This window comes from Chenopodium quinoa, unplaced genomic scaffold, assembly GCF_001683475.1.
Source record: "Chenopodium quinoa cultivar QQ74 unplaced genomic scaffold, ASM168347v1, whole genome shotgun sequence".
Taxonomy (NCBI): Eukaryota; Viridiplantae; Streptophyta; class Magnoliopsida; order Caryophyllales; family Amaranthaceae; genus Chenopodium; species Chenopodium quinoa.
The window spans coordinates 2,225,127-2,359,577 of record NW_018744874.1 but is presented as its reverse complement, the minus strand read 5'-3'; the positions used below and the strand labels follow the sequence as shown (position 1 = coordinate 2,359,577).

Here is a 134,451-nt window from a genome sequence, read left to right as displayed (position 1 = left end):
TTTTTGATGAGAAAATTGCACTAAAAAAGATTTAATTTACACAATCTATAACTAGTCGTCTGTGCGAGTCTCCTTAATTGGAGAGTATTCCAATGATCTTATTATATACGAAGTAGAAGGGTTATAATACAACAATGAACCCATGGTGTAGGAAGCCTAAAGAAAATATTTACACAATGTATACTTTTAACTCTACGAAATTAAAACTATTAACACTTTCAATTTTTATTTTTATTTTTTTGAAAGTTAACTCTTTCATATAATTTTGGCATAACATATCAAATTCTAAATGTAGTAAGATTAATAAATACAAAGATTAATAAATACGAGTACTTATAAACTATACAGTATGTGACTTATTAAAGTGGAATTGAGATAACTAATAGATACGAGTACTTGTAAATTATATGGTATGTGACTTATTAAAGTGGAATTGAGATAGTATCGCTTTATCTATACTTACCCTAATTACCTAATAGATGCTACTCTATGGGGCTATGCCGCTATGATCCACCGGCCATTAATTTTAGCACTACATAGCATCTAGCTAACTACATATATAAGCATGATTAGGCTTTCCCTGTAAAAGGGATCTATCATAAAAATTTCAGACCTATTGTATACTCCGTATTTGTTATTTCATTTGTACTCCTAGTGTTTCATTATTACTACGCATTTGTACTCTGACTTTTTCATTTTTAACTATGTACTATTCGTGTAGGAGTTATTGTTGTTGGCATTGCTGAAAGCTTGAAACTAATGTACAAGATAACTATAGCATATTAGCATATATATATATAGAGTTGTAAAAATAAATAATACTCGTATGAGTCGTATCTTAGCTTGTTCGATCAATCCTTTTATGACCTTATGTGTTAATACAATCCGTGCATTCTTCCTATCGTATAGTACAAACAATTAAACATCAAGCAATCGATACATAATGTACGTACTAATGAATTGAAATTTCATAAATTTACACATTGAAGTCGAGTTTAGAGGTGTGTAATGAATTTGTTTTTTTTCGGTTTTTCCAAAACTACACCTAAATAGAATAACGTGACAATTACTCATGGACAATTATTCCCAAACAATAGAATACACATACAATTTGACAAAATGATCGAGGGGTTGAAGAGTAGTAAGTTAGGTCATCATCAATCAAAAATTAGTGTACTTACATGTCAAGCAGTTTCGTGAGTAATTTGATAAACAAGTAAAATCTTATTTATACTTCCTCCGTTTTTTTTAATTGCACCAAGGGTTGGGCGTGTTGTGGAAAAAAGGACGAGAGGAAAAGATAAAAATACAATATTGTCCATGCGATGGTATACATAAACAAAAAAATCAAGTGTTGAAAAATAAGAATATATTTGGTATTATTTATAGTGTGAAAACATGTATTCATTTTCAATAAATAGAAATAATGAGATACTCCATATGATGCTTCCTGAAAAGACAAATAGTAATACTAATATTAAAAAACAGAGAAAGTATAAATTTGCGACGGTTGGACGAGAAGGAGACTCGAGATTCGAGACACATAGATTCATATGTCACGTCGTAAGCACGACTTAATTTTAAGTGACAACTCAATTATAACGACATTGCATTTTTGCCGAATATCCAACACTAAATTTAGTAGTGTATCACTCCTTTTTCTCTCTCTTCTTTTTCTTTATTTAATCCAACTTTCTTTATTGTTTGGTCTGATGATTTTTGGGACTCTACAAGAATAATTCAGGTGTGTAGATTTGAAATTGATTCACTCACTTTTTCAACATAACATACTTTAACCAGAAATTAAAGAGAATATCATACTTTAAAGCAAGATGATTTTGTTATGAATATAAAAGTTAACAAGCTTAATTAAAGGGGTACATAGTTACATACATGTTGGAGTACAATATACAGTGTATATTTCAGTATTTGTCATTTAGTAGCGTTGAATGAGAAATAATTTTGTTGTTTTATAGAGTAGTAATCATCGTGTTTTACGCAGAAGGTACATTATACATGAGAATGTATCATGTATGCAGTTTATATTTATTTTACGTTTTTTATTAAGTTCAATGAACATAGTGATCGAAAGAGTAGGCGTGCACTCGATTGAACTTCCACTTCGTAGATTAAACTAAACCAATTAAAAGATCATACGTAATTAAATGATATATTTTAACTTTCATATCAAACAAAAAAAAAATAGTCTTTAAAGGGTGAATTTTTAAATTTTGAAAGGTATATAACTTTATACGTCTTATTATATATACCCATCATATTCATGCTTATATAATCCTCCATGTAAATAATAATTAAAACATGATGAAAATGTAGGTTTGACCCCTAATCACAATTACACCACAAATTAAGCAATGTAATTAAGCATTCATTATTGCACTCAATTTAAAAATAATTCTCATAGTAACGAACACTTGCAAGTGTGAGTGAGGTTGCTATCAACTGGAGCAAGTGTCGGTCACATTGTTTAATCCAATCAAATTAATTTGAAAAGCACTATTACCAATTTCGATGTGCGTCGTCCACGAGTTGACAAATTAAATGAATTTTCTTGGTTGTTAAACCACCAAAACCCTAAATTCTAACTTTAATGCTTGTCACAACCTCATTTATTAATTTCATGTTTGTTGTTTTGAATAAATCTTTTAAATAACAGTCCAATATTGTATATGTTGATGGAGTAATCAGTAACAGTTCAATGCTGTACTATCGAGTATTATATTCAATGTCAATTCTCAGTTTCATATACATTACATCTGCATGAAGCTAATCGAGCAACTAATAATGTTGCAATGTTGGGTCACACTTACATTACATACAATTTTTTAAAACTAGTTTAACCACTCAATATTTATTTTTTGATGGTAAATTTCTTATTTTTCTATTGTTGAGTTAAGGTTTAATAATGTTGAGAGTATACCTCTTATCTTCGTGAAATTTTCCTATTTTAAAAAAAAAATGTTAGTATATAGCTAGTAGTTTGTGAAAACTTGAGGGTGTCTACGATGCTGTTTGAAAATGATTTTTTTTTTTTGAAAGAAATATGGGAACTATTATTAAACATCAAAGCCAGATTACAAATGACCAATTTCCGTCAAGTCAACTAATCCTTAGAGAGTAGGAGCTCTCTGTATGGGCGTATGTCCTATCAAAGATCGATAACTAATATAAGATGAAAATTAGGGATAATTAGGGTTATACTCCATATATATTATCTTCTTCTTTGCTTATTATAAAACAAGATGTTAATTAAGTTCACGAATGAAAAAATAAGCTTAGAGAGTGTTTTATTAACCTCAACAATATAAGTTATATGGTCTAATCAGGTTGATTAATTAAGTCTAATAATATGTATATGTAGCATGAAAATAATAAATAAGGGTCTGTTTTGATTTACTGAAATGAGTTAAACTGAACTGAACTAAACTGAATGGAGCTTAAATGAATAGTTTATATATGAGAGAAGGAAATTAGGAACTGAACTAAACTGATTGGAGTTGAATTGAACTGAAATTAAACTGAAGAGAACAAGTCCTAATTAGCTCAATATATTCAAGTTTAATAAGAAAAGTTGGGTGTAGAGAACACAATCTAAGTTAGGAGAAAAAAAAATAAAAATAAATGTGTTACAATGTTCAATTTAAAACAAAATATAAGTGATAATTTAGTTAAATTCAGATGAGATAAGTTTTAGGAAATAAAAATTGAAAAAATTACGGAGTAATACTTTTTTCACCTTATCCTACAATTTATACACAAACAAAGTTGTAAACCTCCCAATAATTAACAAATACAAAAATGACACTTTACAAATGACCTTTTATTATAGTCGTTTCGTTTTTATCTATGTCATTCTTATATGATGATATTAGCAAATAGTGTATGCAGTGTGTTGTAATTTGAACCATTTTTTTAAAGTCTCTTGCGAGAAAGAAAAAAAAAAAAAAAAAGATAGGGAACAATCAGAACACCGTATGCACAATAATATAATTAGTTTCTAGGCGGAGTACTACGGAATAATGGTAAACTAAAGTTAATTTGTATTGGTTCCTATCGCCTTCTCTTTCAACATCACATTATTAGATATCAATCCAATTTTATTTTATTTATTTATTTATTTATTTTATTTTATTTTTAAAAGAATAAATTCAAGCACAAACTTCCAATTGCAAGAATGATTATTGTATGATTGAAAAAATGGTGAAATAAAATGCATGATTAATTAAAATTGGTGAAATAAAATGCATGATTAATTGGGTGCCACACAATCACTTGTAATTTCAATTTTATTAGTATACTATACCTCTTGGGACACTACTACTTCACTAGGCCTTATCACCTTAACAACATTGTTTGGCTTCTTCTAAATTGCAACGACATAAATGTTGTGTGCATTATGCACCTATTTTTCTCACACATTATCAAAACAATCGTCACACTTTTTTTATTTTCCTTTTCTATTTGTCATTCCCTCTGATTTTTAAAAAGCATGGAAATTCGATAATTGCACAAGTTTATGTATTAATGTATTATAAGCACCTAAAATTGTTTTAACTTGATTGGTGAGGAAACGTTTTGTCGAACCTTGTACTATATATTGTACACCTAATTTGCACGAGACATGAGGCACGAGGGGCAGCATATAATTGCATGCAATAAAGTCTACCAATATATATATTTTAAAATAAAATTATACTATAAACTATAAATATATTTTTTAAATTTTATGCTACTAAAAATGCTCATCAAAGTTTAAATTAAACATTTTTTTTTTCAAATTATAATGAAAAGTTAAAAAAAAAAAACAGAATTAATAATGCAACTCTTAAAAAGAAAAGATTTGTGATCGGTGTTTGTAGATGTTTATTTTTAATTATTTTTTTGAAGAAAGGCGGTTAGTGCATTAGCTCAAAGAAAGAGTGTCCATAAGTACATACGGGGATATCTCACTAGCTTCGAGATGATCCTAACATTGCTCACTACACACGGGCACTAACTTAGCTAGGTGATGGGCAACAAAATTTCCCTCACGCCTAACATGAGACCAACACATAGAAGTAAAGAAAGAACAAACAGAAGTAATATCTTCAAGAATGCTATCAATCGCAGAGAAGGAGAATATGTTCTTCTTGAGCTTAGAAATCAGGGATAGAGAATCTGACTCCATAGTGATATCTCTAAGTTGGTAAGCTCTTGCCATCCTGATGCCAAACAACGCAGCTTTCCCCTCCGCAACCAATGGATCCCATCTTGCTTTCACCCTGCGGACAGCAGCAAACAACACTTGACCCTCGAAATTTCTAGCTACTACTCCGAGGCCAACCCATCCACCATCATCAATTGAAGCGTCAACATTAATTTTAATAGCAGGACGGGGAGGAGGTAACCACACCTTGCTGCCAGCCGGATTGGGATTAGGATTAATTCCCCCATAAATTTTTTCAGAGTACTCGCCAAAATCAACAACTAGCCTACTATGTCTCTGGAGAATAACATCATCCACCTCCCATAAGTTATGAAAAACCCATTTTTTCGACGATACCAAATAAACCAAGTAAGGAAAAGGCATCTATGGTATATCTCTTCGGTGAGGGATTCTGCCCAGCCAAGAAGAATGTCACCAAAAGGTTCAGTTTGTTGAACATCAAGCGCTTTCCCACAACCACTGTTATGCCAAAGAAGGGCAACACTAGGACAAAAGATCACAACATGAGCAATAGATTCATCTGCATTTCCACAGCAGGGATAGCACGCACCATCAATTAGATGCCTATGCTCAAGAGTACTTCGAGTGGGGAGGGAGTTGGAGCAGCATCTCCATAAGAAATGGCGCACTTTGGGAGTAGTTTTTGCCTTCCACAGCTCAGCCCAATAGCGTTCAAAATTTTCTAAGCAAACAGATTTCCCCAACAAATATGCTGATTTAACTTCATAACAACCATTTTTAGACCACGCCCAAGTGAGAGAATCAGATGGACGACGCTCACTAATTGGTATTGCATAGATGGCCTTCCTGTCTCGTTCATTAAAGATGCTATCCACCTTACCACTGTCCCAATTGATACCTCCCTCGTCAAATAAATCCGCCACCAGGCTGCACTCTTCTTCACCTCTTTCAGTAGTGATAAAGCGTCCCTCATCGTCTAACACCCAAGGATCTTACCAAATATTTATTTTGCGACCATCCCCAACCCTCCACAACATCCCTTCTTTGACAAGCGCCTTAGAGCTCCATAAACTTTGCCATGAGTAACTAGAAGTCGTGCCGAGAGCAGCCTCGAAAATCGAGGAGTTAGGATAGTACTTGGCTTTAAATACCCTGCTAACCAAAAGATGTTAATTGGTGATCAAACGCCACAATTGCTTACCAAGGAGGGCATCGTTAAAAACACCCAAGTCCCTAAAACCTAACCCTCCAAGCCATTTTGGTTGACACAGCGAATCCCAACTCTTCCAATCAATTTTCCTACCTCTCTCATTCGAACCCCACCAAAATCGGGCCATCATACCATGAATTTCTTGAATCAAGCTCCCCGGAAATTTGTACACCCCCATAAGATAAGTAGGAATTGCTTGGATAACCGATTTGAGAAAGACTTCCTTCCCAGCTCTCGATAAAAGCTTCTCCTTCCATCCCTGAACTTTCTTCCAGATTCGATCTTTAACAAATGCAAACACCGCTTTCTTCGATCTCCCCACCACAGTTGGTAAACCAAGGTACTTTACATTATCATCAACCATCTCCATACCCAGGATAGAGCTAAAAGTGATCCTTGATGCTAGGGGAACCCCTTTACTAAAAGACACTTCCGACTTCTCCAAATTAATTTTTTGTCCGGAAGTTGCTTCATATTTGTTAAGAATATTAACAATTATTGAACATTCCTGTCGGGTGGCTCTAGTAATCTCCGGACCTTTCCTGCTAGACCGTACTCCATGGATCAAATTTTTCTCCGAAGCCAACTGTAGCATTCTAGAGAGAACATCCGCAACCAGAATAAAAAGATAAGGGGAAATAGGATCACCTTGACGAAGTCCTCTTGTCGGGATCAGAGAATCCGAAGGAACCCCATTAATTAAGAAAGAGTAACTGACAATAGATATGAATGCCATAATGGTGTCAACCCAAGCTCCGGCAAATCCTAACTTTGTCAACAATCTCCTTAAAATCTCCCACTCAACCCGATCATACGCTTTACTCATATCAAGCTTCATAGAAATAGACCCTCTTCTGCTAGTGGATCTTTTCTTCATAATATGGAAAAGTTCCAGAGCAATCAATGCATTATCAGTAATTAGGCGTTTAGGGACAAACGCACTCTGATTCTCCGTAACCATAACCTGTAAGAGGGGCTTCAACCTGTTCGCCACAACCTTAGAAGCTAATTTGTAGAGTACATTACAGAGTGAAATTGGTCGAAACTGAGAAATGCAAGTGAGGTCTTTAACTTTTGGGATCAAAGCCACATTAGTACAATTAATATCACACATGGAAATTCTACCAGAAATAATGTTATTCACAAAAATAGTCACATCGTCACCAACAATATGCCAATATTTCTGATAAAAAATAGCATGTAGCCCATCCGGCCCCGGGGCTTTGCAAGGACCCATTTGAGAGAGAGCAGTAAAAATTTCGGCTTTAGAATAAGATCGACAAAGAGAAGCGTTCATACCTTCATCAACCATAGTCGGCACACTTTCAAGAACCTCATCAATCAAATCTACATTGGTATCGCCCCTAGAAAAAAGGGACCTATAAAATTCAAGTACGATTTTTTCCACATCCTGCTTCCCAGAACACCAAACCCCATTAGAGTCATTAAGGCCTCTAATGTAATTTTTGCTCTTCCTTTGTGCCGCTTTATGATGAAAATATTTTGTATTGCGATCCCCATCTTTTATCTCGGACACCCTTGATCTAAGAAACCAATAGGCTTCGTTTTTTTCATGTAGGTCGTCCAAGATAGCCTCCAATCTGTTGCATTCGTCAAAGTTTGGCTGCACATTCGATTTTTGTTGAGCCTCCTTCAACGCTTCTCCAGTTTCTGAAATTTTCTCCCCCAAATTGTCAAAAGACTCCTTGCTCCATTCGGTCAGGTCCTTGGCTATGTTCAGCAGTTTATTTGACATATCCAAGTGACTAGCACCTTCCCAAGACCGCCTAATAACATCCTCCACCCCCTCATCAAGCATCCAACAGGTTTCGAACCGGAACCTTTTCTTTCTTTTTTTCTTCTTCAAGTGCCTCTTTGCTTCAGTGTCGAGAAGGATAGCAACATGGTCCGACTTAAACTTCGTTAAATGCATGACATGAGCCTGATCAAACCACGAGCACCACCTCGAACAAGCCACGTATCTTCCGAGCCTTTCATGAACCCCTCCACGTTCCAGGTGACCCAAGACCCATCATATCCAAGATCCCTTAAGTTGCAATCATCAAGCACTTCTCTAAAAGCATCTATAGCACGTTGCTCTCTCAATACACCCCCCATCTTCTCATGATGCCCCAATATTTCATTGAAATCTCCTCCAAAGACGACAGGAAAAGGAGAAGCTGAGAAAAGTTCCCTCATCAACGCCCAAGTGTTACTTTTTTGAGATTTATCTGCCCACCCGTAGACCCCGATGAACCTCCAAGAACGCCCCCCAATTTCTTTAATGTCCACGCAAATATGATGATCCGAGAGAGACACTAAAGAAAAGTCCACCCCATCTCTCCAATAAACACACAAGCCACCTGATTTTCCCCTACTGTCAACACCAACAGACATAGAAAAATTAAATTTTATTTTTAAATTTTCTGATTTTATTTTTACAAATCATAGTTTCAGACAAAAAGATAATATCAGGGAAAAGACTATGACTCCAATAGCGGAGGGCACGAATTGCACGGGAGTTGCCCGTCCCCCTGCAATTCCAACACAATATTTTCATTGTTCTTCAGGGGGTTGGCACACTCCAACACCCCCTACTTGAATTATTGTGTCATTAGCAAAGGACTTCAATTCAGCTTTCTGTTTTTTGTTTGATTGAGACTCCACTGCCTCTAAATCCACTTGTAACAATTCATCCAGACTCCTCTTTTGAGCATGTCCAACTCCCCTGACTTCTTCATCTACTTGTTTCCTCACAAAATCAGTTTTAACAGCAACCTTTTTTATAATCATCCTTCTATTCCCAATAGGCTCACTCCCATCTTGGATCGAATCGTGCTCCATTTCAGTCACTTCTACACCAATGTTCTTAGCAGCCAAGGCAGACGTAATATTAGCGTTCTGAGCTACATCCCCAAAGCTTACCCCTCCACCATCCCTCTCTGAATCTGTTTCTTCATTAATTCCCTTCAGTCTAAAAACAGCCTTCGAAGTCGTTTCATCAATCACTCTGACCAGTTTTACTTCCTTAGCACGAGGAGGGGGAAGGACAACTTCCTTGCCACCCCTGGGGGGCCCAACTTAACTGCATCGGGGTCATGATAGCTCGAGGTACGAACCTTTCTAGCAGAGAGAAATGTCTGATTGAGGCCTACGAGGGAGTTTTCGAGGTGAAGCACGTAACCAAGGGCCATATTGATACACGATCTCATCATTAGCTTCTTGTGCTTCATCCTTGAAAGAACAACCAGATTCGGTGTGATCCAACCTTCCACAATAGAAGCAAAAGTCCTCTACGCGCTCGTATTTTAGAGTTATCCACTTTGGGTTGGAAGCACCCACAGCCAAAAACAGACCCCTTCGCAACGGTTTTTCGATGTCAATCATGAAATTAACCCGCATAAATTCTCCCCAACCCAATGGATCAGTCTCATCAAACTCCAAGAAAACACCCAAATAATCACCAATTTCAGTCATAGTTCTCTTATTTCGTTTGCTAAAGGGAACATCCAATAGCCTGACCCACATAGGAGAAAATCTAAATTCGACTTCAGAAGGTTGTTCTTCGCCATCAATTTCCTTTAAGGTAAGGAGTTTCCCATCGAAGAACCACGGGCACCCATCAATGACTTTCTCCTTATCCGCTTCATTAAAGAACTGAAAAACAAAAAGATTCATCTCCACCATCTTAATCGATACATTATTTTGAAGTTTCCACAGAGAGGTTAAGGTTCTTTTCATAGCCTCGACATTGAAAGGTTTTGTGGTAAGGAGTTTCCCAACCAAAGATAACGCAATTTGAGTTTCTGTATCTTCATCACCCGTACCAGTCGAATTCTCACCGATGACTTTCGACTCCTCATCAGTTAATTTAATTTTTTCAAAATCATTCAACAAATCATCCGCCACAATCAGAAAAAGGGAAAGGACAGGGTTTGTAGGAACAGAGAAGAGCAGAGAAACACAGAAATTGAGAGATGTGGAGCAGAAATTTGCAGGAAAGTAAAGAGATTTAAGGAAAACGAGGCACGAAAAACGAGCCCTAGACGAGGGACATACGAACCCTAGACGAGGGACTTTTTCCGCATCTTTTCTATTTTTATATCAGATGTTTATTTTTAATTAAAATATAGTAGATCAATGGACATAAGAGCTCATCTATGAGTGATTCATGAACAAGTTCACAAATTAACTTTATCATTTTCTTATAACATGAGGGGATGCCAAGGGTATTTCAAAATTATTTTGTGTTAACTAATTTAGCATTACATTGCAATATTGCATTGACGAATGCATTTATAATGGGACCTATTCACATTTACTGAACTGTATTGAATTGATTGGAACTGAAATGGATTGGACTGAAATGAATATTTTATGAGAGAAGGAAATTAAGCTGAAGTGAAAAAGAGTATACTTAAAAACTCAAATCTGAAAAAGACACAAGTCCATCCTGTTTCACTTCCCTACCTTATTTTTCAACCAAATGCGCCATATGTTGTCTTACATGTTAATTTTTTAAATACACTATCTTGTTTTAACTCTTTTCATTAAACGCCTTATCTTCATCTCCCCTCTTCAATTATTTTTATTTACAAATTCTCCTCTTCAATTTAACCTTTTCCTTTTCATTCGTTAATTTTAATATTTCCATCTTCTATTTTTCAAGCCTCATTTTGAACTAAAGTCTCAAAAATTAAATTTCTGTAATCATATTTTTTATTATTATACATTACACCTAGGGTTGCTTATCGAGTGAGTCGATCACGAGTTGAGGAGTGATCGACTCAACTCGAAAACTTTTTACATGTGCTCAACTCGTGCTCACTAAAGTTTCGAGCAAATAAAACCTGTTCGACTCGTGCTCGTTAAAGTTTCGAGTCGAGTCCAGTAGCTCACAATCTGCTCGTTAAAATTTTGGTCCTTCTATTATTATATTCCTTTATTTATTTTTTGTTCAATTTATATTGTTTTCCTTATTATATATATATATATTTTAAAATTTACTCTTTCTTTTTTTATGATTTAAATTAACATTTAATAAGTGTCAAATTTGTTTAAAGATAGTAACTTTGTATGCAAATTCTATATTAATAATATATTATCGAGTTGCTCACGAGCTTATCGAAACGAGTTAGAGCTTGCTCAACTCGTGTTCGTTAACATCTCGAGTCGAGTTTTGACCGAGCGTTGACCGAGTTGAGTACGAGTTGCTCGCGAGCTGCTCAACTCAATTAGCACCCCTAATTACACCCCAAAACGATGTATTGGTATTTTTTTTATTATTATTTTTTACCTTAAATTAAAAAAAAGTAAATTTTTTGGTTTAAAAAAAAAAAAGGTAAAATTTTGTAACGCAGTAAATAATTTACATGGTCCGTATCACGATTTACTTTCTTCTCTCTCCTCCCCAAATCTGATTCACTCCCACATCGCAACCTTACTCCATTGCTAAGATCATCATCAATCAGATCTCCGCCGTTCTCGACGCTTCTACGGTGTTCTTTACGGCGGTTCGTCGCTTTTAATGGTGGTCACATAGAGTATATATACTCTCTCCGACAAATCGAGGTTCTTCAATGGCGGAAGCAACCTCATCTGAGGTTCTCTATCAAACTCTTCAACACGCTTCCGGACCTTGTTTCCCTAATTATCCGCCTCAACAGGTTTGAAATTCTCTCAATTTGTTTAGGTTTTTTGGCGCAAATTGTTTGTTAATTGTGATTGATTTTGGTGATTTCAGGTTATTGATACTGCTAATTCAGGAGTATTGTCATTGATTTCAACTCGAGGTATGTTGAATTTGATTTTTTTGCTAGCAATTTTGCCATAATTGGGTAGTTTAAGTTTAAATATGTTATGCAAGTGATAATTATGTACTATGGTTTGATTATCTAGTGATTGTAAAGTAAATTGTATTGTTTTAGGGTAGAATTAATAGAATTATGAAAGTAAGATTTAGTTAGGGTGTTATTCAGCTTGGAAACAATTGAATTTGTTTCTGGTGTATTGAGAGTGAAATGAGTGTAGTCTTTGCTGAATTGAAATGAGGCGGGATTGGAATGGGCAATATCAATGTGTGAATCGCTGTTTGATCGTTTTCCCGGTTGATTGCGATAGTTGCACAATTAGGCTGATTACTGATTTGTAGAAGACTATACTTGAGCTGTAGACATTAGTTTCAGCTTTAGTTATATGTGATTTTTTCTTCCTTGATTGAGGTTTAAACTATAGCTTTAGTTATATGTGATTTTTCTTCCTTGATTGGGATTGGAACTCTGTACTAGATAGTTTCTATATGCTTGATTATGTTATTAGATCGGCGTTCTAAGCCATGCATTGTCATGGATTCCATCGTCTTTTTGCATGTCAATGAACGAAACGATTGTATGAGGAGTACTAGGGAGTTTCTTATGAGCTCTCTTCTTTTGCGTTTCTTTTAGGTCTGACTCAAATTAAAGAAAAGTGGAATGCGTATAGACAACCAAAGAAATTGAAGAGGTTGGTGTCGTTGTTTGTAGCCCCTAAAGGTGAACGAGTGGCTGTTGCTGTTGGAAATCATATAACCATTTTACGGAAGGATGAGGAGTATCATCAACCATATGGGACTTTTGCTAGTAAGATTTACTATCTTATTTGTAGTTAAGATGTTGATGCTAGAAGCTGTGCATCTAATGTTTTGATTTGGCATTTTGTTTACTGGTTATTGGTTTTTTTTTTTTTCAAAAATCATTTGTTGATATATGTTTTGAATTTCTGTACTGCATGAATAACAATATTTCCCACATTCTCAATGCCTCTGAAGATGCTCATATTCTGGGCTGATAAGGGGGATTGGATGTATGCAAGTATATCCAGCAGTCAAAGAATAGTAATAAATTAATAATACTTTATTAAGTCTTGAATTTTACTATGGAGAATAATTTTCTTGTACCTTGGTGCTTTAATACTCAAACTCAGATTCAAGTATGCAGATCCAAGACTCAAATTCAGATTCAACTCAGTTGAATCTTTTTACTAGTTTAAGAAAAAGTGCCTCTACCATGGCCCTATTTGTTTATCAGTATTAGAAAAAATTCTCTCCATATCATATTATCTGCCTATACAATAACTTAATCACTACATCTGTTAAATTTTAGTTGCAACAAAGGAATATCTCACAAAAAATACCCCTTTGTCGCAACTTAAAGTTAATGGAGGTAGTATAAATTATATGCCTTATCTCATTCTTACAAACACTAAGTAGCGTAAGCTCTGAGAAGCAGTGAAGGTTGGATGAAAACCAAGGAGCAAAGAGTCTGCTAGTGGCTACAGATAATGATAGCTTTGATACTGCAAGTTTTACTGGAAATAAAATTGAAATTTGTTATGTTTGTTTAGGTAATAATGTTGGTGCATTTACTCTTGGAGCATGGTCAGAATCTCATGATGTGCTCGGAATTGTTGATGATGTGGACACATTATACTTTATCAAGTCAAATGGTGATGAACTAATAAGAATTGAGCGCAGGCATCTGAAATTGGCGTTTCCAATCGTGGGCCTTTTTGTGCCTGATGTTACGGAGGCAACGGAACCTCTCTTGTAAGTTTTCTTTCTGTGTTGTAGCATAACCAGTCAATCTAAATGGGTTTACCAGGCATGGAAGTATTTCAATTTCTTTCCAGTGTTTTTGGGATGTCCTTGTGGGAAAAACTCAAAATTTCTTTCTTCTATGTTTAAGTTAGGCTGTGATGGTCACTACATTGTGTATTTGTTTTAATTATGTGAGTTTTGCAGGTGTAACTTCAATTTTCTTACTTCTGATGGAACTCTTCATCACATTGAGATCAGCCAGGATCTGAGTGCTTCTCTCTCTTCAATACGGACTTGGAGTGACATAAAGAGACAGTTTTCACTAAATTTCTTCTGTCTAGACTACAACCCAGAACATTCTTTGCTTGTTCTAGTTGGTGTCCCTACCAATATTTCTATAACTGCTAGCAGCCCTACTGGTATTTTAGTTTGCATCCTTTATTAAAATCAATACATGCTCTTCTCTGTATATACAAGTGATGAGTTTTTTTTTAGAATTTTACTAAAAGAGGTTTTATTTAGAACTGCACTTTAATCTTTATGGTTATCAATTGTTGCTTCCACCTGCAGGATCTTCTACACTCTCTGTATGGCGCTGGAGTCAAAAATCAGGTTTGCTACAAGTCAATTCTCTGCAATTTGAAGGCGTTTATAGCAAACCTAAGGGGTTTAGAGGCCTGGTCGTATCTCCAAAGGTGCTGATCTCACCTCATGGAAAGTTTATTGGGACCCTGGATTTAAGAGCACGTTTGAACATATTTAAGCTTAGTGTTGATAGCTCGTCTCTTTCTCTATTTACTTGTGGAGGGACAGACAATGATTTTCTAGAAGATATTGTCGATTTTACTTGGTGGTCTGATCATGTGTGTACTATAGCAAAAAAGGGAGGTGCTATGACCATGTTTGACGTCATTAGTGGGAAAAAGCTTTTAGACAATGATCCTTTGTTTTCTGTACCTGTCTTGGAGAGAACTGAATTTTTCTCGGGAAAAGTGTTTGTTTTAGATATCCCGTTGCTTAAAGAGACCCTAAATTCTGCTGATCATATGGAAATAAGTTATATTCATGATATGGACCAGTATATTGAAGGGAACCTTAATCAAGTTGAGACATCAAGATTTTCATGGAGGTTGCTGTCATTTTCAAGGAAATCAGTTCCTGAAATGTATGATGTCCTTATCAATAGTCATAGTTATCAGTCTGCTTTAGACTTTGCTGATCGTTACAAATTGGATAAGGATCAAGTATTCAAATCTCAGTGGCTGCACTCTGCACAAGGGAGTGATGAGGTGCATATGCTTCTATTTAATGTCAAGGATGAAGCTTTTGTGCTTCGTGAATGTGTTGAGAGAGTTGGGCAAACAGAAGATGCATTGCGAGCTTTACTTGCATATGGGCTTAACCTGACTAATCACTACAAGTTTTCTGAACCTGAATCTGACTTGTGTGAACATGTATGGGATTCTCGTCTGACAAGACTTCAGCTGTTGCAATTCAAGGATAGGCTGGAGACTTTTCTTGGAATAAACATGGGCAGGTATTATTTCCTCAGTAAACATTGGCTTCACAAGAGTAATGACAACACACAAAGCATTGGAATTTACAGATTTCCTTTTTCTATTTTTCCAATTGTACATCTTTTCAGTTTTTTTAGTTAATTGTAGTGATATCATGAAAGTGTGATGCCATATGTCTTGGAATTCTCTCGGTTAAAGAGTTTAAGGTACCACTGACTCATTGTGTAATGACATAGTTGTGCAGGTTTTCTGTGCAGGAATACAGTAAATTCCGTGTAATGTCGATTACTGAAGCAGCTGTGAAGCTTGCTGAGAATGGAAAAATCGGAGCTTTGAATCTTCTATTCAAGCGACATCCTTTCTCCTGTTCCCCCTTTATTCTGAAAATACTGGGTGCTATACCTGAAACCATTCAAGTCCAGACGTACAGTCAACTCCTTCCTGGAAGGGCCCCTCCTCCTGTTACTCCTCTTCGAGAGAGAGACTGGGTTGAATGTGAAGATATGATGGAATATATCGGAAAGTTACCTGAAACTGATGGAAGAGCTGTGCTTATTAAAACTGAACCTATAATTAAGCAACTCTATGGGATTTTATGGCCGTCAACTAGTGAGATACTGATATGGTACAAGGAAAGGGCCCAAGAAATTGATAAATTAAGTGGACAGCTAGAGAATAGTATCTGCTTGATTGACTATGGTTGCCGTAGGGGTATGTATGAGTTACAGCAGTTTCTTGATGATGTTTGGTACTTGCAACAGCTTGTTTATTCTGAAGGAATTGATGATGAGATGCATTGTCCTATCAGTCTTATTGAATGGGAGCATATGTCTGACTATGAGAAGTTCAAAACCATACTTAAGGGTGTGAAAGAAGAGAATATTGTTGAAAGATTACGTTTTCGAGCAATCCCATTCATGATGAATAAACTTCATTTGGAAGTAGAACATCAGAGGGATTCATTTTTGGTTCAGTGGTTGAAGGAGAATGCTGCTCAGAGCAAAATTGAATTTTGCTCCGTGGTCATTGATGAATGGTATCGGGATGTACAATGTGGATTTTTTGTGGATGAGATGGAAGCAGCTGAATGTGCTCTTCAGTGCATATACTCGTGCAATGCTATGGATAGGTGGAATACTATGGCATCCATTCTGTCGAAGTTTCCAAATTCAAGAGGTGAGTTTATTCCTACTGTAACCTGCTCTCCATATTAGAAATAAAGTTTACTAGTTTCAGAGATGCATAATGTTGAGCATTATTCATGAATTTACAACTATCTATCTAATTTAAACAATTTATGATAAATGGGTCCCCAATGGAGTGGATTTTGGGATTTTTTTGTTTGTTTGTTTGTTTGTTTGTAATTTTTTTTCATTTTTTTTATTGTCTCTGTAAGTCACAACAAGCATGGCTTATACTTTCATTATCTGTGCCACAGTTCTATTTCTCTCAACTTAGGAACGTATTGGCTATCTTTGTTTTTTGTATGATTACAAGTCAAAGAAGTCTAGAGTGCCTCTGATTAATTTGTTGACTAATATAATGTGATGTATATGGTTATGCAGGTAGTGACATTCGTTCTGAGAGCCTAGAGAAAAAACTCAGAATAGCAGAGGGTCATATTGAAGCAGGGCGACTATTGGCTCTATATCAGGTTTGTATCTGATCATCTGATGCCCAACAACTTCTCTAAATTGTTTGAAACTTAACTCTAAGTGTATTGCTTTATCATTGTGAGTTTGTGACAGATATCTGAAAGGCTAATTTAAATTTAGAAGAGAGTGTAAGAAACAGTTGTAGATTATTATAAGCTTTTCCTATTGCCACTTATATCCATCAATGAGTATTTTCACTGGTCTACAACCTACATGATACATGTCATATGCCTTAATGGAAATTGTTCTATTTTGTATTCCTGCATTGCTGTTTTAAGTGGATGACTTGGAGTATCTCATCATTTAGTATTTCTTACTGCCTGGGATGGCGAGACAACAGCCAGTGTGGGTTACACAGTCACACCAGCTGGTGATGTTTTGTATAAAGAAGAGTAAGCTGAAGCTCAGAAAGTCAGATATTGATACAATTTCCATCCAGAAATCTGATTTTTTTTCTCTGTTTTGAGCATATGAAGGTGTTTTATCGTTTACATTTTACCTGTGTTGAATTCCAAAATGGAATAGCTGTCGGAAAATGATTGAAAGTATCATGGGAAGTAAAGCCAATGATATACATATACACTCACAAATTTTTCTCATTTTCCCTCCCCTTGTTTTTTTGAACTTCAGGTTCCAAAACCAGTGAATTTTTTTCATGAGGCTCATAAAGATGACAAGGCTGTAAAACAGATTCTTCGTCTTGTCCTCTCAAAATTTGCAAGACGTCAACCTGCTCGATCGGACAACGACTGGGCAAGTATGTGGCGTGATTTGCAGTGCTTGCAGGAAAAAGCCTTCCCATTCTTAGACTTGGAGTATATGTTAATGGAATTTTGCAGAGGATTGCTTAAAGCTGGGAGATTTTCTCTTGCAAGGAACTATTTAAAGGGTACGGGAACAATCAGTCTGCCAACTGACAAGGCAGAAAGCCTTGTGATTCAAACAGCACGGGAATATTTTTTCTCAGCATCAAGTCTATCATCCTCTGAGGTAATCTTTGTTGTTTTGAATGTAGCTTGTAGTTGGTAATATGGCTAATTTTTTCTTCATACTTCTGCGTGCAGTCAAGCAACACCCCCCTCCCCCCCAATCTAAAGAAATTGAGAGAGAATGGCTCTTTTTATTTTTTATTTTTGGGATGGTGCATCCACTCAACCCTGACTTAACAGGACATAAGTTCTTTAGTCTGGTTGTGATTTGTCTAAATAAGGTTGGAGTCTCACTAACTAAACATGGCTGACCCACCGGTTCCACAAACTATCAACTTTCATGGCTGCTTTTCTGTCCGTAGTTCAAAACCAGTGAACACAACATCTGGCTCCCCCTCCCCCCACCCTCGGAGTATGAATATTGGCAGATATTGGTGGCCTCCCTACAACAATGTTTTGCAGAACAAACTCAGTGGCCCAGTAACTATGTATGCCCATGTCTCCATGAGCAGTGCAAAATGCTTTAGCTTCAAGTTTTGATTATTAAATTCTCTTATTTAATACTTTAGATATTAGATGGCTTCTTAGCAGAATTAAGGTCTTCCAAGTTTTCATTTGGGTTACCAAGTGAAAAGTGTTGAAAGGCTGATAGCCTGATAATCTCTCCCAGGAAATAGATGTACATTATCAAAGTATATGGATGGCTTATAAAGAACGGATGTCAAACTAGAAGCGTAGGTGAAGTTAGAGAATTTCTTATCATTAAGTAAATATAAGGCACGTACATCTTTGCAAAAGAGAGGTAAATCATCAGTACAGCACATTTAAGCTTGAGGGATGACACACAAGAGGACAAAGAAATAGAAGGCACTTATAATCCAGTTGGGTATATCTTAATTATATCATAAAAATGACAATTTTTCAGGGAGAGATGAGGGATAATCTAAACTAAGGCTCTTTTTTAGGAAGAAATGGATAATACCTTTTGTAATCTGGGAGATAAGAGTATCTAGAGAATCTTTAGTTGTCTACTTTAGTCTATAGGCAGGATCCTTTGTAATTATTGGCTTTGTGGTTGGAATTGATCTTGTATGTTTTGTATGGCTCTCCTTTGTAAATGGTTATAGAAAACAAAATTAATGCCTTAAAGGCTTTTATCACTTAATTAAATGGGTATATCTGTAAAATTGTTCATTTCATGATTAGGAAGTGTAGCTTTTGCTATTATACTCTCTTAGTTGCTATTTGCTTGTGTGCACTCTTCATCTATATTTAATATTTTTCTAAGAAATGATTAGTTGATTATGTGATGCAAAGGTCGTCGCATGCCTCTTGTCCAGTGTTTTTGTTTTGGATGTCAACATTCTACTTTAAGTTCTTAACTGATTTTAACTGATTGCCTATTTTATAACCCTTTTATCATATTTTCTCAACTTGTTTCAGATCTGGAAGGCTAGGGACTGTCTTGACCTCTTTCCTAGCAGCCCAACTGTTAGAATGGAGGCTGATGTTATTGACGCATTAACAGTCAAACTGCCGAATCTTGGTGTCAATGTTTTGCCTATGCAGTATAAGCAAATAAAAGATCCAATGGAAATCGTCAAGATGGCTATTACTAGCCAGGCTGGAGCATATCTAAATGTTGATGAAATAATTGAAGTTGCCAAGCTTCTTGGGTTAGCTTCTCAGGAAGATATATCTGTTGTTCAAGAAGCTATAGCACGTGAAGCTGCTGTTGCTGGAGATCTGCAGTTGGCTTTAGATCTATGCCTTGTTTTGGCTAGGAAAGGCCATGGTTTCATTTGGGATCTTTGTGCTGCAATAGCTAGGGGTCCTGCCATTGAGAACATGGATATAAGCTCTCGTAAGCAGCTTCTGGGCTTTGCTTTGTGCCATTGTGATGATGAATCCATTGGCGACTTGCTACATGCGTGGAAAGATCTAGATATGCAAGCCCAATATGAGTCGCTGATGATGCAAACAGGTACAGATGAGTTTGCTGTTAAGAGTTCCTCAACTATTTCAGCTCCTGATCACACTGCTCAACCTATAATGGCTGGTGATTTTTCTGAGGATGAAGAGACTTTATTAAATAAAATTAAGGTAGTAATTTCTAAGGTTGCTAAAGATATTCCTGTGGCAAATGGGACCAGTTGGGATGATGTCCTAAGAGAGAACAGGAAAGTTCTGTCTTTTGCTAATTTGCAGCTTCCATGGTTAGTTCAATTAAGCTGTGAACCAGAATCGGTATCAAATCACTATCCCGTTTCGGTGCCTGGAAAGCAATATGTTTCAGTAAGAACCCAAGCTGTAATAACAATTTTGTCCTGGTTGGCTAGGAATGGATTTGCTCCCAGGGATGATCTGATTTCCTCTCTGGCTAAACACATTATGGAACCACCAGTCACGGAGGAAGATGATGTTGTGGGTTGCTCTTTCCTTTTAAACCTTATTGATGCTTTTCATGGGGTGGAAGTTATTGAACAGCAGCTCAAAACTCGGGAGGATTACCAGGAGATTTGTAGCATTATGAATGTGGGGATGGTATATAGCTTGTTACACAATTCAGGAAATGCATGTAAAGATCCACTTCAGAGGAGAGAGCTGTTGCAGAGAAAGTTTCAGGAGAAGATTAGTTCAGGTAACTAATACCTTTCTGTTTAGATTTAATTGCATGGAGATTGAAATTTCCATCAAAATTGTACTTTTTATGTTTGTAATAATCTTCCATGATATTTTTTTTATTATTTAGATGAACTGGAAAAAGTTGAAAAAGCACAAGCCACATTTTGGAGAGGCTGGAAGCTGAAACTGGAAGAGCAAAAGCGGTTGGCAGATCGTGTAAAGGTGTTGGAGGAACTAATTCCTGGAGTTGAAACTGCACGCTTCTTATCCGGGGATTTACAGTACATGAATAGTGTTGTCATGTCCTTTATTGACTCAGTACGGTTACAAAAGAAACCTATCTTGAGAGACATGTTGAAATTGACAGACACCTATGGCTTAAATCGTACAGAGGTAAATGCTGAAGTATTTCTTTAAATGATTCAGAATGATTCATTTTTTAATTTTTAATACTTTTTCTTAAGTTGTTGACACTTGGGCATACAAATGTACATGCATTTCTTTTTTTTTTTTTTTTTTTTTTTTTTGTCTTAAGAGGTCATTTGATGATATTGCTATTTGTTCTTCTCCAGGTCTTGTTGAAGTTTCTTGCTTGTGTATTAGTTTCAGAGGTTTGGAGTAATGAGGAAATTGATTCTGAAATTTCAGATTTTAAGGGAGAAATCCTCGAATCTGCTACAAAGACAATTGATGTCATAACCTCGGTCGTGTATCCTGTAATTGATGGTTGCAATAAAGCTCGTCTTGCTTATATTTTTGCACAGCTTTCAGACTGTTACCTGCATTTGGCGGAAACAAAAGGTTTGCATCCCTCAGAATTTCAAGGGTTAGGAGATTCATCTGTAACATTGGGGCATTTCTATCGGGTCCTTGAACAAGAATGCTTTCGTGTCTCCTTCATAACAGATATGAACTTCAAAAACATTGTAGACATTAATTTAGGCTGTCTGAACTCTGTTCATTTCGATGATGAAGTTTGCCGACATGTTAGTGAATTTACTGTGGAAGCACTTTCAAAAATGGTGCAAGAGCTTCATTGTACCATTACCAGAACAACCTCCAAGGATATTATATCATGGCAAGATGTGTATAAGCATCATGTTGTAAATTTGTTAGAGAATTTGGAGTACCGAGCTAAAAAGATTCATCTTGAAAATCCTGAGAGCCTACAAAGCTTGCTAAGCGAAGTTGAGCAGACCTATGATGCGTGCAGTAAGCACATTAGAATCTTGGAATGCCAGTCTGCTTTAGTCATCATGAAGCGGTACTTCTGTAATGTTATCCCTTTGCATTTTGTTAGAGAGAGTGCTTTCAGTGATCTATGTCTGAATGATTGCCTTATTGTACTTCTGAATTTCTGGATGAAATTGAATGCTGATATGGTGGAAATGGCTGAAAGTTCAGATGAGAAGTTTGCTGCAGTTTCTTTGATGATATGCCTTAAGGTTTTCTTGAGGTTAGTGGTGAAGGGAAAAATTACTCCAAGTCAAGGATGGGGCACTGTATATTTCTTTGCCAATTGCAGCTTATTAACTAGTCCTACGGTATATTGCTCTTTCTGTAGAGCTATGATCTTATCTGGTTGTGAGTTTCGCTCTGTGGAGGCTGTATTTTCTGAAGCTCTTTCTGAATGCACGATTGACCATGGTATGAGCTTGGACACCGAGAGTGGCGTTAGTTGTTATATTGATGTTTGTAATTTATACCTAGACATACTAGAAAGTACTTTGTCTAACTTAGTACATGATGATAGTGAACGACATAACTTGCGCAACTTGCTATCTTCTTTAAGTAGATTTGAAGGTGACCTAGAAGGTCTAAAGGTGGTTCGAACTGCAGTTTGGGAAAGGTTAGCCAAGTTTTCTGATAACTTGCAGTTGCCTAGTCATGTACGAGTGTATGTCTTGGAGGTATTGCAATTCATTTTAGGCAGAAAAGGTAAGCTATCAACAGATCAGGAAAGTAGTATTCTTTCGTGGGAAGAATGGGATGAATGGAATTCCACAAGCAAGAATACTGAACTGACAGCAGAGCAGCCACTTCCAAATCAATCAGAAGGTTCTAACAGGTTTGATAATGCACTTGTTGCTTTGAGAACAACTGAGCTTGCAGGATCAATTTCTTCGCACTTGGATATAAGTGCCAATGATCTCTTGACAGTTGATTCAGCTGTTTCTTGCTTTGCAAAAGTGTGTGAAGCTGCGGATACACATGCACATATTGGTACTCTTGTGGCCATTTTGGAGGAATGGGAAACCCTCTTTCTCGTGGAGAAAAAAGAAGCTTCTGCAGAAGTCTCAGTGGCATCTGATGCAGGCAATAACTGGAGTGATTGGGATGATGAGGGTTGGGAAAAAGAAAGCATTCATGATGAGGAACCTGTTCAGGAAGAGAAAATTGAATCTTTAGTATCTATACATCCTTTGCACACATGTTGGATGGAGATTCTAAGAAAACTCATCATGCTGTCCCTATTCCATGAAGTAGTGAAATTAATTGATCGATCTTTGAAAAGATCTGATTTGGTCTTGATTGATGAAGATGATGCAAGCAACTTGAGTAGCATGTTAATTGGTTCTGATTCCTTCATGGCCCTAAAAGTAGTGCTAATGCTTCCATATGGAACACTACATATGCGCTGCTTAGATGCAATTGAAAACAAGCTTAAACTGGAAGGTATACCGGAGAACACTGATAAGAACTTGTTAATTCTTGTTTTATCTTCTGGGATTATATCCACCCTAATTTCTGAACCAGCACTTGGAGCTACTTTCTCTTACATCTGTTACTTGGTGGGCGATTTATCACATCAATCTCAGAATTTCCTGTTGTCAAAGACAAATCAGAATCTGATAGATGATGAGATCGAAGGCTTCTGCCTTACTTTCGTACAAATTCTGTTTCCTTGTTTAGTTTCAGAACTGGTGAAGGCAAATCAGCAAATTTTAGCTGGATTTCTTGTTACGAAATTTATGCACACAAATCCTTCTCTTTGCCTGATTAATGTTGCCGAGGCTGGCCTCAGCAGGTATTTGCGAAGCCACATGCAGCAACTAGAATGCCGTGGCTCTGCAACAGAAGCAAGAAAGCCAGAGATACTAGGACAGACACTGTCTAACTTGGAATTAAAATTGAAGAACTTGATCCGATCTGCATTAATATTGCTTCCAAACAGTAGTTCATAGTTTTGTTATACTAAACCCATTTTTTGGGTATACACTGCTGAGAATTTTCGTTCCAGCTAAAGGAATTTTGTTGTAGCAAAATATATGTAGGGGCCTTGTACATGTTTTTTGCTCTGTTGAATTGTACATCTAAGAGTAAGCTGTTGGTGATACATTGTTTTTTTTTTTTTTTTTTTTTTTTTTTTTTTTTTTTTTTGGGAATTGGTGATACATTCATACATTGTTTGAAATATGATGTACAGTATAATTCTGAACTGACAGTAGATTTCTGGAATTCGACCCTAATATTCAAGTAGTGTTAGTCAAATTTTGTTGCTTTGTCCTTTTCTTGTAAACATTGCATCAAATATCGTTTTATTTGTTTGCTCACTTGTCGTTAAAAAACTTAAATTCTGTAATATAAACATATTATAAAGAATTCATATTAGAAAAGTGGTGCACATTAATACAAGTTTTTTTTTTTTTTTTTTTTTTTTTTTTTATATTTATAATTTTTTTTTTATATTTTTTTTTTATTTTGAGGAAAATAAAACAAGTTTTCTAGTATCTTTTTTTTTTTTGAAATAAGTTTTCTAGCATCTCATATGTTGTAATTTTTTATTTTTCAATATGAACATAAATTTCACTTTATTTTTAAACTGTACTTCTTTCGTTTTATAATTTTTGTAATGTTTTGACTTTCAAGTGTGTACATATATAATTCAATATCTTTTGTTTTATAATTTTTGTAATGTTTTGACTTTCAAGTAGTTTCTTATGTATAGTATTTGTTTATTTTATTTTAGTACTTCAGCAGTAAATCAAAACATGTCTTTAATTAATACCAAAAAAAAAAACCCGGAAGAACCTACTTGTACTTAAAGTTTTGGAAAATTTGCAAATTACAGCCATTTAAAGTTCATATTTTGCAAATTGCAGCCACTTAAATAAAATTGCAAATTGCAGCCCAAAAGTTCATATAAATTGTAAATTGCAGTCCGATTCAACTTTTTCATCGGTTTACAAGTTGAAAAATCTTCGCTTAAGGTTTTAGGGGCCATTTAAGGTCTTAGGGGACCGAATTGCACTCGGAATTAACAAAAAAATAACACAAGTATCTCGTTTTGCGTAACAAAAGTGTATCGATTTGTGGAAAACTGTAAATATGAGACACTTATGTTATTTTTTTGCTAATTCCGAGCTCAATTCGGGTTCCTAAGGGATAAAATGACCCCTAAAATCTTAACCGAAGATTTTTCAACATGTAAACCGATGAAAAAATTGAATCGGGCTGCAATTTACAATTTATACGAACTTTTGAGCTGTAATTTGCAAAAAAAAATTTAAATGGTTGTAATTTGTAAAATACGAACTTTAAATGAATGCAATATGCAAATTTTCCTAAAGTTTTAAACATCCATGTCTAAAGTTTTTAAATGGATAAAAAATGAATTAAAAAATAAAAATAAAAAGTGGGTGTAAAACTAAAAAAGGTTATGATTTGAAATCTGTGATTTCTCTTTCTTATTTCTCTCTCTACAACGTTCCTTTTTCTCTCTCCCGCGAGCAGAAAGCACACAGACATTGAATTTGTTAATGGAAGCTATCAGAAAGCAAGCTACTCGTCTCCGCGAACAAGTTGCTAAGCAGCAGCAGGTTTTTTTTTTGAATTTTTTCTCGTTAATTACTTCCGACTGAACCCTAATTTTACCCTCAAATCATCAATTTCCAATTATTCTTTGTTTTAATTGATCCGGTTTACTCATTTTCTTGATCTTTGAGCTAAACTTTTACTAATTTTGATTTATTTGTTTGTGATTTTATTTTATTCAATATGTAAATTGAGATCGTTATTTTGACTGTTTTTTTTGCAAATTTAGGGGTTAATTGAGTAATTTGATCGATCTGCCTAGGTTTTCCGATCTTAATTATGAATTTGATTTGAGTTTAATTGAAATGATTAATACTTTTGGTGTTGAACTGAAATGCGATCAAATTTAGATGATTCGGCAATTTTGGATCAGATTAGAGTAGTCTAAATTTATCTGTTTAAGGTTGATTTCTTGATATCAATGCATATTATACTGTAATTAAGGAGAGATGAGGGGTCCGGTAAGACGAAGTAGGGGTCTTGATTCTGGAGGACTTGTGGAGCTAGTTTATAACTTTATATTGCATTGGTGGTATAATGAAGGTGATTTTGACCAGGAGAATGTTGCAAGGACTGCTCTTTCCGAAGGTTAATGGCGAGTTAAATTTCGGTGTTTATTTTAGCCTTATTACATTGGAGGAGAAAAGACAAGTAGTATTCGAATGGACTAATTCACAAGCTAAGGCCTTTTGGTAAAAGAGACTTTCACCCAGCATGTGAAAATCATCTATTGACTTGATTTGTCACTTGCTTTGAATAAAGTCTCGAGAGATAAAAGTGAGCTGAACTTGAACATTTGAAGAAATTTGATTGTATATTAAGTGTATGAGCTTCAGCTTGGCCAATGAAAATATCTTCTTTACAACTGTTAGGTGTGGAGGTAGAGTAGATATTGACATATTGTGAAAGAATCACGTTGCATTGATCTTGTTGTGTCAAATCATTTGAATTCCACACATCGAGTTAATGGAGGATATAAAAGATCAAGCAATGGATTTTAATGACATATCCGCTGCATACACTGTAAGTGAGCTGAACTGTCATGATGTTCAAGCTGGGCCTGTTTACTATCAGTGAGCACTTGCTTCATGGTTTTTCACTTGTTCATGGGTATATTGATTCATCTACAATCATATGCAGATCAGTTATCATGTTTGACTGGAGAGTGGTGGTCTGATTTTCACACTGCAGTGAATACGTTGATAGAGAGTTTAAACGAGGTAGAGGGAGACCGAAAATGACTTGGTTAGAAGGAGTTAGAAAGGATATGAAGCAAATTGATTTGCGTGAGAATGAGGTATTTGTTCGGAAGGGATGGAGGTGGAAGATTTTTGTGGATGAATATACGGAATAATCACTTTTGGTTCATGTAGCCGACCCCACTTATGGGATTAAGGCTTTGAATGATTGATTAATAGTGTATACATTGATGGCAATATTCTAAATATGAAGCTCATAAAAAAAAAAAAAAAAAAAAATCAGTACTGAACCTCTTCAAATGACATTTATGCAAGTAGGACAGCAGTATTATTTTTAATGCTCGACAACTTTCCTATTTTCTTTTATAGGATGCTGTTTAATGATGTAGCCAAGTAGTAAAATTGTTTGAAAACATTTAGTGAAGTAGTGGTTTTTACTTAATTAACAAATCTTGGTACCTGAACTCGTTAATTCTCTAGACCTCTGTTTTTAAGACATGGATATAATCATATACACTCTGTTTGTTGGCCTTGGTGCCTAGCCAGCATCCCAAAAGGAAATATCATTTATTTATAATTCTGATCGATAAATTTCAGCTTCTTTGCTTGTCACATTGGAATTGAGCTGACATTTAGCTTTTTAGGTTTCGTTATTTCACTCAAAAACTTTCTCATATAAACTTATCTGTAATACCTGAACTTTTTGAAACTTAGTTTTAGTTGTAAATTGAAATTGGTAACCCAAGCCTGAACTTGTATTTACTGTTCGCCTTACATGTTCTTATTTGGACTTTTTTCCCCTGAAAAGTGATCTTTCAAGGTGAAAAGAACAACCTTTGTTTACAAATAAACAATCCCCCTCTTTGCTTACCTGTGTACCTCATATTTCCAAAAAAGTTTTAAATAGGGATAAATACCTGCTTACTTTCTGGCTACATGCATACTTATCAGTTGACACTTCCATTGCTGAATTCAAACAAATGTTTTCTCTGTGATTGATGTTATCTTAATGATTTGTATCTGTACTGTAGGCTGTTTTCAAGCAATTTGGTGGAGGATATAATTCAGATAATTTGGTCACAGATGAGGCAGAGCTTCATCAACATCAGAAACTTGAGAAGCTTTACATATCAACACGAGCTGCTAAGGTTACCTGATTTTCCTTGGAAATCTCTAGACTTTTCTTGTTAAAATTTCTGCTTATTATAATGTTATCATGTTTCAGCATTTTCAAAGAGATATCGTGCGTGGAGTTGAAGGTTATATTGTTACAGGATCGAAGCAAGTTGAAATTGGTAATTTTCTACCCATATAATCAGTTTGTAATCCCTCATCACTTGGAAAGCAATATAGTTGATTTCTTATAATCATTAGTCATTGTGTGCCACTTGTTTATTAGGTACAAAGTTGTCTGAGGATAGCAGGAAGTATGGTGGTGAAAATACATGCACTAGTGGTAGCACATTGTCCAAAGCAGCTGTTAGTTTTTCCCGAGCTCGTGCACAGATGGAGAAGGAGCGCGGAAATTTATTAAAAGCTCTTGGTACACAGGTCTGACCATCTCTGCTTTAATAATCATTGTTTCTATGTTTTTCAACAGCAAGGGAGAACATCAACAATGATTTACTGAAACGAGTTGGCTATATTTATTATTTTCTACTTTGGAATATACTACCTCAAACTGAGAACATTATGCAAGAAGGTTGACTATGAATGCAGATGGATGCTAATCATCATATATAAGCAACCCTTTCACCGACTATGCAATTATAGCACTATTGTTCAGTTAAGGTTGCAGTACTCATATATGTTACGGACTGGGGTAGGACCGTAGGAGTGTTGGACACGGATATAAATCCTAGTGTCTGATATGGCAATTTTGAAAATTGGGCGCCTGAGGAATCTGCTGGGATCTGGACATGGGTATGGGGACGCGGCATGAGTGTGTATTGCTAATATTGTATTGCATATGCATAAAGTCTTATACCCTTTGAACTTTGAAAATAGTCTTACGTATACATATTTATTATTTTACAGGCTTACAGCATAATCTGTTTGAAAGAGTGCAAAATAAATTTTGTGTTTTCTAATTATTCTTATATAGATGGCCTAGGTGCTATATGTAATAGAAGCTTAAATTATATATTTAAAAAAAATAAAAATAAGGGAGCAAAGTGAAGGCAAGGAGATAAATTTATAGTGTCTAGGTGCCTTTATACGAGTTATACCCTGCCAAAAAATAAATAATCTGTTTGGAGCCTTTTCTCTCTCAACTTCCCACCTAAAGAAGTGTCTCACTATCAAGAAAAAAAAAAGAAGAAGAATTTAAGAAAAGTGTCGCACCAATTTCCCATGACTGATTAAGTGCTTTAGTTGTTCAATAAAAGTGTATTTGTTATTATATAATGTCTTCTAATAGCACACTATATCTAATTCCATAAGATATTTATTAAGGTCTTTTGATTACTAGGTAGCGGAGCCCTTAAGAGCAATGGTTATGGGAGCTCCCTTAGAAGATGCTCGGCATCTTGCTCAACGATATGACCGAATGCGACAAGAAGCTGAAGCTCAGGTATTACAAATAATTACACTATTATCTTATAATTTAGAGCTTGGAAGAATATGCTTTTGTCCTTAAACTTAAAAATTCACATGCATAGTCTGTGATTTCAAATTCATCTAACTTGAACCTAGACAGGCAATTGAAGTTTCTAAACGTCAGGCAAAAGTTAGAGAAGCATCAGGAAATCCAGAAATCGTTATGAAGTTGGAAGCTGCTGAGTCAAAGCTTCATGACTTGAAATCTAATATGGGGATATTGGGAAAGGAAGCTGCATCTGCAATGGCGGCTGTTGAGGGTCAGCAACAGAGATTGACTCTTCAACGACTCATTGCCATGGTAATAAGGAATTCTCTATCTTACAGAACTTAAATTAATATTATACAGTACATATGTCGTAAGGCTGAACCATAAGTTTTTTCCCCTTCCGTGTCCACAATATATAAGGTGGAAGCAGAACGTGCCTACCATCAAAGAGCACTCCAGATACTTGAACAGCTTGAAGGCGAGGTATCCTCAATTCATCTTAGTTTGTGTATATGAAGTATTATTTATGTTTCTGTTGAGTCTGCAATCTTTTTCATTTCTCTTTCGATGTGGTCAAGCTTTAGTTTGTGGTGATGTATAGATGATATCAGAGCGACAACGTATAGAAGCTGCCCCCAGCCCAAGTATTGAGAACAATGTATCACCACCTCCAGCTTATGAAGAAGTTAATGGTGGGTTTGCGTCTCAGGCTCAGAATGGCACAACTGACAGCATGGGTTATTTCCTAGGAGAGGTTAGTAACTATTGGCCTTGTGTTCTATTATGTAGTAAAAACATGGCTTAGAAGCATGCATATATCAATTTCTTTGCTCAGTAAGGGGCTGGTGGGAGTGAAGTTGAATATAGTATAGAAGATATCATCATCTTCTTAAATGTCAAATTATGAAGGAAATAGAGGCCTATACCAAAGAAAATACGACTCCAAACTAAGGGCTTCAATTGATCAAAAGGTTGTTACAATTCATAGTATTTATGTGATGGAATATATTACTTTTTCATCAATATATATGCACAGAAGCATAGGCTACAGCAGTACGCTTAATGAATAGCAATCTGAGCCCACTTCATACTGATTGCTAAACTATGGAGCTGGTTTATTGTAATTTGTCTTTGTGTGTAACCCTCTCTTCCCTTGTGATTTTCTCTGATTTTAACGTATATTTTCATTTTGCAGGTCACATGCCCATACCAAGCAGAGTCCGACATTGAGTTGAATTTGTCAATAGGGGATTATGTTGTTGTTCGAAAGGTTTGCAGCTTACATCTTTACCTTTAATTTTGACTCTTTGGCTGCTGCTGTGTTTAGTTATTTTGTCACAAGCATCTGAAATTATGTGCTTGAATGAATTTTGTTTTTGACAGTTATGCCGTTATGGTGTTATCCCCATAGTTACATAAACTTACAGGACTGATGGTGCTCATTTCACCATAGTAATATGAGTTTTGAAGAAATGGAAATTCAGATATGGGCTACCTAATTCATTTCATGACTTAAACATTAAATTAGACAAGTATTTCATGTGAAAAGAGCAAAGCTTTTGAGCTTTAGCCTTCAGCCTATCAAACATTCTGAAAATCACATATTTTGTCATGATTAATGATGGAAAAAAGGCACAAGCTGTTTTTTTTTTTCTCTATTTATTTGTTAAAATATCTTGTCTTAACTTCAAGTAAATACACAAATTGAAACCTGCTATTGACAGGTATCCAACAACGGCTGGGCTGAAGGTGAAAGCAAAGGCAAAGCCGGTTGGTTTCCTTACGGTTACATTGAAAGAAGAGAACGCGTACTAGCAAGCAAGATCGCCGAAGTTTTCTGAAATCTACGTCTGGGTAGCTGAAACTGATAAAGGTTTTGTTTGTAATGTGTTTCAACTCTACATCAAAGCCCAAAATTCATTGTTTGATTGATATATAAATGGAACAATTGCCGTAGGTTTACTGTAGTGTATGATGTAGCTATCATTTTTGTTTACTTTCTGATCTCCCAATTTTTTTTTTCTTTTACATTTTGTGCAATCTTATAGAAGTATATGTCATGTATTGTCTACATCGGAAGTGGGAGGGGGAATGACTGAGGATGTCATGAAAGTGTGACTGATACTTCAAATTTTTAATATGCTATTTTTGATTTCTTTTGTTGGTTTATTGCCTATTTGTTGTACCCTTTTTTTTTTTTTTTTTGGTTTATTACCAAATGCCAACTGATACTCAATGTGACTCTTGCTATTACACTTGTGTGACTGATACAGTGATACTTCAAAATCTATGTTGCATGAGTAGTGAATAGCTGCAAGAGATGATTATAATAATTACTAACTTAGCATCCCAAATTCAATAGTTAGAATGAGGAAGAAAAAGATATCATGACTCAAGAATGTGTGGACTTGAATGGATTAATGAGAGTGTTGATTTTGTATTATACTACCTCTGTTTCTTTTAGTTGACACGTTTTGACTTTAGTACTATTTACATATTCCGTTTTGATCGTATTTTGTGCTTATACGTAACGAAAAATATAGTCATGTGGGATCTTGTTACATTCATCACGGTATATATATTTTCAAAATAAGAACTTTTCATAATTTTGCTTATCGGTAATTAAAGATATGAATGGTTGAATTTGTGCACCGTGACTAAAGAAATGTGTCAAACTGTCAACTAAAAAGAAACGGAGGAAGTACTATAATACTAGTATATTGATGTTGTGTTTTACTCAACACAATGAATATGGAAGCCTTATTTTGATGGAAAAATTGTTCATAACCTCTGAACCTCGCTTATCTCATCTCAAATTTGTTAACAAGAATTATTAATTATTTCAAATTGTACCAAGTGTTACAAAAAACAAATGAACAAGTACAAAAATGTCACAATTTGAAAGGTGAAAATATAATAGGATACCCTTCTTATATAACACTACACTATAGTTTTAACTTTAAATGAATACATCAATTCGTCAAACAACAAGCGTTATCAATTTATTCCCAATTTTATTTTATTTTTAGACGGGTGATGTTCATCACTAAACCTTCCAATCAAAGGTATTAATTATTTAGCAAAACAGGAACTATAAACTGATCCTCAAGTTGAATCAGAAGTTAGAAAATACAAAGCGTATTATTACAAGGCAGTTACTTGAAAAAAACATTGGTTTCACGAATTCATGCTTAGAGAAAGTAAGCGAACCCATACAGTAAAAAAGCCACGCCACTGCACAAGAAGCCATACCTACAAAAACGCGGGTAATTGTTAAAAATAATATATTGGCATGTAACTCTAGCCTTTACAGCATGAGCCCTGGCTGATTGCAGGATACTTGGATCATTTAGCCCCGTGTTAGTTGCCTAACTTGTTAGGTAATTCATTATTATGACATCCACAGCGAGTAGTGTACTAGTGTTATACGTACCACTGTTTAATATTTAGTTATTCTGTTGGTTGGAAGACAGACGAGCATAGATGATTGCCAGAACAATGAAGAACACCATCATCTGCATAGAAGGTCATGGATAGTAAATATACTAATCGAAACACCGTACCATAGCATACTTTTAAAGGTTCTCACCATGATTGGAGAGTATGTTGACTTAGTCCTCACAATGTGCAGCTTCCTGGAAAAAAAAATACAGATGGAATTCTATCAAATGCTGTGAAAAGTTACATTGTTTGTGAGAGTAGGATTTTGGAATTACTGTACCTTTTTTTCAGGGTTCCAGAATTCTTACAGATACTTTGGATTGCTTCAATTTTGCTTAGTGTTTTTGTGGCATTTGGATCCTTCTTATCAACCTACATAAGGGGATCTGCGTAAGTTGATAAAATCAGAAAAGTAAAAGACAGTGATGTTAATTTAACTCAATTTCTTGATCATTCATGTTGCCTATTATTTATAGACAAAAGCCGAATGGGATACTAGTAATGACTTGTTTCCTATGGAGCATTACCTTGGATTTCATTAAAGCAAGGAAATCATAGAAGGCACCGTAAACATCAGACATTGTGTTTGTCTGACAAAAAATTACAGCAGCAAGACCTAATTTGCACAAATTCAAACATAGCAAATACATCAAAGACAGAGCAGTCATGGAAATTGGAAACAGCAAAGACAAACTACAGGTTCAACCTACCGCGTCTCATTTTCACAGGGCCTCTGAAGAATTGGCTATTGTTGTAGCATAAAGCTAAAGTTCCAATGCTAAGGGCTAAAGTAGAATATAGTATAGAAGATATCATCATCTTCTTAAATGTCAAATTATGAAGGAAATAGAGGCCTATACCAAAGAAAATACGACTCCAAACTAAGGGCTTCAATTGATCAAAAGGTTGTTACAATTCATAGTATTTATGTGATGGAATATATTACTTTTTCATCAATATATATGCACAGAAGCATAGGCTACAGCAGTACGCTTAATGAATAGCAATCTGAGCCCACTTCATACTGATTGCTAAACTATGGAGCTGGTTTATTGTAATTTGTCTTTGTGTGTAACCCTCTCTTCCCTTGTGATTTTCTCTGATTTTAACGTATATTTTCATTTTGCAGGTCACATGCCCATACCAAGCAGAGTCCGACATTGAGTTGAATTTGTCAATAGGGGATTATGTTGTTGTTCGAAAGGTTTGCAGCTTACATCTTTACCTTTAATTTTGACTCTTTGGCTGCTGCTGTGTTTAGTTATTTTGTCACAAGCATCTGAAATTATGTGCTTGAATGAATTTTGTTTTTGACAGTTATGCCGTTATGGTGTTATCCCCATAGTTACATAAACTTACAGGACTGATGGTGCTCATTTCACCATAGTAATATGAGTTTTGAAGAAATGGAAATTCAGATATGGGCTACCTAATTCATTTCATGACTTAAACATTAAATTAGACAAGTATTTCATGTGAAAAGAGCAAAGCTTTTGAGCTTTAGCCTTCAGCCTATCAAACATTCTGAAAATCACATATTTTGTCATGATTAATGATGGAAAAAAGGCACAAGCTGTTTTTTTTTTTCTCTATTTATTTGTTAAAATATCTTGTCTTAACTTCAAGTAAATACACAAATTGAAACCTGCTATTGACAGGTATCCAACAACGGCTGGGCTGAAGGTGAAAGCAAAGGCAAAGCCGGTTGGTTTCCTTACGGTTACATTGAAAGAAGAGAACGCGTACTAGCAAGCAAGATCGCCGAAGTTTTCTGAAATCTACGTCTGGGTAGCTGAAACTGATAAAGGTTTTGTTTGTAATGTGTTTCAACTCTACATCAAAGCCCAAAATTCATTGTTTGATTGATATATAAATGGAACAATTGCCGTAGGTTTACTGTAGTGTATGATGTAGCTATCATTTTTGTTTACTTTCTGATCTCCCAATTTTTTTTTTCTTTTACATTTTGTGCAATCTTATAGAAGTATATGTCATGTATTGTCTACATCGGAAGTGGGAGGGGGAATGACTGAGGATGTCATGAAAGTGTGACTGATACTTCAAATTTTTAATATGCTATTTTTGATTTCTTTTGTTGGTTTATTGCCTATTTGTTGTACCCTTTTTTTTTTTTTTTTTGGTTTATTACCAAATGCCAACTGATACTCAATGTGACTCTTGCTATTACACTTGTGTGACTGATACAGTGATACTTCAAAATCTATGTTGCATGAGTAGTGAATAGCTGCAAGAGATGATTATAATAATTACTAACTTAGCATCCCAAATTCAATAGTTAGAATGAGGAAGAAAAAGATATCATGACTCAAGAATGTGTGGACTTGAATGGATTAATGAGAGTGTTGATTTTGTATTATACTACCTCTGTTTCTTTTAGTTGACACGTTTTGACTTTAGTACTATTTACATATTCCGTTTTGATCGTATTTTGTGCTTATACGTAACGAAAAATATAGTCATGTGGGATCTTGTTACATTCATCACGGTATATATATTTTCAAAATAAGAACTTTTCATAATTTTGCTTATCGGTAATTAAAGATATGAATGGTTGAATTTGTGCACCGTGACTAAAGAAATGTGTCAAACTGTCAACTAAAAAGAAACGGAGGAAGTACTATAATACTAGTATATTGATGTTGTGTTTTACTCAACACAATGAATATGGAAGCCTTATTTTGATGGAAAAATTGTTCATAACCTCTGAACCTCGCTTATCTCATCTCAAATTTGTTAACAAGAATTATTAATTATTTCAAATTGTACCAAGTGTTACAAAAAACAAATGAACAAGTACAAAAATGTCACAATTTGAAAGGTGAAAATATAATAGGATACCCTTCTTATATAACACTACACTATAGTTTTAACTTTAAATGAATACATCAATTCGTCAAACAACAAGCGTTATCAATTTATTCCCAATTTTATTTTATTTTTAGACGGGTGATGTTCATCACTAAACCTTCCAATCAAAGGTATTAATTATTTAGCAAAACAGGAACTATAAACTGATCCTCAAGTTGAATCAGAAGTTAGAAAATACAAAGCGTATTATTACAAGGCAGTTACTTGAAAAAAACATTGGTTTCACGAATTCATGCTTAGAGAAAGTAAGCGAACCCATACAGTAAAAAAGCCACGCCACTGCACAAGAAGCCATACCTACAAAAACGCGGGTAATTGTTAAAAATAATATATTGGCATGTAACTCTAGCCTTTACAGCATGAGCCCTGGCTGATTGCAGGATACTTGGATCATTTAGCCCCGTGTTAGTTGCCTAACTTGTTAGGTAATTCATTATTATGACATCCACAGCGAGTAGTGTACTAGTGTTATACGTACCACTGTTTAATATTTAGTTATTCTGTTGGTTGGAAGACAGACGAGCATAGATGATTGCCAGAACAATGAAGAACACCATCATCTGCATAGAAGGTCATGGATAGTAAATATACTAATCGAAACACCGTACCATAGCATACTTTTAAAGGTTCTCACCATGATTGGAGAGTATGTTGACTTAGTCCTCACAATGTGCAGCTTCCTGGAAAAAAAAATACAGATGGAATTCTATCAAATGCTGTGAAAAGTTACATTGTTTGTGAGAGTAGGATTTTGGAATTACTGTACCTTTTTTTCAGGGTTCCAGAATTCTTACAGATACTTTGGATTGCTTCAATTTTGCTTAGTGTTTTTGTGGCATTTGGATCCTTCTTATCAACCTACATAAGGGGATCTGCGTAAGTTGATAAAATCAGAAAAGTAAAAGACAGTGATGTTAATTTAACTCAATTTCTTGATCATTCATGTTGCCTATTATTTATAGACAAAAGCCGAATGGGATACTAGTAATGACTTGTTTCCTATGGAGCATTACCTTGGATTTCATTAAAGCAAGGAAATCATAGAAGGCACCGTAAACATCAGACATTGTGTTTGTCTGACAAAAAATTACAGCAGCAAGACCTAATTTGCACAAATTCAAACATAGCAAATACATCAAAGACAGAGCAGTCATGGAAATTGGAAACAGCAAAGACAAACTACAGGTTCAACCTACCGCGTCTCATTTTCACAGGGCCTCTGAAGAATTGGCTATTGTTGTAGCATAAAGCTAAAGTTCCAATGCTCATGATCTAACGCGCATAAATTACAGAGGAACAGCATCATTATAATTCTAAAGATAATTAATATAACATCTGCCTTAATTGCCTTATATCATCATAGATTCATAGATGACTATAAGCAGACATCAAGTGCATAAGGAGAAAGATATCTACTGGATATAACAGCTAAAATTAGGTGATTCAGAAGAAGTTATACTTGTGGAATAGCTGAAAACCGAAAAATGGCATGATCCTTTATAGCAGACATGTAGTTTAGGCAATCTTCTACATGCAACAAGGAATTTGTCACCATCTCATTTAAACATTGGACCGCCTTTTCAGTGTTCTCCTCGCATTTCAAGTCCTGCATAACATATATAAACCAAGTTAGGGTGACAGTTGATCAAGAAATTCATCACCAACACACTCCTCTTCAAGAAATTGATATCTCATACTAATCACATTTACCTTGTCCAATCTTTAATTTAAATCCAGTTAAAATCAGTAGGATGACTTACCTCCAGTTGGTTGACATATTTACACCAAATCTCTCCGGGCCAAAACTTGCGAGGACTTGGAATATCATTTATATCTTCAAGGTAATCTTGAATAATGTTTGTTTTCTGCACAATATAGACAGATAGTACAATATGTAATATCATAGACAAATATGATATCATGGAGCAGAGAAAGGTGTAATGCAGAGTCTAAAGCAAAAGGGACCGGATTACCTGCAAAAATAAAGACACCGAATTGGAAAGATCCTCAGGAGCTAGTTCCTCCAAACCAGGGTTATGGAAAAGCTTTGACAATCCTAAACCAATAGGTCCTGTTACATGATGGCAATATTCATCATAGTCCCCAACTGTTTTTATCTGTAAAGAAAAAAAAAAAAAAAAAACAATCACCTATTTTGTATCCCGAATTTGATTTTTTGTAAAAACATAAGCTAAATAACATATTTATAAGTCTATATATAAGGTTTATAAGTCTATATTTATGGTCATATAGTAAGAAAATTTCTGCCTCAAGGCCAAATCAACAACGGTTTCTGTTTCATATCATGATGGCAAAATTTCTGCCTCTAGTAGAACAACCTTTAAGAGAGTTATGTTACAAGATTCAGTTTCGGCAATGGATCTCCAGCACATTTAGGTGGAACTGTAAACAAATATTCAGGTATCTAGCAATGTAATATGAAAGTACAAGAGACAAGCAGACAGATTATTCTACTAAAAAGCAGGTAAATAATGTAACAAACCTCCCTGCAGATAAATTTTGCCATTCCTTCACCCGTCTGTCTGATCATATCCTCAATTACTACTTGGCAACTGCAGATGACACAAGTAAAATTAGTTCTCACAGCCTACAATTGGAACTCGATAAACCAGGATAAGTTGGTGCATGTGAAAGATTTAAGATTCAGAACAATGAACCAGCCTAGGATTTTGCAAGCTTAACATGACCAATGAAGCCAGTAGTGAGGTATAAATACATAATTGAATGGAGTTATGTACACTACAAGGTACTAAACTTTGCAAAAAATATCAATTAAGGTACTGAACTTTCATTTGTATCAAATAGAGTACTATAACCTACAGTATAGGTAAACTTTCCGTTTGCTACTTATTTTAGCCGGTTAATTCGAATTTTTTTAAAAATAAAAAAATAAAAAAATGTATCATCAGGATCAGACAGACGGGTACTGAACTAGTGCATTAGAACAAACAATGTGCCTTCTAAACATTTAATATCATATTATCACATTGCATGCAATATCATTAGGAGATGCACATGCACACATGAATATTTTGACACTGAAAATTGGTAAGATAATTAACCAATTCTAAAGTTATTGCATGCTTTGGAAAATGATATTTTTGAAAGGCGATAAATATTCAAGAGATTGATATGAAGGTTACTGTCTATCAAGTTCCAGAAAAGCAGTTGAGACATGATGAAACCCATCCATCAGAATTTTGCAGTCCCCTGCTCCACCTTTATACAGAACAAGATAATCAGAGTTGTACAATATGTATATGCACTGATTTAATTTAAATGTCAAACAAAGAATGTTATTAAATACTGTATTTTGTACAAATCATAACAAGACCAACATATGGACAAAAGAATTGTGCAAAACTTCGTTCACTCACAAGAAAACTTCCAGTCGCGATCATATATATGCTGATGAAAAGCTCTCAGAATAGGCAGTTTGACATCCATAGCTATGCTCATGTCATCCTCTATCCATCAATGCAAAAAAGCAACATGAGATAAGATACACATACACTAAGCAATTATAGAAAACAACTTAAAACATGCATGGCATGAAATTGCAGGCTATAGTTGTTACAATGTCATTACAAACTCTTCATTTCAGCTCAGCACAACATTTTAGTCTCTTGGACCAATTTGTCCAAATACATGTAAAATTATATTTATCATCCGAGTTTGACACATGGACACATACCCTTGACTACATAAGTGCATTCCATAGTTCATGTAAGTGCTTGCATTGAATCATTTATACAATATTGTTGAGATTAAAGAGACAAACCTACAGTGTCGATGGCTCGAAGGAACAAGTAAAAGACACATGCCTGTAATACAATGAAGCAGCACAAATTAAACCTAGCAGAGTACATTTGAGAGCATGATGCACATTTGTTCCAAAAGAACACATATAAAAACATATACACATGTTGCATGTAAAGAATACTTTGTATATTCTATCTTCATGTTAATACATTTGTATGTTTGACACAAAGTAAGGAGAAAAGATAGGAGATGAAGCTCACAGCATTGCGAAGCTCGGTATCAAGCTGTTGTATAACAAGAGAGAAACTTGTGGAAACCTTATGAAGCATAGTATAGCAGAAACCCCAGTGAATATCAGGTGGGATTTGCTTCTTAGCCTCTTTAACAGCCATCTTTACCTTCAAAAGTGGGTAAAATTCATCTGGGTATTTCAAAATCTCCCACAAAGTTTCCATTTTGATCAACTTTAAGAACTGGCTATTGCTCTAAATATGATATTTCAATGTATAGTATAATTCAGTAATGATAATAAGTCAAGTTCACAATGTGAGTGAGTGTATGCTGCAGTGCTGTTTTTTGTTTTTTTGTTACTTAGCAATCAGTGCCTTGTGCATTATTTGAACAAAAATAAATAAAGTTGGTCTACTCATCTTTTAATACTCATACTCCATTAAGTTCATTCATCTCACAATACCGACATTGAATAAATAAACATTGTTGCTCTAAAATATTGAATATATGACCTTGAAATGAAAGGTACTCTGTAAAAATTTAACTATCAATTCAGCGTTATATCATTGTTAGGGGAATAACTATTGGTAAAAAAAAAAAAAATACTCCGTATGAAACAATGATGTAATGTTGAATTGATAGTTAAGTTTTTACGGAGTTATTAAATAGTTAAACTCTTCTACAAGAATGTCAATTTTTTTACCCCGACATTTATATAGTATGATATTTTTTTTCCATCTGAAAAATTGAGAACTGATTTCAAATATGTCCCACATGCCTTGAATTTTTGTTATTTCTCACATGCAGGCAAGAGGCTACCAGTCATTATCTCATGAGTATTAGCAAAAAATAAAATTGATTCAAAAATAGTACTCCATAGTAATTAAATGCTTCCCAATACATACAAATTGTGTAAAACAAAAGAAGGAATGAAGAATAGTCGTCTCGTTTTAAATGGACTAAAAAAACAATAAAATTAAGTTCGTGCCAAAACTAGAACACGACTGAAATGGTCCTTAAAGTACATCAGCAGCACTTACAACTTACAAGCAAACTTATCAGAATGTTACGAAGCAGCTACAAACCATCAATAATGACGTGTGCCATATCGATCTCCTCATGAGTGATTTATGTGCAATATATATTTTGTTTTGCTGCTATGACTCAGGAGCTCGTTTCGAACCTTGAGAACATAAGTATTCCTGTATTACAACAACACACCACTCAAATGCACATGAAGCCATACCTACAAAAATGCAGCAACACATGTTAAATAATGTTGGCATGTAGCATTAGTTTTAATGACATGAGTCCAGATGATGTCTGCCTACTAGTTAGGTAACATGTGCGAGATGTTGATAATGTCCTTACTTCAGTATAACTACGGTTTGTTCATGCCTCATGGTACTTAGTTCATTTCATTCCGTGTTAGTTGCCTAACTAATTAGGCAAATAAGCATATTATCATGGCACATAATTACATAAGCATATCATATGACATCCAAGTCTAGTTGTGCTATACTTACCACTGAGTAACAATTAAGCAATCTGTCGATTGGCAGAAAGGCGAGAAAAAATGATTGCCATAACAATGAAGAACACCATTATCTGCATATAAATTATGGTCAGTCTCTAACTTTAAACCTTTAGCCACCATAGCATATTTTAAAAGTTCTCACCAAGATTGGCGAGTATGCTGACTTATTCCTCACAATGTGCAATTTCCTGAGGAAAAACATAGATAGAAATTATCATACGTTGTGGAAAGACACATGGTCTCAGTGAGAATATGCATCTGTAATCACCTTTTGTTTAGAGTTCCAGAATCCCTACAAATCCTCTGGATTGCTTCAATCCTGCTCAGTGTTTCTGTAGCATTTGGATCCTTCTTATCAACCTACAAAAGAGGATTTGTGTAAAACTAAATAGAAAAGGCAAATTATGTTGTGTTCACACTTTCTTCCTTTTCCAATATAGTCCTTTCATCTCTAGTAATAACATTGGTGTGGTAGAGATGTCAGGGTAACCATAATGAAGGACAAGCTAATTCGGTATCTGAAATAGGATGATCGTGTATAGCCTATTGTTTATGTTGAAAATGATTGGAGTGTAAAAGCAATGGCTGTTTGTTTTCCGGAGCATTACCTTGGTTTTCATAATTGAGACGAAATCATTAAAGGCGCCATAAACATCAGCCTTTGTGTTCGTCTGATCAAAAACTACAGCAGCAAGACCTAATGTGCAAATATGCACAAATACAAATATAGAAAATACATCATAAGGAGACAATACAGTTATGGTAACCACTGAAACATTACAAACAACCTGCAGTAATGTCATGTATGTCATTTCTTAGGATGGATACATAACAGATACATGTGGAAAAAAAGAGCTGATAGTACTTACCACGTCTAATTTTTACAGCACCTTGAAAGAATTGATAATTGTTGTAGCATAAAGCTAAAGTTCCAATGCCCATAATCTAGAATATGTAAAGAAGAATGTCAAGAGGTTATAATAACAGGCACCAAGACTTAGGGTAAAAGAGAGATGCCTCGTGAAAAATAACAGCCAAAATCTGCAGAAAAAAATAAAAATCTTGTACTCCGTAGCAGAGTATTCTACCTTTTCAAGCACAATATTATGAAACAGAGTTGATGCTGTTTGAAAATACTCCTAAATTGTTTGATGCATAATATCTAGAATTTTTTCCTAACAAGACCCCAATTATATGAAAATTGGGGGCAGTAAGAATGCTAGCTGATTCAGAAGATCTCATACTTGAGGAATAGCACAGCTCCAGAGTATGGAATGATCCCGCAAAGCAGACATGCAGTTTAGGCAATCTTCCACATGCAATAAGGCATTTGTCACCATCTCATTCAAACATTGAACTGCCTTTTCTGAGTTTCCTTCACATTTCAAATCCTGCAGAAAAAAATAAATTTCAATCTTAAAGATACTACAATTCAAGAAATTCTTCAGTATTTTTTCACATATATTACCAAGCTCCTTAAAGTTTATTGAGCAAGTAATTTCACATTTACTTGCGCACATCACAATCACCTGTATTTACATGATTTCTATAGACATAACAAAGGAAAATACTCTAAGAAGATGATAAGAGCGAAAAACAAGCTAACTACAATTACAAAGACATTACTAACCTCAAGTTTGTTAACATATTTACTCCAAATCTCCCGAGGCCAAAACATGCGAGATTTTGGAACCTCATTTATATCTTCAAGGTAATCACGAATAATGTTTACTTTCTGCACAATATGGACAGATTGTTTGTTATGTAACAACATACTGCATACTTATTTTGTTATCACAGAGCAGTATAGCAGACCGAGAAGGTTGCAATGAAATAAAGGCAGAAACTAATACCTGCAGAAATAAACCAATCGAATTGGGAAGATTGTCTGGAGCTAGATCCTCTGAACCAACATAATGGAAAAGCTTTGACAGCCCTAATCCAACAAGTCCTGCTACATAGTGGCAATATTCATCATAGTCACCAATCGTTTCTATCTGCCATGTAAGGAACATTTAAATAATAATGATATAGATGTCAATACACCAGGTTTGGAAGATTAGTTAAGTCCCATAGTTTTAGCAAAGATTTTTAAAATCAAAGTCTTTGGATTTCCAGCAGATTTAGGCGAACTCAGGTATCAAGAATTATACAAGTATATTATATAGGAATAGCTCATCACTTAGCATATGTTTTCTTGCCTCAGCAACTTTGCATAGAAAAACTGGGGGGTTAGCTAGGAAGGAAATAGAACAACTATAAATAATTCTATATATACAATTCATTTGGTAATTCATATGCACAAACCTCCTTGCAGATGAATTTTGCCATTCCTTCTCCCATCATTTTGATCGTATCCTCAATAACCACCTGGCAACTGCAGAATCCACGAGTATAAGTAGCTCACACATAAATCAGAGCAAGTTAACAATTCGGAACAATGTAACAGAGCCTGGGACTTCACAAAACTTTAAATGAACACAACTATTGAGCAATGAGTCAATAAGCTGAGACATACATAGTTAACAATGCATTAGATCAAAAGTTCTAGTCATACATTTATTTCCATAAAGCAGCTACTGCAAGAGGCCATGCAGCAAGGATAATGTTAACACCAAGGTGCCATTCTTCATGCACAGACATATATATTACTCAGCATGCGATATCAAAAGATACAAACATTTATAATCAGACATAGAAAAGGTAAACTGTTTTAAAGGATAGTGCCAAATTTCATCCTGATCCATTTACTAAAGCAAGTACTTAAAAGAGTTTTAAATTTGATCAAACTTCAACCAAACTAACTAAAATATTCAGATGATAGAGAATGGAACTGAATGAGGCAATCAGCAAGTAGTGAATAGTATGCAAACAGGATATGAAGCTTTGTTGCAAAAAAAGGAAAGGACTTCAGGAGTATACACTATAACAATTAAGCAACCAATAACAACGTTAAAAAAATTGCTAATACATGTTGATAGCAGGAATTATGCATAGATGTTAGGCCTAACCGCCTAACTAAGAAGATAGGTAAAGGAACTTACATCAAGCTACTCGACTATGTTTTAAATAATTAACAAGAATTTTATATGCAACATAAAAGCTCTTTAATGTATATGTAGCAAATGTTATATTTGGAAGGAGACATTAATTTGAGAGATAAGAAGCTTACCCTCTTTCAAGCTCCAGAAAAGCAATTGAGACGTGATGAAACTCATCCATCAGAACTTTGCAGTCCATTGTACCACCTTAGTACAGCAGAAAACGGACATATAGAGCAAAAGAACCAGATATCATATCAATATAAAATAAATTTAGCTATGAAATGGCTAAATTAAGCAAATGCATAAGAAATTTAGAAAAACTTACAGGGAATTAGAAATTTAAGTGAAAAACATTCTACCATACAATATTACACACTAGAAAACAGTATACTAATACTAAGATTTGGACTACAGAATAGATTCTGAGTTGACTCACAAGAGAAATGCCAGTCACTGTCATATATGTGCTGATGAAAAGCTCTCAAAATAGGCAATTTGACATCTGTAGCTATGCTTGTATCATCCTCTGTCCATTAGTGCCAAAAACCAATAAGAGAAAAAGATGAAGTTTATAGTAAATCATAGTTCAACTTTCAATATGCCATTGCCATGTTAAGTTGAACGGACTCTTCAATTCACCTCAACACTCAAATCAGATTGCCTAGCACATGGTAACATAAATATGAACACTTGACACTATATATTGGATCAAGGATACCGAAATATTTTCATTAAAACCAGAGTCAACACATACCTATGTCTAACATAATATGGATATGACCACATGTTTAACATAAGATGGACATAAAGACTTGACACTTTATATTGGACATTTGGACCAAAGATATTGAAATAATTATGTGGAATGTGAGTCCAACACTTGACACATACCATGTCTAACTTATCAAATATGGAATCGGGTTATAGGCTTATAGCTTGCATGAATAAAAATTTGTAGAGCTTAAAGAGACAAACCTACAGTGTCGAGGGCTCGAAGGACCAAGTACAAGACACATACCTGTAAATTGTAAATTTTTAACACAATAAATATCTTCAACTGATAAGCAAAAATAGGTAAATAAATTTCTGTATATGTTACTTATTGGTAATTAATGATTGAAATAATGCATAGACATTCATAAAATGAGAATGGTTAGTTGCCTCCTCTCCTAATATTTACTTGACCCTGTTAAATTTGGAAACAATATGAAATGGGCCTGGGCAACCCGAATAAGGAGGAGGAGAGTTTGGTCCACAAACAAGGTTTTGGAGCTTCCATACTAAAACCAATTGGCAATAGTAGGAGTTACTCCTCTACCTTATAAAGTGGAACCACCTCTCCTCTTTTTCAAATGTGGGACACTCACAAGTGATACACATTGGGTCCCAACACTCCCCCTCACTTGTGAGTGCCCTTAGAATTAGAGCACACCTGAAGGTACAATATAAATCCTCTTTGGGAATGAACATCCAATAGAGGCCCCTTAACCAGTGGCTTGACAAATGCCCAGTTATAAACGGCCCAACAAACCTGGACTCTGATACCATGATAAATTTTGAAACAATATGAAATGGGCCTGGGCCCTGGGCAACCCGAATAAGGAGGAGGAGATTTTGGTCCACAAACAAGGCTTTGGAGCTTCCATACTAAAACCAATTGGCAATAGTAGGAGTTACTCCTCTACCTTATAAAGTGGAACCACCTCTCCTCTTTCTCCAATGTGTATCACTTGTGAGGGGGAATGTTGAAACCCATTGTAGCCCACTTGTGAATGTCCCACGTTGGAGAAAAGAGGAGGTAGTTCCACTGTAGAGGAGTTACTCCTACTATTGCCAATTGGTTTTAGTATGGAAGCCCCAAAGCCTTGTTTGTGGACTAAACTCTCCTCCTCCTTATTCGGGTTGCCCAGGCCCATTTCATATTGTTTCAAAATTTATCAGACCCTCGGCAGTAGGGATTAGAGAAGAATAACATATACTAATTATAAAACAAATTAATGCCATAAAAAATAGAATGGAAAGTACTTCATTTATCCTTTTAAGTTTGCCATAATTTTCATACCACCCAAGATCGCTTCGGATCTGATACTACTTGTTGGGCTGCATGTTTTCCTACACCGAGTTCACTCCATATTAGTATGATATTGTCCGCTATAAACATAGGAGTTCATTTTGGAAAACTTTCAAAAAAAAAACCTCAAACTAATGGAGTGTGCTCTCACTTATACATAAATTTTCTATTTCTTATTCTTAGTGCAAAGTTGGCAACAACAACAATAGTAAAAGAAGATAAAATTTGGAGAGTTTACAGCAATGTGAAGCTGATTGTCAAGGCTTAGGATATTGCCACATACGAAAATTGAACATGGGACCACAACTCTACTCTTGAAAAATTTACCTTTAATTCCCACTAATTTTTATAAATAATCAACTTCACCCGACCAAAACTTAATAATATGGAGTGACACCATTAATTAATTTTGACACACCCCTATTTGAGAGTATAATTATCGAGTGTGCCAAAATCATTTCCCTAACTCGTGGCAAACAATTAAAGGGAATAATGGGTCAGTATCAAAATAGGAAGTGCAGTAATATTTCAGAAACTGATAAAAACGACACATGATCAATTACAAGTATTTAGGAACAGAAGGAGTAATACAAACTCACAACAACAACAAAGGACAAAAATTGAAGATCTTACAGCATTGCGAAGCTGAGGTTCAAGTTTATGAATAACAAGAGCGAAACTTCTGGAAACTTTGTGAAGCATAGAATAGCAGAAACACCAATGAACTTCATTTGGGATCTGCTTCTCAGACTGTTTCACCGCCATTTTCAACTTCAAAAGTGGGTATAATTCATCTGGGTGTTTCAGAATCTCCTCAAAAACCCCCATTTTTATCAAATTTTGTTGCCAAAAAACTGTGATTTTGATGTAATTTGTACTTGCAATTGTCAATATTCAAAGTTGACTTGTAACTTTGTGAGTGCGTGTTTTGGTATCTTGAATTTAGTGTTTTCATTTTTATTTTTTTTGGGGTGTATTTTTTATTTTATTTTATTTTTATAATTTTTATATTGGTGTGTGTTTCTGAATTTGCATCGTCATCACTCATTAGCTCACCACGTAAGATTTCTTTGCGTGAGATATTTTTTTGTGCTTGTTTAGTTGACAAAATTAATTGTTTTGAGAAATTAATGCCTTTAATTTCTATTGATAGAAAAATATACATAATACATTTTAATGAATCTAACAATATACTCAAGTTAATTTTTATTTTTTAAATTACGGTTTTTTTTATTTTTATTTAGAAATGGAGTATTAAAGAAAAATTCTCGAGTTAAATTTTTGCTCATTTTATATTCCCTTGAAAATAAAAATTTGCTTGTTTATGCGAATTCAACTTTCATCATAATCAAGTATTGATTGATCTACTAGTTTCACTCAAACTAATAATATAACCTCAAAGCTCAAATTAAAGGATCACCTAGCAAGTAAATCTAAGATAGTTCTTTTGATCAATTGTATGATAGATTAATAGATGCATCAATTACTCTTCTAAACAAAGGTTTCTTAGCAATGAAAGTATGTCCGTCCAAAGTGTATTCAAACAAACCAATGAGATTCTCGATTCGAGTTGAAAATTGGAGAAATTCCGAACAATAGATTATTCAGAATTCTGGTAATGCTACACATGGTGTTTGTGCAGCCTGAACAATGAAAAGAAGGATACTAACAATGAATATAAGAAGCCAGAAGTGTGCCAATAAATTCGTCTCTCAAACATTCACGTGAAATATTCTAGCAAATATATTACAAAAAAATTATCAAACAAGCCACAGCTTCAAACTTAGAGAAAGTCATCCTCATTCGACAGCAACCACACGAGAAAGCCATTCTGCATAACTGCAGCCATAAACGGTAAAAACTATCTGGCAGGTAACTCTAGTGTGTATGACAATGTACTTTTCGTACCACTGCTAAATAATCAATTGTTCTGTTGGTTGGAAGACAGACGAGCATATATGATCGCCAATACAATGAAGAACACCATCATCTGTGTAGAAATATTAGTCAGTATCTAAATAACCACAGAGCCGTTAAGAGAATTTTTCACAAGTTCTCACCATGATTGGAGTGTATGCTGACTTGGTCTTCATAACGTTCAATTTCCTGAGAAAAGAAAACATTATCATTTGTGAAAAAATTATTCAAATTATGCATGAGCAGAAATTCGGAATCACCTTTTGTTCAGAGTTCCAGAGTCCTTGCAAATTTTCTGGATTGCTTCGATCCTACTTAGTGTTTTTGTGGCATTTGGATCCCTATTATCGACCTACATAAGTAAATTCACATTAAGTCTTTCTAATATATGTACGTATAGAAGTCGATTTGTTTAAATTATGAGGCATTTACCTTCGGTTTCATCATACAGGCGAAATCATAGAAGGCACCATAAACATCAGGCATTGTGTTTGTCTGGTCAATAACTATAGCAGTGAGACCTAATTTGCACAAAAATAAACAAATTATAAAATAAAATAAAAAAAAAACCCTTGGAAGAATTAACAAAATGACAGGTTTTTGGACACAAACAATTAATAAACACAGTATATTCCGAACAATAGAGTACACAAGAAGATATAGGTCTGTCCCAAGAACAACACAACACAAGCAACCAGCTCTAATCTATGGCAGAATTTACAATAAATGAGAAACATCAAGGCAAAGGAAATAAGATCAAAGCAAAGGTAGCTTTAATGATCACATAGAAAAGAATCCAGCAGCAGCAAAATATAAGGTTATAGGAGCAACCTCCTTAATCATATGGTTCATGCAAAGCCCGGATTAACATGTGTCAGCCCCGCCATTGAATATATCCTTTTGGCCAACAATGCTATAAGACTAAAGACAATGTTTCCAAAACGTTTCAGTCATCTAAAATAGGCAACACAGTTCAAAGTAGCTAAAGTCTAAAGTGAAGCAAATTTTGTTTCATAGTATAGACTCCAAGACTTTGCCTTCAGCCATATCCTACATCTGTCATTAAAGCAACGACATACAGCTGCCAAAAACTAAAGGTAACTGACACCAGAATCAAGGAGGACAAAAATACTAAAAGAACAAGATGCAAGTTTCTAGATCTCATCACCAGGCTTAGTTTGAAGCAGTAAGCATAGGAACAATTGCTACCTCTCTCAAAATAAAAATAAAAAAAATCCAAATTATGGCATCATATAAAAGATGACAGCAGCATAGGTCAAGCAAGCCCATAAAAAACATCATAAATACTAGCAGATATACGTAAGAAGGAAACAAACAGCAGATTAACTTACCGCGTCTCATTTTCACCACACCTCTGAACACTTGAAGATTGTTGTAGCATATAGCTAAAGTTCCAATGGCCATGATCTAAAACACGTACAGAAGGGTAACATGCGATTACAACGCTAAGATAACAATAAAACCTCTGCCTTTTGGTCTTGTGGACAGAAACAAAATCAAATGCACAAAAGAAGGAATATGGCTTTTTAAATAATACTCCTTCCAATCCTAAATGATGGTTAGTTGGTTACGTATGGTGATTTTACGAGTTTATTAAGGAATAAAAGATAGTGAAAAGCAATGATTAGATGTCACATGTATCAAGTATTAAGACATTAAGTCAACGTTGGGAAATGGGAATATTTGATTTTGGAGTAGGTAGATATTCTGGTAAATGGAAATATTGCCTTGTAAGAATGTATATATGAGGGAAATTGAGTAAAAATATCTGTATTGGAAATAGAAATAGTTGAAATGTAACCAACAAAGGGGCATGGCTAAAATAACAAACGTTACCATCGTTTAGGCATAGTGGGAGAAGCATACATCAGCAAATTTTATTCAATTAACGCAGTTTAATATTGTTCTCTTCCATAGCAATTGCAGAAAGCATTTGCTCTGTATTTTATAAACATCATTCTACAGTCAACTCAGACCATATCACTGCATCTCTACTTGGATAAATATGGCAAAAAAAAAATGGGGAGGGAGGGAGGGGGGGGGGATCATTGCCCTACTCTGATAGTTTCTGGTTTTAATCTAAGCCTTAGGTGTAGGAGAGCTTCCTTGCCTAGCCTATGCTTCAAGACCAGTTTCAAGCTTATCACAAGGAACGATTTCTTCTATTGGATTGAGCGAGGGGATCCCTTTCTGTTAATACGGAAAGCAGCCTGGTTGCCTATACTTGGTTGCAGGAAGCTAGTCGAATGCGTGCTCTTGTATCCCTTTCGGTGGTTTTTTTTCCCTTTCCTCTGAGGTTCGCTAGGGCGTGGCATTTAGTTACAGTTAGTAAACGAAGGGAAGGGGGAAGACATTCAATTCACAGAAGAGAATCGGGTCTCATTCGGCGATGCCTCGTTGCAACAACTTCAAAGGGAAAGATTTGCTTTGCGTGCACCTTTGCGTGTGGTGGCAGGATCTCGCTTTTTTGTTTGAAGATTGGATCTGAACTTTTCTTCATTCAAGAATGATGTCAGTCAGACTAAAAGGGGCTCTTCATCCAAGAATGAGCTAGGCTGGCCGGCGTCTTTATTTTATGAAGATTGGCTTCCCTTTAAGGTAGTTTATACTCACTTACTCCTTAGAGTAAGGAGAATTCCATCTTTTTTTCGGGTTCAAAAGCTTTGGACGGCTGTGTCACTGCGGTCTGATTCACTCACCATGCTAAGCGAGTCGCCCTGAAGGCCTAGCCTAGTTTATGCTTTTTGGCTCCTTTCTGAGGTCTGAGGAAGATTTAGGCTATTTCTGTTATGCTTCCGAAGCCTAGACCCACCTTTCACCTTGGCTTGGCTACAGGTTCAAATCCATCCTTTTTTTTCTGCTTTCTTATCTTCCTTTCTTCGAACCTTTTGGTATGTATTGTCCCCTAACTATAGATCAGATCCACCGGACGAGAAACTCAATTCCGCACTGCTGCTGAGTCGTCGGACTTATCCAAAAAGGGATTTTTAGAATTTCTTTGGTTTTACCTCAAATTGATTGTTCTTGGTTCATCCAACGTGATTTTTAGTTGTACATTTTATAGTTTTTACTAGTAATAACAACTACTTCATAGTAGATAACAATTGATAATAAGGGTAATATATGAAATAAGGGAGGCTGTATCAGTGCTGATTCAGAAATTTTCATACTTGAGGAATAGCACAGAACCGGAATATAGCAGGATCCCGCAAATCAGACATGTATTTTAGACAATCTTCAACGTGCAATAAGGCATTTGTCACCATGTCATTTAAACATTGAACTGCCTTCTCTGAGTTTTCCTCATATTTCAAATCCTGCATAACAAATTTCACAGAAAGTTAAGTAAAACTATTACAAGTAATTCTTTTCCCTTTTAAAGGGCAGGCTCTTCGCCCACCTCCATCTAGAGATAAATATGTCAATATCTCATACTACTTCAAATTCACACGATCCAGTCCATATAGAAAAACAAAGAGGTAAATGAGAACAAATTTTAAAGGTCGAAAGAGAAGGATGAGGATGGTACATGATTGTTGAATTGCATACACATATCTCTACATAAGGTGCATAATTTCTGAGCTACAAAGTACATGAACTTTAAGGATGCGTGATTTCTGAACAATAGATACACTTTTTCTCAGGGCGACTTGTTTGAAATAAACATGTACATGCAGTTCAGAAAGTAAGCACCCCAAAAGTGATGTATCTGTAGTTCAAAAACTATACACCTGCATAAAGCATGTCATTCTCATCCACCTCATTTTAATATGCTTGTAATTGAGTCCCTCACTGGAGGACAAAATCTGATAAAACAGTTGAAATATATAAGTGCCTAACCTCGAGTTTATTAACATATTTACTCCATATCTCCCGTGGCCAAAACATGCGACATTTTGGAATCTCATTTATATCTTCAAGGTAGTCACGAATAATGTTGGTTTTCTGCGCATTTTGGACAGACAGTATAGCAAAATATTATATATGATTTCATGGAGCACATAATACACCAGGTTCCAAGCAAAAAGGAATACCTGAAGAAATAAACCCATTGAATTGGAAAGATCATCTGAAGCAAGGTCCTCTAAACCTGCGTTATGGAAAAGCTTTGACAACCCCAAACCAACAAGTCCAGCTACATAGTGGCAATATTCATCATAGTCAGCAACGGATTCTACCTGCCAAACAAATAAAACTGTTTTAAAGTAGATTTACACCTCATTTGGAAGATTAACACCTTAACAAAGTTAAATACCATATTTATAAGATATACACAAAAATAACATGATTTATGGCCATATCACGTACAAACTGCTTCTGTGAAGCAATAATGATTATAAACCAAAAAAAAAAAAAAAAAAAAAAAAAAAAGATCCATATCATTTGCAAGGAAAAAAAAGGTTCTAGAATTCCCAACTCCCAAGCATGTAGAGGTATAATGAAGGTATATGGGCAAGCAGACAGATACATCAGAGAAAGCAGGTAAGGAATTGCAAACATTTTCCTCTTAAATCTAAAAGTAAAACTCTTTTGGTATCGGGGAATTTTGTGGGGAAGGGGAACCAATTATAAACTATTATGAGAATACAAAAAAGCTTTTCTAATGCATTTTGCACAAACCTCATTGCAGATAAATTTTCCCATACCAGCACCCATCCTTTTTGTGATATCCTCAATTGCCACTTGGTATCTGCAGATGCCACAAGTAAATATCACACATAGTATCAAGAGTAGTAGATAAATTTGTAAACACAAGAGCTTGTGAACAATTCAGAACAAGGAAACATAGCCCACGACTATATAAACTAAGAATGACCACTAACGAGCAATGCTTCATTTTTTTAACTCCTAAAGGTTTGTATTTTAAGAGAAAACAAGGTTAATATAAAAGCCGGATATTCCCTAGAAGAAAAGCAAAGGCAAATTAACAAGCACTTATCTATGGCTTCAACGTTAGAAGGCATTAATAGAGCATAGAAGTTTTTTGCATACACTGCAATATGCTAATCTTGAAATGCAACAGAGATTAAGGAGATAAGAAGCTCACCCTCTGTCAAGCTCCGAAAAGGCAGTTGAGACATGATGAAACTCATCCATCAGAACTTTGTAGTGCTTTGTACCACCTTATATTACATAAAGGACAATCAAAATGACAGATGTTACTTCAGACAAAGATCTAGGGGAAGAGGGGGGAAGGGGGGGGGGAATGAAATAATAATAACTCCGTAATAGAAAATCAATAGATTGTGACATTGTGCATAAAGAATCTACCAATCTCAAACCAGACGGCAGATATGATATGAGGCATATGCCTCTTAGTAACACAATAAGATAAAACCATTAATAACAATAAAGTTAAAATTATATCATAAAAATAGCAATAAAAGGAGATAAACATTGGACAAACAATATCCAAAATCCCAATTTGAATGCCAGGTCATTTATGAATAACAAGAACAAGATTTAGACAATGGAAGAGAAGTTGAGAAAAACTCAGTTACTCACAGGAAAAATGCCAGTCACGATCATATATGTGCTGATGAAAAGCTTCTAGGATGGGCAACTTGACATCTGTAGCAATGCTTGTATCATCCTCTGCACATGAGTACCAAACCGAAAAGCAATAAGAGATAAGATACATACTTATGGTAATTCACAATCCAAACTTCAGCATATATGTTGGTCCTCAGGAAGCAATATATACATTTTTTCATTTCATATTCATTAGTTTTTATGCTACTGACTACTACAAAAAAAATCAGTACAGCTGGTCCTAGGATGGGTGTCAAGTGTCACCGGATGTTTTTTTTTTTAAAAAAAAAAAAATCAAACAAAATTCAAGAGTAATTCAAAATCCTAGAAGACTAAATAAATTAGAAGAGGACAAAGAGTATAGATGAGATAGGCCTCTTAATAAAGATTAGATTTTAAACTGAGCTAAAATCACAATTTTCATATCGTCATCAGGACTATTAGTCTCAGCAGCATTAAGGAGGCCATAATAAGTTTATAACTACATGACATGATAACAGTAAGTCAGTAACAATGCATGGATATAGTTGTTGAGCTTGTAGAGACAAACCTACAGTGTCGAGGGCTCGAAGGACCAAGTAAAACACACAGACCTGTAACACAAGTAAAATTTATAAGCAAATATAGTAATTGTGTACAGAAAAGGAAAAAGTTGAACCATTCTTCTGCAAACTTAGACTTTAAGTACCAGATCAGAAATGAACCAGGTTTTACTCCATAATTTTCCTACGTCAGATGAAACTCAGTGCACTTTTAGTAGTTACTAAGGTACTTAACACCCTCCCCCTCCCCCCCCCCCCCCCCCCCCCCTCATCTTTCCCCCCAAACAGTAGAAAAGGTCCAAGCCAACCACATCTGTTGGCCGCAACCTACACGAATCCAATGCACTTCTCATGTGATTGTTGATGGCTATCAAACTATCATATAGAGAGCTGTAAAGTGCGTCCTTTCACAAAATCCTTAATGCAACATGTTTTGAGTTTCCCAATAGGCAGTAAAAGGTTCTACATAAAACCCTCACATGCATAGATCATACACAAGTGCACAAAGAACCAGCAATTACACCATATATCTCTCTTTCAGTATTCATCAATCTAGCCATAATTATAAACTATCTAGCACATTATGCATCATTTTCTTTAAACTCAAATGGACCAGAAACTAGGAACAATCAAGAAACTTGCACTGTCATCATCAAATCTTGTCACTTAGGGACAATCAACTAAACCAACTAATTTAACAGGAAAAGCATGCAATTATTTCTTGATTAAGCATGTAAGGCTTTTTTTTTTTTTGCATGCAATTATTTCTTGATTAAGCATGTAAGGCTTTTTTTTTAATAAAGTCAAATAAAGACACAAAAGCAAGTAAAAAAAAATGTGATCACTTTTTTGAAAAAGACATACTAATAAACATCTAACATCCATACGCATAACTAGTCCTCCTTAGCTCTGGTGGCTTTCCAGAAGAACTATGAAACCTCAGGTCAAAAATTAGAGGACTGAACTTTGAAATTTCCAAAAGAGAATTTACAAAATACCTTCTTTTTAAACAAAAAAAACACACGCATATACACATATATTAACGTTGACTAAAGTTACAAGAAAGCCAATGTTGTTAATCCTCTAAACTCCGTGTATCTCATAGATCAATCTCACACACAACGAAAAATAAAATCACTAAATCAATCGCAGATATTAAAAGAGACTGAATTCCCCTGGTATCATTTATCAAAATCAATGTATATTCAAACAAATTGTCACCTTTTAATAAGCTCACAAGTTAACATCAATACACACAATCGTACACAAAATCTACCTCGGTCCCATTTGTTTGCTACATTTTCACATATGTCCCTGAAAGATTGTCCCGTGTTATAAAATAATAACCGGGATCACTACTTTACTCTCACAATCACTATATTTAATCAACCCCACCCAATCAAATATCGATGAGACAAACAAAAAGGACAAAGCGAGTAAACCCGCACAACCTCGAATTCAACGCCACCACCAAAAACAAAAACAAAACAGTAATCGGAAAAACAAAATAGTAAGAAAACTCACAGCATTGCGAAGCTCAGTACCAAGTTGTTGAATAACAAGGGCGAAACTTCTGGAAACCTTATGAAGCATAGAATAGCAAAAACCCCAATGAGGTTCAGGTGGGATCTGCTTTTCAGCCTCTTTGACCGCCATTTTCAACTTCAAAAGTGGGTAAAATTCATCTGGGTGTTTCAAAATCGCACCTAAACTCCCCATTTTTGATCAATTTGAAAAATGGGTATTGCTCAAAATCTGGGATTTTGATGGGATTTATGATTTTGAAAAGGGTTGAAATTGTATTTATGTGGCGTAAGAAGAATCCGAGGAAATCAAATTGAGATGTTGTAATTCGTAGAATTGATTTTGTAATCCGTAAATGAATGAATACTACAAATTTAGTTATTTAATTGAGTGGAGATTGTAAAAAAAATTGTGGGTTTTTAAAGAAAAAAATAGAGTTGGTGGGACCTTAAATGCGAATTATTTAATTTATTAATAAGTAAAATGTGAGTTGTGTTTTTGGGTTTGAGAGTCTGTTTGGTTTGGAGGGAGAACGTGGAACGCGAGTTCGTGGGAGATCTCGAATGTTTATTTTTTTAAGGCCCAAAGTCTCAAACCAACTTACGAGTACAAAAGAAAATTACTCCAAATTATAAAATTTGATCTAAAGTCTAAACAATATTTTTCAGATGTTTTGGCTATTAATTAATTTATCTTGATATGGTGATTTTCTCAACGATCTCAAGGGATTTTCGTGCTGTTTTATTGGAGGATTTGAGTAGAGTGGCTCGGGTGAGACTTAACCCTTCTAATAGGGATTGAAGTAGCGTCGTGGAGTCTTTTTATTGTTTTTTTTTTTGTTTTTCTTTCCTTTTTGTTATGTTTTCTTATTTTTTGTGTTTTAGTTATTTTTCTTTGGGGCTTGCTCCTCTTTCGCACCAAAAAATAAATAAATAAATATTATCTCGATCGATGTTTTTCTTAAAAAAAAAAATGGCTATGAGTTTCTAGTGAAATCTTTGGGAATATTTTGAGAACTCTTAGGGAATATTATGGAAATATTCAGCTCGTAGTTAGCTATTAAAGGGTCGTTAGATGTGAAATTAGACAAATTATAGCACTCATTCGATAATTAATTGTTGACTAGTTATATATAAAAACTACAAAGTAATATGAGTACAGTATACTACCTCCGTTTCATATTATTTGCAATGATTAGACATTTTTTCTATCTACTTTATGTCAAATCGTTGCAAATAATATGTAACGGAGGTAGTATTTTTTTCCAAAAAGTAGATTGAACTATCAATTACTCCATATTAAATTATGTATTCCCTTGAAAATCATGTTTTTTTTTTGTTTTTTTTTTTTTTGGTCAAACCAAATTTAGCCTTGTGTATCTTACGATCATGGCCCTAGTTGTAACACCCTAGAAATTCTTTTCTTTTAAAATATTTGTTTTGCCCTGTTTAAAAATTTAAATAGGAATATCTAAGATATTACCGCCACCGTGAAAACGGCTAAGGCAACCATCAAAGACACACAGCGGAAGACTAATTTCAAATCCATTCAAAACAAGTCAACTTCAAAAGTCAACCAACGAAAGTAAAGTCAAAACCAAAGTCAAACGAAGTAAAATAAAACCATCCTACAACTTGGAACCATTGTAGGCCCTTATTAAAACCAAACCGACTTTAAAACTTTTGCGTTAGTCATGCATGATAATAATATCAAAAATAATTAAAGCGTTAAACACATCATATACTTATAGAAACTAGCATGATTCGCTCTTCACCCATGCCCATTCATGAATATGCTTCATCACCTGAAAACCTCCTCTCTACTTGTCCCCACTACTCGCCATTAGAAAATGGGTCGTCGTAGGGCCAAAGTAAAGACATGGCCAAACACACAAACACACACAATCAGCAAAGTTGAGTACATAAGCGTAATTAAACACACTAACATGCTTTCACCTATCAACACACACTTACCTCATTGCACCTGTTTACAAGCACACACAACAATCAACAAGACACATTAACTAGACACTAAATAATTCATTTAGCGTTGATTACGCATCGAACGGGTTTCCTCCTACTAACCTCCCCCAAATAAATTTGAGGTTAACTGACACGGGAACTAACCGTGCCAGCGACAAAACCACTCAAAGGTGGCGGAATTCCTGCGCATAATAATAAATAAAAAGGAATGTACAGCGTCTTGTACTCCATTAGAAGTTATGGTTAAATATAAAACCCCATAACTCCCCCTATTGTTCATACTCAAGGTATATACGTTCCAAGAGTTTTAGTGCGTAATCTCTTTCACTTTACGTTATTTACCTTTTATTGGACTTGGTGATGACTCTCAAAGCATCATAAAACAATCAACAATAATTATTCAATCAACCAAACATACCAAATTAATTCTTGAATACTTAGTGACCACATATTATTTAATATTGAACCCTTTTTAATTCTACCTCAGTGTCAAAGACACCTTGAACGCATAATGCGCCAAAAATCCTATCCCTCGGTGTTAAAAACACCTTAACTATAAAAGCCCTAAATCAATTATTCATACAAACCCTAAAATCATGATTTTCAATAATTAAATAAAAAACCCTAGGTTATAAAATTTATAAAATCTGAAAATTATAAAGTTTAATCATCAACATACAATTTGATACTAATTAAATTAATTTCAAACAATAAAATCAAAACCCATAAATCAATAATTATAATTACACAAATTAATAAAACAAAGGAGTGAGAAAATAAAACTAACCTTTTTGTGTGAGAAATTTTTGGGGATTCATGGGGTATTTATAGAGTAGAGAGTGTAGGGTTAAATTTGGGCTTATAAAAATGTGGGCTTGAGTTATGGGATAGGGCTTATGTTATGGGTTTTAGAATGGGTTATTCCAATAAGAGTATGTAGGAATAATTTACATTGCCCAATAATTAATAAACATTTGGCCCAAAACATATTTTACTTTTATAAAACTTTATATTTAAAATACTTTAACCCTTTAAAATATTTAATTAAAATACTTGAGCCCTTGATAATACATTTTATTAATACTTAAATACTTTATAAAAATACATAAAAATACGGGGTATTACACTAGTTCCTAAGCCCCGAACTTGGCAAATTCCAAACAATTTACAGTAATTTAGGTGAGCCCATCAAGCATAGTCTTAAGTCAAAAATGCAAGTATACAACTCATCTACTTTAGATGTATGGTTGTATCTGGCTTGTATATATGCAACATGAGGATAGACGAGATTAATTATTAAAAAAAAAAGGGTCATCAAAAGGTGAAAAGTAACTATATTTTTTTTTTAAGGAAAAGGTGAAAAGTGACTATAAAAATCATATTAAATGAACAAAACTTGTGTTTATAATGAAAATGTCAATAGGGATATATTTGGTGTTTGCATAGTGAAATAGTAAGAAAACAATATATTTTGCAGTAGACTTGATTATTGGGCGGGGTAGGTCAAGGTCGATGCAGGTCAGGTCAAGGAGGGTCACATTTCATAGGGTTAATATCGTGGTCGGGCCTATGCGGTCGCATGTCGCTAAAGGACAGACCTACAAAATATCAATTAAAATAAATATTGGACAAAACCAAAGTATATATGAATACATATTTATCTATGTAATTATTTTTACATTATCTATTTTCTTTATCAATTAAATTGGAAAAACGTTTTGGCCCTATATTGACCATATCCTATAAGGGCCCTGTCCATAAGAGGCCCCGTCTATTAAAAATCCTTTAAGCTTGACCCTTACTCTATTATCATGCTCGCCTCTACTAGTGGCCAAAAGAAATAACATAGGGCCTATGTTTGATTTACTGAAAACAACAAAACTAAACTAATTGGAGCTACATTGAATTGAATAGAGCTGAAATGTTTATAAAAGAAGGAAATTAGGAACTGAATTGAATTGAAATGAACTGAACTAAATTGAACTAAAATTAAGATGAAGAAAACAGGGCCTTAATCGTGATTGATTTGATATATATATATATATATATATATATATATATATATATATATATATATATATATATTTGGTGCACACGAGGGGCAAGCCTAAAAAACGAACAAAAATGCTACAACTACTAAACAAAAAAAGCTAGCTAAGGCCTACATGTTACAGCAAGGCCACTAATGCACCTGACAAGTCAAGGCGCTTTATTAGGAACCCTCCTAATCCTCGAAATGCCCTTGGATCCTCCAATATACTTTAATTAAACACAATTTTTTTTTAAAATCGGGTGTATAATAATTATTGTACATCTATTATAAAGATATCTTAAAATAATCAAAAGTTACTCTTGAAATAAATAAAAGTAACCCAATACAAATAAAAATTATTTATTTTTTATTAGTAAAGTATCAAATTTTAAATGGCTAAAAATTAATTATTAGTGATTGAATGTAATTAAATTACCTTTATAAAACTTTTCTTGTTGTCTATTTATATAAAAATTATACTACGAGCATGTTCACATTTACTTAATTTCAGTTCAGTTCAGTCCCGCTCCTAGTTTTCTTCTCTCATAAAATATTCATTTCAGTTCAATTCAGCTTCAATCAGTTCAGTTCAGTTCACTAAATGTGAACAGGCCTAGCTCTGATTTTTTTTTTCGTTGCAACTTTAGAGTATTATTTGAGAGATATAAAATATTCCACAGTTACAACTAAAAAAAATCGAAGGTAATATTATGTTTAAAGTTACCAAAAAAAAAAAAAAAAAAAGTTACCCTAAATTTAGCTAAAAGTTACCCTAAATTTAGCTAAAAGTTACCCTTATATCGCTTGATAGATACTAATATTAGTGTAAACCGAATGTATACAAAAGTTTTTCTCGATTAAAAGGCATTTAATCATTTGGAGTTTTGAACCAACTTTTTTTTTTGGGTTTTTTTCTAAGTTATGCCCCCAAAATTCTTCGGTTTCTAAGCTGCTTTTTGAAATGTCTAAGCTGTGCCCTCAACCTCACTAATTTTTATTAACAATAACAATAATTTTTTTTTTATTATTATTATTATTATTTTATTTTTTTGATTTTTAATTTTTTTTAAAGTGTTAAACCAATTAGAATATGACATATGTCAAATTAATAACGCCACGACACCATTGTTGATATATAACTTAACTTTTGTTAACGAAAATAACTGTCAAAGAGTATTGTCAATAAAATATCGTGAGGTAGAGGACACAGCTTATAACTTTGAAAAGCATGGATACAGATTAGAAACAAAAGAACTTGAAGTACATAACATAGAAATTTTTTTTTTTTTTTTTTTTTTTTGAAGGAAGTATTGAACCAACTAACTTCAGCACTAAATTCCAAATTACAAATGGTACTCCGTACATGCAACTTCTACATCCTCATTTGCTTAGCTCCACGACCTTCTTCAATCGTACTTTTTTTTCCCGTACTTCATTTGCATACTTGCATTATTTCAGTAATCAACTAATCACCATTAATTTATTTATTTTTCAAAATTTCCTCCAATTCTATAGTATCAGCAAATTACCAGCCAAAATGCAATTCAAAGCCATAATTTCCCCTTCTCCTAACATTCAAATCAAAATTCCCATGATCAAACAATTTTCTTTCTCCAATTTTCGGCACCCTAAAACCTCCCTTAAGCCCTTCAATTTATGCTTTCCTAAATCCCATCAAATTCCCAGAAATTTGCAGAAATATGGTTGCATTAGTCCTAGCCAAGAATTTCTGGGTGAAAATCTTCAAACCCATGAACCAGAATCCGACATTAACCCAGAAATTCATAACCTTCAACCTTTAAAACCCACAAATGTAGCTGAAGAATTTGCTAATCAAAGTACATGGGATCAAATAATTGAGATTGTTAAGTTTTCTGGGCCTGCTACTGGGCTTTGGATTTGTGGGCCTTTGATGAGTCTCATTGATACTGCTGTTATTGGCCAAGGCAGCTCTCTTGAACTTGCTGCTTTAGGTAATTTTGGTTTTTTATTTGGGGTTTTATTAAATTATGAATATAATGGTGATTAATTTATTATTACATATACTTCTATTATATATAATGGTGATTGATTATATATGTTAAATGGGCAGGTCCAGCAACTAACTGTACTATGTGACTATGTTGGATATGTGTTTATGTTTCTTTCAGTTGCAACTTCCAATATGGTTGCTACTTCACTAGCTCAAAAGGTAATTGCTTTACCATCTTATAATTCTTTCTTTTTTGTGTTATACCAAATTGTTATTGTTTGCCATTGATTAATAATTTATCAAGTGTTGAATAGGCAAATTTGGCAACTGTGATATGTGATTACGTTGTGTTATCAAGGAATGAGATATTGTTTATCCTAACGTCCTGTTTGGTAGCCGATCATAAATAGTAGTAATGCGAATGAATTTTAGTGTAATATGACAAGCTAGGTAACATCTTAATGTCCACAGTAATGCAATCTCATCCCCAGCCTTTTGTTTTTCTGTAAGGAAATGTTTTTCTGTTTTGGTAATGAAATATGTGAAGAATAAGAGATAATTTGGGGTGATCTAGCATTATGTACAAATTCGTTCTTATCACGTCCATCTATCACTAGTGATCAACTGGCCAAACAGGCTTTTAGTATTTTAAGATTTTGAAAGATCAAAATTGTTGCAGTATTGTGATTCTTATTAATATCAATGTCCACTTAAGTTTTAATTACTCGAGAATGAAATTTTTCTACTACCTCCGTTACATATTATTTGCAACGATTAGACATTTTTCCTCTCTACTTTATGTCAAATCGTTGCAAATAATATGTAAGGAGGTAGTATTTGATATTTTTGGATAAATTTTCATTTGTCATGTTGATGATTGTTAAATGTCAACTACTCAAACATTAACATACACGTGCCATACTTCATATCAATGTTGGCGAGAATTTGAACTATCTGAGAACAACAAGGACTATCTGTTCAGAATTTCAGACTGTAATCTGCTTATAGTGTAAACACGCAAGATCATGATTCACTTGCATGTAACTGAAACAGAATGAGGATCAAGTGCAGCATCAGATATCCATGTTACTATTCATAAGTTTGGCAAGTGGAGTGCTGTTGTTTATACTGACAAAAGGCTTCGGTAAATGGGCTTTAACTGGTAATTGAAACTGGTACAGGCACTTTGTTGCTACCATGTACCAACTTCTCATGAAAGTACCTTATTTTTCTGTCTTGATTTCGATTTTCGCTGTTGGGAAGATTGTGGTAGTTGATTTTCCCCTGACTGCCACCATTTCATTTGTCATGTTTCGGTGTTTTCTATCAGCTTTTGTAGGAGCGAAGAATATGAATCTTGTATCTGCTGCGAACTCTTATCTACAGGTTTGTCTGCTTTTGATATGTGTTCTTTCTGTTTTGCTCTGCTGAGGAATGAGAGGATTTTATGCATGTGATGATGTGCAATGTTCGTCTTAATAGGAATTTTGTCAGAACAGTCGGAAGTACTAATGAATTTCACTATGCTTTTAGTGCTATAATACTCCCAAATAAATTATGGTACGAAGTATATGACATATCTTAAGTAGGTTGTAGAAAATTTGTGCATTCCTAATTTGAATATAAGCCCTTCTTTCTCACCTTACATTTATCAAGAATTTTATAGACTGGGAATGGGAAAAACTGGTGACCCTTTATGATGAGTTATAATGTCTTCTTTTTGCACCAATGATTATTTGTTCTTTCGATAAGTTGCTGAAAATAGTGCTTTGCAAAATTAAAATTTGAATAAATTTTGCAACCATTGTAGTAGCTTGTTCTTCTGATCCATAAATGTTCAATAAGGAGGCAAGTGAACTCTTGCTCTATTAAATGTTTTTAATATATTGTTCTTTGAAGTAATCATACACTCACTTTTTTTTTCCCCTTCCCCCATAGTTTTCTGGTTCATAAGTTTCCTTCAGCTTATTTGTTGTACTCTTGTAGCTAATTTTGTTTTTGCATGGGTTGATAGATTCGTGCTTTAGCATGGCCTGCCATTCTTGTTGGCTATGTCGCTCAGAGTGCCAGGTAAAACGCACTGCATATTATTTACCATTTATAATCAGTTGCTTTTAGCACCTGGCCTTCAAAAATATGCAATTGAAATTTGTTGTATTAAGTATGTCTGTATTTTCTTGTTTATCTACAAAAAGCCTCAATTTTTGTGAGGAGGCATTCCTAATGGTTATATTTCTTACCTTAAAAATTGCTAATGTATTGATGTCCTGCCTCTAATTTCCAGTCTAGGCATGAAAGATTCCCTGGGGCCATTGAAGGCATTGCTCATTGCCACTGCTCTCAGTGGAATTGGTGATATAGTACTCTGTATATTCTTAAATTATGGAATAGATGGTGCAGCGTGGGCAACTGCAGTATCACAAGTGTGTTAACTGGATATAATCGTTTCATCATTCCATTGTCTACATATTTGTATTCACCATTTTTTTTTTCAGATTGTTGCAGCTTATGTGATGATTGATGCTTTGAATAGAAAAGGATACAATGGGTATTCCTTTTCAGCTCCATCACTTGCTGAATTGCAAGAGATATTTGGGATAGCTGCCCCCATCTTTGTAACCATGTTTTCAAAGGTTTACCGTTATAGTAATTTCACATTTGATCACATCATTTTTTTTTTAATTCCAAATCAATTATGTGGAAGCTATCCTATTTTGTAACAGGTGGCCTTCTATGGTCTACTTATTTATTTTGCTACGTCTATGGGTACGCATGTAGTGGCTGCTCATCAGGTAAGTTAAACCTGCCTAATGTCCAGTGATTTTCAATTTTAATTTTGATTGCAGACTCCTATCAATCAGGTTAAATGTATTCGATCAACTGACTGCTGTGTAGGTGTTGCTTAATATATTTGGCATGTGTTCTGTATGGGGTGAGCCCCTTTCTCAAACTGCACAATCATTTATGCCCGAGCTACTGTATGGAGCCAACCGAAGTTTAGTAAAGGTGATTGTTATCCATGACATTGTAATTAGGAATCCTCCTGTTGTTTGTCAATAGCTTTAATGAAACACTTATCAACTCATGTGTTGAAGAGGGATGACAATGTCCCCCCATGTGATGAGGAGAACAGAAGGAATGTTAACCTTGTTAAAAATATACAGAGTGCCTTCTTTGTTGGTATACATTTAACATCAATACATTATATGCAGTAGGTACTGTCAAAATCATGAAGACATATTTCTTGTTTCCATTTAAGGTTTTAATGATATCTTAATTTCATGTAGTTTGTTTTTACAAACAGGCGAGATCTCTATTGAAGTCTCTTTTGATATTAGGAGCATCCATTGGACTTCTTCTAGGAACTGCTGCAACTTCTGTCCCCTTTGTTGTTCCTAATTTCTTCACATCTGATACAGTAGTGATAGGAGAGGTTGGTTGAATTTGTTACAATCTTTGCCCATTCTGTATCTAGGTATCTTGAGGTTTTGAGCTATGCCTACTTCCATTGCAATAACGAAAGTTGTTTATGTATGCAGATGCGCAATGTTTGGATTTGCTTCTTCCTTGCTTTGAGTGTGACTCCTTGTATACTCCCCTGTGAGGGTACATTGCTGGTAATAAAATCCAACTTGCTTCCTTGTTTTATTGTATATTTATCTAATTCATTGCTATGAATATAGTATTCCACTTGTAGAGCTATATCTAGAAGTATCACACTCAATTTGTTGACTGGCAACCTGTCAAATTATTGATTCAACTGGGTAAAACCCGACAAAATCCCTAAAGTTGAGCTTCACAGACCTAAACCTGACTGAAAAAAAAAAGAAGACCAAATATGAATGTCATTTCAAAAGCCTAATAAATATTGGTGCATATATGCACTTCAACTCCGGAAATCTATAATGATAGACCCAAAGCCAACTCTGCTGACCCAATTGATACATGCTGCTTCATTGGTGCTTTGCATTTGATTTTGTTAACTATAGATCTGATGATCAAGTAACACATTAGGAATTTGAGATACCTTTTATTTTTCATGTGCAGGCTGGCAGGGATCTCAAATTCATTAGTATATCAATGAGCGGATGTTTTGCTTTGGGCGCACTTGTATTACTGGTATCTTGCTGATCTTCCTTAGCATTGCAAATATCATACAATCACAAAATTTGTTACCCTCTTCTCGAGTGAAATTGATGCATATTCCTGCCTTTGTTTATAATTTGAGAGCTCGTGAGAAGTCAAGGAGTAGGTTTAGTAGGCTGTTGGAGTGCCCTTGTTGGATTTCAATGGGTACCTTTCTTTTCTCAAGTTTGTTATGGAGTAACTCATATTTGTGCAGAGCAATTCATTTGACATCTTTTGATCAATTTTCTCTGATACAATACGCAGGCACGATTCTTGATTTCTCTAAGACGCCTTCTTTCTCCTAGTGGTGTATTATTCTCAGAGGATCTTGACTGTTTCAGATTGGCTGAGCTTAAGGTAGCTTAGGTAAAGATTCAACAAACACCTTCAAAAAATTCTTTTCATTGGTTAAACTACCTTCAACAACTTCGAGTAAGGATAAATTTGATGTTGCAGGAATCAGGGTATGTACAATCATAAAAATTATTCCATAGTAGTTCTTTGCAAGAATTGCAACTGTATTCTCTGATATTTCTAACATTAGAGTTTCAGAGATAGAAGTATATATGTAGCTTAAGGTGAAATGTAATTAAATATCATGATCTATGTATTTGATTAACTTTGCAGAAAATCCCCCTCTACCCCATTTACATTGTGTTATGTACTTACTCCGTATGTTGGATCTCTAGTCGAATTGTAAACACAACCTTGAAACATTATACTGATACAAAAACGGAGTAATTTGGTACAAACTAATGAAACAAACCAACACAAGTTTAGGGGTGATTTAAGCAAAAATAGCAACAAAAGAAGCTCAATTCAATCCTAAAAAACTCAAGTGTTCAACCTTTGCAAGAAGATAAAAACAGGTAAATAGTTGCAAAATCACAAGTAAAATAATACATAAACTATGGTTACCACAGTTTTGTTTTAGGATCCGAAAAAAAAAATAAAAAATAAATAATGAACAACCCCTTAATAAACATGCAATGACAGAGAGACTAACGCCAAGAGGGGTTGGAGTGGATGCAATAGTGAAGATTAGTGGTTAACCTAAAAAGGCCAAAAGGGCAGGATTTCTCGTCCTACTCCATTGAAGATGTTTGAGAATTTTGATTTCTCTATTGAAACTACTTGTGTGTTTCTCTTTCTCCATTGAGGGGCCAGTTTCGAATTCTCTATTAAAAGCTTTGATTGATAAACTCTATTAATTGATAAAATCATGCTTATGATAAATTACTTCTCAACCTACATAATAAAACCGGAAAAATCAAATATACCGAAAAGATAAACATACACTATTTTACTCTCAAAGTAGATCGTGACCCAAAAATAGAGGTGATTAAGATGGACTCAACCCGGTTTTTAGGTGGGCTATGGATAAACATTTTAAAATTAAATTCTAGTGTTTTTTTTTTTTTTTTTTTTTTTTTTTTTTTTTTTCCAAAATGGCCTGATTAAAATTTACAGGTTTTGGGCAAGCATTTTCAACTTGACCCAGTCCAACGTCACGTGTTTTTTTTTTTTTTTTGGCAAGCACGACCCGAACTCGACTCATGATCGCCTCTACGGCTCTACCCAAAGAGAAACACCTTAATCATCTATTCCACCCAAAAAAAAAAAAAAAAAAAGAACCCTTAATCATAATTGATTTGATTTTTTTTAATCATTTTGGAGTATTGAACCAACTAACTTCAATACTCCAAATGGTCCATGCAACTTACATCCTCACTTGCTTAGCTCCACAAAATTCGACTTCTATTACTTCACTTGCAATATATCAGTTTATTCCGTTATCACCATTCCACTTTTCAAATCTTTCTCCAATTCTTTTGACAATAATACACCAGCCAAAATGCAACTCAAAGCCATACTTTCCCCTTCTCTTAACATTCAAATCAATATTCCCACAATTAAACATATATCTTTCTCATCCAATTTGCAGCGCCCTAAATCCTTCCTCAAACCCTTCAATTTATGCTTTCCTGAATTCCATCCAATTCCCAGAAATTTGCAGAAAAATGGCTGCATTAGCCCTAGCCAAGATTTTCTGGGTGATAATCTTCAAACCCATGAACCAGAGCCCGAAATTACTAGTTTTGAGACTAACCCAGAAATTCAAAACCTTCAATTTTCAGAACCCACTAATGAAGCTGAAGAATTTGCTAATCAAAGTACATGGGATCAAATGATTGAGATTATTAAGTTTTCTGGGCCTGCTACTGGGCTTTGGATTTGTGGGCCTTTGATGAGTCTCATTGATACTGCTGTTATTGGCCAAGGCAGCTCTCTTGAGCTAGCTGCTTTAGGTAATTTTGATTTTGATTTTTTTTTTTTTTTTAAATAATGATTATGATTATAAAGTTGATTTAATATAATGGTGATTGATTTTATATGTTAATAAATGGGCAGGTCCAGCAACTGTACTATGTGATTATGTTGGATTTGTGTTTATGTTTATTTCAGTTGCAACTTCCAATATGGTTGCTACTTCACTAGCTCAAAAGGTCATTTGCTTTACCATCTTATAGTTCTTACTTTTATGTGCTTACCAAATTGTAATAGTTTGTCATTGATTAATTATATGTCAGTTGTTGAAAGGGCAGGTTTAGTAACTTTGATTTGTGATGTTGAGTTATCAAGGAATGAGATATTGTTTATTTTAATGAGAATGAATATTTGATTATTCTGACAAAATTATGTACAAATTTGTTCTTATTACGTCCATTTATTACCAATGATCCAATGGGTTGTAAGTTTTGTAAGGCTTTGAAAGATCAGAACTGTTGCAGTATTGGTATTCTTATTATTATTAATGTCCAATTAGTTTTAGTTACTCAAGAATGAAATGTATCTATTTGATATTTTTGGATATTTTTTCATTAGGCATAATGATTGTTAACGTTAACTACATCAAACATAGACTACATACACATGCCATACTTGATACGGAGTACCAATGTTGGTGGGAATTGGAACTATCTGTGAACAACACTGACTATCAAATTAGCCTGTGCCATCTACTAATATGCATATAGTGTGATTTGTAATTGCTGTTTAATATTGCACACAAAGTCACGATCCACTTGCATGTAATTGAAACAGGATGAGGATCAAGTGCAGCATCAGATATCCATGTTACTATTCATCAGTCTGGCAAGTGGATTGCTGTTGTTTTTGCTGACAAAAGGCTTCGGTGAATGGGCTTTAACTGGTAATTGAAACTGGTACAGGAACTTTGTTGCTACCACGTCCACCTGCCAACTTCTAATTAAAACACCTTATTTTTCTGTCTTGATTTTGATTTCCGCTGTTGAGTAGATTGTGTTGTTTCACCATCACCAGACTGCCACCATCTCATTTTTCATATCTCCGTGTTTTTGTTCAGCTTTTGTGGGAGTTAAGAATGTGAATCTTGTATCTGCTGCGAATTCGTATATACAGGTTTGTTACTTTTGATATGTGTTCTATCTGTTTACTTTGCTTAGGAATTAGAGGATGTTGTGTAATTGATAATGTGCAATGTTCATCTGAATAGGAGCATTGTCAGAACACTCAGAAATGCTAATAATTTCACTATGCTTTTAGTGCTCAAATACTCCCAAATAAGATATGGTATATATATGACATATCTTAAGTAGTTGGTAGGAAATTTGTGCATTCCTAATTTGAATATAAGCTCTTCTTTCTCAACTTACATCTATTAAGTATTTTTTAGACTGTGAATGGGAAAAACTGGAGACCCTTTATAATGAGTAACAATGTCTTTTCTTCGCACTAAACAATTATTTATGTTCTTTCGATAAGTTGCTGACAATCATGCTTTGCAAAATCAACATTTGAATAAACTTCACTACCATTGTAGTAACTTGTTTTTCTGACTCATAAATGTTCAACAAGGATGCAAGTGAACTCATGCCCTATTAAATGTTTTTCAATTTTTTTTTATGTCTTTCAAGTAACTGTACACTCACATCTTATATTTTTTTAATACCAAATTTATCTGGCACATAAGTTTCCTTCAGCTTAATCGTTTTTTTTTTTTGCATGGGTTGATAGATTCGTGCCTTAGCATGGCCTGCCATTCTTGTTGGCTATGTTGCTCAGAGTGCCAGGTAAAACACACTGCATATTATTTACCTTTATATAATCGGTTGCTTTTAGCACCTGGCCTACAAAAACACGCAATTATGAAGCATGTTATATTTCTTGTTTATCAACAAAAAGCCTAATTATATGCTAATGTGTTGATGTCCTGCCTCTAATTTCCAGTCTAGGCATGAAAGATTCGCTGGGACCATTGAAGGCCCTGCTCATTGCCAGTGCTCTCAATGGCCTTGGTGATATAGTACTTTGTACCTTCTTAAATTATGGAATAGCTGGTGCAGCGTGGGCTACTGCAGCATCACAAGTGTGTTAACTGATTAAAATCTTTGTTTATGTATCAATGTTTAACCAATTCAGTCGTTTCATCATTCCATTGTCTACATGTTTGTATTCACCATTTTTTAAATCGTGGGAATGATCTTTCAGATTGCTGCAGCTTATGTGATGATTGATGGTTTGAATAGAAAAGGTTACAATGGGTATTCCTTTTCAGTTCCATCAACTGCTGAACTGCAAGTGATAGCAGGGATTGCTGCCCCCGTCTTTGTAACCATGGTTTCTAAGGTTTGACCATTATAGTAACTTCACATCTGATCCTAGCATTTTTTTTTACTCCTAATTAATTTATGTAAGCTATCCCATTTCGTGTCAGGTGGGCTTCTACGGTCTACTTATATATTTTGCTACGTCTATGGGTTCGCATGTAGTGGCTGCTCATCAGGTGAGCTAAAACTGCCTAATGTTCAGGGATCTCCAATTCTATTTTAATTGCAGACTCCTAGCAAACAGGTTATATGCTCTCAACTGACTGACTGCTGTGTAGGTGTTGCTTAATATATTTGGCATATGTTCAGTATGGGGTGAGCCCCTTTCTCAAACTGCACAATCATTTATGCCCGAGCTATTGTATGGAGCCAACCGAAGTTTAGTAAAGGTAATTGTTATCCATGACATTGTCATTACAAATCCTCCTGTTGTTTTTCAATAGCTGTAATGAAACACTTATTAACTCATGTGTTGAAGAGAGGGATGAGAATGTTCACCCATGTGATGAGAATAGAAGGAATGTTAACCTTTTTTAATTTTTTGACTGAAATGGAAAGTGTGAGATATTGGAGAATATACCGAATGTGCCTTATTTGTTGGTATAACTTTAACATCAATACATTATATGCAGTAGGTACAGCCAAAATCTTGAAATCATTCCTTATTTCCATTTAAGGTTTTAAAGATATCCTAAGTTTCATGTAGTTTGTTTTTACAAACAGGCGAGATCTCTATTGAAGTCTCTTCTGATAATAGGAGCGTTTCTTGGACTTCTTCTAGGAACTGCCGCAACTGCGGTCCCTTTTGTTGTTCCAAATCTCTTCACATCTGATACAGTAGTGATAGGAGAGGTTGGTTGAATTTGTTACATTCCTCGCCCATTCTGTATCTTGGTGTCTTAAGGTTTTGAACTATGTCCACATCCTTTGGAATAACGGCATTGTCTCTGTATGCAGATGCGCAATGTTTGGATTTGTTTCTTCTTGGCTTTGAGTGTGACACCTTGTATACTCCCCTGTGAGGGTACATTGCTGGTAAAATCTAACTTGCTTCCTTGTTTCATTGAATATTATCTTTTTCATTGCGATGAATATAGTTTTCCACTTGTAGAGCTGTATATTAAAGTATCACACTCAATTTGTTGGCTGGCATCCTGTCAATTGTTGACCTAACCGGGTTAAATCTGACTAAATCTAACTTGTAAATTTGTAATCTTGATATATGAAAGTCCCTGTAAAGTTAGCCTAAAATTCTTTCCCACAAATTGAGCTTTACAGACCTCAACCTGACTGAGAAAAAGGACCAAATGTGAATATCATTTCAAAAGCCCATTAAATTATGGTGCAAATAAGCACTTCAAATCCAGAAATCTATGATGATCGACCCAAACCCAACTCTGCTGACCCGTTTGACACATGCTGCTTAATTGTCGTCTTTTGTTTAATTTCTGTAGCTATTGATATGATGATCAAGTAACAGATTAAAAATTTGAGATGTTTTGCTTTTTTTCATGTGAAGGCTGGCAGGGATCTCAAATTCATTAGTGTATCAATGAGTGGATGTTTCGCTTTAGGCGGAATTGTATTACTGGTATTCTGCTGATCTTCCTTAGTATTTAAAATATCTTACAATCATAAATTTGTTATCCTCTCCTCCTAGGGTGAAATTGATGCATATTTCTGCCTTTGTTCAAAATCTGACAGCTCGTGAGAAGTCAAGGATTAGGCTTATTAGGCTGTTGGAGTGCCCTTGTTGGATTTCAATGGGTACCTTTCTTTTCTCAAGTTTATTATGAAGTAACTGATATCTGTTCAGAGCAAGTCATTAGGCATCTTCTGATCAATTTTCTCTCATACAATACACAGGCACGCTTCTTGATTTCTCTTAGACGCCTTCTTTCTCCTAGTGGCGTACTATTCTCAGAGGATCTTGCTTATTTGAGATTGGCCGAGCTTAAAGTTGCTTAGGTAAAGATTCAACAAACACCTTCAGCAAATTCTTTTCATTGGTTAAACACTTAAACTACCTTCAGCAAATTCAAGTAAGATGAATTTGGTGCTTCAGGGTTTGTACAATCATAAAAACTATTACGTACATTAAATTTTTTTTATTCCATACTGTCTGCAAGAATTGCAACTGTATCCTCTGAGACTCTAATGTTACTCTAACATTAGAGTCTCAGAGATGGGAGTATACATATAGCTTAAGCTGAACTGTAATCAACTACAAGTATCATAATTCATTTTTTTGGGATCATTTGCAGAATATTCACCCCTTTTACCCCATGACTTGTCGAGTTGTCGTGTTATGTACAATCTCCAATAGTCGACTTGTAAACACAACTTTGCATTGATTCATGCATACAAAAACTCACAATCAAAAACCCATTATAAACATCAAACTGATACAAAAACGGAGTAATTCAGTACAAACTAGTGAAGCGAACCGACACAAGTTTAGGGGTGATTGTAGGAAAAAAAAAAAGGGGCAACTAAAGAAGCTGAATTCAGTCTTAAAAAACTCGTGTTCAACCTTTGCAAGAAGAAAAGAGGCATGCTTCCAAACTTTGTAAGTTCTTTGTTTCGAAATATCAGTGGTTAATATTTGGGAGGATTGGGACTTAGTGTATTGTTTTGTTTTGCATTAATAATTTATTATGTTGGGTCAAATCTGAAATTGGATTACTTGGTATTTGGTGTTACAATTGAATATCATCATATATGGTCCCATAGAAAGCGTGCGAAACGGCGTAATGGACGAGAGGTGTGAAGTTATGCTTGATAATGTAAGTACTTTTTTTTGGCCTTTTTGTGTGGGAAAGGCCCGTGAGCTATAAAAAATCTATATAAGTGACAAAGGAAATACAGCATTCGATTTTGGAGAGTTACAGAGCAATCATTTTTGTTTGGATCGGGTCATTTTCAGATTCAATGGAAATCAATTTACTATGGAAAGTAGATAAGTTTCGATTATACTAAGTATTTAATTTATTTTGGTTCAAATCAATTGCAATTTGAGTCATCTAATTTTAGGTACAATTTTGATGATTTAACCATTTAAGTCAGCAAATTGGGTTATATTGTTTGGGTGTACTTTTACATAGTATGACTACTTAAGTGCCCACTCCGCCCCACCCCACCTCCCTTATTTATTCATAATGAGCATGACGTGATTTAAAAGTGGTCGGATTAGAATTTTTAAAGATGGCACCGGCCTGCCCTAACAAGCTGAATCAAGATACAAAAGGCACGATTACTACAGATGGGCATGTCAAAACTCAAAACTCTTAACACTTTGACATAAAATAATATTTAAAAAAACGCGACACGATCCGACACGATAAAAACATGGGTCTGACAATCAAGTCAATCTAATTCCCAACGCGCAACCTCAAACCCAAACCACGACCCAAAATTTTCAAATTAGAATTCTCCGACCTTGATGCCCAATAACACAACCCTAATAATAACGAGTAGGTCCATCCATCCACGAAATATTCATTGATTATAAATTCACAATAACTCCGTATGTACATGTACATTTATATAGACCAAAGATGCCAAGGACGTACTAGTCATTCATCATTCATAGGGGTGGGACTTCGGTCTGGCGGTTCGGTTTGACCTCGGTTTGAGTCGGTTTCGGTTTGGAGCGGTTCGGATTGAAACGGTTTAGTTTAGCTGGCGGGTTGGTTTGGTTCGGTTTGGGTTAGTCACGGCTCGGTTTGGTTTTGGTTTATTTCTTTGCGGTTTAAATTCGGTTTGGGTCATAAGCGGGTCGGTTTATAAACGATTCGGATTATGTCGGTTCGGTTTGATACGGGTCGGTTTAAGGGGCGGGTTTACCCGGGCCAATGTCAGTTCGGTTTACAAACGGTTTGGATCAAGCCGGTTTGGTTTGAAATAGGTCAGTTTGGGAGCGGATTTACCCGGGTCAATATCGGTTCGGTTTATAAACGGTGCGAATCATGTCGGTTCAGTTTGAAATGGGCCGGTTTAGTAGAGGATTTACACAGTTCAATTGGTTCGGTTTATGAACGGTTTGGATCATGTCGGTTCGGTTTATAAGCGGTTTGGGTCATGAATTCATGATTGTTTTAAAGATCGCGTCATGACCATGATTTAATGAGTTGATACTTATAATATGATAAATCGATAATTAAGAATGTATAAGTATTCAATTAGATTGATCAACAAGTGTTTTAAACTTTTAAGTTTTAATAATCAGATATGTAAATATGTTTATCGATTGTAGTACATACCAATAATTCAATGAGACAATGATACTTATGATAGTATGATAATGATACCAACCGTACATTCGTACGATATGATATACATAATAATTAATCTATAATTACATATACATTAACAATATCGTATTGAATCAATTTCCATTTCCAAACATTGCATTTCTTATAAATTATAACTTACACGAGATTAAAAGGATTCGTTATTTAGTTTGTTACTTTATTTAGATTACTAACTCAAACAACTTAATAAGTTAAATGGACGAAATCACGAAATCACTAATTAAAGTGGTGATGAAATCATATGCAATACTAATGTACGATTACAGATTTGGGATGCCTCCGTATTTATTAAAATTCTTTTACTTAATATCTGGTTTAATTTAAGAAAAGCTAAAAAAATGTGTTTTATAAACATTTTAGTCCTCCCCTTTGCAAAATACTTGTATAAGAAAGTTTTATAAAGTGATAATGTGAATGATTGTACGCCTTATTGACTAGTACAGTAATATTCTAATGCTTATGCCACTTGTGTAACGCAATCTCATACATCTCCAATCTTATGTTATCTTTGAGGCTTTGAGTGTTATTGGATGATCATGAATATCAAGGAACAATGAAGATAATTTGGGTGGACTAGCATTATTACTGGAATGAAAATGATACAAATGATATATCTTGTAATAAAAAATAAATAAGTAATCTAAAACGATATTAATAATGCCGTTGGCCTAGATCTAGGTGATATATTTGTATAAACCTAAGCCGTTTGATTAGATCTACATTTATTAACATTAATTGTATTTACTATTTAGCCATTTAGGTTGTAAATAATTCAATTTGAATTAAGCAGTTTGTAATCGGATCAGTTTAAACAGGTTGCGATTCGAAAACAGTTCGATTTTAACGGTTTAACGGGTTATGACAGTTCAGTTTAGACGGTTAGCGGATTATAACGGTTAGGTTTATACGTGCGGTTTAAACGGTTTCGGTCCATAAACGGGTCGGTTTAAACGGTTAGCGGGTTACAAATGGTTCGGTTCAAACGGTTTTTTTTTCGATTTAAACGGTTTCGGTTTATAAACGGTTCGGGTCATTAACGGGTTTATAAACCATTCGGTTCGGTTTCGTTTCGGTTCGGATTTCCGCAGTTTGGTTTGTTATCGGTTTACGGTCCGTAACGGGTTGACATTGAGCGGTTCAATTCGGTTTCGGTTTGATATTGAACGGTTCAGTTCGGTTTTCGGTTTATATTTATCGGTTTATAAACGGATCGGTCCGTGATGGTTCGGTTTGGTAACGGGCGGTTTCACGGTTCGGTTTGAAAAGTCCCACCCCTAATCATTCATCATAAGTACTTAAGATTTGTCATAGTAGGTTACCTAATTAATTATCCAATATAGACCATAAAAAGAATACCAAAACAATCACAATAAAAGACATCCATTTGTACATTAATTAATTATCATTCATCAAACAACATTAAATACACCCCCCAATTACTCACACGCCTCCTTTTACATTTATAAATAAATATTTTCTCTCTCCTTGGAAATTATTAATTAATTAGTTTACCCCACAACTCTTCAATATCCCTTCTTTATTACTACTACGCTACTTTCATTCTTGGCTATAACATTAAATTCCAACACCAATAAAACCAAAACTAATTAATGGTTATTTAATTTTTTTCTCACACCCAATTCCAAACACTCATTTAATTTTCATCATTTTCTTCCCACCCCGTAATTAATTCGAACTTCCCCTTTTTTTTTTTATTTATTCATTTTTCTTTCTTCATTCTTTTCATATCTCCACTTTTTTCCTTCCTATTTTCTCTCTCCTTTTTTTCATCATTTTCTCTCTCCTCTGTTTCATATTTTGAATAAAATTATGGCTGCTGATGTTAGTATGTTGATTAAAGATAATAATACGAAATCTGGGTTAATTACTCGTGATTTTCTTGGTGGGTGTTTTGGTATTGATTCTAAAGAATTAGACCTTGATTTGCATGTTCCTAATGGTTGGGAAAAACGTCTTGATCTTAAGGTACCATACTTTTATTTTATTTTTCTTTTCGTTTCGTATGTTTTGATTGTGCCCGGGTTTGGGTTTAAAAGGCTCGTGACCTTCTTTTCAATAGATAATTGTTGATCATATGTATGGGTTATAGACTTATAGTTATGCGACTAGTTCATTAAAAATTTTGCACTTTATATTTTTGTTTTTTTAATTTATTTCGTTTTTAATGTTGAAGAAATGTATTTATTTAAATTTATTGCATCATTTAAGTGATATAATAAATGCTACGATGATCAATGTGTGACTTTTAAGCATAGTGATTGCTCACGTTCATTTTTTTTTTTCTATTATTATTTCTCTTTTTATATATTTCCTCTGATTATATCTGTAAATGTTAAGATGTTACAAAGTTCAAATCTTGATTAATTTTTAAATAATTATTTTATAATCCTATTACCTTACCTTAAATTTGAAGGTCAGGACAATTAATTTTTGTTGGCATATGTTAAGTTAATTCTCCTGTTAAATAGGGTTGATAATGTTGGAGTTGATTTATCTTTAATACATGTAATTCAAGTTATTTCCTCCGTTATTGGACTTTTAAACTACCGAGTATTTACCAATCACGTGTAACTTGGTTAGATACGTCTTAATATCTACTTTCAAAATATCAATTTTTTTTAAAAAAAAAAAAGATAACTAGAGATATTAATATAGTCAAAAGTTTTGATTGACAAACGTGAAAGTTTAAAGGATGCAATTATAGAAGAAATATGAAGAATTAATTAATACCTCAAAGGTAACTATAGTACTTTGTATAATATTTATTGATAATTTTTTGAAATATAAGTGGTCAAAATTCAATCTTAAAGACTGAGAAGAGTAATTAATATTGTAGTTTTTCAAAGAAAGAAAAAACCTAGCTAAACCTGTTTTTAATTGTGTTTGTTTGAGGGTATTTCGAGACTAATTATGAGTACTATGTTCTGTTTTCTGATAGTAGAGTAAAACAAAAAATTAAAAAATGGTGTTTGATATTCATAGCCCCAAGGGCAAATTGAACATAGTACTATATCATAAGACGGGTCATATTAGTGTCACGTATTGATTGGTGTAATTAATGTTCGGGTTTATTAACGCGTTGTATCTGTATTGTTCTGCAGTCAGGAAAAGTCTACATACAGAGAAGCAATCCTGCAAACTCAGCATCTGAACATAAGAAAATGGCAAAAGAGATTTCCACCAAACCACAAGATTTAAACGTGTTTCAACAATCATCATCATCATCATCCAATACAAAGCCAACACTTGGACTGCTTGAACAACCAAGTTTAGACCTTAAGTTAATCCCTAATAATCAACCCTCAAATTATTCAAGTGTGTGTACTTTAGACAAGGTGAAATCAGCTCTTGATAGAGCTGAGAGAGCCTCACCTACATCCTCATCATCAACTTCCTCGTCGTCTTCATCTAAGAAGCGTTGGATGATGATGCCTACGACTGTCAGATCATCATCAAAGTCGTCTCCATCACCCTCGAATTCCTTGTCATTGTCTATTGGTGAGGAGGAACGGGAGTCATCAAGGTTGTCGAATTCTTTACCTTCTGATAATCAAAATAAAGGGTTATTGGTTGCTGCAGCTTGCCCTGCTTGCTTGCTATATGTGTTGATATCGAAGAATGATCCTAAATGTCCTAAGTGCAATTCAGTTGTTCATTTGCCTACGATGAATAAGAAGCCTAAGATTGATCTTAACATGTCGATGTGACTCATATGAGCTCGGGTTGTTTAGGAATTGAAGTCGGATGCAGCCAGTTTGATTGGATTTTGAATGGTTTCATCCTCTAGCATTTCTTGGCGGGGGTAATACTTCTAGTATGGTTTAGTATCAGCCTTATGAAAGATGATAGTTCTACGAGAGCTGAGATAGGTAGTTTATTGATAGACTAATAGACTTGTACATTTCTAAAGTTATACATGATTAAGGAAAAATTTCTTTAGCTTTTCGTCCTTCTTTTGATTCAATTCAATGTCTTTCAATACATGGCTTGTTCTTTTAGTATCCGAAGTTTGGAAATGGGATGGTTTGAACAGGTATGCCTATCTTGCAGGCTACGAGTAGCATACTTAGTAGCTGCAAGGAATAACATGTTAACTGCCCTCGAGGGTGTAGAAATAACCATAATTAGTTCCTTAATCAAAGGGACTAAATATTAACCAATTTAGTCTGCAAATATTTAGGCTGTAATCTTGGTAGTAGTTGCCTAATTTACAGGATACTTCTGTGTATAAATATTTGTACTATCACAAGCAATAAACACACAAAAAAAATTACAAACCTTATTCCGCGTTATTTTTCTCTATATGGTATCAGAGCCGTAAGGTTCGATTTGGGAAACGAAACCTTGTTTTTCCTCATCATTTATCGGAGAACTTACCTGCGATGGACGAACAACCACCAAACAACCAGTTAATTTCCATGGAACAAATGGAACAAATGTTCCAATTATTCCAGAAAATGAACAAAACACAAAATAATCCAGAATCCGGTACATCACAAACAGTGCGTGTGGCCGAAAAATTAACCTTCACGAATTACACAAAATGGTGTGAACTGATGCAAATAGCAATTGGTGGTCGGGGAAGGCTCAATCACATCACTGCCAACCCCGTACCATTGGACGACCCGGAGTACACACAATGGGCACAACGGGACTCATTAGTTCTCTCCCGGATCATCGAAAACATCGATGGAGATCTAGTGAACCAATTTCTAGATTATAAATATGCTCGAGATCTATGGAAGGGCATTGAAACCTCACTCAGTAGTGGGAGGGACGAATTACATACCTTTGATCTGAACACAAAGGCTGCATCTTTGAAGCAGGGAAACAAAAAGTTAGAGGTGTATTTCAGTAAACTGAATACCCTCTGGAAAGAGATTGATAGGAGAATGCCAAATCCAATGCAGTGCCCAGAAGACATCACTCTCTTTAATTCGTTTATACAGAGGCAAAGATTATACCAATTTTTGGCCGGTGTAAACGACTCACTGGACAAAGAGAAGAGGGACTTACTGAATCACGACCCTCTTCCATCAATTGACGCAGCGTCGCGGGATAATGACCGGTGTTTCATCATCAGGACAAAATCCCTCAGAAATTGGAAGCGGGCTCGTTGTTAATCGCCGGTCGGAATCCTCATTCCGGGGAGAAGACAAAACCCACCTAAAATGTACCCATTGTGGAGGAACGAAACACGCCAAGAAAGGGTGTTTCGAAATTATCGGGTATCCAGAATGGTGGGAGGAGTACACGAAGAAGAAGGCCGCCACCAAGGCCGGAGCCGGCGGCAAGGCCAGTGTCGCCGTGTACTGGAACCCAGAAAGCACCGGATCCGGCAACATTTCAGACAACATCTCAGGCAACACAGGAATTTCGGGCATGAGAGAAGAAGAAAATGTCACCGATAAAAATGGTGGTAAGGACAGTAGGGAGCAGAGTATGGAAAGTGAGATTCAAAAAATAGAAAGTGAGGATGAAAGAAGGAAAGAGGATGAAATCCTCTTACATATGTCGGCTAGGAGAAGTGAGGAAAGGGAAGAAAACTTAGCCCACAAAACTCACTCTCTCAATCTTCCTCTAACCGGTCCCATTTGTTTGGAAGCCCAAACCGAAAACTTACAGCCCAATGACTTAAGCCCGAAACCTCTTGGCTTTGTTTGTAATAAAATCACTCCATGGATTTTTGACTGCGAAGCCACTGACACTATGACGAGTGATCCATCAGATATTAAAGCCACCCAAACCTCTCACCGAAACCAAATCCAAACAGCAAATGGGGAATATATTCCTGTTACCAAGACTGGGATTATTGATGTTACTTCAGATATACATTTAAATAATTTTCTTTTAATTCCCAGTCTTACTCATAAGCTTTTATCTGTGAGTCAGTTGACTAAAGAGCTTAATTGTACTGTCTTATTAACGGATTCTGGTTGTATTGTGCAGGATGCTCTAACAGGACGGATCATTGGGCGTGGTACTGAACGAGGGGGTTTGTACTATGTGGATGAGGAGGCTCAACAGGGTAACGCTTTGCTTGCTCATGGATCACCGGAAAGCCAACTTTGGATGTGGCATCGTCGGCTAGGTCACCCCTTTCTTGGTTACCTAAAACGTTTATTTCCCTCTTTTAAAAATATTGATGTAGCATTGAACTGTGAAGCATGTGTCTTAGCTAAGAGTCATAAACATACTTATCATCCTAGTTTAAGTCATGCCTCTAAACCTTTTGTTTTGATTCATTCCGATGTCTGGGGCCCAGCGCCTGAATTTGCGTTCCATAACTATTCTTATTTTGTTTTATTTGTGGATGATTGTACTCGTATGAGTTGGATTTATTTCTTAAAACATAAATCTGAAGTGTTTGATGTCTTTGTTAAATTTTATCATATGATATGCACTCAGTTTCATGCTCACCCACAAATTTTACGATCGGACAATGGGGGGGGGGGGAATATATAACCTTAGATATGGAACAATTCATTATTGACCATGGTCTGATTCACCAAACCACATGCCCAGACACTCCCCAACAAAATGGAATTGCCGAACAGAAAAATCAAACCCTTCTTGAAATAACCAGAGCTATCATGTTAGAATCCCATGTCCCGGTCTATTTTTGGCCAGAAGCCATTGCTACTTCCACCTATCTCACAAACCGACTTCCTAGTAAACCGCTTGACTACCAAACACCTCTTGACACCTTATCCTCTCATGTCACCATCCCATCAGTCCATTCTTTACCTCCACGAGTCTTTGGGTGCGTTGTCTATGTTCATTTACCAAAACGGGCTCGAAATAAGCTCGAACCTAGGGCAATTAAATGTGTCTTTATTGGGTATGGAATTTATCAAAAAGGGTACCGTTGTTATGATCCAATTCAAAAAAGGGTCTACACCACCTTAGACTGTGAGTTCTTTGAACAAACTTACTATTACACCCAGCTAGGTCCTCAGGGGGAGAATTTGAGTGATGACCTTAGCTGGTTGACATATCCAAAAATGGTGGACCCAGATCCTACAACACAAGTAGGCAATACCACCGATGCTACCCCAGAAGCAGTAGTCCCACTTCCTCTTCAGTCTCCACCAGATCCGCCAAATGAGCATCCATCTGATGACATTCCATCATCAGAAGAGGTACCATCTGAAAGCTCTCCTGTTTCCTACAATATGCCTGAAATTAATCCTGTCTCCAATGAAAGTGAACAAAACAGGTATGAGTTACCTCCTAGAAGTACGAGAGGAGTTCCACCAAGGAGATATGATCCTGAATATGAGGACCAACGGTCGAGATATCCAATCGAAAGAATCAGCACTGAAAATCTGTCCAGCACAGCCATAGCTTTCAATGCCTCTTTATACTCCGCAGACATTCCAAAGAATTTGGAGGAAGCTGTCAAGAATGAAAAATGGAAGCAGGCCCTACAGAAAAACAAGACTTGGGAGAAATGCATCTTACCAAAGGGGAAGAAGAAGGTGGGATGTAGATGGGTATTCTCCATCAAATACAAAGCAGATGGAACTATTGAGAGATACAAAGCACGACTGGTTGCTAAGGGATACACTCAGACATATGGAATAGACTACTCAGAAACTTTCTCTCCTGTAGCCAAAATTGACACGATACGAGTTCTGTTTTCTGTAGCTGCAAACAAGGAATGGCCTCTGTACCAGTTTGATGTGAAAAATGCCTTCCTTCATGGAAGCATTGACGAGGAGGTGTATATGGAGGTACCTCCTGGATATTCTCATGATTTTAGAGATAGGGAAGGATGCAGATTGAGGAAGGCTCTCTATGGACTAAAACAGTCTCCTAGGGCGTGGTTCGGAAGATTCACAAAAGCTATGAAGAAGTTTGGATATAGGCAAAGTAATTCCGATCATACTTTATTTCTGAAAAAAGAAAAAGAGAAAATTACCTGTTTAATCATCTATGTAGATGACATGATTATTACAGGAAATGGTGAAGAGGAGATTGCAGAGTTAGAGGGAAAATTATTTCAGGAATTTGAGATGAAAGATTTGGGCAACCTCAAATACTTTCTTGGCATAGAGGTCTTGAGATCAAAGCAAGGGATCTTCATTCACCAGAGGAAATATATTCTTGACCTTCTGGCAGAAACAGGAATGCTTGGTTGCAAACCAGCTGAAACTCCGATTGTGGAAAATCATGGCCTTCAAATTCTTGAAGGTGCAAAATTGACTAATAAAGAGCAGTATCAAAAGATTGTGGGAAAACTTATTTACTTAGCTCACACAAGACCAGACATAGCCTATGCAGTAGGGGTAGTGAGCAGATTCATGCATCTTCCACAAGTACAACACATGACAGTAGTAATGAGGATTTTGAGGTACCTAAAGGGTACAAGTAGTACTGGGATTTACTTTGACAAGAATGATCACCTAGATCTAATTGCGTACACGGACGCAGATTGGGCAGGAGATCGTGATGGTAGAAAATCCACCTCTGGATACTTCACCCTAGTAGGAGGTAATTTGGTCACCTGGAGAAGTAAGAAACAGAAAGTAGTGGCTTTGTCAAGTGCAGAGGCAGAATTCAGAGGTATTGCAAAAGGGATAACTGAAATCTTATGGATCCGGAAACTTATGAGTGAAATTGGTTTTCCACAAAAAAACAGCATGCAAACTCTTTTGTGATAACAAAGCAGCAATAAGTATCTCAGAAAATCCAGTTCAACACGACAGAACGAAGCATGTTGAGATAGACAGACACTTCATAAAAGACAAATTGGAAGATAAGATAATTAAACTTCCATTTGTGAGATCAAGAGATCAGTTAGCTGATATCCTGACAAAAGCTGTCAACAGTGAAGCATTCGATGAGGCATTACGCAAGTTAGGCATTGGAGCACCGAATGCCCAACTTGAGGGGGAGTGTAGAAATAACCATAATTAGTTCCTTAATCAAAGGGACTAAATATTAACCAAATTAGTCTGCAAATATTTAGGCTGTAATCTTGGTAGTAGTTGCCTAATTTACAGGATACTTCTGTGTATAAATATTTGTACTATCACAAGCAATAAACACACAAAAAAATTACAAACCCTATTCCGCGTTATTTTTCTCTATAGAGGGTAACTCAAGGAAACTCCATCCGTTGCTTAAGTTAGCTAATGGTCACACTGGTATGACATCTCCGAGCTTTGATGCCTTACCGAGTTACCACCCCCATGCTACTCTGATCTCCAATCGCGAAGTCCTTGTGAAAATTTCTAGGAGTGCTAAAGGTAACACACAATGGAAAACTCTACTCGGCCTTGTGTTATTTTAGTGAACTAACTGATGATATTCTTTTAGTCTTTAAGCCTATCTTGCATTTAAGGCTTTTCATAGTATTCCCAATTTCATGGAGATCATTTAAGGCCTGGATGATGGCCCATGAACTTTATTTTATAATAATGGGGTAAAGATAAATTAAATTTTTAAAAGCCCAATAGGCCCACAAGCCTCACAATAAGTCTTAAAATTTAAAGTAATTATAGCATAGTTTTAAATAAATTGGTAGTGCAATAATAATACATCGATTATGAAATTATACTAGAATATCTGTCTAAAGTTCTTTTACTGATAAAATTGAGTTGAAGTTAAGTCACACCATGTGAAGCTAATCATCTAAGGGCCTGTTCTTATTAACTGAACTTAGCTGAACTGAACTTAGCTGAACTGAACTGAACTGAAATGAATATTTTATAAGAGAAGGAAATTAGAAGTTGAGCTGAGCTGAACTGAATTTCAACGTAAGAGAACATGCCCTAATTACTTTAAAATCGTATCAAAAGTTACCTAAATTTATTTTTAAAGTCATCTTAAAATTGTTTGATGCACTCTAATTTTTTTTTTTTAAAGAAATATATTTATGTACACAAAAGTTTCTATTTAATTGAGGGGTTTAAAAATTACCATCAACAAATAATAACTTTGAAGGGGATCAGATATTCAAATAATGTCAATTTATTCAATTTTCTCTTTAATAATATAAATCGTATCGGTTTTAATTCCTATTTGTTGAATATTAAGATAATATAAAACAGACCTAAACAACCTAGAATAAGGAGGAAGAAAGTTTGATCTAAAAACAAGACCCAAGAATGTTCCATACAAAAATAAATGGTGAAGGTAGGAGACTAGGAGTTAAGGCCTATTCTCTTTAACTTATTTTGGTTCAGTTAAGTTACAATCAATTCAGTTCAGTTTCTAATTTCTTTTTTTCATAAAATATTCAATTCAGTACATTTCAATTCAACTCTAATCAGTTCAGCTCCAAGCCTCCAATCAGTTCAGTAAATCAAAACATGCCCTACCCCTTCCTTAAAAACTTAGAGTTAATTATAAAGTTTAGAAGGAACCCGCAACTCAAGCTCTAATAAGATGATAAAATTTAAAATAATATGAGACGAGGTAGGCAACCCAAACAATAAAGAAGAGAATTCGGTTAAAAATAAAGCCCAGAAAGGTTCCATATTAAAACGGATCAGTAAATACTATGATCGAGTGAAAATATTTCTCCTTTTAATCAAATGTAAGACACCCACAAGTGAAATTACAATGACTTATAACACTAGCAGTCACATTGATTGAATGGCAAGAATGAAGTGGAGCCCACTAGGCTATGCATTATTTCACTTGACCCAATTACGGAGTTAGCAGTTGTGGTGGAAGAAGAAAAAGGGCCCAAAATAGTTGGAGAATTATGGTAAGCACAAGATATGTAGTTGCTCTGCTTCCACCAGTGTTGCTGTAGGGAAGTTTGCTTATAGACTTGTAGTATTCCACCATCATGTAATGTTTTTGGAATAAAGAGTAGACTATAAAGTAATATATGCCGTGTAAAATAAATTTTTACTTATTATAGCCGTATATTTCAAATTTTCAATTATACAAAGACGAATAATTAAAGAATCACGAGATTTATAATAACACCATAAGTTTGTAATATTTCAATATAAAATAAATTTTAAATTTTTACTAAATGTAGCTTTAGATTTCAATCATGTAAAGATGTACAAATTATAAAATCACGATATTTATTATTACTCCGTAAGTCTGTAACTCATTCTTGTTTCATCTATTAACATTAGACTCCGCGAGCACTTGTACCTTGACAAAATTTAACCTTGTTAGTCATTATACTATTTCACTTTCATATCATTAAAGTCATTCTTGGATCTTTCAAAGGATATCTCAACTTCCACAAGACTACAAGCACCAACTACCCTTTCTCTTCTCTTTCCAAAATCAAACACTTCCTAAGTTCATTTCTTTCCCTTTTTTTCATCATCTTCTTCATTTTCCTTGTACTAAACAAACAACCAAACAATGCAATTCAAAGCCATAACACCCATTTCCCCTCTTATTCAACTCAAACCCTTAACTTTAAACCCAACCTATTTCCCTTTCCCCACTTTTACCTCTTCCCTTTCCTCACATTTCCGCTCTAAACCCTCTTCAAATCCACTAAAGTTACCAACTTTCAGTCACCCAACTCTTCACATTTCCCAAAAACTTCACTGCATCACCCCTGCTCAAGAACTTTCCAGTGAATCTGATTTTAGGGATGAAGAAGAAGAAATCCCTGATTTGGTGGACCCCACAACTGAGAAATCCACCAGTCCAAGCTTATGGAATCAAATGATTGAGATCATCAAGTTTTCTGGGCCTGCTACTGGGCTTTGGATTTGTGGGCCTTTGATGAGTCTCATTGATACTGCTGTTATTGGTCAAGGCAGCTCCATTGAGCTTGCTGCTTTGGGTATTATAATCTGAATTATTTGTTTTCTGTGATATTTTTGGGGTTTTTAACAATTTTAATTTGTGGTTATGATTTAATTTAGTGGGGCTAAACCGGCTAATGTAATGTTTAATGTGCAGGTCCTGGAACTGTTCTTTGTGATTATATGAGCTATGTGTTTATGTTTCTTTCAATTGCAACATCTAATATGGTTGCAACTTCACTTGCTAGACAGGTGCATTACTCTGTTCACTAATTAGTTATAGTGTTACACTATTACTTTTATTTCTAAATAATAGGACGCATTTGATCACACGTGACACGTATGTTTATTTTTCAATAAATCGAGTTAAAGTATCATTACACAACTATTGTTACGTCTAAGGTGTTTAAATTTTTTTACTGTATCAGTGTATCCACCATGTCAAAAGTTTGCAATTTCTTATAATGGTTAGTTTAGAGTAATGTGGAGGGTAATAGGCGATTCAAAATAGAATTGTCGCCTATTATTTAGTAACAAGCGAGTGTAAAGTATTTTTTTTTTCATTTTTGTATGACTTTGTATATGGATATCAATATGAAGTATACTTTGTGTGATTAATGCAGGATGAGAAGCAAGTGCAGCATCAAATATCAATTTTGCTGTTTGTGGGTTTGGCTTGTGGAGTGTCGATGCTTGTATTTACGAAATTCTTTGGTTCATGGGCTTTAACTGGTAAATAAAACTGGTATAAGAACATATTTTGTATATACACGTTGATCTTCAGTGAAATACTTGATCATTTGTTGCCTCCTTGGAAAGTTTTGTTCTAATTCCTAGAATAAAGCCTTTGCTTGCTATAATTGCAGCTTTTGCTGGAGCACAGAATGTGCATCTTTTGCCTGCTGCGAATTCTTATATTCAGGTTTGTTTACTATATTGTGGTCACTTCTGTGTCTTGTGTCTTTTTTTCTAGTTGGTTTGGTCGCTATTTGGGGCAATAACTGCCTGCGCTGCTGAAGAGGTATTGGTCTGGTCTGTAATTGAGGTAAAAGTTGTGATTTAGGAGTACCTGTGACAAATTTTGGCACCGTTTTTGAATGGTTTTGATCACACAGGAATATGATGTTTCAATATGTACTAAAATTAGAGATTTTGAACATATTGAGTTCATGAAAGGACTGATACATGTGTACATTTCAAGGACATATGACTTTGTAAATTTGTATTATGACTAAGGTAACACCACTGAATACATGTATCCTTGATACTTCTAAAAATCTTCAAATGTTCATCCCTTGGATTGTGGTGTATCTAAAACAAGGTGTATTCATGTTTCCTTGCTTCAATGTACTTGCTTGTTAAATGGTATTAGATAGCTCTCCACTTTCTACCTCCAAATTATGGTATTTTAATTTGGTTTGCTTAATTCTGATTTGTTGAGTCTTATTTGCGCGCACATCTTCTTCTTCCTTTAATTGTCAAAGACTTTTTCTTTTGCCTGCTAGATTCGAGCTTTAGCATGGCCTGCTATTCTTGTAGGATGGGTTGCTCAGAGTGCAAGGTACTTGATGTTCCCTGTATAAAAAGTTATTTTCAAATACCTCTATGTTAAAACATATATTTTCTAATTTGTTATTAGTCTGGGCATGAAAGATTCAATGGGACCTTTGAAGGCCTTGGTAATCGCAAGTGTCTTAAATGGTGTTGGTGATATAGTACTCTGCATGTTCCTTGGTTACGGGATTGCTGGTGCAGCATGGGCAACAGCAATATCACAGGTGAGCTCAGTCCGTTTATCTTCTTTGTTCTCTTACTATTGCTATTCCACTCTTTTCTACTATAACTTAGCTTTTACTATTGTTATTTTGCTTTTTGTGTTTCTGATCTCAATTGCTGGAATATTCCTTGTTCAGATTGTTGCAGCCTACACAATGATTGATGCTTTGAATAAGAAAGGATACAATGGGTATTCTATTGCAGTTCCAACGCTCCCTGAACTTCAAGAAATATTTGCAATTGCTGCCCCAGTATTTATAACTATAGTTTCAAAGGTTTGTTGCAAATTTAAGTAGCATCAAGTTTAAATTATAGCTGTTTGAAGCAAAAATCAGCTGACATTCAAGATATGTTAATGTTGTTATAGGTGTCCTTTTACTCGTTGATAATATACTTCGCTACCTCCATGGGAACGCATACAATTGCTGCTCATCAGGTGAACCTAATTTGTTTGAGGCTTTTGAATAATATTTGGCTCTGTACTGCAGCTAAATTTAAGTGGCTAACGTATTGCCAACTGAAAATCTTGTAGGTCCTGTCTCAAATATTCCACATGTGTGCAGTATGGGGTGAACCCCTTTCTCAGACAGCACAATCATTCATGCCAGAGCTGCTGTATGGAGTAAACCGAAGTTTAGTAAAGGTATTCTAGCAGTCAGTTTCCAGTCCTTTTTATATAGACTGCCACCAAATTCTAGTGGCCTGAGTTGTTTTTAGCTCCAAGTAAGTGCCTCTTAAAGGAATCCTAGTCATTATTCATCACAAATCATAATTTGATGAAATTTTGAATGACACTTCAACGTTACAAGTCTATTAAGTGTTTGGGATGGTTTACTCATATTACTGATGATAATGTTCATGTTGCACAGGCTAGAGATCTGCTGAAATCTCTTTTGATCATAGGTGCTTCTGTCGGTCTTTTTCTAGCCATTGTTGCAACATCCATTCCTTTCTTGGCTCCCAATGTTTTCACTCCTGATCCTGCCGTTATAGCAGAGGTTAGTTTTGTTTTCCTTTATAAAAATTAATGGGCTGGTAATGCTTGTTGGACTTAAAAACACATGTAGATTAACGCAAGTCAAAATTTTGCTTATGTAAAATCGTATCCTTTTGTCCCCAGATTATAGGCCGCATATGACCTGGGAATTTTTTAAGAATCTTTTTGGAGAACCATGTTATCTTCAGTGTTACGTTTTTACATCTCCACCATTCAATATATTAGCTTTCCTTTTAAATTCTTGCTGCTGTAATTTGAAATATTAAGTGTAAAATTTGGAAGTGACGCATTATTTTAGGATACCTATATTAGATATGTGGGGTTACATTGGTACAATATTATGGTAAAGCAGCTTCTCAGTTGCAAGTTTTCTGACTGTAAAATCGAGTATATGAAAGTGTTTTGTTTGCTTAACTCCTGCAGAATGGTGACATTTTTATATGACTGCAGATGCACAAAGTATGGGTTCCGTTCTTTCTCTCTTTATGTGTGACTCCTTGTATACTCAGTTGTGAGGGAACATTGCTGGTAAGAGTTGGAGATTTCATTTCGATCATTTCCTTGTCGAACTGTAAATTGTCAAGTAATTAGTCATTGCATCACCATATAAACAACTGAACTCGTGAATCAATTTTAAAAGTCATACTGTCATAGTCTCAATCATCCTATGGTTGTTGACATTGGATTGGTTTATCGCCTTTGACATGCAGGCTGGAAGGGACCTTAAATTCATTAGTACATCAATGGCTGGATGTTTTGTCTTGGGCTCTCTTGTATTGCTGGTATTGCGATGCTGAACTTTCTGATATTTATTTATCGGCCTCTTGCTGATATTCAGTACAATTATTTTTTGTCTTCCTCTTTTCCATCTAAATTTTCCAAACACTTAGCTTCCCTCAAGCGAATTTAACACATTTACAATTTGTTCTATGACAGCTTGTGAGAAGTCAAGGTTTAGGTTTGGTAGGCTGCTGGACTGCTCTAATTGGATTTCAATGGGTAATTTTTTCTCCTTCAAATTTTCAGCAGTTCTTTTAATACATCATCTAACATTGCCTGACCGCATTCCCCCTCCTCCTTAGGCACGATTTTTTATTGCTCTACAACGCCTTCTTTCTCCGAGTGGGATACTGTTTTCAGAGGATCTTCTCCGTTTTAATTTGTCTGAGCTAAAAACAGCTTAGATGCTGTACCAGCCACATTTTTTACCGATAAAATTTGGTGCTTTGGGTGTTTTTAAAACCACAGCATATGGTCCAGAAGTTGCGTCCATCACTCTCTGAAGCCCAAATGAGGCTCAGAAGATTGCCTACTTGGTGACGCGGAGCATCTATAATGCAAATGGTAGTTGATTTGTATACTACTTGGTGAAATTCTACTGTTCTGTGTAAGTTTGTTGCTCATAATAATGCTTCAAAGGCCGGAACCAAGCCAGATGCATATCATCCATACTAAATCAGATATTGAAAACATATAGAAGCCCTTGAAAATTATACAGTTCATTGAGCAATCCTAGGCCTGCTTAAAGAGTTTAAGCAAACTGATTATTGTAACAAGAAGTGTCAATAAGGACAAAGTACAACTTTCAGATCAAAAGGTGACAAATTTTAGTAAAGAACCACTCAGTGTTTTGTTGGTTCACCCCTTCATGATAATCCGATAAAATTGGAACGATACAGAAATTGGCCTTACAGGAAAAAAACCCAATTGAGGTCCTTCCTTCCCCTCGGCCTTCTACCAAGTGTTTGGCCCTTTAAAATACCTAATACGGGGCGTGGGGGCAAGAGGGCCTTATTTAATGTTTAATGTACATTACTAATTAAATATAGTACAACCTAATCCCAATATGTGATTACACCTCTCCTCCTAATTCTGGTCCTCTCTGTTCTGAAGGGTCATAGGGTGCTTTGTGCTTTCCTACATTCATTTTTTCACTAATTAATTATTATTAATAGTGATTTCATTCCTTTGACTAAAACACACCATAATTATAATATTAACTCAGTGCTAGACTATAGCTTTGGAAAGGTATATTTAAGATATCTTTATCTTAACTTTTTCCAACAGCCCAATCAAGTAGCTGCTTAGGGAGGAATTGATTCAGATACCCAGCATTATGATTAAAATCCATACAATAAAGTTTCATATCATATCTTTAAACCGTTTTTTTTTTTTTTTTTTAAGGTAAGATGGTCCATTGAAATGAGATTAGGAACCCTTTAAAGGGGTGATTCATATGTCCATTAATTTAAGTATCTTCCTATAGTAGAAACATTAAAATATCATTATTTCATGACTAAGCACTCAAAAGCCGTATAGTAAGTAAGATCATCTGACCTAAAACCTACTAAATTACGTATCTTTCTTTCTTTTTTTTTTTTTTTCATAAAGAGGACATTATCGAACCTCAAACCCTCACGGTACACTTTGAGAGTGAGGGAGGAAGGGTAAGAGATTCCCATCCTCAAAGACTCAAAGTGCCTCTAGTAGAGATTGAACACCCAACCTCAAGGTTAGATGGTACAATCTTCCGTATCGCAAACAGATTAATTGAACGGCAAAAATCATCATCTAATTAACTAAAATTCAAGAAAAAAACAAAAAAAGGAAAATAAATAACAATTTTCACTCAATGAAAAATTTGTATTATCAAGTGATGAAAAAATCAATCAAAAAAAAATCCTATGAAAAATCTGTCCATATTGAATCATTTCTCACTGTTTTGTTGCCAATGCACTTCTGATTAGACATCCATCAACAGTAATCTCCTCCGTTTTAGAGCCATTCCTTTGTACTAACCCATGATCATTAACAGTATAATCCACTAAATCATCACATAATCCTGAATAATCCCCCCTTATTAGCAAAGCATTATGAAGAATAGCACAAGCACCAATATATGCAACACCACTCCTAAAATCCTCCTCAATAGGCTTGCTCAATATACCCCAATTCCTCAAACTAGCAACCGTTTTAAGCATCGAAATTCGCGGTATTCGAAGGGCAGCATTGAACCTCTCCTCATTTGATCCAGGTACAGGGTCATCATATGGGATTATTAGCCAAGGTAGTAAAGGGTACTCATTATTTGTTGCAACCAAATATTGAGGTATTTCCACCCCACCTAAATAAACAGGGGTTGAGTTCAGTATTTTCCCTTCTTGTATATCCTTGTATAATGTAGTTGATTTTAGTACCTTTGTGTTGCTGTTATGACCATGAAATCCAGCTACAATGCTCAGAATTCGACTCGACGAATCGACAACGATTTGAGCCGCTATACTCTCTTGTGTACTGAGATTAAACCTTGTACAACTGATCACACCACAACAATTGGGTAACCCTGTAATGTCCTTAAAGTTTTGGGACACTGAGTTCAACTCGACCGAGTTAGGGAATCCAACCCAAAATCTGAAATTTGTACACAATACCCTGCAAAGTTGTTTAGAGCAGAATTTGGCAACTTGGTCAGTGACCCGAAACCGGGTCGCAATCTCCGAATAGTCCGACCCGGTTGACAATCGGTATAACCCGATACCGAGGCGTAGCTCGGCTGAGAGGTTTATAGTCAATCCAATTGGATCTCGGCATTCGAGGAGTGGCTCGAGCAACCCGGAAAGCCACTCGAAGGTTGATGGCGCCATTTTGAAGAAGACCCGGAACGAGTCAGGGGCTGAGTCGACTCGGGCGAGTCGGGCGAGTTTGGATGACCCGGAAAGGGATTCCGGGTCGGAATCGGGATCCGAGAAATGGGTTCGCCTCCGTTTGCGACGGAGGGAAAGGGAAGCGGCGATTTCGGAGGAGGAGAGGAAGTGGTGGAGGAGAGAGAAAATTGTTTGGAAATTAGAGGAATTGGAATTGGAATTGGAATCGGGAATAGAGGGAATGGGAGAAGAAGGGTAAAGGAGAAGGATTAAGAGGGTGAGTTGAGAGATTAGAGAAGAGAGTAGAGCTGCTAATTGAGGAGAATCCATTTATCAGCTCTTTCTTCTGTTTCTGTTTTCTCTCTCCTCTGTTTGTTTGCATCTGACTTCTGTCTGTCTGAAGTCTGAACCAGAATCTGATTATACTTTATCAGGTAACAGAATAAAAGGTTTTTAGTGGAGCCCTTAAGAATTGGGAGTTTGGATGTATCAGCTTTTCTGGGCCGATTTTTTGTGTACTTCGGATTTGTGGGCCATGTTTTTTACGAGTCTCATTAGGTCAAAAAGGGTTCGGATCCTAGTCAAATTTCAGAATGTACATGTATCCTGTTGTACACTCGAGTGTATAATGGACGTCCAGAGTTCTATGTATGCACTCGTGAAAAGAGAGACTAATCACGTTATTCACTTATTCCCATACATGATGATTGGGTACGGTTCAGCTTGGTGGTCAGATGAAGGTGGTGGTAATTGAAGCTGAATGAGTCGACAACTCGACATGCATACTTATTACTTACACTCCGTAGGAGTAGACGTTTTTATTGTGGTATCTCTTACCCCATTTAAGGAGAATCTCTCTTTAAAGGCGTTTGGGAAGAATTGACATTAATAGAATTATCTTGTTCATGATATGATACTAAAAGCAACGATACTAAGCTAGCAGAAACATGCCTATATCTTGTTTGGCAATGATACTAAGCTAGCCACAATGATACGAACGAATTATCTTGTTTGCATTAGATGAAGAAAGAGGATTCATATTGGCTTGCACTAGCTCAACCTTACACTGATTTATCTTGTTATAAATACAAAAGGGAACAGCTTCAAGAAGCACATAAGCATTTTGAGATACTAGATACTCGATACTCAAATTTTACAAAAGAAGTGGCATGAAATTGGGGAAAAAATGATCTACACTATGACAGGTGATGCTAATAATTGTAGCAACAATACCAAACAACTAATCTATGAGGCAACCTTCTCAGATCTGCGATATCCAAACTGACCTCGACCTGGGCCTCCTGGACGTTTTGGAAATTGTTCTCTTTTCTGCAATTTTTCACATAGAAAACTTTAATCAGAAAATAAGAAATTGATTTATCACATATGTTGGTCTGTTGGGTGTTAAAAATTTTACCATGAAAGCGGCCTGAGCCCTCTCCCTCTTCTGATCAAAAAGCTTCCGAGAACGCTCTTTCTTCTTCTCCGCCTCTAATTTTGTAAGGCTTGGCCGATAGAATATGACTGTTCGACCAATCTGGCCTACAACAACAGATCCAGTAGCAAGTTCTAGTTGCTTAACAACATCATCCATCTCGCCTGGGCAGGTTCTATGTATCTTAAGCTGTTTTAACATACAACGAAGCAAATCTCAGCGAATTTTTTTTTAAAAAAATGTCATTTTTTTTATACAAGTACAGGAAGAAGAGATATGATAAAACAGTTGCGTTCATCCTGCCATTAAAAAAAAGAGGGGAAAAAAAAGTTGTGTTGGTCACGACAATTACCAGGTTGACAGAAAAAGGATCTTGCAGAATGAAATTAAAGCTACTACGTAAATCACTAGCTTTGGAAATCAAACCATGGAGGGGTATGCCAGCTATCCAAGATGGCAAGCTAAATCCACTAACTTAAATAGACACAATGTCATGTGTCCAAACAAAAGTAATGATAGCGTCTAACTAAAACATAGAAGTATGAAGTTGCCACAGCAACTGCAAGCGTCTACAAACATTTACAGTGACTTGATATCTTTATTGGTATTTGGAGAAGAGTTGTGTAATTCCAATATAACTACTTGACTACTTGTACATGTTATAAGATTCTTGCACTGTCTAGGTTGCTGCTTTTACATACATGTAAACTTGTCTGAGAAGTGAGCAAATAGCAAGAAAAGGATATCTTTTAGCACCACAATCATTCAAGCAACGCCACTACAGTAATTCACGGGCTGCAAAAGAAATTAGATTAACCAGCATGAACGAATCATCTCATGAAATCAGCAAGCCTTGAAGCTTTGCAACTCCTGAATTTCACTATCCAATAAACCAGATATATCATACTATGACCAATGAACCAGGAAATACATTCGTTATACTTCTACATCAGTCACATAGGCAATGGACCAAATTATCCTAACAAAGCATCAAATGCAATAAAAAATACCATCCCAAAATGGAACAAAAACACCATAAAGATAAGCTTGGGACAAGGGAATCAAACAGTTGGATAAAAGCTACTATTTTGGGATTCCCTATCCTGTAGAATAGTAGGGGAGAATTATCATTTACCAAAGAGATTTATGTATAACTCCCAATTCCGAAGTCCTAAATAAAGATAACAGGTTGTTCGAAAATTCAAATATACTAGCTAATCCCCAAGATTTATGAATAGTGCAACTCACACCCCAAAACCACCTTATTTCACACTTCTCCAAAATCCATCTTATGAAGAAGTCAGGGTAATCACACAGAATGTCATAGGTTGTATGAACCACCACTACCACCTCCGCCCGCATTATGTTAACTTCTACTCCCTCCGTTCCTTTTTGTTCGCAACTTAGTATAAATTCTTACTACCCCCTTAAATCATTTCTTTTCTCTTACACTAAGCATAATCTAAATTGTCAATTCCTTAGTTTCTAAAACAAAATCCTGTTCTATTGGTGCTAAATAACCAAGCCCCAACTTTCAAATATCATTGCACTAATCCAAAACCCCTATTCTACCAGCAAAATACAATTAATCATAAATCCAAAACAAAACTACTGCCACCACCACCACCACATGATAAACCCTAAACCCCTGAAACTCAATTCTTAATTCCCAAATCAAGAATTCCATAAACAATCAAATTCAAGCAAATTCAAATTCCACAAATTCCCATATTCAATCAAACATAAACAGTACTAAAAATTCACCCTTTAATGTAAAACCTCAAAACCACAAATTCAACAATTTTACACAAAAAAATCCAAAACAAACAACAATTAACACAATAAAACAAGAAAAAAGCACAAAAAATCAAACCTTGAGAAGTTCATTGGCCTCAAGAGTTTCAGACAAAGCAAAAACAACATTATCAGTAACACCAGATTTACCCACTTGTTGAGACTTAAGCTTATCACCAAGACTATTAGCATAAGAACAAAGATCCTTCTTTTCTTTAACAGTCAAATTGGGCAAATCTCCAACCTTAATTTTAGCAATTTTAGGTTCTGGGGTTGCTTCATTTTCCTTAGAATCTTCGGAATTACTAAGGTTAATGTTTTCTTCAAGGGAACAAAACAGGGGAAATGAAGAAGAAAGTGGTTGAATTTGAGATTTTAAGAGAGAGAAAGAGAGTTTAGGAGTGTGGATGAGAGAGAAAGGGACGGTGGTTGAAAGGTGGAGAGGGCGGAAGATGTGGCGGTGGAGGAGGAATTGAGTTAGTGTTGCGGTGGTTGCCATTTTTTATTTATCCGAAAATGGCAGAAAATTGGAGGATATATAATTAAGAATTAACTCATTTATCTTTTCCTTGTTTATATAATAAAGGTTGTGCAAAGTTATCAACAAGGGCGTTTGGTCTAGTGGTATGATTCTCGCTTCGGGTGCGAGAGGTCCCGAGTTCGATTCCCGGAACGCCCCATTTTTTTATATTTTTACGTAAATGTATTTTCCTCCGTTTGTTTTTTAGTTCACACATTTTGACTTTGGCACTATTTATACATTTATTTTGATAAAAAAAAAAAAAAAAAAAATCTTTCCAAAAGCATAGCTTTAGCAGGAAAAAGTGTGATGAATTGTTCGTTGACGGATATTTTGTGATTATACAAAAACATAATAAGATCAACTTTCTATACTACAATTTATGCTTAACAATGATTAAAGATATTAATCGTACCGTTAAATCTATGCATTCGTGAATTGAATAAGATCAGATCTAATGCATGAAAATCAAAGTAATAGATCATACACCGCGTTTGCGTAGTTGGGCTACAAATTCATGTACTGTGATAAGATTTAGTGATGATGCACACGAAATAAAATTAAATTCGTAACGATGAAGATTTTGTCAAGGCAATATTTTAGCATCCTAAGCAAATGCAAAGTATTGTATCTATTCGTTTCATATATATGCAACTTTGTGGTATCATTATTTGAAAAATATAAACAATTTCAAAGTTGCAACTTAATAACCAAAAACCGTATTAAGGAACATTTGTCCAAACTTTACCCTAAGATTATCATGTCAAATCAATAAAAACAAATACAGTGCACCTTTATCTACGATAAGAAAGCTTTAATTAAAATTCAAGGAGTCAAATATATGTTACATGCACTATACATTGCAGAAAGATCAAGTGGAATAACAATTACACATTACCAAGAAGTAGAAAAAAAAAACGTACAACATAGAACTCCTTGATCAAGGGTGGAACCAACCACCTGCCTATGCCAATTGCTGGACATAAGACTGAAAATAAACTTCGTATATTCGAGTGTATTTTCGGAGTTATATCCAACATATCCTTCTGAAGATTTGACATAGATTAGGCGCCGAGTTCCACCCTCCAAAACCTACATATATAAGCTTCAAAAGTCGTCCATAATGATAATCTAGAGATTGGACTATCATCACTCAAAATAACTAGCTAGACCTAGGAGTTAATTCAGTACAGCGAACGATTAGTTTTTGGGATGGGATGAGGAGGAGATACGGGTGCCAATTGTAGTTTCGGCCACTGAAGCACCAGAGCCATCTCTAGGAGGGCTAAAGCAAACTGGTAAATACTCGTCATGGTTACAAATGAACCTACTTCTACCAAAGTGTTCCTCTAGCCTTTCCTTGCCCTGCAAAAGTAGTACAAAAAAATAACATATGGTAACACAAGATTTCTCAAGCACGTTATGTAATTAAACAAGTTACAAATGTAAGTTTACCACAACAAGCAAGCAAACTAGCCAAATGAACCCTAATTACAAACACTTCTGGTATTGTAAAGGTATACTAAAATTACTAAATCGTCTTGATACAATGCCTAATGAACCCTAATTACAAACACTTCTAGAGTAATTAATTAATTAATTATGAGGGTAGAGAGAACCTAAGGAGTAAAATATGACCTAAAAGACATGTAGAGTCGTCATGCATTAAAGTAGAGGTAGGGTTGGTAATTTAAAATCAAATCAAACTCCCAACTTCAAAGGTACAATGTCACCATATAAATGCATGGTTTTGCCTCAAAGCACAATCAAGCTAACTAGAATTCAAATGATATCGAACACAAACCTAACATCCTAAATATAGTCAAATTATTGAAGCAACTCGAGGGGGAAACAAGACATATCACATAGTACAACATACACCAATAGTATAAACTCATTTTTAAGGATTCGAGTTAGGGTAGGCATATAACAAAGTATAATAAAATCCTTAACCATAGTCACTATGGTACTATTATTGCTATACATGATTTAAAGTTAGAAAATTTATACTCGTAAAAATTTAAAATTCATTTTTTTTTTCTAGCAATTGCCATAAAATTTCACTATATTGTAAGGGTTGCAACTTGTGAGAAATGGATTATTGCACTGATCATGTAACCATGTATGTATGACATGTATAACGTATCTAATTGACATTAGGAGACCTTTTTATTAAGATATTATAGCATTTTAATTATAATATAATATACCTGAATGGAGGCATAATTGATTTTACAAATCTTAGGAGAGTTGCAATGACTCCAGGGTTGATTACTACAAGCAAGGTGAAGCTTCCACACCGCGATTGCATGGGTGAAATTGACGAAGGCATACCCTTTGTTAGCTCCTCTCCTATTAATAAACCAATAAAATTATATAAATCATCAACATGCATCAAATCAAAAAATTAAAACCCGAAAAATGAAGACTTTGTTCAAATCTACTCAAAGAAATCAAATGAAATATAGTCGATAAAAAAAAAAAAAAATTAATCGTTACACGAAATCAATAGGCAAGTAGAGGAAATCAAATGCAAGAGGTTGACGATTATCAGTAGGGCGCAATCTTTGGTTCTCAATGCGGCAAAAATCATCCAAAAACTTGATCAACATTTCACGCCTGAAACAAGTTAAACGTTGAGTATATGCTTAGAAATATAATCATTATTATAATTTCATAAAACTAATTATTACACCTACACTGTACTGTATGGTCTGTATTAGTAGCTACTACTTCTAGTATGTAAAGCTACGTCATAGACCCTTCTGAAGTGGGCTAAACCAGTAAATCAATCAATCAAACTAGTCTTAGAAAATAAATTATGCATGAACCAAATTTATTTGTGTTTTTCAAGGCAATAATTACATTTAATATCCAACAAAAAAAATTACTCGTAGTACATTTTCCCAAAATGAGCGAACAATATAAATATTCGTTACGGAGTAAAATAAATTAAACTACGTGTATATAAATTGGTAAGAAAAAAAATATATAGAATAATAAATAAAGGCAATTAATGCCAAAAACCATGGAGCTTATCAATGAAATAGCAAATTGAACTTTAGTGAAATTAAATTTCATCTAGCTTGCATAATGTGCTGTCTTTAAATAATGTTATTCCAACTTTTTGATTTTTTTTTTTACTCATACTACACATGATACAATCACTGTTTAAGTAAGAACAACATTAAGAGATTTGATCAAAAAACAAATGCTACTCGTATTATCAAACAATAATTTACCAAATGTTACTTGGGTTGAGCATAAATATAAAATTACACAAAATAATAAAATATGCATAAATAATTCAATTAATGGAACTCCTCATTAATTAAAAAAAAAACATGGATTTTATTAACACTTGGCATTTATTGTCAAATTATTTATAAATAAACTATTATGGAAAATGTTATACACAGCCCTTAGGGCTACATATAAACATTAAATTTACACTTGAAAATCGTAAAAAGTTAAGAAATCATACAAATATAAACACTAATTACATTGATTTAAGCGTGTTTTTATCATGAATTTCTAATTTTATACAATTTTCAAGAGTATATTTAATGCTTATATATAAGTCTTAGGAACTATTATAACCTCTTTTTTATTTATTAAAAAAAAAATCAAGTATATTAACTAGTGAGTATGTTAAAATTTTCTAATAAAGTTATAAACAAAAATCATGAAATAATAAAGCTAAATAAAAATGAGAAAAAAGAAAGAAAATAAAAATCATACGTATATTGATTAGGAATGTTCCTGATCATAGCAGTAGTCTCAGTTCCATTAGGCTTCACCGCCATCACCACCCTTTCCTCTTTTTTTCTCTCTCCTCCAAAATTATTACTAGTACTTGTATCAAAATCAAACCCTTGTTTCCTCTCATTTATATTAATAACATCCCTTCTTCTACTTCTTGATCTTCCACTTCCACGTACACAACCACTACCATTGATAGCTGGGCTTTTGGGCCATGCCGGAGATGGGCCTGACCTGAAATGGGCCAAGGGAGGAGCTGTAGGTAGCTGGCCCAATTGCGAAGGTGGTGGGAGTTGCATGGGGTTTATTGGGTTAGGTTGATTGATCAAAGGTTGGCGATGATAAGGGTAGTTTTGGTAATTTTGAGCAAGTGCAACTGAAGGTGGTGGTGGTGGTATTGGAAGAAGAGTTGAATAATAGGGGAAATCAAGATGATTAAAATTAGGATGATAGTAATTATAGTTGTAATAATAACAATTAATATTAGTAAATCTAGTATTATTGTTATTATTATTACTAGTGGAGTAAAAAGAGGGATGAAATTCAGGGGCACCAGGATTTAAGTAGCTTCTTCTTCTTCTAATTCTTCCTCTCATTCTTTCTCTCCTTTTTTTGTTAGGGTTTATACTCAAAGAAAAAAGCTAGAGAAAGTGAAGTACGTTTTTTAAGGGTGCAGAAACAAAAGAGGATATATATATTTGGTGGTGTAATTTTATTTTGTTTTACTAAAAAGTTATTTTTAGGTATTTGGGTTTTCCCAAAAAAAATAAAATACTGTATTATCTTTTTTTTTATAAAAAAAATATTAAAGAAAAAATACAATCTTGAAGGAGGAGAAGAGGCATAGGAAAGAGTGTCAATAGTCATATCATTAGTAGTCCCTCTCTATCTGTCTATATGGCTCTATGCCTCTATCTACAATCCCACTGACAAATCTTTTAATTCTTTTTTTTTTTAAGTAGAAATGAAGGTTTTTCCTATTCTTGTAATTTGAATGGTTGAGTAGTTGTTGCAAGTAATCCATTTCTAACATTTTTATCTATAAGGGGAGGGAGGAGAGGTGTGCAATTGTAAGGTAGAGTTAATAATAAGTGTATTTTTGTTTAATTTATACCTATTTCGTTATATGTTGATCAAACTTCAATTCATTTAGCAAGATTATAACTAACATCTTAAGCTAACAAAGTATGACACATCATATGTCATAATAGACTTTTTTTTTTTTTAATGGTATGTCATAATATACTGGTACTAAGTTTTAAGACCTAACGAAATAATTTGTATTTGCATTATGTAGCATTAAATTAAATAGGTCTTGGTAAAGTATTGATGGAGTCTTGAAAAATCAAGACCTCAAGCTATGACTTAATTTGTGAGTTAAATAAAATTATATCTGGCCTCCTAATTCTTGTATTGTACTAGAAAGCTAACATAACATATGGGAAGAAAATTTTAAAATAAGAATGTGCGAAATTGCTAATCTTTACAACTTTGATTTTCGTGACTTTTTTTTACTCACACTCCACCCCCCCAAACTCGTATGATCCGACCCATCTCCTACTTTAATTTCATACTACGTAGAGACATTTACTTGTGCCCATATTATGTCTGTCATTTTAAATGATATATAATATGGCCGGTTTATTATTTCATGTTATAAAATGACCATAGTTAGTATTTTAATATCTACAATGCAATTATAATTTTGGAAAATTTTAATCCAACATAAAATAAATATTTTAGGACAAACTATAGAATAAGAATAAAAATTACATAAATGAAAATAAAAAAAATTTAATAAATCAAAAAAATGTTTATAACTATTTTATCAAAAACAAAGTAATATAATTAATTACTTGAAAAAAAATATATCAATTATAAACTACAAAACCACCAAAACATTATGATAGTCATATTTCAAACAACTATGGTAAAATTTTTTTCATAAAATATACGAAGTACTTAGTATTGTATTTATTTATCTGCTTTGATTAATCCTTCATATATAGTGAGAGTAGAAAGTTAGGGTCTATTCTCATTGACTGAACTCAGCTGAACTGAACTGAACTGAACTGAAATGAATATTTTATAAGAGATGAAAATTAGAAACTGAGCTGAATTGAATTGAATTTCAACATAAGAGAATATACCCTTATTAGTTTACTACTCTATGTTTCATCAGACAGAAAATGTTCCCTAAGATTTTGATGTAGAACAATTGGGATAACCGGCTTAAATCAAGGAGATATGCCCAAAATCAGCAAATAGATATGGCTGACATTAGCCTGACATGAGCATAGACGTTTTACGCAGTATTTTTTGTTTCTTTTATTGGCACTAACACCATTTTCAGCAGTGAGGAAAAAAAAAACCTCTCAATCTCTCTCTACCCACTTTCTCACTCCTCCCATACAATTTCTCTCATCAAATGTTTTTTTCACCACAGCAATGAGGAGAAAAAAAACCTCTCATCACTTTCTCCTCCACTATTTTTTAATTTATTTTTTAATTACGTTTAAAAATAATTTAATAAAAATTTATAATTACGTTTAAAAATATTAATAATACTAACTGGAAATTTTTTTTATAAGAAATAATTATAATAATAATAATAACAAGAAGAAATTGGGAAAATATGTTAATTTCTCTAATTTATGGGTTTTTTGAAAGTATATCAAAATGCATGTCTATTTATAGAGAAAAAAATTTTATGGTCGTTGGTGAATTTTTTTTTTTTTAAAAAATAATTACAACGGTTATATTTCAAATACAAAATATAACCGTTGTAAAAAAACAACAAAAGCAGTGGGGGCCACATGTTACTGTTCATCACCAAAAGCCCTCAACTCTTGAGGGTTTTTATTTTCACTCATCGGTGAGTTTTTTTTCACTCACTGATGTAGTGTTCGGATTTTTTTTTTTACACCCTTATTTTTACTCGTGAGGGCTTTTCTCCTCACTGCTGGGAGTGTTTTAAGCCACTACTACTCTTATGAGTTACTTGTAATCTTGTATGAGTCTTATGACAAGAAATCTTCCCTTCTTCAATAAATCATAAAAATACATATAACACCCTATGTACTACGGAGTACTCCGTAGTTTTTGTTCAATAAATTTAATTTTTACCTTGAGCTAAAATCACCTAGCAAAACTTAATTTGATCAACTCATTTTAGATAATTAGATATAATGGATTCAAGGGCATGTATGTATGAAAAAACATTTAATATATGCAAAATTCGGGTCAGGATAAAGAGGTTTTTTAGGTTGGACCAAGTTGTGGCCTACAAATGTGGGAAATCGGGTTTGAATGCGCCCAATTAGAATTTTCGATCACATTTATTTGGTTGATCATGGAAATCCCACTTACGTGAATCTAGATAAACTACTTTAGTTATACAAAGTACATAGTATGAAGTAAAACTTCTTAAAAAAAACATATATTTTTGTCAACCAAACAACGTCTCATTTTTTATTATTACGTAGTATTATCAAATCAAACAATCATCTATTTAATTAATTGCATGTTTTTATCGAAGCTTTAACTATAAAGTGCAATTCAAAACTTTAAAAACAATAGAGATGAAAATTAACAAAATGAACTTGTATTCTATCAAAAAAAAGGAAAAATAAGAAGAAGAAGAAAAATAGCCATAAAAAATTAGAGCACTCATTCACAAGTCACAAATTCAAGAAAGGATAAGGACAAAATCCTAATTTGGGACTTCCAAGTTATACTAACAGTGGTAGTAAAGCATAAGCTAGATTATTTTCTTATTATCTAGCACCCTTCAATGCCAATAGAGCAGCACCATAAGCAGCTTCTGTTTGAACAGCACGACTGACTGGCAAAGCAAGCACTCTCTCTCGAATTTTAGTCCATTTATCATTCTTTGCACCACCTCCGGCTGTGAAAACTTCATCTGCTCCAGTTGCCCCAAGATCTTTAAGTAGGCCATAACCTTTTGCCTAAACAACCTTAAATAGGTAAGGTTACAGAGATGAGAAATAATTGCAAGTTATTAAGTATATAGCTGAAGTTTAAGGGAGATTTTAGTATACCTCTATGCGTGCAATGGACTCTAGAACACCATGCAAGTAATCAGAATCACTATCAGGACGCGGATGTAATCTGCGTGGTCAGAGAGTAACACATAATTCAGTTGTGCAAGCCACTATACATACATTTTTTATAACTGGAAATGTGCAAATCATAAGCACATTAATCTTTAACTCCCTAAGAGACGATGACCAAACACTAAAGTAGCCATCAAAATCATCAGATAGTTTTCTCAAGACTCAAAAAAGTTTTGCTCAGACAAATTTGCTGAAAACTTTAAGACTTTTTGTATGCCAAAATTTAATTATTTTTGAAATTACTTGATATCTTGAAGCTAGCTTAGTGTACAGATTTTATAAAACAGAAAAAAGCAGCAAGAACCACGGCACCTGTGTGCTAATTAGTCCCTCACTCCCTCCCAAATCACAAATTCTATGACAGTATGCCTTAATCCTACGCCTTTTTCTTGTAGCTTACCCATCCTTGAAAGTGAATAGAAGCCAAATTTAGCAATCCAACATCTATTGAATTTTTATACTTCGTATGTAATAATAATCAATATAGTATAGATAAAGGTCACTACATAAGTATAGAATTGAGTTCCATCTCAGTTATCTGACAATAAAGATGCACACATTAGACAAATAGTGTTGCCAACAGTATGTATTACTTGAGTTTCACAAAGTACGCAGTTAACATAAGTGTAGACTCTTACCTGGGCTGCATGTCAGGATCTGCTACAGGAAATCTCTCCCCGGCAGCTGGTAAAGGGTAGTAGTCCAGAGAAGAAGGTAGTGCAGGATTTATTTGCTCACTCAGCTTCTCCAGCTGCTCATCAGTAAAAAGTTGCCTCAAGACAGCCCCTCCTGTGTTCGAAGCTCCCCCAACAAGCCACATATCATCAAGCCGATGGCTGTATACTCCAAATCGCGCATCCTCAACCCTGGTATTACTTAGTAGTTTTATTGCAAGGGTTGAACCCAAAGATGTTACCTAGAAACAGTTATTTAACAGAAGTTATTTGCAGATGTCTCAATTGCAAATTAGGGAAAATTTATAAGGTAAACAAGGGTGATGAAAGTTATATGTTAAATGCAAGTCTCACCGCCTTTCCTGGTTCTGTGGCACGAGCTGCAAGAAACGCGGCAATGCTATCAGTTGTTCCAGCACAAACAACGCAATCCTCAGAGAAACCTGTCAAGCATTTCAATGATTAACGCCAATATAAGTCAAATCTTACACAAAATTTGACAAAATTATCATTGATTTCTGTCCTCATATTGAATGATGTCCGATGATTAGAGCTACTTCCCTGCAGAACACACAGCTATTGGCTCATTCACAAAACAAGGCTACAACTTAGAAATAATTCAGAGCCCCTATAAGAATCAATCAAGTAAGAAATGCGAACTCAGATCACATCAAACTCAAAGGTAGAAGGATATAAGCATCTTACAGCATACATTACTTGACTGTATATTCTCAGACAGAACAAAAATTGATACCTAATCTTTTTCTGACATCCTCTTTGACATTTGCTATTGCAGATCCTGGAGCTAAAATAGAAGGCAAAACACTCGAGTAAGGTTGTGACAGCAGCCAAGGTGGATAAGAATCCATCTCAGGGTCAAACCCAACCTACATAGTACATACACACAAACCCCATCAGTGACACAGTCCCAAGAAAATCAAAGTTTGAGCGGAATGAGAAGCAATTGAACCAAGAAGCAACCTTCAGAGCATTGTTATAGTCCGAGATGCCTAATTTTCCATGAAGCAGCCAAAGTAACCAATCTGCTTGATGCAATAGTGCAGCAGAATCCTTGTTCTGGCTGTCAGAATTCCACCAAGAAACCAGCTTACACAGCGTAGAGGAGCCAGTACAGACTGTGTGATTTGGGGGCGCTATAGACTTAACTGCTGGTAAAGCATCCGGGCAACTCTCATTATACAAAAGAGGCCTACATAATGGCTCCCCTGTAGAGCTGCATCCACAAGTCTAAATGCTACAGATTCATATACCACTATAACAAGGGATATAAAACAACTACTTCCTCCATCCCTAAATAATAACAAGCCACATGAAACTGAGTACAGTATCATAATTCGTAAGGCAGTAAGTCCACAACAACATTAGGCAAATGGAAGGTAAAGGAGTTAACCTGTTAACAATCATAGTTGTAGCAGATGTGCCATCTATGGAAATGGAACAAACAAGAGGCCGAAGCTGTACTGGAACGTCTTCAAGCAATGAAAATAGTGTTTCTTTCCATGAGCGCGCCCAGTTAACAGATTCTCCATCCTTTCTAGACATTTAACATAAATGTTGATCCCAACAAACTTCATCACTAGTTACTACTACTACTAAATACTAATAATCAAGAACTTTTCTAAATTTCTGCCTATTATATACCAATTCACCTAATAGCTAATTTGCCACAAAACATTACACAATGCCACATTTTAGTACAAACTTTGTCCATATAAATGCCAATCAAATAAAAAGTTAAATTAAACAAATGCAATCTTTGCCAATTTATCAACTAAAGCCATAGCAATTTGCCTAACCTAACAAATGCAATCTTAGCTAGTAATAGTTTAATTATCTACTCTCTGATGTTATAATATCACGTGCATTGCTACGGGTACAATCTAGCTTTAGTAACGAATCAAAAATTGTACTCCGTAACACTTATCGAACTTAGCTAAACTTATTTTTCCATTCTACAAAGCAGATTTCAAATTTTCAAGCAGCATAATAAAATTAAATAACATAAATTTTGAACAAAGTACTAAAATTAGAGCATATACCAAATAAAGAGGGTATTCTCTCTTGGCCTCAGCAATGATTTGGGCTTGTTTATCAATGAGAGCATATCTAGCCCCTGATGAACCAAAGTCCATTCCAAGGTATAATCGTTCTGAATTACCATTTTTGCCCTTTTCAGGGTTCTCCATTGATGATGATATCTTTGAGCAATAAACCTTTCCTCTTCTAAATGCTTTATGTACATTTATACTACCATTTCCTGAAATATAGAGTCCAACTTTTGTAAGAAAATATTAATTTGTCAAACTTGTAAAATTAAAGAAAAGGGGGAGAAAATTAAGAAATTAAATTACCTTGATGAATGAGAGAAAAGAAGGAGACATAGCATGTTATAGGGTGGACTGATGCTTGCATTTCTTCCTGATTTTCTGCTCACTATTCCTCTAGGATAAGGCAATGTGGCAAACTTAACCAAGAGCCAATCCTTTCTTTTTGGTTTGAAGGCAATTCCATATAGGAGCCAAAAAATTAAAAATTAAAAATTGGATATCTCATTAAATAAAAAAAATTTAAAAAAAAAAAAGTTGGTTTAACTAACACGAGTTGTCTAACTCGGCCTTTCGAATAATGATCTTAGGGTTGGTTTTGATTAACTGAACTCTAAACTAAACTAAATATTTTATAAGACAAGGAAATTAAGAACTGAACTGAAAATGAAATGAATTGAAAATAATCTGAAGAAAACAGACCCCTAGCACTCTACTTTAAAGAAAAGAATAGAAAATATAGATGGACTATTAAACTAAAATAACCTAAACACCGGTAAAAGGAAAGTTTTAGAGTATTTTGTTAAGCAACCCGTTTTCTTTCTCAAATTGGCGTGTGAAGACTTGAGTACATAACTATTGTACAAGATTGGCCTCAAACCAAAAACCTCTTTTATGCTTCATTGATCTTCAATTCTTCAACGATCAGAATGTAACCATTATTTTGAAACAAAGGGTGTATGAAACTGTATGAAATTAATGTACTAAAAATATCTCATGGGAATGGGCCAGCCATAATTCATCAACAAGGCTTGTTCAGATTTAAATGTAGATTAAAGAAAAAGTAAGGCCCATTTTTCCTTTGGGCCTCTAACTAGAGAAGAAGTTGAAATAGACGTTGAAGGACGTTAAGGACCACCCCTAATGAGTATTATTGGCCCTATTTATTAATTTATGTGAAGGACAATTATTGAATTATATCATCAACAAAATCAAAAGTTGTCAATGAATATCCAACGTTCATTTTGTTACTAATTATGTATACGTATGAGATTTTAATTGTTTGGTCAGATAATAGCTTTTTAGTTCCCTAGTAGGACCAATTTGATCAATCATCATTAAGACAAAAACATTATTGTAAATTGTTCATAGTATTCCATTACTCCACAATGCTATCTAGTAGCAAAAAATTGCAATCTTGCGACTATTACACCAATTGATATAATCATATAATATACTTTGTACCAAGTATATATTTAATTTATTCCTTAGGATCCTCGTCCAAATAGAGGTTGCTCAAGGACTACTTGAGGTAGTAAATTGATTATACTTCACGCTTCGTAAGACTCGTAACTAATTATTCTTTTGACAAGGGTATTGTACATATCGATTGTAAATAGGTAAGAGGTTTATCCGTTTATATGATGGTAAGTGGTTAGCTCAGCAAAAAGCATTATGGTACAAGCCTCCAAGGCTAATAAATAGCACAAACGAAAGGAGATCGAATAATATATAGAGTAACAAAATAATAATGGAAGATGAGATCTGCCAGACTATACAATACGCAAAAAGATGATGAAGCTTCTACAAAAAAAAGATGTAAAAGAAAAGTGTGGGACACACGTGGCAAATAAATAGAAGCCCCCTGGCACGTGCGCAAGTAGTGTATAATATGCGTAACACAATATCACATGGTAGTAATGGGAAGTGACAGCTAAGAATAGCACTCACTCTCAGATTCAGTATAATAATACAAGTGACCAAGTGTGTGTATGTAGTTACTCCGTAGTAGTAGTATAAAGATCTAAGAAGGACCACAATATATACTTATATAGCTTGAGTTGTAATTTTAGGCATCAGAAAAAGGGTGGCATAGGAGAAAAAAGATGGTCTCTCTATGTTACTAATCATGGATATTTGAGCATTCTTTGCTTGTACTCTTCTTTGCCAAGAATATTTTTTACTTGTACTATGAGTGGGTCTTGCACCTTCATGGTAGCACTTCGATATCCATTGTTTGTATTCTTGTGCATGGTACGTCACGAGACGGATTTTGTATAATCTTATTATTATGTGAGATCGGATTAACTATCATCAGATTGATTATATTGATCGTAATAATGATTAGTTACTTAGTGAATGTTTTTTAATGACTCGTAATAGATTTAGTATATTACAATTCTACACATTTGAGGGTTGAGGCTCTTTCATTATCCGTTCTACTTTATATATTTTCTTAATACAATATGAGAAATTGTCTTTATATTATGTCAATGTGCTATATATCTCGAGGTTATTTGTTATCACCCACGTGCTCTTAATAAAAGCCTGAAATTTTGGTGATTTGAATAATTAGATTTGGCCTTAGCTATAATTTCAAATAATACAAAATTTAGATACACATTGAATTGCATGGAATAGAATAATTACACATTACGATAATTGTGTTGTATGTAATCGATTTATATTGTTCAAGTTTGTATTGAATTGAATTTGGAATTCTCTCAATAATTTTGAGTTAATTAATAGCTCTAGTCACTCTATAACCTTTATGTCAATATTTAACCTTGGGCCCTTGGCGCAACTTTGCACCTATTGAGTTCAATAATTGGTTAGAAGAAGTTAAATATGCATATTATTTTAAACCAGTAGCTAGCCGATAAATTACCTAACAAAGTATTGAAATTATTAGTGTGCTTAAGATTTGAGTGGAGAATGATTAACTAATAACCAAAACAAGGTAAAAAAAAAATAATATAAACTAAGCTATCACATCATTTTTGGCCCCAATTAGATATCATCCTCATAGTAGGTGGCATGGTTGATTTAAAACAAATCTATCTAAATATTATCAAAAGGTTATAATAAATTTATGTTAATTAATATGAGTGCAAGAAAATTATGTCTCACCTTCAATTCCTAAATTGTGGGCCACTATAAAGAGAGGTAGAGTGTAATCAATCACCTAGCTAATTTAATTTAATTATTTTGTTTAAGATATTTGAACATACAAGAGGCAAGGAAGCAGAAAAATCATTACTTTTTATTGTAAAGGTTCGTTCAAAGTGTGGACAAAGAGACAAAGCATGGTCTTATTAGGCTGTGTTTAATTAGCATGGAAAATTAAAGTCTCGCTAATAGGGTTATCGATGTCGTTTCAATTTAATTAGATGTCTCTAATTAGACGGGGCTAATATAATCAACCAACAATTGAAACTATTGGATTAGGTTGTACGAGGGTTTAATGTTAGAAAAAAGTATACGACTTGTTACTTTTTAAACACTTGTTAAATTCGTTTATGAGAGTACAAAGTACTTTATGATTCTTGTATCTTTATTTTTTTTTTTATTTCCTTCTAATAATGTATTGTTTAAGATCTTTTTCATTCATTTTCATTGAGGTGTGTGTTTAATGAAGAAGCTATAGATAAATTGATTGAATTGTCAATGTGGGACACTTAATTGATTCTTCATGGATATTTATAGCTTGGCTTTAGATTTAATTGTATAGTTAAGAACTCCTTGAAAAAAAAAAATGCTAAGTACTTACTTTCACTGAAAATTACTCCCTCTATTTCAGAATATCTAGGACGTTGGAACGGACATGTAGTTTAAGAAAAATTTGAGTTAAATCATTTAATACTTTTGTTTAATACATAGTATAAAAAAATTCCTTTTTTATTTTTTTATTTTTTTTATGTGACTAAAATTGTATCCCAAAAATGAATAGGCCGTGAGTAAGGAAAATACTACTTGTAGTTTTTAATTAGTAATCTCATGCTATATTTAATAATGTGTTAATTATTTAGAGACGGATAAAAATAAGAGTATAAGACATGTATCACTATTTTAAGACGAAAGGAGTTTAAAAATTACGGAGTAATAAATTATAGGAAGGACTAAATCAAAAGGTATAATTTTATTTTATTTTTAACGGTAAATTATAAGAAAAGGGGTCTCAACTCTATCACAAAAGTGGAAGTTTCTGGAAATCGAACTCTCATCACTTAAGAGATAGATGGAGATAACCATCCCTCCATCTCCTCATTGATCGCCTCCTCGGTTAGCTACTTAGCTGTATAATGATGCAACTAAGAATTTGTTGGACTAAATATTTGGAGGTTTATCAAAATGAGTTGAGAGTTGAGACTAAAGAGTGTGTATGGGTGTAGTTAATTAGAAAAGGGGGCCCATAGTGATTCTAAATTAAGGAAGTGGTATCATGTGCAAAAAGGTTCAATGTTCCAAAAGCCAACCAACTCTCACGTGGATTTGGATCTCTTTCGGGTCCTCTTTGCCTTTCTAATTAATTACTTTGCCCTTCACAAAATCACACTTGTTAAACCCAAAATCCTTTATCTTTAATACGGAGTACATTCTACTCTTGCTATTAAAGATTTATTTTATTTACCTTATCTTGTAAGAGCATCATAGCATGTAACCAAGCTTTGAGTTGGTGGGGAACTCATCTTGTGAATTTAAGGTCACGAGTTCGAGCCCCACCAGCTACAAAATGTTTGAGAATGGGGGATTTCTCTTACCTTCCCCTCTACTCTCAAGTTAAATTAATATACTAGAGTATTAAATTGTAAAACAACCATTGAAAATTATAAGAAAACGGAAGATAGAGGTCAATAAGCAAACGGTTAACGATGGGTGCTGAAACTTCATTACCAAAGTAAATATGCTTTTAGTTAGATACTTCCTTCGTTTTTTAAAGTTCGGAATTGAAAAATTTGCTCTCGGTTACCAGACTGAAGCCGACAAGAAGGGACCTCGGAGGTTCCAGACTTCTTTCAATTGTACTGCCCGTACATGAGATTTTCACCTCATACGGCTCCTCGAAGGATTTATAACTGCCAAAAATATCCCTCCCTGCAGCGCGCCCTTCCTTTAATTATTCGGTCAGCCTACTTGAATTGAATAAGGTAGAGTCAGATTGAAGATTAAAGGCTAAGAAGGAAGGAAATGACGCCCTTGCCCAGCTATCCTTCCATCCGCTCTTTGTCAAGCTAGAGCAGAGCCACCCGAAGGAAGAGCTGCAGTGGTGTTTATTTGCTGCAGCCTCTCAGCTGTCGGCTCGTTGGTAAGGCGGGGGCTTCGCAACTACTCCTTCAAACAAAGGCACTAGGTGGTGTGTGACTAACTTGCTATTTATGTGGTCAAACTAAAATAACTTTGACCATCTTTTTTTTTTATACAAATACAATAAATACGAGTATTTCATAAGTTAACATGTTATATCTTATTAGATTCTATTTCTAATATTAACTTTTTATAATTTTAATTTACATAATGTTCGAAGATATTCATGGTCAAAGGTGTATATTAAAAGTTGCGCAAATACAAAGTGAGTCGGATTTTTAAGAACAGAGGGAATATGTATTTCATTCGTTCTTTTATGTTTGATATTGACACATCTATAATACGATAATACGGAGTATTAATTTTCCATGTTCTTCCCTAATTGAACCATTTATAATTTCATAAATTCACTTTTTTCCAAAGTAGTTCAACTTATCTAATTTTCATTTATCAGATTTCTACATGCGGAGTATATTGTTTGTGAATAGTATAGATTTATCAAAAACAAACATAAAGTTTGAGCCAAATTTAATTTACAATTAAACTAAGGGCTTGTTCTCATACGTTTATTTTCATTTCAATTCAGTTCAGCTCTAATAAATTCAATTCAGTTCAACTCATAATTCCTTCTCTTATAAAATATTCATTTCATTTCAAATCAGTTCAGCTCAGCCGAGTTCAGTCAATGAGAACAAACCCTAAGTTCAAATTAGTGAATATAGGTACTATACATAGGTAAATACAAGTATACAACGCACCATAAAAGGGGAGTAGTCTAATTGTAATTATTATGCGGTAATTAGCTTACTCCGTAATTATTAATTTACCAAGGAGTACTGGAGTAGTAGGAAAGCAAAGCCAAACATTAAAAAGACCAAAATGCCCTGATTAGTTGAAAGTTTTGAGGAAATTTGTGTTTTACTTGCTCCAGCCTTCACCTTTTTACAGTTTACAACTATCTTATCTGACCCCCTTCGACTGCAACTATGACACACTCCAGTAAATAATGTAAAACTTCCCGCCCATTTTCTTCTCTTTAAACTATACCTTTTTCCCATTTATTTTTTGATTAAAAAAAAAACCCAACTCATCAACTATCGTTTTCTCTCTCCTCCACGTCATCACTCCCTTCCACATCACCCACAATTGGAATTTTGAATTTGTCAAAATAATCCAAATAATTGATAGCTATTCCTATTCTATTGTCCTCATTTAAACAACAAAAAAAATTAAAAAATGTTGTTCTTTTATTCTTTCTTGCTATCTTCCTATTGACTTTTTGGTTATCAAAGTTTAATAATTGATGTCAAGAAGCTCCGAAATAGTACTCCGTGTATAATTATACATCATGAGTTTGTGGATGAATTTATTTTTGTTTAGGTTTTTGCCCTTTGACTAAATAAGAGAATACAATAAGAGTTAATTTATAGATGTTTGGATTTGTGGTTGTTAAATACGAGTACATTCTACTTCATTGTTGGTATTCATATATACATTACAAGTACTTGAAAAAAAAAAAAAAAACTCTAATACGGTGTACAATACTTTGTATAAAAACTACTCTGTATTTTTGAGGTTGTTACATTTAAAATAAAAGTTGTGACGCTTACTTTATTTATTACTATTTTTTTAATATATTCTATTGGAATGGTACTTCGTAGTCATTTTTTTTTATTATATATTTTGGTTCAACGTGTAGTTTGATTTAACAAAATCAACATTTTAATTACTATATTAAGGGCCTGTTCATATTTACTTATTTTCAGTTCAGTCCAATTAGTTCAGTTCAGTTCAGTTCAACTCCAATCAGTTCAGTTCAGTTCAGCTCCAATCAGTTCAGTTCAGTTCAGCTCTTAATTTCCCTCTCTCATAAAATATTCATTTCAGCTTAGTTCAGTTCAGTTCAGCTCCAATCAGTTCAGTTCAGTTCAGCTCTTAATTTTCCTCTCTCATAAAATATTCATTTCAGCTTAGTTCAGTTCAGCTCCAATCAGTTCAGTTCAGTTCAGCTCTTAATTTCCCTCTCTCAGCTTAGTTCAGTTCATTTCAGCTCCAATCAGTTCAGTTCAGTTCAGCTCTTAATTTCCCTCTCTCATAAAATATTCATTTCAGCTTAGTTCAGTTCAGTTCAACTCCAATCAGTTCAGTTCAGTTCAGCTCTTAATTTCCCTTTCTCATAAAATATTCATTTCAGCTTAGTTCAGTTCATTTCAGCTCCAATCAGTTCATTTCAGCTCCAATCAGTTCAGTTCAGCTCCAACCAGTTCAGTTCCAATCAGTTCAGTTCAGTTTAGTTCAGTAAATATGAACAAGCCCTAAGAATATTTATGCTTAATACTTCATATATTGTATGGAAGTTACATTACAAAATATTCCATTTGCCAAGTGTCAATAAACAACTTTTTTTTTTTTTGAAATAAGTGTCAATAAACAACTTAACCACTAATATACGAAGTATTTAATTATCTATTTACAATAACTTGATCCTATAAGAAATAAAATATTAAAAAGTATACATATTAGGATGAGTTAATGAAATTTTACTTAAAATTATTAGTTTAACTAATTTTTTTAAAAAAAGCACGTGTATGTATGAAGTAAATATATAGTAAATAAGGGCATGTTCTCTTCCGTTGAAATTCAGTTCAGTTCAGCTCTTAATTTACGTCTAATGATATTGCTAATGATATAAAGCCAAATTTCATTCTTTTAAGCTCTTATTACAACGACGACGACAACAACAACAACAACAACAACAATAATAATAATAATAATATTAATAATAATAATAATAATAATAATAATAATCAATAATTAATAAATAATAATAATAATAATCATCAATAAATAATAATAATAATAATAATAATAACAATAATAATAATAATAATACTAATAATAATAATCAATAAATAATAATAATAATAATCATCAATAATTAATAATAATAATAATAATATTAATAATAATATGTACATTTGTATATACAAATATGTATAGTAATAAATAATCAATAAATAATCAAAGATCACTAATCCGTGGTTAAAAATCATTAATTAATAAGTTCAGTTCAGTTCAATCAATCGGAACAGGCCCTAAGTCAAATTATTTTACTCCATAATTTAAGAAACAAATAAAAGACGTAACAAGCAAGGAGTTTAATGGAGGTAAAAAAATAAGGTTTTTTTTTTTATTTATTTTTATCAAAAATAACATTGATAAATACAAAAATAATATAAATATAATACTACGGCATACAACTATACAACCTACAACATATTGAAACAAATGAGACAATTTGTAGAAGCACGTTCACATCCTCCATACAAATATATTACACCCAAAGAATAGAAGGATTGCAAACTAAAATAAGAACTCGTTTTTTCTTTTTAAAGATTAATTAAATAATGTAGTAGCTTATTACTAGTAGTTTAATTTATTTCTTACATTTTTTTGTCAAGGTGATGGAATAGCTTAGATCATAAGTAAACATTTTTTTTTGTAAGGACAAAACCATAAATAAACTTTAACCATTTTTGCTGTATATTTATTCTTTATTTAGGCCCTGTTCTCTTCATCTTAAAAAAATAATATTAAGTAAAAATAATTTCTATTCAGTAAAAATAAGTTCAGTTTAGTAAAATTAATTTAGAAAAATTATAATAGAAAATCAGTAAAAATAATTTTAGTTTAACAAAAATAATTTCAGTTAAGTAAAATTAATTTAAGTTTAGTAAAAATAATTCAATTTCAGCAAATATAATTTTGTTTCAGTAAAAATAATTTTAGTTCAGCAAAAATAAAGTGAAGAGAACGAAGCTTTACTGTATAATATTTACATGTCAGACAATTAAAACAACACCCATTAGGTAGAAATAAGTAAACAAAATGAAAAAAAAACATTAATTGATACATTTACACCGATCACCTCTTGATTTCAAACTTAATAGAGTAAATAAAATCACCATATGAAAAATAAAATATTGTCCATTGCCTCAACTAATTTAATAAAAGTCAAGCATTTCTTAATTAGAGTAAAAAAAAATTTCAAAGTGAATTAATCTATAGTGTACTCTCCCTCCACTCCCGCCACCTCAGCTCTCCACGTCAGCCCAAATTTGAAAATTTGAATTTCACTCTCTAGAAAAAATAACCCACTAAATTACAAAATCAATTAAAAAAATAAGAAAATAAAACTATTTTGACAATTACACCGTCGTCCTCATTACTTCCTACCTCTCTCCCCAGTCACCAGTTATTGGTCATCTTCTTCCTCTCTCCTTCTCTCTTTCTCTCTCCTCCATTTTCTCTCTCTTCTGCAACTCTCAAAACCTTCCATTTTTCACTTACTTTATTAATTAAATTATTTGAATTCATTTTTCAAACCTTCAAAATTAATTTTTTTTAAAAATACAAAAATGCACTTCCTTTTTTGTCATTGACACCATGTGCAATTTCTGACAAATTCTTCTTCCCACAACTTTCTCTCTCCTCCATTTTTGTTCCTTCCTAATTCATTCTTCTTCAAATTGTTACATTTGACCAAAAAACGGCGTCGTAAAGTAGATGTCGTCAAGGGCAAGAAGTAGTTCACCGTTCAGCCATAATCGGAGAACTTCTAGTCCCTTCTCTTCTTCTTCCTCTACGTCGTCGTTTATGAACACTAGTGGCCGGTTCATTCCCCGGTCTAACAGCTCCTCTTCTTCCTCCTTCCACGGTTCAACCGGTAACAACACTTACGGTTCAAGATCCATGACTCCGAACCGGACTTATGGCGGTCGCTCTCCCGTCGCATTCTCTCCTTCCGATGACCTTCTTCCTGAACCGTTCGATGCTCCTAGATCCACCGCCGATAGTATCTCCGTCACCGTCCGATTTCGTCCCATGAGGTTATTTAATACTATTTAATTTCATTTAATTTTCATTTTTTTTTTGAATTTAGATCTGAATTTTTATTTATTGATGATAAGTTGATGGATCTTAATTTTGAATATATTTTTGCAGTGATAGAGAGTATCAGAGAGGAGATGAGGTATCATGGTATCCAGATGGTGATAAGACTGTAAGAAGCGAGTATAGTCCAGCTACATGTGCTTATGCATTTGGTAATCAATTTTACTATTTTTAGGTTTTGAGTTAATTGATGTTGGATTAATTAAGTAAATAAGGAATTAATGTAATGTGGTTGATGAATTGTTGAATTAATGATGTTGAGTTTGATTTTGATTATGGTGATCGTAGCAATCGGTTGATGTTTGATTGAATTTGTGTTGGCAGATAAGGTTTTCGGGCCGAATGCGAATACGGAGGAGGTTTATGATGTTGCGGCTCGGCCTGTTGTTAAAGCTGCAATGGATGGTGTTAATGGTATGTATTGTGTAAGGGTTGATCGGACTCGAGTTTGTTGAATGAAATTGGATTTATTGTTTTGATTTTTGGTATTGAGGTGTAATACTGTTGCCAGTGATGATCAAATGGTTATTGATTTGTAGTGTTTTAGATTTTGAGTTGAATTGCGACGGCTAGTGGTGATCTTGTAGTTGATTGTAATGTAGGAATTGTGTTTTTTCGACGGTTAGTGATGTGAAAGTGCACTTTTGATGATGCAGGTACTGTGTTTGCTTATGGTGTTACCAGTAGTGGGAAGACACACACAATGCATGTAAGTGGTTAAGTAGCTGCCTTTGATTTGTTTACATTATGTTCGTGTTTATTATTGGTTGCATTAGATTTTTCGTAATCCAAATAACAAGTTGGGAATCTTGAGATCAACTAATGAAATTATCTATCGAGATTAACAGTGTCTCTCCCCTTATGTTAACTCTTTTGGCAAATAAAGTCATTACATTAGATTTGGGTTATTTACAGTGGCAATGTTAATGGAAGCTGCAGTAGGATGGATCTTCACCTTTAATTTGTAGACAACTAATCTTTTAACAAATTATAAAGATTATTTTCTGATTCCCAATTTGAATAGATATCCGAGTAGAATGCCATTGTCACAATTCCACCAAACTCGTTCTTTTATCACCACCAAAAGCTATGATCATTGTGATGAATGAGAGGAGCTATGGTAGGAAATATACATCTCATTTTGTGGGAAGCTACCGTGCATTTTGTCACACTCTTAAATATCTAACTGAACAGTTATGGAGTAGAACACAGGGTTTTCTTGACAGGCATTGTCACAAATACAATTCCCTCAAATTTGCTCTTTAACCTCCATCTAAGCCATAATCTCTTGAATTGACAGCATGAATGATGATGAAATGAAAGGTTACTCTTTGAGACACTTGTTATGACACCTTTCCTATTGCTGCTTTGGCTACAAGGCCTCAACTACAAGTCCTTGTTTGACTAAATTATTCTTGACTTCTATTCATGAGATCTTTGAAAGTGTTTGAATATATCAGAAATGTCATTGACTAAATGGCTCATGTTTCTTGTTCATAGCTTGGAAAGTAATGATTCATTGTCATTGACTAATCTGATGTTGTTTTTACAGGGGGACCAAGACTGTCCTGGTATCATACCACTGGCAATCAAAGATGTCTTCAGTATTATACAGGAAGTAAGCACACTTTCTTCTCTTGCTATAGCCATTGGATATTGAGCGTTCCATTTGAAGCTGCTCTTTCACCGTTTGCTATTACGTTTTTATTATCTTTTACTACGAACCATGTTTGATTATACGTGGGGTTCAACTAGAATTATCATTCTTTATGTCCTTATATTAATGAACTATGGCTGATTTACTTCGCATTTGGTTCAGACTCCTGGGAGAGAGTTCCTGCTTCGTGTTTCCTATCTCGAGATCTATAATGAGGTAAAGATAACTTATACATTAATATAGATCTGATAATCGAGAAGTTTTTACTGACTTATAACACAGCATATTGACATTTAATATTCACGATGAAGGCTTTTTATTGATCATCCCGTCATGCTATTCTCTTTAATTAAGTTTTCTGTTTCAAGTATTTATCTCAGGGTTTACTTATGAGTAGAATTGTATTTAATCTGAATCGTGTGATTTCAGGTTATAAATGATTTGCTTGATCCAACTGGTCAGAATCTACGTGTAAGAGAAGATGCCCAGGTTTGTGTTGGTTTCAGTTATTGGCTGGAACATAATCTTTCCATATTCATTTGTGACAGTACATAAAAATGATCGTGCAAGATTTTTCAGGGAACTTATGTTGAAGGCATTAAAGAAGAGGTTGTTTTGTCTCCTGGGCATGCATTATCTTTTATTGCTGCTGGGGAAGGTACATTTAAGAGTTTGATGCCTTATGATTTCTTATTTTACCGTCTTTAAGTTCCTGTTATTAAATCAGTTTTTATGCCTGCAGAGCATCGCCACGTTGGTTCTAACAATTTTAACCTTTTCAGTAGTAGAAGCCACACCATATTCTCACTGGTAAAGTTGACTTCTGTACTTTGTGAACTTTATGCTAACTTCTCTCTAATTATGTCTGTTTTTGGCTCTTAGTGTTATGTCTTTGCTGCTGCTCCATTATTTTACTACATTTATTGGAATCATTAGCTGGTTCGTCGTCCATTTGAGACAATCTCAGTAATCTAAAGTGGCTTATATAAATCTCTCTAAGTAAGACCAAGATTCTCTGTAGTTTAATTATTATTCTGTTTCCATATGCATGGGTTATTTGGGTTTCCAGAAATTAATTGTAGTATGCAGCCTTCAAGCATTGTAAGGACCGCTCTCGGATATGTGAAAGTTACTCTTGTCGGTTGGCATGTTATTTGTACTGCTTGATGGCTGCATAGATTGTTAATTTCTGAAGAATCTTATTGTAGGCTTCATTGCAGAAATGTATCTAATAGTTTGACAAGATTAGGATGCATACTTTTTTCTTTAACTTTGTTGTCCATATGTATCTAATTTTTCCATTTGCAAGTAGTTTTATAGCAGCCTAAAAAGGGTTGACATGTTAGAGGATGTATTGTCATTTGCAGTTTCTGAGATTACCCAGATGTATATGTTCCAAACAGGACCTTAAATTTGTATATTTACTGAAAATTTAGTATAGTTGCCAATGTGGCTTTATGCATAATTTACCGATTTTTACAGTTTAGGCAATTCTGAATTTCTGTTTATATTCCATATTTACTGACCTGTAATTCACTTTGTAGATGATAGAGAGTGGTTCCCATGGTGATGAATATGATGGGGTGGTATTCTCACAGCTGGTACATTTCTGATCTATGATTTAGTGTATGAAATGTGCAATTTTGAAGATTTTTCTGTATGACAATATGTTATTTTATTTACCTTTTTTTTTTTTTTTTTTTTTTTTTTGTAGAATTTGATTGATTTAGCTGGATCCGAAAGCTCCAAAACCGAAACAACAGGATTGAGAAGAAAGGAAGGTTCATATATCAATAAAAGTCTTTTGACTCTTGGAACCGTAAGTGCTCCACATTTATATCTGTTTTCTCCCAAATGTATTTTGCATTGAATTTATGGTGTAGGCGTTTTGCAAGTAGCTGACTTGTCCCAGCAGGATCATCTGGCTAGAATTTTTCTTTGGTTGCACTACTCTTTTTCATGCCATATAATGTGCTTTTTTTTTTTTTTGGATGTGAAGGTCATTGGGAAGCTCAGTGAGGGGAAGGCATCTCACATTCCTTATCGAGATTCGAAGCTTACTCGCCTTCTGCAATCCTCTCTTAGTGGTCGTGGACATGTTTCAGTAAGTTGGAGATAGATATTATTTTTACACTAGGGTTCCATGAAGGAATTGAATCATACTTTTAAGATCACTCATTATTGTAACTTCTTGTAATGCAAAAAGGTCTGGACAATTTTTGATCGCATTCTTGTTTTAATAACTGTCTGTTGCTGGCGTGTTGTGAACTAGCAAACACCGCTGTTTGTATTCAAATTAATATTTGGTGCACAATCGCACAATACGATTTTTTTTATTATGATTTAGCAACTTTCTTATCACAGGCCTTTTGTTGGAAATTTTGCAGCTTATATGCACAGTTACCCCTGCATCAAGTAGTATGGAGGAGACTCATAATACTCTGAAATTTGCTAGCAGGGCTAAGCGTGTGGAGATATTTGCTTCACGTAATAAGGTATGCCTTATCCATGTGGAGATGTAATCCAACGTTTTGTTGACCATTGGACTCCAGTATGTTGAAATTAACTAATGATGTATGAAATTTATTAATGTGCAGATTATTGATGAGAAGTCCTTAATTAAAAAGTACCAGCGAGAAATTACAACTCTTAAGGAAGAACTTGATCAGTTAAGGAGAGGAATGCTTGTTGGAGTTAGTCATGAGGAGATTTTGACCTTAAAGCAAAAGGTTCCTTGCTGTTTTAACTAGTACTTAACAGTAATTATATTTGCTGTTTTGTATGCATTGTTATGCTTATTCTAGTATTGGTTGTAGTTGGAAGAAGGTCAATTTAAAATGCAATCAAGGCTAGAGGAAGAAGAAGAAGCAAAGGCAGCTCTGATGAGTAGAATACAGAGGCTGACTAAATTGATACTTGTTTCCTCAAAAAATAGTATTCCTTCATATCTGGGTGATGCTGCTGGTTACCAGATAAGTCACTCTGATGATGTAAGTTCTGCATGATCTTAAGTTTAATTTTTTTGACAAGCTTGCCTCCAATATTAAAAGGTTACCTACTACATCGTCTCTTTCTCATGACATGCCTCTTTATTTTTTTCTTCCTTTTTGGCCATTTATACTCCATTGCCACTTGCCACCAATCCACCATAAAGTCCATTATCCCCATCTACCTATGATCACTGCTTCTAGGCATTTTGACACTAGGAAAGAAACAAGAGATTGGAAAACATGAAAATTGTCAACTTATTGAGGAGGCCTAGAGTGGCATGTGAACCAATAAAAGCTACCTTGTGGAGAGACAAAGATTGTGTTCTACGCTTATAACATTTTTTGTATTTTTCTGGTCTCGGAAATTAGAGCTTGGGGACTGTAAAAACAATAAGGATTCCCCGTCAGCACTGTCAGATCCTGCGGTTGATTTCCAACACAAACGCTCATCTAGCAAATGGAATGACGAACTTTCTGCAGCTGGCAGCATACTCGCAGAATCTAACGAAGCTGGCGAATTCATCAGTGGTTCTAACCTTACAACTGTATGTATTTTGTTTTATTCAGTCCTGGTACATATGTCTAGTTATGTTTGTTTTCCTTTTTCATAAATGTGAATGATTTATGTTATAATTTAGTTGAAGGCATAATGGCAATGATTGTTGCTGCAAATATCAAAATATGAAGGCTTCTAATTTTCCTGCTCAAAGTACCACCAGCTTGTTTTAAATTAATTTGAAATTAAGCTATTAGATAGTTCTTTATTTCTGAATTCATTAGCCAAATAAATGACCATACTTCTTTGATCTGAACATTGTTTTTGTTCTGCTTTTTTTGAATGTTACTTTTTGTTTTTTTTACCCTGTTTGCATCCTTCTCACTATTTCATCATGTTGTTGAATAATATGTTGCAATTTATTGTGAAATTCTTGCACAAGTGTGCTTTTACTTATTATATGTGCTCTTTTACATGTGACACAAATGCTAAAATTCTCTGTTAATTATTATCATTGTTGTTTGCTTATAATTTCTTATGCATTCATGTATTTGTTGGGTATCAGGACGATATAACTGCATCTGATGAGATGGACCTTCTTGTGGAGCAAGTGAAGATGCTTGCTGGTGAAATTGCTTTCAGTACAAGCACACTGAAACGCTTGGTTGAGCAATCTGCAAATGATCCCGATGCCGCCCAAAGCCAAGTATGCTTATCTTGTTGCCCTTTTCATACAGGTTTTACCATTTTGGAAATCAGTCTTAGTATATGTACTTGTGCTTAGACTAGATGGGGAATTTCGGTGTTAAGTTCCTTGTAATACCATTATTAATACACTTTTTTAGATTGCTCTAATTGATATTCTCGGATTTCCCTAGGACATTAATTTCCTATAAGGGTGCATTTATATTTTTAAAGTATTGATACCCACTTTATCTATACATGTGCTCCTATATGAAATTATGAAGTCATGGCCTCTTGTTTCTAAGTGAAATTTTTGTAGATTTCTAGATTACCTGATAAATGTATATATATCCATTAATGTGAGTACCCATATTTAATGTTGATTTCTAATGTTCTTATAATTCTCTGAAATGCAGATCCACAATTTGGAATGTGAAATCCAAGATAAGAGGAAGCAGATGAGGCTTCTAGAACAGCGCATTATCCAGAGTGGTGAGGCTTCAGTGGCAAGTGCGTCATTGCTTGATATGCAGCAGGTTGTCTTCTAGAACAATCTGAATTACTGTTCTCTCTAGCCTACATCCTTTTTTTCCCTCTCAACTCCATGGACTTTGTGTGAGTGGGCCATGTGCGAAGATGTCGTCTTTTAATATCTCACCTTCCTCTGTGACAGACTGTTACAAGATTAAAGACCGAGTGTAGCCAAAAGGAATTTGAGTTAGAGGTATGTTTCTCTTTGCATATAAGTCTGAATGACAATGGTTTTCTTTTTTACTGCTGCAGTACTCTTGAAGTGATACTGATACTGTATTGTATCTAACATAGTACATGCACCTGTTTACCATTTAGCACTGCATGTTCACGTAAACTTTGCTTTTTTTTTTTTTCCATCATCAAATTTTGTTGTTTCTGTGAATATTACTTACCATTTCGGAATATCTATATGCATGATAATTTTCTATGCTTCTGGCTATTGTCCTTTCCATCAATCAGCTCATCAAGAATTTGTTGGTACTTGTTTATTGGTTATTTGGCGTTGTAATCATTTATTTTTCCCTTTGGCAACTAGCCATTGGAGAGCACTCCTGAATCCTGATTGATGGTTTATGACGTGGATATTTGTGTTTGACTAGTCAATAGAATATGTTTAAGCATTTTGAACTAGCATCCTCTGTGTCTGCTACAGGTGCATTTTGATGGTTGATCTTGTTATACAAATGACTAATGAAACCTTTTTCGATTGGTTTAAACTGTGATGAGTTGAAATGACTAATTCTAACAAAAGCATTTTTATCAAGTGGATTCATCATTAATCTTCTCTTGCAGTTAAAAACAGCCGACAACCGGATTCTTCAGGAACAGCTTCAAAATAAGGTAACTTAGTTTTTGTCTCGATTTAGTGTTTCCTATGTGCTGGGAGAATAAAATTATATGCACTGTTAGTCTTACTTTTGTATTTCCTGTTTCTTACAGTGTGCAGAAAATATGGAACTACTGGATCGATTGAATGCCCTGGAAAAGCATGTGGCTTCAACTGGTGATGATTTTCCTTTGCCTTCTGAACAGGCCACGACTGATGAGTATACTGAGGAATTGAGAAAGAAAGTTCAGTCACAGGTGAATAATTTTCTTAAGATATAGTTCACTGTTTCATGGACTCTAATAGTTTTCATAATGATAATGTGAGTTTGTCATGTTGATATCTTGAAAATTAGGTGTGCTCGAAGATTGGAATTATAGCCCTTTGCTTAGCTAAACTCTATCTGTGCAATCTATTAAATTATATTTAGTTATTTATGTGGTTTTTTTCTTACAATTTCAAACCATTTATAAAACTGTATGATTGTATTCATTTTGTTCTTTGTATAGCGATAATTCATCTTTATCTTATTCATTTAAGATTGTCGACTCTGGAATTTTTTTTAACCTAAATAAGCTATAGAATTTAATATTTTCTGTTTGTGCAGGAGATGGAAAATGAGAAATTGAAGCTGGAACATGTTCAGTTAGTGGAAGAAAATAGTGGATTGTGTGTGCAGAATCAAAAATTATCCGAAGAGGCTTCCTATGCTAAGGAACTAGCTTCTGCTGCTGCTGTTGAGCTGAAAAACTTGGCTGCTGAAGTAACAAAAATTTCATTGCAGAATGCAAAACTAGAAAAGGAATTGCAGGCTGCTCGTGAATTTAGTCACTCCAGAGGCTCCCAAATTTCCAATGGTGGTAATCGGAAACATGGGGACGGCATGAAAGCTGGAAGAAAAGGTCGATATCCTGGTCGTGGTAATGATGTATCAGGAGGATTTTATGATGAATTTGACTCGTATAATTTGGATCTGGAAGACCTTAAAATGGAACTACTTGCACGGAAACAGAGGGAGGCAGCTCTTGAAGCTGCTTTGGCTGACAAAGAATATGTGGAAGAGGAATGCCGGAAAAAGGTTGAAGAGGCTAAGAGAAGGGAGGTAGCTCTTGAAAATGATTTGGCAAATATGTGGGTGCTGGTCGCCAAGTTGAAGAAAGAAGTCGGAGCTGCTCACGAGTCTATGTCTGATGAGAGGCTTGATAATGGGGATATTTCGAACGGACAGAAAGCTGCTGAGGTAGAGAAAAATGGCTTCATCAAGGAAACTCAATCTTTGGAGGTCAACAAAACAGCTCAAGATGCTCCCAGCGAAGAGCCATTAGTTGCTCGGTTAAAGGTGACTATTTTATGCTCAGTTTTTGTTAGAATTGTACTTCATGGTAACGAGTCTCATGACTCATGATGGACAGGATTAAACTTTTACCATGTACATTAACATAGAACTTTGTGAGCAGAAATATTGGTGATTCAGCTTTTGTCCATTAGTAACTGATGTATTGTAAATATTAGGCAAGGATGCAAGAGATGAAAGACAAAGAAAAACATATGGGCAATGGAGAGACAAATTCCCATCTGTGCAAAGTTTGTTATGAATCACCTACAGCTGCAATCCTTCTTCCTTGCCGACATTTTTGTTGTAAGTTATCCGTATTGTTTTTACCTTTGTTCAACATTTATGCCAGTTTTTCAAAATTAGTTACGCTTGGTCTCTTTGCAGTATGTAAACCTTGTTCACTGGCTTGTTCAGAATGTCCTATATGCCGCACAAATATAGCAGATAGAATTTTCGCATTCTCTTCATGACAATGTGTGTTACACCCGTGATTATGAAGGTAATTAACTGGTATGTGATAATTTATTACGATAATCTAGTCTTTTACAAATTTTATGTTCTTAACGATAGGTCTTTTTTGCCTTCATTTTTCAGGGGGTATTTAAATTTTTTTTGCCGTATTTGCTGAGTTTCAGTTCCATGGCCGGTGCAAATTCTTTTATTAGTTAGCCTGTATCTATTCCCCCCAGGTATATTATTTTTCTTATTTCTTTTTTTAGTCCCTCGGCTTTTCCTTTTTCCCGCTAAGGGTTGTAAAATAAGAACTCAAAATAGAAAAGGTGAAGAATTGGGGGGTGAGAGGACAGAGGAAACCTACATCAAAAGGTTGCATATTGCTGCATGTTGATTGTTTTCAAGTGTGCAGCAGTGTTGTGATGTATACCCTGTTTATTGTTATTGTATAGAAGAAACAGCGTAAGCTTCGAAAAGGAAAATATGATCTCTATAATCACATTTCTTACATCAAGAACTTTAATTTCCCCCCACCCCCATGTACTCCCTACAAATATGCCACGAACCGATGTCTAAAAGACTTATGCGTGCAGTTATTCGCAGTTAAATTAATCAGTTTAGTTATTATCATTTGCAAATCAAAGGAGCAAGATGAGAAGAAACTCCCATGCTCAGTTTAGTAGTAAAGGATCTTAGCCATAACACTACTTTAATGTTAAGAACACTCGAAAGAAAAACGAGGCCGTTTCTTGTCACACCTGAACGAAGATTGAAGGTTACAATCATGTGGTATCATATTCAATCTCGTGTAATATACTCCAAGTTAAGAAGAATGAAGATGAATAATTCGTTTTCATAATGAACAAGATTGCTTTCTTCTAAATCTAAACTTTTATGTCTTTAAGCAAGTTGAATGTTTACGTTTCCTCATTTTTTTATCAAGTTTCACTCAATTTTCGATGAAATAAGCTTCCTGCATTTTTACGCTTTCTGCATTGCGTAGTAAACAAATCTTCTCCAGTCAACAGCGCTGTTAATGGATAAATAAGTTATCTTACGAGTTAATCCAATTGTGCTGTATAAATTTCCATTACCAATATATTTTTGTAGTATTAAATTCCGTTACCTATTAGTTTTCGAATTTCAATTTATAACTACTCATCACTAGTTCACTAACTCTAATGATCCATTTGGTAGGCGGGTAATAAATGATAACAATGGAAAAGCGTTTATAAATATGTAATATGCATTGGATGTAATGTCGCATTGTCTATGGTTATGATTCTCTATCGATTTAACTAGTAAATACGTATTAAAAATCTTTATAAGCAAAAATAATTTTTAAATATGTGATATATAATGGGAAATTGAGATAATGTACAATTGCATGATTTCTTTTTCTAGTTTTTCTTGAAGAATCAAAATTGCAGCATTTTCTTGACAGTAGGAGACACCTTTATATCATGTTGATGGGCTCCCATAAAATGTGAAAAATTATCTCTGATGAAAGTTAGTAGGAATATGGGAAGAAACAAGTGGTCCAACATTATGAGCTTGTTGATGAAGTTCCCACATTACTGAATTACTTTCTGAACCAAATCCACCCATACTTTCCTCAACTTGTTGCTTTGTGTTTACTGGATTTATATTTGTGTAGTCAGAAATCTGCAAAAACAACACAAGAATCAAATTATTATTATCATTTTATTTATTTTTTGGCGTAAGATTTAGATAGCCCTAAAAGATAGTACAAATCATTTTTTTTGGATGTATCTAATACAGTATGTGTAAGCAGCTACAGAGTACATAATACGCAGTAAAAAAGATGAAGCTATTTGGAAATTCTAATGTCTTAAAATATTATACCACTAAACACGCAATAATAAATAGCCTTTATTATATGTATGAGTATTACCTAGTGTTGAAATATACCATGGCCTCCCACATGGACACAATTGTATCATACCTATACGAGTATACGTCCAATATCTCTATGTTCAACACTTAATAATATGTATCATATCTAACTATCTAAGCCAATATCTATGTTCATATTTGTTTCCATGCAATCTAACTTTCCGCAACCCTAAGGCAAAATTCACTCCGCGTCTCACCACTTGTGTTAGGGACCCCTTACCCTTTCCTCCCTTCTCATGGTGCAAGTGCAAAGTCATAAGAAAAATTAATGTTTTGGGGTCATAATGTCATATAACAGCTACATAATGTTGGAAATTTGGAATAATAGTACCAAGTTGCAACTACGAGTCAACAGTCAATAGCTTAACTAAATTCTTTATACTAGCTATTAAATTCAATCCTAACCTATAATTCTATTGCATGCATAATTAATCTCAACCTTCACTAAAAGTCTAAAATGTTAAAAAGGATTGTTTGTACGACAAATTATGCTTTCTAGTCTTGGGCTATGAAGGCCCATGCCCTAAATTTATTTGGACCCAAAGTTGACTTCACCTAATAATGTGCTATAATTGACTGCAAAACATGCTGAATGTTTGAACATTTTGAAAGAAATTGGATAATTGGTAGTTGTAGCCTTGTAGGACATATCATATTCATACGTGAGAATGTATGATAGACCGTCCAAGAATGAATAATTTTAGTGAAAACGTTAATGATAAAGGCTACATATAAAGAGTTAAAAACGAAAAAATCAAATAAAAATATAACATTAACTACACTGATTTGTGCAAGATTTTGTAATTTATTCTTAAATTAATAAAAGATTTTAAATGATTATTCATAGCCGTAAAGGCTAGATATAACCTTACCTTCATTTTTATGGAAAATGTTATACATAGCTATTGGGGCTACCTATAAGCATTAAATTTACACTTGAAAATCGTAAAAAGTTAAGAAATCATCAAAATATAAACACTAATAATACTGATTTACGCGTTTTTTGTCACGAATTCCTAATTTTATACAATTTCCAAGAGTATATTTAATGCTTATATATAGCCCTTAGGGCTATATATAACATTACCCCATTTTTATAGGAGTTGCATATAATAAATGTTAAAATTGCGCTTTTTAAAGACATGGTCAATGGAACTATGATAAAATTTAAAAATTGTAATAATGTAACAAAAAAATATCCTAGTTTAATTATAGCATACCTACACATATAGGAAAATTTACTACTTGAGTGTATAGTAAACGACCCACGTCTAAAATTTTCAGTCATCAAGATATATTCAATCAAAATTAATCAGAAAATAAAAACACCAATTTATTGTCAATTGAAAAAGGCAGACAACTAATTCTAATTCAATACCAATGTACAAGTTGATTGACCTCAAGTACTATGTGCTCATAATTGTAGCTTATAGTTGTTGATATTTTATTTAAAATTTTTGAAAGTTAGTTTTATGTATACATAAAACAAAAAGAATAAAGTAACACATTTTTTTTATAACAAAAAAAATGACTAAATAAAGAAGGATAATGCAAACCTTACAAAAATTATGGGAAGCTGAAGAAGAGTCAAGCAAATCTTCTACTCTCCAACCAGGTAAAGTCTCCATTAGGTATTCTGATATACCCTCTTCATTAATTTGATCATAATTTGTCGTCGTCGTTGTTGTCGTTGTTGATGATGGGGTTGTGTTGTGTTGGTTAAACATGTCATGATCATAGCTAGATATTGTAACTGATGATCTAGTTTGTGACATGGAATTCGGCCCGGACGAGGTAGACGAACGAGAAGTAGTAGGGTATGTAGCTGATGAAGCTGAGAGTTTAACACCAGTTAGAAGAAATCTATTGTGACTTTGTGTGTGTTCATTTGTTTTGTGTATTGGTATGTCACATTCTCTGCATAATATTGCCCTGTCTTCTTTGCAAAACAAGAATGCCCTTTTCTCCTGCAAAAAAATAAAAATAAAAATAGTCTTTAAACAATGGTACAAATACAAAAATTATAATTAATTAAACAATAAAAGTTTTAGGATGCTAATTCAAAGTTTTCTACTCCATACATCGATAACAGAAATATAATAGTGGAAAACACGACAAAGACAAAAAATAGTGGGTTGTCCTCGAAACTCAAATTAAAAAAAAAATGTTATCCATATCAGCATCCAAATAAAAACATCATTTTAACGAGCTTTAAGTTGTTATTTTTTTTTTGACATAATCTTTAAGTTGTTAAGGATATAATGAAACAAAAGGATAAGAAAATTACTTGGCAAATATCACAAAGAGGAGCATCTTTGAAAGAAGGAAGAAGAAGAGAAAAACGAGCATGTTTGCTAGCAAGCTTGTTGGCATGGTGCACCTTATAATCACACCCTTCACAAAGTGCTGCTTCATCTGCTGTACAAAACACTATAGCCTCTTGTTTCTCACAAACATCACATTGAATCTTCATTTTTCCTAATTTATTTTTGTGGGTATGAAAAATCTTAGAAAGTGTAATATTATGAGCTAAAAAAAGTATGAACTTTCAATTTATATTTTGAGTAAAAAAGGAATATATTGAAAGATACCCAACAAAGAAAAAAGATTTAAGTTAGACCAATTAAATTTAGGACTTTATTTCTTTAATAAGGGTTTTTTATTAAAATTTTTTTGTACAAAAAAGGGTATGGGCAAGGAAATTTCTAGACAAAGAAAGTGAGATAACATAACATGGATTTCCCTTTTTTTTTTGTTGCTCTTTTTGCTTTGTTTTCCTCTTCCTTTTACATACTAAATGTGAGGAGAAAATATTGGAAAAAGACAAGGGGAAAAAGAGCAAGTGGACCAATGGGAAGATTTTGATATCTATCAAAAATCTAAAAGCCTAAAAGATAGTTATGATGATATATATCAGAGTTCTCTTTGGCATTGTGGGGATGAAGTTATGGTGAAGTTCTTTTATATATTTGTATTTATTGATATGAGTTTCTCATGTATATCTTGACAGGTAGGTTTGGTCTAGTGGCTGGTTGATTGAATGATTGATGTTTGATCATTAGATAAGTGAGTCAAAAGTATAAAATTCGAGTCTAATTGCTAGCGTTTGAGAAGAGTTTAATTTGATTTCGGTTCTCAACACTTTTAAAATTTGAATTGCAAGAAATTGATTTCAAATATGTGATAGGTGGATCAGACTCATAGCTTAATGATCTTAGCATAAGTGAATTAGTAACTTATATGCTCTTGTATGTAAAGAATTAATATTTCATAAAGACGGAATTTATGTTGCATTTTCTTCATTGAATGAATTGATCCCAATTGGGTAGAGCCCATCTTTTGACATAATAACTATTTGGAGGAGATAGGCAAAAGTTTGATAATCAAATGTGCCAGCTCATTTCATTGGTAGCTTTGAATTTGTGTTGGAATTGAAGAAGTTCAAGTAGCTTAATTAGTAAGGTTTATCAAGTGTTTAGCTGAGTTTTAATGATTTTTTTTTTAGAGAACGAGTTTTAATGATTTATTTCTTACAATATAAATAAAAATCAATAATCGTAGTTCATTTAAATTAGTTTAGATCATTAAAAACAAATTTGATCCCAACTAATTTCTTACAATCTTCTATTCTTCTTATATGAGATAATACCTATTAAATTCCTTCCCTTGACAAGAAGAGAAATGAGCCGCAACAAGCTTAGTACGAGTAATACTTCATCATTTCACCCTAAAATCTTTTTAAAAAAGGAAGAATAAAGTTAAAAGGGTGTTCTGCTAAAATTTATTTAGAATTACTCGTGTTTGGGTCCAATTTATCTAATTGGGCCTAGTCATTCATTTGGGTCCAATTATCTCATTGGGCCTAGTCATTAAATGATCCAATTAAAAGTCCAAGGTCAAAGTTCAACTCTCATTTGTGCTAAAGTCAAGATCAGTCCACAAGACAAGTCAATTGGGCCAAGGCCCACTTCCTCCTTGTATGCAAAGGTATATAAGCCTTCAATTTATTCATTCGTGGGATAATTCACAAAAGCCTCAAGCAATTAATTCTCTTGCATAGCTTTCTCTCTCTACACATTGTGCTGACTTTAGCATCGGAGGGGCCTTCCTCGACAACACCCCTGAGGCTAGTTTAAGTGTGTTTGCTGTGCAGGAAACCTTCGGCCCTACATCACTTGGACCGAATCCAGTCTTCACAACTTCATCGGACCTTCGGCAAGGTCCCATTGTTTTCATCCGAAACAATTTGGCGCCGTCTGTGGGGAAGACTTTCAAAAATCTTTAATTAAAATCATCTTGCAATCATCTTAGTGACAATGGCTAAGAATCGCAAGAGCAAAAGCCTTCGTCAAGGAGCAGGCGAAAGGCCTAAAACTCCTACGCCATCACCTTCGCCGAACCGGAACTCTCCCAAGGGTCCCAGTTCGGAGGGAGAATCATACCGGGAGGATTCCCTTTCTCCCGTAATTCACAACTCTCTTCATAGACCGAGTCCACCTCGGTCTAACAGAGGTCAGTCCGATCATAGGACTCATTCAGTGCCCCAAAGCTAACCTTCGACCATCCGCTCTCACTCTCACACTCAGCCGAGGACCCCTTTGATGGGGCCCAGCTTGGAGGAAGTGGCGAGAGCGCTGGCAGTGCTCATGGAGGCAATGAGGGCACAAAATATGCCTCCACCTAGGGCTGGCAAACAGGTCGGGTCGGGTCGGGTCGGGTTCAGGTCGACCTGTTTACATAAACGGGTCAGGACCCCCCAACCTGAACCCGACCTGTTTACTTAAACAGGTCAAAAAAACCAACCTGAACCCAACCTGATTATAAACGGGTCGACCTGAACCCGACCCGCCTAAACCTGATTTTTTTTTAATTAAAAAAAAATAAAATAAAAACCTGTAATTTACTAATTTCTTTATACTGTAATTTTTTTAACCTGTAATTTGACTAATTTCTTTAACCTGTAAGATTCAAGTATTCAAGACTTCAAATTCAACACATAATTCAAGCAAACATAACTTAACAACATAATTCAAGAGTTACATGTCCAAAATACTTCCAAGTAGGCAAATAAAAGTTCAACTAGAAAACCAAATACATGTCCAAAATAACAGTAACAGTTTCATCAACTAATTTTAGAAGAAATTAACAACATAATCAGGTTTGACTCTCCATGACAGCAGGACTTTCTGGTGCACTTTGTGGAGGGCTGGGGCTGGGAGTATCCCCCACATCATCGTTGACTTTCATGGCCATGATTTTTCCACATAAATCTTGCAATTGCGGATCCATATTAGCTACAACCAAAAGAATACATACAAAAGTTAATTTCAGCCTTAAGCATAAATAAAATAGTACAAAAAAGAAACAAAAAAAATTGTAATTTTAAATACATAAACTATTTTCATACCTTCACCAAAAGTCCAATCTTTGAGGCAAATGATAGCTTCTGCTGTGTTTGGTTTCAAAGAGCTTCTATAGCAGTCCAAAACTCGACCACCAGTACTGAAGGCAGATTCTGAAGCTACTGTTGAAATAGGGATTGCAAGGATGTCCCTTGCCATCTTTGAAAGAATTGGATACCTCACAACATTTGTTTTCCAATGATATAGAATATTAATGTTGGTTGCACGACGAATCAATGGCTCTTCCAAGTAGATTTGCAAGTCAGATTTAGCAGCAACATATGATTTGCTAGAAGAGAAGTTATCAAAGTCCTAAAAGATGTTTAAACAAAAATTACAATAAAGCATACAAAAAACAGAATTTAAAGTTGATTATCAAACAAAAAGCAAGTGTTCACAGTTACCATCATAAAAGAATCAGAAGCAACAT

The 134,451-nt window shown here is 34.5% G+C and overlaps 15 protein-coding genes, 1 long non-coding RNA gene and 1 other non-coding gene across 24 annotated transcripts; 8 read left to right on the top strand and 9 right to left on the bottom strand.

The window, feature by feature from the left end:
• Positions 1-11,612: 11,612 nt before the first annotated feature.
• Positions 11,613-24,186, top strand: LOC110705168 (MAG2-interacting protein 2-like). Its single transcript, XM_021883019.1, has 12 exons — positions 11,613-12,061; positions 12,139-12,187; positions 12,839-13,012; positions 13,776-13,977; positions 14,173-14,387; positions 14,539-15,505; positions 15,730-16,661; positions 17,051-17,139; positions 17,771-18,130; positions 19,513-20,710; positions 20,822-21,087; positions 21,267-24,186. The coding sequence occupies exons 1-12, from the start codon at positions 11,975-11,977 to the stop codon at positions 23,877-23,879; spliced, it is 7,152 nt and encodes a 2,383-aa protein (XP_021738711.1). The 5' UTR covers positions 11,613-11,974; the 3' UTR covers positions 23,880-24,186.
• A 1,058-nt stretch (positions 24,187-25,244) lies between these two features.
• LOC110705165 (SH3 domain-containing protein 2-like) lies at positions 25,245-31,464 on the top strand. The gene is made up of 10 exons (XM_021883017.1): positions 25,245-25,514; positions 27,740-27,856; positions 27,934-28,003; positions 28,108-28,259; positions 29,179-29,280; positions 29,407-29,607; positions 29,716-29,778; positions 29,897-30,049; positions 30,491-30,565; positions 31,020-31,464. Exons 1-10 carry the CDS (start codon positions 25,455-25,457, stop codon positions 31,134-31,136), a joined length of 1,110 nt encoding a protein of 369 aa, XP_021738709.1. The 5' UTR covers positions 25,245-25,454; the 3' UTR covers positions 31,137-31,464.
• An 811-nt stretch (positions 31,465-32,275) lies between these two features.
• LOC110705167 lies at positions 32,276-33,516 on the bottom strand. The gene is made up of 6 exons (XR_002508049.1): positions 33,447-33,516; positions 33,264-33,352; positions 33,017-33,122; positions 32,885-32,930; positions 32,729-32,810; positions 32,276-32,547 (listed from the first exon to the last, which is right to left on the bottom strand). It is a non-coding gene; the product is annotated as an uncharacterized LOC110705167 (long non-coding RNA).
• Positions 33,517-35,650: 2,134 nt separating this feature from the next.
• LOC110705162 (squalene synthase-like) lies at positions 35,651-40,411 on the bottom strand. 2 transcript variants are annotated; one of them, XM_021883014.1, is made up of 14 exons: positions 39,669-40,411; positions 39,428-39,470; positions 39,024-39,113; positions 38,790-38,865; positions 38,129-38,198; positions 37,599-37,742; positions 37,386-37,490; positions 37,085-37,231; positions 36,822-36,897; positions 36,639-36,727; positions 36,392-36,483; positions 36,260-36,305; positions 36,104-36,185; positions 35,651-35,922 (listed from the first exon to the last, which is right to left on the bottom strand). In XM_021883014.1, the coding sequence occupies exons 1-13, from the start codon at positions 39,861-39,863 to the stop codon at positions 36,117-36,119; spliced, it is 1,242 nt and encodes a 413-aa protein (XP_021738706.1). In that variant the 5' UTR covers positions 39,864-40,411; the 3' UTR covers positions 35,651-35,922; positions 36,104-36,116. The 2 variants fall into 2 exon arrangements, 1 of the variants encoding a protein (XP_021738706.1); XR_002508048.1 differs by lacking the exon at positions 35,651-35,922 and having other exon boundaries at positions 36,108-36,185; positions 36,392-36,497.
• An 83-nt stretch (positions 40,412-40,494) lies between these two features.
• LOC110705164 (squalene synthase-like) lies at positions 40,495-47,771 on the bottom strand. 2 transcript variants are annotated; one of them, XM_021883015.1, is made up of 14 exons: positions 46,925-47,771; positions 45,196-45,238; positions 44,657-44,746; positions 44,349-44,424; positions 43,484-43,553; positions 43,030-43,173; positions 42,807-42,911; positions 42,421-42,567; positions 42,046-42,121; positions 41,785-41,873; positions 41,445-41,536; positions 41,319-41,364; positions 41,166-41,247; positions 40,495-40,885 (listed from the first exon to the last, which is right to left on the bottom strand). In XM_021883015.1, exons 1-13 carry the CDS (start codon positions 47,117-47,119, stop codon positions 41,179-41,181), a joined length of 1,242 nt encoding a protein of 413 aa, XP_021738707.1. In that variant the 5' UTR covers positions 47,120-47,771; the 3' UTR covers positions 40,495-40,885; positions 41,166-41,178. The 2 variants fall into 2 exon arrangements, with proteins under 2 accessions (XP_021738707.1, XP_021738708.1); XM_021883016.1 differs by having other exon boundaries at positions 40,495-40,841.
• A 171-nt stretch (positions 47,772-47,942) lies between these two features.
• LOC110705161 (squalene synthase-like) lies at positions 47,943-56,228 on the bottom strand. Its single transcript, XM_021883013.1, has 13 exons — positions 55,828-56,228; positions 54,312-54,354; positions 53,735-53,824; positions 53,277-53,352; positions 52,850-52,919; positions 52,264-52,407; positions 52,070-52,174; positions 51,400-51,546; positions 49,561-49,636; positions 48,641-48,729; positions 48,469-48,560; positions 48,352-48,397; positions 47,943-48,281 (listed from the first exon to the last, which is right to left on the bottom strand). Exons 1-13 carry the CDS (start codon positions 56,020-56,022, stop codon positions 48,213-48,215), a joined length of 1,242 nt encoding a protein of 413 aa, XP_021738705.1. The 5' UTR covers positions 56,023-56,228; the 3' UTR covers positions 47,943-48,212.
• Positions 56,229-61,378: 5,150 nt separating this feature from the next.
• LOC110704883 (protein DETOXIFICATION 46, chloroplastic-like) lies at positions 61,379-66,324 on the top strand. Its single transcript, XM_021882697.1, has 14 exons — positions 61,379-61,837; positions 61,934-62,032; positions 62,867-62,975; positions 63,144-63,199; positions 63,828-63,883; positions 64,098-64,236; positions 64,309-64,446; positions 64,537-64,605; positions 64,709-64,819; positions 65,118-65,246; positions 65,353-65,430; positions 65,861-65,932; positions 66,044-66,106; positions 66,206-66,324. Exons 1-14 carry the CDS (start codon positions 61,379-61,381, stop codon positions 66,305-66,307), a joined length of 1,680 nt encoding a protein of 559 aa, XP_021738389.1. The 3' UTR covers positions 66,308-66,324.
• A 1,451-nt stretch (positions 66,325-67,775) lies between these two features.
• On the top strand, positions 67,776-73,635 carry LOC110705159 (protein DETOXIFICATION 46, chloroplastic-like). 2 transcript variants are annotated; one of them, XM_021883011.1, is made up of 15 exons: positions 67,776-68,250; positions 68,354-68,448; positions 69,047-69,155; positions 69,330-69,385; positions 70,001-70,056; positions 70,214-70,352; positions 70,475-70,612; positions 70,701-70,769; positions 70,872-70,982; positions 71,317-71,445; positions 71,551-71,628; positions 72,113-72,184; positions 72,298-72,360; positions 72,460-72,561; positions 72,858-73,635. In XM_021883011.1, exons 1-14 carry the CDS (start codon positions 67,797-67,799, stop codon positions 72,559-72,561), a joined length of 1,671 nt encoding a protein of 556 aa, XP_021738703.1. In that variant the 5' UTR covers positions 67,776-67,796; the 3' UTR covers positions 72,858-73,635. The 2 variants fall into 2 exon arrangements, with proteins under 2 accessions (XP_021738703.1, XP_021738702.1); XM_021883010.1 differs by lacking the exon at positions 72,858-73,635 and having other exon boundaries at positions 72,460-72,850.
• A 2,599-nt stretch (positions 73,636-76,234) lies between these two features.
• Positions 76,235-78,925, top strand: LOC110705160 (putative protein TPRXL). The gene is made up of 2 exons (XM_021883012.1): positions 76,235-76,892; positions 78,029-78,925. The coding sequence occupies exons 1-2, from the start codon at positions 76,737-76,739 to the stop codon at positions 78,632-78,634; spliced, it is 762 nt and encodes a 253-aa protein (XP_021738704.1). The 5' UTR covers positions 76,235-76,736; the 3' UTR covers positions 78,635-78,925.
• Positions 78,926-86,086: 7,161 nt separating this feature from the next.
• Positions 86,087-90,948, top strand: LOC110705158 (protein DETOXIFICATION 46, chloroplastic-like). The gene is made up of 14 exons (XM_021883009.1): positions 86,087-86,703; positions 86,823-86,917; positions 87,289-87,397; positions 87,532-87,587; positions 88,171-88,226; positions 88,305-88,443; positions 88,579-88,716; positions 88,809-88,877; positions 88,974-89,084; positions 89,311-89,439; positions 89,889-89,966; positions 90,149-90,220; positions 90,375-90,437; positions 90,521-90,948. Exons 1-14 carry the CDS (start codon positions 86,271-86,273, stop codon positions 90,620-90,622), a joined length of 1,650 nt encoding a protein of 549 aa, XP_021738701.1. The 5' UTR covers positions 86,087-86,270; the 3' UTR covers positions 90,623-90,948.
• Positions 90,949-91,294: 346 nt separating this feature from the next.
• LOC110705156 (protein ANTAGONIST OF LIKE HETEROCHROMATIN PROTEIN 1-like) lies at positions 91,295-94,015 on the bottom strand. The gene has a single exon (XM_021883007.1). It carries the CDS (start codon positions 93,410-93,412, stop codon positions 92,153-92,155), a length of 1,260 nt encoding a protein of 419 aa, XP_021738699.1. The 5' UTR covers positions 93,413-94,015; the 3' UTR covers positions 91,295-92,152.
• Positions 94,016-94,089: 74 nt separating this feature from the next.
• On the bottom strand, positions 94,090-96,851 carry LOC110705157. Its single transcript, XM_021883008.1, has 3 exons — positions 96,391-96,851; positions 94,500-94,706; positions 94,090-94,411 (listed from the first exon to the last, which is right to left on the bottom strand). Exons 1-3 carry the CDS (start codon positions 96,808-96,810, stop codon positions 94,328-94,330), a joined length of 711 nt encoding a protein of 236 aa, XP_021738700.1. The 5' UTR covers positions 96,811-96,851; the 3' UTR covers positions 94,090-94,327.
• A 67-nt stretch (positions 96,852-96,918) lies between these two features.
• TRNAP-CGG lies at positions 96,919-96,990 on the top strand. Its single transcript has one exon. It is a non-coding gene; the product is annotated as a tRNA-Pro (tRNA).
• Positions 96,991-98,678: 1,688 nt separating this feature from the next.
• LOC110704921 (protein MEI2-like 7) lies at positions 98,679-101,052 on the bottom strand. Its single transcript, XM_021882728.1, has 2 exons — positions 100,573-101,052; positions 98,679-99,450 (listed from the first exon to the last, which is right to left on the bottom strand). Exons 1-2 carry the CDS (start codon positions 100,890-100,892, stop codon positions 99,327-99,329), a joined length of 444 nt encoding a protein of 147 aa, XP_021738420.1. The 5' UTR covers positions 100,893-101,052; the 3' UTR covers positions 98,679-99,326.
• Positions 101,053-104,222: 3,170 nt separating this feature from the next.
• Positions 104,223-108,059, bottom strand: LOC110705155 (xylulose kinase-like). 3 transcript variants are annotated; one of them, XM_021883003.1, is made up of 9 exons: positions 107,776-108,043; positions 107,464-107,681; positions 106,815-106,954; positions 106,385-106,637; positions 106,158-106,290; positions 105,758-105,846; positions 105,368-105,645; positions 104,655-104,724; positions 104,223-104,561 (listed from the first exon to the last, which is right to left on the bottom strand). In XM_021883003.1, the coding sequence occupies exons 1-9, from the start codon at positions 107,834-107,836 to the stop codon at positions 104,370-104,372; spliced, it is 1,434 nt and encodes a 477-aa protein (XP_021738695.1). In that variant the 5' UTR covers positions 107,837-108,043; the 3' UTR covers positions 104,223-104,369. The 3 variants fall into 3 exon arrangements, with proteins under 3 accessions (XP_021738695.1, XP_021738696.1, XP_021738697.1); XM_021883005.1 differs by having other exon boundaries at positions 104,332-104,570; positions 107,776-108,059; XM_021883004.1 differs by lacking the exon at positions 106,815-106,954 and having other exon boundaries at positions 106,385-106,651; positions 107,776-108,041.
• Positions 108,060-116,932: 8,873 nt separating this feature from the next.
• LOC110705153 (kinesin-like protein KIN-7D, mitochondrial) lies at positions 116,933-127,210 on the top strand. 3 transcript variants are annotated; one of them, XR_002508047.1, is made up of 25 exons: positions 116,933-117,662; positions 117,778-117,878; positions 118,051-118,140; positions 118,383-118,435; positions 119,279-119,344; positions 119,546-119,599; positions 119,813-119,872; positions 119,963-120,041; positions 120,126-120,193; positions 120,928-120,984; positions 121,098-121,202; positions 121,383-121,487; positions 121,771-121,878; positions 121,981-122,112; positions 122,200-122,373; positions 122,736-122,918; positions 123,435-123,575; positions 123,970-124,089; positions 124,227-124,277; positions 124,880-124,927; positions 125,027-125,170; positions 125,521-126,252; positions 126,426-126,552; positions 126,664-126,748; positions 126,844-127,210. XR_002508047.1 is itself a non-coding variant. In XM_021883001.1 (25 exons), exons 1-24 carry the CDS (start codon positions 117,340-117,342, stop codon positions 126,717-126,719), a joined length of 3,207 nt encoding a protein of 1,068 aa, XP_021738693.1. In that variant the 5' UTR covers positions 116,933-117,339; the 3' UTR covers positions 126,720-126,748; positions 126,844-127,210. The 3 variants fall into 3 exon arrangements, 2 of the variants coding, with proteins under 2 accessions (XP_021738693.1, XP_021738694.1); XM_021883001.1 differs by having other exon boundaries at positions 126,634-126,748; XM_021883002.1 differs by having other exon boundaries at positions 126,634-126,759.
• Positions 127,211-128,029: 819 nt separating this feature from the next.
• Positions 128,030-131,701, bottom strand: LOC110704920 (B-box zinc finger protein 20-like). The gene is made up of 3 exons (XM_021882727.1): positions 130,907-131,701; positions 130,176-130,586; positions 128,030-128,367 (listed from the first exon to the last, which is right to left on the bottom strand). Exons 1-3 carry the CDS (start codon positions 131,090-131,092, stop codon positions 128,197-128,199), a joined length of 768 nt encoding a protein of 255 aa, XP_021738419.1. The 5' UTR covers positions 131,093-131,701; the 3' UTR covers positions 128,030-128,196.
• Between the last annotated feature and the right edge of the window lie 2,750 nt (positions 131,702-134,451).

Excerpts from the sequence above, each read along its gene's own strand:
- LOC110705168 (XM_021883019.1), top strand. The coding sequence starts at position 11,975 with ATGGCGGAAGCAACCTCATCTGAGGTTCTCTATCAAACTCTTCAACAC. Across the intron at positions 12,062-12,138 it reads CTAATTATCCGCCTCAACAG|GTTATTGATACTGCTAATTC; the intron begins GTTTGAAATTCT and ends TGGTGATTTCAG. Across the intron at positions 15,506-15,729 it reads CTTGGAATAAACATGGGCAG|GTTTTCTGTGCAGGAATACA; the intron begins GTATTATTTCCT and ends ATAGTTGTGCAG.
- LOC110705165 (XM_021883017.1), top strand. The coding sequence starts at position 25,455 with ATGGAAGCTATCAGAAAGCAAGCTACTCGTCTCCGCGAACAAGTTGCT. Across the intron at positions 27,857-27,933 it reads TATCAACACGAGCTGCTAAG|CATTTTCAAAGAGATATCGT; the intron begins GTTACCTGATTT and ends ATCATGTTTCAG. Across the intron at positions 28,260-29,178 it reads TAAAAGCTCTTGGTACACAG|GTAGCGGAGCCCTTAAGAGC; the intron begins GTCTGACCATCT and ends TTTGATTACTAG.
- LOC110705162 (XM_021883014.1), bottom strand. The coding sequence starts at position 39,863 with ATGGAAACTTTGTGGGAGATTTTGAAATACCCAGATGAATTTTACCCA. Across the intron at positions 39,471-39,668 it reads ATACCGAGCTTCGCAATGCT|GCATGTGTCTTTTACTTGTT; the intron begins GTGAGCTTCATC and ends ATTGTATTACAG. Across the intron at positions 37,491-37,598 it reads CGGTGTCTTTATTTTTGCAG|AAAACAAACATTATTCAAGA; the intron begins GTAATCCGGTCC and ends TATATTGTGCAG.
- LOC110705164 (XM_021883015.1), bottom strand. The coding sequence starts at position 47,119 with ATGGGGGTTTTTGAGGAGATTCTGAAACACCCAGATGAATTATACCCA. Across the intron at positions 44,747-45,195 it reads TCGAGCCCTCGACACTGTAG|AGGATGATACAAGCATAGCT; the intron begins GTTTGTCTCTTT and ends ACTAATGGACAG. Across the intron at positions 44,425-44,656 it reads CAGTGACTGGCATTTCTCTT|GTGGTACAATGGACTGCAAA; the intron begins GTGAGTCAACTC and ends TGCTGTACTAAG.
- LOC110705161 (XM_021883013.1), bottom strand. The coding sequence starts at position 56,022 with ATGGGGAGTTTAGGTGCGATTTTGAAACACCCAGATGAATTTTACCCA. Across the intron at positions 52,920-53,276 it reads TTTTCGGAGCTTGACAGAGG|ATACCAAGTGGCAATTGAGG; the intron begins GTGAGCTTCTTA and ends TGGCATCTGCAG. Across the intron at positions 52,175-52,263 it reads CAATGGGTTTATTTCTTCAG|AAAACCAACATTATTCGTGA; the intron begins GTATTCCTTTTT and ends CAAAATGCGCAG.
- LOC110704883 (XM_021882697.1), top strand. The coding sequence starts at position 61,379 with ATGCAATTCAAAGCCATAATTTCCCCTTCTCCTAACATTCAAATCAAA. Across the intron at positions 62,976-63,143 it reads CGGTAAATGGGCTTTAACTG|CTTTTGTAGGAGCGAAGAAT; the intron begins GTAATTGAAACT and ends GTTTTCTATCAG. Across the intron at positions 66,107-66,205 it reads CCCTTGTTGGATTTCAATGG|GCACGATTCTTGATTTCTCT; the intron begins GTACCTTTCTTT and ends TACAATACGCAG.
- LOC110705159 (XM_021883011.1), top strand. The coding sequence starts at position 67,797 with ATGCAACTCAAAGCCATACTTTCCCCTTCTCTTAACATTCAAATCAAT. Across the intron at positions 70,353-70,474 it reads GGGCTACTGCAGCATCACAA|ATTGCTGCAGCTTATGTGAT; the intron begins GTGTGTTAACTG and ends ATGATCTTTCAG. Across the intron at positions 71,629-72,112 it reads CCTGTGAGGGTACATTGCTG|GCTGGCAGGGATCTCAAATT; the intron begins GTAAAATCTAAC and ends TTTCATGTGAAG.
- LOC110705160 (XM_021883012.1), top strand. The coding sequence starts at position 76,737 with ATGGCTGCTGATGTTAGTATGTTGATTAAAGATAATAATACGAAATCT. Across the intron at positions 76,893-78,028 it reads AAAAACGTCTTGATCTTAAG|TCAGGAAAAGTCTACATACA; the intron begins GTACCATACTTT and ends ATTGTTCTGCAG.
- LOC110705158 (XM_021883009.1), top strand. The coding sequence starts at position 86,271 with ATGCAATTCAAAGCCATAACACCCATTTCCCCTCTTATTCAACTCAAA. Across the intron at positions 88,717-88,808 it reads TTATAACTATAGTTTCAAAG|GTGTCCTTTTACTCGTTGAT; the intron begins GTTTGTTGCAAA and ends ATGTTGTTATAG. Across the intron at positions 89,085-89,310 it reads TAAACCGAAGTTTAGTAAAG|GCTAGAGATCTGCTGAAATC; the intron begins GTATTCTAGCAG and ends CATGTTGCACAG.
- LOC110705156 (XM_021883007.1), bottom strand. The coding sequence starts at position 93,412 with ATGGATTCTCCTCAATTAGCAGCTCTACTCTCTTCTCTAATCTCTCAA.
- LOC110705157 (XM_021883008.1), bottom strand. The coding sequence starts at position 96,810 with ATGGCAACCACCGCAACACTAACTCAATTCCTCCTCCACCGCCACATC. Across the intron at positions 94,707-96,390 it reads AGGCCAATGAACTTCTCAAG|CTTAAGATACATAGAACCTG; the intron begins GTTTGATTTTTT and ends ATGTTAAAACAG. Across the intron at positions 94,412-94,499 it reads GGGCTCAGGCCGCTTTCATG|AAAAGAGAACAATTTCCAAA; the intron begins GTAAAATTTTTA and ends GAAAAATTGCAG.
- LOC110704921 (XM_021882728.1), bottom strand. The coding sequence starts at position 100,892 with ATGCAACTCCCACCACCTTCGCAATTGGGCCAGCTACCTACAGCTCCT. Across the intron at positions 99,451-100,572 it reads AACATTCCTAATCAATATAC|GCGTGAAATGTTGATCAAGT; the intron begins GTATGATTTTTA and ends AACTTGTTTCAG.
- LOC110705155 (XM_021883003.1), bottom strand. The coding sequence starts at position 107,836 with ATGCAAGCATCAGTCCACCCTATAACATGCTATGTCTCCTTCTTTTCT. Across the intron at positions 106,955-107,463 it reads GAGAATACCCTCTTTATTTG|GATGGAGAATCTGTTAACTG; the intron begins GTATATGCTCTA and ends ATGTCTAGAAAG. Across the intron at positions 105,847-106,157 it reads GGATGTCAGAAAAAGATTAG|GTTTCTCTGAGGATTGCGTT; the intron begins GTATCAATTTTT and ends AATGCTTGACAG.
- LOC110705153 (XM_021883001.1), top strand. The coding sequence starts at position 117,340 with ATGTCGTCAAGGGCAAGAAGTAGTTCACCGTTCAGCCATAATCGGAGA. Across the intron at positions 119,873-119,962 it reads GTGTAAGAGAAGATGCCCAG|GGAACTTATGTTGAAGGCAT; the intron begins GTTTGTGTTGGT and ends AAGATTTTTCAG. Across the intron at positions 124,090-124,226 it reads CATTGCTTGATATGCAGCAG|ACTGTTACAAGATTAAAGAC; the intron begins GTTGTCTTCTAG and ends CCTCTGTGACAG.
- LOC110704920 (XM_021882727.1), bottom strand. The coding sequence starts at position 131,092 with ATGAAGATTCAATGTGATGTTTGTGAGAAACAAGAGGCTATAGTGTTT. Across the intron at positions 130,587-130,906 it reads CTCTTTGTGATATTTGCCAA|GAGAAAAGGGCATTCTTGTT; the intron begins GTAATTTTCTTA and ends ATTTTTTTGCAG. Across the intron at positions 128,368-130,175 it reads CTTCCCATAATTTTTGTAAG|ATTTCTGACTACACAAATAT; the intron begins GTTTGCATTATC and ends TTGTTTTTGCAG.